Source organism: Salarias fasciatus, chromosome 22 (assembly GCF_902148845.1).
Source record: "Salarias fasciatus chromosome 22, fSalaFa1.1, whole genome shotgun sequence".
NCBI lineage: Eukaryota > Metazoa > Chordata > Actinopteri > Blenniiformes > Blenniidae > Salarias > Salarias fasciatus.
In genome coordinates this window covers 15144949-15258273 of record NC_043765.1, presented here as the reverse complement: position 1 = coordinate 15258273, position 113325 = coordinate 15144949, and the positions used below count along the sequence as shown (strand labels likewise).

The following is a 113325-nucleotide window of genomic DNA, read 5'->3' as shown; positions in this document are numbered from 1 at the left end:
CAGTGATAATTACCTGAAGTCTTTGGGCTCACAGCTGTCACACCTGGGGAGAAAACCGATAGGATGTGTGATATCAGATGCCCTTTTAAGTTCCCCGATCCCATTGTCGGGATTTACAAGCGTCACTTAGTTTGCAGTGATTCATGTGAGTCAGGTCCTACCCACCCATCGGCGGCTTAATAATTTAGGTGGTGTGTAAAGACAGAGGCAGAGACGAAGAGACAATCCCACCCTGTTCTGTTTCTGACTTGAGTCCCTTCTTCTTCTCTTCTCATCTAGGGAAGTCTTCAGTGTGTGTGTGTGTGTGCGCGGTGAAAGTAAAGCCCCTTCTTTCCTCCTCGCCTGTCCTCCTCTTCTCCCCGGCACCGGCCCCCAGACACAAGCCTCTTTCTGTTGGGGCATCGCCATGGCAACCAAGCCACTAACTTGAGGAGGCGACATAAAAACCTGCTCTTTTTAGGGGGGACACAGGAACACCTGCCACCTCCGCCGATGGGGAGGGCCCCGGGGCCGGACTGAGAGACACGTGCAGACACACTCACATACAAATTCATGTGGCCACAAGTGCGCGCACACACACACACACACACACACACACACACACACACACACACAAGGGGTTCGTGTAACATTCAAATGAGACCTCCAGCTAACATCTGCTCCCTCTTAGGAACTAACTTATCTTCCAATAACATCTCAGGTTGTTTAGCAGGTTTCTTAACACATTTTAGGGTAAAAAAAAAAAAGAAAAAAAAAGAGAAAAGAAGTCAATAAAAATAAAGACCCCTTTGTTTGTTAGACACATGGTTTCAGGCTAAGAAATGCAATTTTTATTTGAGCATCTCAGTCTAAGCTGCTTTGTGTCTTTTTTTCACCATAATTAATGGTAATGCTTCGAATCGAGTCCCTCGAGGACTACTGTGCAGCTGCTGAACTCATCCATCTAACACTCACTGCACCTTTTACATTAGTGCATGCAACATATGTCCAATACACATTAACTCGCCTGGATTTCAGCCAGTCGTTTCGTTGCTGTGGCGTATCGATCTGAACTTAGAGCTTCATCATACAGCATGAACTCCTTGGGGAGTTTTTTTTTTTTTTTTTTTTTTAATCTTTTATTGTCAACTAGATAGAAAGAAGACATTCTCATGTCTGTTACGTGACCTTTTAAGCAAATAGCACTCGTCCGTTTATTAACCAGCACGAGCTGACACGAGGACAAAATGGCCTGAAGCCCTTTGTTTCAGAATCGTCATAAATCCAGCTGATGTCAGTTTGCCGTCATTTTTCTGAAGGCCGACGGGCGAAACTTCATCAAACCGACAGCAGTTTAAAGCTCCATTAAAAGGCCGACCCATTAAAAGGCCCCAATCAACAAGTGTCAGTTTGGGGTCAGCCGGCAGGTCGAGGCTTCCTGCGTCCCCCTGTTGCAGGCGGAATATTCTGGAGAGACTGGCCAGTGAACCTCTGGTGCCTGGCTGCTGTTCATTAAGAGTATTAATGATTAACTGAGAGTGCTATTGTCCCCTCGGGCCCAGCTGTCCCTCCTCTGCCGTTGATCCACTCCGATGCCTCTGGGCCACGAAACGGGCTCCATTCATGTGCTAAAGTGACAGCTGCTCCTCACATTCCACAGAAAATTAACTGCAGACACCGGAAAACAAGCCAGGAGTGAATAAATAACATTTGACAGATTTCTTTTGTCTCCTTTTTTTTGAAGAGATGGATTGCTGATTAAGCATGGGATAGGAAGGATTATTTCAAGCATGTGTGATGATAGTTAAAGAAGCGGAAGATATGAGCGCAGATAATGTTTGCTTTGCGTGCACGTGGTCACCCGGAGGATGTGCGGCAGATAAACTCAGAAACGTTAACTTGTGAGATAAAAGCTATAAACTTGCGGCAAGAGGCAGATCAAAAGTGAAAATGCAGAATCCGAGTTGTATTCAGTGGTTTTCAGAGCAAGCAAAAGTAATTTGTTCCTGCAGAAGCATAACTCTATTTTGCATTGTGTCTTTGCCTTTTGCTGAGAGTAAGGGAAATGAATGAATAAGGAAATTTATGCAAATTCTAATTGCAAAAAATTATGAATATTTAAATTCGTAAAAGTTTCTGTGAACTCTTCACTTGTTTCTTGTGTCCTGTGCTCAAACTCTTTTCTCCACTCTGCTAAATAAACCTTAGATTTGTTGATCTCTTCTGAACCACTATTCAGCTAACAGCAACACCGCAATAACACTGCACATGATTAAAACTTCCTGAGAGAGAGAGAGAGAGAGAGAGAGAGAGAGAGAGAGAGAGAGAGAGAGAGAGAGAGAGAGAGAGAGAGAGAGAGAGAGAGAGAACTGAAAGTGGTGGAAATTCCATTTATCAATGGTCTTTTTTTGGATATAAATTCTAATGAAACAACCACTGCTTTTTAAAGAAGTAACTGGTTACTGAAGTTCTGAGTAAATGAGTTTCATTTACAACATACAGCACTCAGTCCACTTACTTACCAGCTTCTAGAGCTATATTCACCGACAGTATATACAAATAGTGATGTGCAAGGTAATTTCCATCCATTAGGACCAATTTACGGCTCAGTGTCGTCGTGATGACAAGGAGAATTTATCACCAACATTGCTATTTCATTGATAATTTGTCAAATTTGAGATTAGAAACTGGGTTGATTGTAGAGTTTTCACGTGGAAATGAAACCTGGACATGATTTATGATGAACTGTGCATCTACAGTATGCATTGTTTAGTCTGCTGCGAGCTCAGGACTCCTATTGGAGTTTGGTATTCTGGCATCCTTCGCAGCAAAAAACGTAACAGCGCTGTAAACAACATCAGCGGTCCAGTCGTGTGTCATCCTGAGAGCTGGGTGTGTGTGCAAGTGTTTTACAACATCTGTAAAGGAATCATAGTTGTTTTTATCTGGCCGACTTTAAATTGCCTTTGAGAAGCACCGCGGGTGTTTCACTGATATCTGCAGTTCTCATATTGTAAAGACCTGTTGTTCTTTCACCTGGCAACGATTATCCAGCCCTGTCTGTAATAAGCTGAGTGGTCACAGATACAGCCTGCTGTGGGAGTGCAGGTCTCTGTTATTAGGGGGCATATGGCCTTACTGTCCTGCTTCATTGTATTTGCACCAACAGTCGTTGGATACAGGTGGGATCTAATTACAGGTAACGTGATGGTTGTGTTCCAGATCACTTTCAATTAGAGGCTCTCATGCACAGAGTTCCTTCTCTTTGTGTTTGTGGTTTTTACACCAGTAAACACATGTTTTACATTCCAACTCTTGTTTTGTTTGAATTTCTACACGGATAAGGCAAAATAGAAGATAGAAAAAGAACAGACCCAGAGTTACCAGCTGGGCATGACCATATACCCTTTTTCAACCCAAAATAAAAACAGTCAGTTCAGCAGTGTCTCTGGCATATTCAAGAAAAATACATAAATAAATACAAACAACAAGATATGAGTGGAGTGAGTGAATAGAAGCACAAGCAACATGTCCAGCAACAAGACACAAACAATGTCGGGAATCTTTAGTCTGATTTTTTTTTTTTTTAACCAACTGACACTAAATCTCTTTGCAGTGTTCCTATAATGTTGGACTGAATCGTATGTATGTGTCGTTAACATCACCAGCTTTGAGAGCACTTTTATTTAACCCCCCAGTTCTGGCCGGGGAGTTAGCATGCTAGCATGTTAGCATGTTCTCTCTGTGCTTGCACTGCTTTTCTCCGGACACTGTACATAAAAATGCAGCTTGATATTTTACACAGAACATATTTGACACTGCCAAGACAACACAAGAAGAACAGGGATGTCTTTGCCATGCGCCAGAGGTACAAGATAACTAAATGGAATCTCATTCATGTGATCGGGTTCTCACCAGGAAGACTTCTGGAAATTGGTTATAGCTACTGCTTCTGGTATTATAGACTGGATTTCTGAAAAGCACTGGCTGAACAAACTTTAATCATGTTGCACGCCAGAGAAAATACTGTACAAACTCAATTTATTCATTTGATATGCCCAAACATTCATAAGAAATAGGAAACGTTCAGGGCTGCCCTTGCTAGAACCTGGTTTGGAGCTCAGATTGGACCAGAGGGCTGAGTTTAGAGACTACATCCTCTAAATGTTTGCATGTTTTTCCTGTGCATTCCTCTGGGACACTCCACTTTTGAATTTGAGGTGAGCTGATGACCATTAATTGCCTACAGGTGTGAACATGTAGGAGGGTCTGACTGTCTTTTGTTGTTGTTCTGTGAAGAACACAGTGGATCCTGCCTTGGCTTAAAAGGCAATTGGGAGAAGTACAAATTCTTATAGAAAAAGGATGAATGATTGAAAAGTTAAACATAGTTTGGCTGTAATTGTTGTCCAAATTTTAGAAAGTTATTTTAAACACATTCAATAGAAAACCAAATGAGTTAACTCGTGGGAGCTGCAGACCTGGGCCTCTGGTTTAGCTTCTGAACAGTTCAAACTCTGCCGTCATATCAGAAAATTACAAATGAAACAAAACGCTCTCCTTATCATTCTACCTTTAATGACAGCGGAGGCTGTCAATCAAAGTAATAAAACGTTCTCTTTATGAATTCAGAATTGCTCGGATTGCTTTCCACTTCGGAACACCTCAAAGAGCCTCCAATTCACGCGTCACTGTAACTTGTTTGGCTTCACACTTTGCACTGGTTGCGTCACTGCTGTGGGTGGTTATGGGTAGCACATCCAAATACCTTCCCACCAGGAACGGCCTTTAACTGCCTTTACGCTGCGTGGCTGAGATAAGTACCGTCCAGCTGTTCATCCTCACTTATCACCACATCTTCTCATTTTTGACAGGAAGTATGTAATCTCATACCTTGAATACGTGTCTGTGGAAAACATCTGAGTGTGATACCTTGAGGGAGGTGGGTGAGGATACCAGATGTGGGGCATTAGGCTGATGTATGTTGTTGGGGAACAGTACATTAGCACACTTGAGTCGCCACCGGCCGGCTTGTGTTGTGATGGTAAACATTAGCACCTTCCATGAGTCCCCCTTTGTAATTGCCTGAGGTGTGAACGTATTTAAGGTTGCGCTGGTGCTTTAACTGCAACTTTCCACACCAAAACACAAAACTGTGCTTTCAGGAACAGCATACTGTGTGCTTGTCCTTGACTTCATGTCACAGTATATTACTTTTTCCTCTCAAGTGATTTGAGGTTGTTACTGAACTACTGGAACTGACCAAATAATGCAAAAAGATCCTTTTTCTTTTCCACTTTGAATTTTTATCTCATCCTGCACTAAGCGAAGAGGACAAGCACAGACCTGAGCGACAGGAACACTGACTTCCAGCCCGGGATCCCGGTCTGTCTTAACAGCCAGCAGTTTACTGCTGGAGAGAACATAGAAGTGGCTGTGTCTATTCAACTCGGTTTGCATGCACGTGCACCCACCCACACACACATACACACCCACCCACCCACACACACATACACACCCACCCACACACACACACACACACATACACACATGCTCATACACACACCAGTTTGCTTTGGTGCACGTGCGATGTCAACCGAATGATGAGTGTGCACTTTCATTTCTCTGGTTTGATAAATATATACATTGCACTGCACAGATATTTCACTTGGTCATGTCTGGAGGAAATGCATTTCATGTCAGGTCAGTGCATGGACTTACTTTGTGCTTTCCAGCATGACACAAGCTTAAAGAAAATGTGTGTTTTAAGTAAGAATCTTTGATTTTTAATCTCTCTTTGGAGCTCAAGTCTTGAGAGCAGGAAACAAGATAATATATCTGTGCGTGTATGGGTGTCAACTATGTAAACGTAACTGTTGAGAAACGTTTTTATCAGTGCTACACCTGCTCATGAAAGATACCGCGCCTCATGAGCTGCAGTCAATGAGAGGCTGAAACACCCAGCGTGTAATTTCTGCAAGTTTCTCAGTCAAAATAAACTCAAAAAATTAGTTTGATGATGTGTAGGAGTGAGCGATGAACGCTAAATTGTAGAACCATCATAACAACAAGACCTCCAGCCTTGCAATGTTGGTGTACTCCTGAGCTTTCCTGACTTTTTTTTTTTTTATGTGCGAACTGCAGAATACATATGTTTGTGTTTACCGTCACACTACAGAGCGTCCGTGAAGGCTGGGGTTTAAAACCAAATTGTTTTGTGTTATTTGTTTAGCACACATACTTGGGATCTGCACAAAGCCACAGACTGAAATAAGGATTGAACCCCTGCTCTGACAGTTGCCTTTAGAGAAGCAGTCAGTTTTCATAACCACTGTTCCTGTTCTTGAAGCTGGCATATTTTGGGGCCACTTTGGCATTTGCCAAGTTGCTTCAAGTATAAAGAGGGTGCTATTTAGATATGTTTAAAATAAACTGTTTTTTTTTAATTTGCAACATTGCGCACTATTCATGGTAACAGCATATATATCTATATCATATGTCAGTGGAGAAAAGACAAACGCGTCCTGGATTAGAAATGCTGAGGACAATCTCTGCCCACAGAGGTAAGTCTGATTCTGCGTGTGGCCTGTCTGCATCTTCAGCCAGTTAAAACGTCCACATAGTGATGAAACTAAACTACGAAAAATCAGAAGAACAGGAGCAAATTAGCTCAGTGTTTTAGAAGGCATACATTAAATAACAGAGGAAACAAACACCATGATGCCAGGGTAAAGACGACTGAAAGAAACATGGAAAAAGTCACAAGAGAAGCAAGCAGTACCATTGGGAAATAATAATGCATGCACACTGCTTAAAAATGCTATTTTGTCCCCATAGGTTTATTGTTGAGTCTTGCGCGGTGGGTGTGTTTTGAGCACACAAAGCTGAGTCTTTGACTGGAAGCAGAAGAGGATCTGGGTTGCAGGCAGCAGGATTTGACATCGGCTTATTTCCTGTCATTGACTGCGGGTCACATGGTGAGTGCGTGGGCGCAAGATAGTGGAATGCGTTAGTGGGGTGAGGCTCTTGCCACCACACACACACACACACACACACACACACACACACGCGCGCGCGCACTGCAACCGGATACATACTGCTGTAGAGGAAGAAGACATAGCTTGTAGGTTCTAGAAGTTTGCCTCTATGTGTCTAATCTTTATCTACATGTATGTATGCTGAAGGCACACACACACACACACACACACACACACACACACACAGTGCTGAGATAGTTTAGACTTTTTACCAGTTTAATTTACGCGACATACTCAGTTCATGAAGAAAAGGTGGAGCACGAGCTGCTGCAGTCAGTCCAGACTGAGAGAATGGTTCATTGGTACAGCAGTAAAAACAAATGATGTTCACAAATGAGCTCCAGGAGAAAGCATGTGCTTGAATACACCCACAGACATAAACATGCACACACACTATGCAGTATGTGTGTGTCCAACAGTCTGCATTTCTGGATGAGCAGACATCCTGCCCCTTTTCATAGTTCCTTCACAGTTTCACCTAATTCCATTCTGTCTTTCATTTTTTTTTCCAATTTAGCCAAAGAATGACATTTTATCTACCAGTGTCAGCCTCACACTGTATATCCCTGAGGTGGAATGGCATGGCCAAGCTTGGATGCAGGGCAGGGAGAAGGAGGTGGTGGCTGGCAGAGGAGAGGAGTGTGGGGGAGTTAAATATTGATTGACCTGAGGATGATTGCCTCGTCTCTCCCTCCCCTCTCCTAGTGCCAGCAGACTCTTTAAAAACAGAGCCACTCCCGGGAAGAGGTAGAGGACATCGGGAAGATGTCAGGAGATGACAGACGTGCTGGCCGAGGGATTTGTGTTTTGGACTGGAGGGTGACCTGGAAAGGGCTCTCCAGTGTGTGTTTTTTTTTTTTGGGTGACCCACTGACTCGGCGGCGGAGCTGTCGGAGACGCAGACCCAACTGCTGGAGTGTCTGCCGTCCCGGTTGGAGATAACACTGGGGGTGCGAGCCGTTGCTCTGCTTGCCGTCCCCACCCTCCGCAGGATGATCCCTGGTTGTTCAACGAGGGATTCGAGACAACAGGCGGCTCCCCATCTTGGCCCGGGAGGCACTGATGGCAGAGCAGAGCCTGTCGCCCGTCAGTCCAGTGTTTCTTTCGAGTCTGGGCGCTGCTTGGACGCTTCCCAGAGGACTACCACCACCAGTTCTGGGAGGGTCCACCTCACAGCTCCTCCAGAAGGGCCCATGACGAATGCAGCGGCGAAGGTGAGTCAGCCAGCTTTGCTGTGCGAGCCTGTGACAGCTGTGTTGGTGAGGATTGGCCTTACAGCTGTGCCAAGAGGGTCCACGATGGCGTCAGCGGCAGCCGGTCGCACACCTGTGTCGAGGGGTATGGGCATCGACAACCGCGAAGGCTCGCCGCACAGCTGCTCCGAGGGGGTTGACGACGACGGCCACGTCGGACATGGCCCTCCTCACAGCTTCACTGAGGGGGTCCTGCCTGCAAGAGGGGCTACGAGGCCGGCCCGCATGCAGCTGGTGGGGTGAGGGTGGGGACGGCGAGCAGAGCAACGGGTCGCACCCCAAGCGTGCTCTCCGACCGGGACTGCAGACGCTCCAGCAGTTCGGTACGCATCTCCGACGGCTCCGCCAGCGAGTTCAGAAACCACTGGTTTTCCGCCGCCACCTCCACCATCAGATGGGCCAGAGTCTCCCCTGGCCGCACAGGCTGCGTCTCTTTCATGTTGCCTCATGATACACAGATTCACTGTGACAGCTCTCTGCCTGTCATGGGTGGGTGCCGCAGCATGGAGGACACCAGCCTTAAGTTTTCATTTTTGTCTTTGGGTCACTAAAACAAAACACTGACTGGACAGCCCTTCCCAGGTTCATCCTGCAGTCCAGAACACAAATCCCTCAGCCCGCACATCTGCCCAATGTCCACCACCTCCCTCCTGGAGTGGTTCGGTTTTTTTTTAAAGAGTCTGCTGGCACTGCGAGAGGGGAGGACGAGACAAATCAATCATCCTCAGGTGACTTCAATCTCTAATTTACTCTCCAAACTCCTCTTCACAGCCAGCCACCACCTCCCTCTCTCTGCGCTGTGTCCGAGGCTTTTATCGTGAACTCGTCTTCAAAATAGGACGTTGCGTTGGAAATATATGCATATAGGTGCGCGTTTGTGACATCGTGTGTGTGCTCACATTGAACTTCAACATCCTCTCTGATGAAACGGAGGGGGCCTCTTGTATTACACCATTGTTTTTCACTGTATTAACTCTTTTTTTTTTTAATCACAGTGACTGAGGAAATACCATACGTATAGGCACCTACTGCCCCTGCAAAGCCAGTGACACCTCATGTGGCCCCACTGCAACCACACACACATGCATACACACATGCACATGGACGCTTGTGCGCCAGTAGAGCAGCCTTGATGTGGGCTGGTGTGCTGTGTCTGCTCTGAGTGTCTGCAGCTGGAAACCAAGGCTGCTGGAAGAAGAGAGGAGAGTAAAGATAAATGGACAAGAATGAAGCAAAACTAGAGCAGGAACAAATCAAGTACAAAATTTCATTGTAAAGAAAAAACCGAGGAAGTACAATAAAAGAGAGAAACGTTACCCCTTTGTTGTTGTCATTTGTTACTCCTGATCCAAAAAGAAAACCAGGAAAATCATTTAGTACCACAAGGAAGAATGCAGAGAAAGGGATAATGTGATCAGTGGGTGGAGGAACAGTAGGAGGCTGCAGGAGGCAACCAGTCCAGAGGGGTAGAGCTGTGGTGAAATGTGGCAGTCAAGGACTGGGAGGCTGAAAATGGAAAATGTGACATGTTTTAACGCAGCAAGAGGCCCCCCATTTGAGGCTGTGTGGGTGTGTGTGGGTGTGTTGTTCAGCTGGTGAGTTCTGGTTTTGTAAAGGTGGTCCAAAAAAGGCCAAACCAGGCTCTCCGATACATGGATCTGCTTCATGAAAGTATATTTTATTGATTCCCTTGGAGAATTTAACTCATCCTATTCATAGTTAACCTTAACTACATATACTAGGCACAGAGGGCTGCTGCAGAGTGATGCCCGGGGAGCTGGTGGGGGTCAAGGGTCTTGCTCAGGGAGTCACAGCAGGAACCTGTAGTGAGTGGGAGCCTTAAAATGCAAATCTCCAATCTCAAGTCTGCTTCTCTAACCTCTGTGGATGTACAGAAGTGACGTCTGTTGAAGATGATCATTCACGTTGTGATCATTTTGACCATTTTGACCATTTGTCTCCTGCAGTTCCCGTCTACTTCTACAAAGATGAGTGTCAGCCAAATGAACCTGACTTAGCCTTCAGATACACTTCCTTTTTCACTGTTCTTTTAAACGCCCAATCATCTAATCAGATGGTTTTACATTGTTTTGAATGAAAACACAATTCCATGTATGTCTTATTCAGTGTCATAATTAGCATTAGTCAATTATGCTGATTATGAGCGATCCAAGAAATATGCACCAGAGACATTTTGAAGTATAAACTTTATCATTCCATCATTTTAAAGACATTTTGGCATCGTAGATCTGACAAATCATTCTCTAATGCAAACACAGAAAACGGCCCTGAACCTAGAGTTGAACCAGGGATATTCTCACTGTTAGGTGACAGTGCTAAACCATCAACACTTAATTATGTGTGTTTGTGAATTTTTTTATTTTGTTCCGGCAAAATCCTCCCTTTCTGTTTGGATTGCTATGCAGAAGTGTATTATCATATTGGAACAGACTTAACCTACAAACAGAAACATAGAAATATAAAACATACTTTTTGAAGGGGAATGTCTGGCCTGGCGTAATCAAAAATATCAAAGAAAAAGAAAAGTAACGTAAAGTCAAGTGAAAGAATGTTTCACACTGGGCTCACAATGAGGGTGAAGATGGAAGATGGATTGATTGATGATGATAATGATAACAATGATAAAAAACAGTGTTCTTTTCATTGTCTTTCTAATGTTTGATTGACTAGTTTTCAGTAAACGAGTGAATCCTTCAAAAGATATATGAAAAATATTAAAAATACCTGAGACAGACAGACAAAGCTGCCTCATTAAACTGCATGTAGAAGATCAAAATCTAGTTTTTTTTTTTTCAATTCAAATAAAATTATCATTTATTATCCCAGCGTCAATACAACAAGACAGAAAGTAAACATGAAGCCCTTTTTAAATTGCTGGACAGGTGATTTTGCATTCATTGACACGTTTCAGCCAGTTTATGGTGCATTGACTCCATCTAAAGGTGAAAAGGAAACTTGCAAGATGAGGACAAATAAGTGCTCCGGTCGACAATGAGAAAGCAGAAAAGTTTGAGGTAAAACCCCATTTTTTTTAACCGTGTGTAGAGACATTTATGATTTCATAATATAATTTGCCTGATATCCATGCAGCAGCCGTTTCCTGATCAAAGTTGAATTTGTACAACGTGAATCAAAACAGGGCTTGATAACTCCTTGAGATGTGAATCCATGTCAAATTTGTCAGATCATGTGTTCTGATCAACAAAAACTCTATTTGTATGAAAATAGAGCATGAGGACTTTAGTCTGAAGCATTAATCATTGGACTTGGTTCTCCCAGTAAAAAGAAATCCCATGATGAAGCGCAAACTAGTAAGTGGGAAAAAAATAAAAAATAAATAAAAAAATCAGCGTCTTTAATGGTGCCACCACCAAACTAGGCACTTATTTATGCAGCTTACAATAGCTTGATTCATCCAGGGTGCAGTTCAGTTCTAAGTCAACCACAGCCTTTCTGAGGACGTGCACACACACACACACACAGAGAAAAACTCCTGCATGGAACACTTGGCAAATTCTGTACACTGAATAAACTGTGAGGACATAATCATTCTGGAAATCAATTAGCTCCACCAAGTTGTTGATTTCTTTTAACCATCCTTTCGTGGATGATTATATTGAGGGATCTTGAGGAGAGACAGTCCCAGACCGATTCCCTTCAGCTGACTCTATGTCCCACAATAAATACAGCTTGTTCCTCACACTAGAAGTAAATGCGAACTTTTTATCTGATTCATTGGAATAATTTTTCTCCTTCAAAAGCCTACTCGAGGAAAGAAAAAGCCGTGTGAAATTGTTCTCACATTATCCGTCCATCCATCTTCTGCCCTGCTTCATTCGTCTTCGGGTCATGAGTGGCTCCAGTTGGCTGAATTCAGGCGAAAGCGGGGTACATCCTGGAAAAACCACCAATCCAACAGAGGGAAGACACAAAGAGACACCTGCCCATATTTAAACACACCTATGGGCAATTTTATGAGCCGAGAGTGCTACTACCACTTCATGACATGCGGTCAAGGCATCTCTCTGATATTGATACAGGTCTATATCCTGCAGGCACTGACATTCCTCAGTCAGTTTCACTCCATCAGCAGCGTCTCGGCCTGTTTTTTTGTTCTATTAGTGGAAAACTGACAAAATCACTGAAGACAGAGGAGCTGATTGCCCCCTGAAAGCTCTGTAACATACCCGGACTCCTGTATTAACGGTCAAAAGCTTTGTTTCGCAGCCTGGAGGTCCGAGCCCGTCGACAGCTGGTGTGTCATAATGTAAAGAAACACTTTCCATTCAACTCTCCTTTTACAGTTTCGCATCTCAGTTTCTCTTTGACGCAGTGAAACGCTCGCCCTCGGGGCTGTATGTACGATGACGATACTGCGCTGTGCCTCTGCCAGGTGGACCTCTTCTTACTCCTGGTGTCACATGGGAGGAGTCTGTAACTGAGTGCAGTAAAGCAAGCTCCTCTCATTTCCCTGGCAAATGTTGTCGCCACAACCAGTCACATTTCTCTCCTCCTCCTCCTCCTCCTCACTGTCCTCCTCCTCCTCCTCCTTCTTCACCACCACCACCTCTTTCTCTGCTCGTCCTCTCCTCCGTCTCACATCCTCACACTCACTGTTTTGCCCGTCCGAAGTGCCACAGATCCTCCAGAGGGTAAGATGCCATGGAGGCCACGGGGAGGACGGCGCTGTACATCTGCTCTGTTCTCTTCGCCCTGACAGGTGAGTGATGCTCTGCTGGAGTTGACAGTGCAGTTTCGACGCAGTCGGGCTGCTATCTCGGCTCGGCGGCGAGGCAAAACTGAGGGATGAGTCAAGGAAGTTTGACTGCGGTGGGCAGGATATGACTGTCTGAGTAAATCTCTCATCTTTAAAGGGTGCAGTTTTTTAGAAGAACATATGAAAGTGGGTTGAAAAATTGTCTTTTTTTTTTTTGCTGGCACAAAAAGTCTTGTGTTTGCAGTTTAGATGTTAAAGTTTTCTTTCTATAAAATGTTTCTAAGCTACGATTGTTCCAGAAATACCCTGTCTCCTCTCTTTTTTTTCCTTTTCCAGTGAAGTCTTGTGCTTCTTCTCTCTCTCTGGTTGTTTTGCATGTTCTTTCCATAGTCACCACTGCGTGACTTCACAGAATTAGCTCCTCTGCTGTTGTTTGCTGGAAGTAAAGGCACACAGACAGTATCAGTGGAAAGCAGAAGTGACATGAACCACAAGCTCCCTGACTCAGTGTAACATGTACGTGCGCTCAGAGCAGAAGATCATTGTCACAGAAAAGTGGCTCAAAAGTGGACTAAACCCCCTGCTCGGATGTTTCTACCATCAGCCCTCCTGAGAGGAGCACACTTTGTCTTATCTGAAAACGAAAAGGAGATGTTGGTATTGGGACACGCACCCGCTGACTTTATTTAGTGTCCAAACAGCTTGGAAATGTGTGAGGGTGATAAGAAGCAGGTGCTTGTGGGTCTCCACATGCGGCTGTTTGAGTCCGCGCGTTTGTGTGTGTGTGTGTGTGTGTGTGTGTGTGTGTGTGTGTGTGTGTGGGCATAGCGACCGAACGCAAGATGACCCATTGTCACAGTAATCTCCTCTCCATCAACACAACAATATCCATAGTGTTTGGGGGACAACAGTGAAGGAGCGGGCTTCTCCCTCTGCCTCTTCGCCCCGGATCTCAGCTGGTGTAAACACAGGCACACGCCTGCTACCGACAACACACACGCTCGCACACAGAAGCGCCTGGCCGGAGGGCCGGCTCGTCGTCTGGAACGCGCTGCGTCCGCGATGGTCGTACTATTTAGGACATAACACCAGACGCACAGTGGATCTATTGTGATCAACAACATTGAGGCTGAGTCTCCATAGACCTGCCTGACAAGTATGCATGCGAGGAATAACATGGATCACTTTTTTTGAGTCAAGATTCTGCTTTTCCACACTTTTTGTTAATCAAAAAAAAAAAAAAAAAAAAGCAAAAAGGAAAAAAAACAACACAACAGTTTGTCATGACTATTATCCTGTCAATCTGTGCATCTGAAGCAGAAAGGGAGAAGTTTCGGAGACAGAAGTGAGAAGAAGGAGATTACTATGAACGAGAAACTGTGAGGTTTTAGTAAGTTTGTTTCACAGTAGCGCTGCCTACTCACATGCTGCCGCTTAACTCAACCTGGCATCCGCACAGACGCCATCGCTTCGCCTCACTTTTTAACTTTCAAATGTCAAACGAGCATGGGTCACCGCTCGGAAGAAAGATGCTTTTCAGACTGGAATAAACTCAGAAAGTTAAAAACTACTAACTAACAGATGGTGTTCTTATAATTTTTTGGTCAAATTCACTGAGAGCATTAGGTTCAGATCTCTGCTTGACATGAAAAAAACATTGAAAACTTGCTGCGTCTTTTGTTTTTGGTTCCTGTAGCCAGTGAACAAACTTCCCTGGCAACCAGGCACAGGATAAACAGACCGCAAGGTGCAACAGATCAACAATCGTAGTTACCTCGGACGGCCCAAACGTTTGTTCAGAGACGAGCGCGGATCAAAGAGACGCCTCATTCCTGCCTGACAACAACTCTCCGTAGGGAGCTGGGTCAATATTAACTCACTACACTTTCAGGACCTGGACAGCTTGAAGACTAGGATACAGATTATGTGATTAGTCTGTCAAAACAGGTGTGACTTTATTTATCAAATGAAGTCGTCTACTGGACACACACTATTGGTTTGTTGGACTGGGAATAGTTTTTATGTATTTTATCAGTGTTAAAAATGACTTTTCAAAACATGAACTCTCCTACTTTTGACAGTAATGCACCAGTATCTGATTATTATCAATAATGCAATTCCAATAATAATGGAATAATGAATAATAATAGCTTCAGTGGGTTTATTACTCTTTATATTTGTCATGTCTTTTCGCACCATCGTAAGACATGTCTGCATGTTGGCGGTTAATTATTCATTCGTTCAAGAGCAGGTGTCATGTTCAATGCCTAAGAATTAACCCCCCAACCCCCGCTTGAGGGCTTGTATTTGAGAATTTCAGTCATTAATAAAGACTGACTCAGACAGACCGAATCGATGTTTTTGTGCCACCATCTGACTTCCAGTTAAGCGTGTAAGTTCAGCTGAGCCTAATGAGTGACTCAGTCTTTCCGCTGCCCCACACAGTGCTGACAGCTGATGTGTCACAACAATTCATCTCTGATAACAGACACAACTAAAAGTAGAGCACAATTAACTTTTGAAAGTAATTCTTTTTTTTGTTGGTTTATGTAGTTAAAAAGTGAATTCTAAAATAATTTTAATTTCTTTTATTCCCCCTGTACTCAACACTAATTAATATTAATTTCAGCCCTGATGAAACAGCATGTGAGATCCATTGCTGTCTCAGTTTGTGTGCTTGCTCTTTTGGTTATATTCAAATTCAGTGTTTCTGTGTTTTTGTGATTTCCTTTTTAGTTTGTGGTTTAGAATCTTAGTAAAACATGCTGTATCACGGGAAATATCGGGAATTCTTCAAAAACACAATACGTGGAGTAGCTCAAAGGAGCAAGGAGAGATGGCTGTGCTGTGAATAATATGGCCACTGCCAAGGATCAATGGGCTTTGCCTCGAGATGACAAGACTTCATTGTGAGAATGCAAATTGATAATAGCAACTTTTCGTTGTTGTCAAAACCCATTATTGTCTTGGGAAAACCTACACTCTTTAGTTCGTCCCTACCCTACACTCATTTTTTTCTGCAGTAATTGCTCCTATTCAGTGCAACACAATAGAAATCAACATAAGGGTCATAATGCCCGATTATTTTTCACATGTTGCAGATATTTGATCTATTTTCCACATCACAGTGGAGTGGTGAAGTGTCTAATAATGTATGTGAAATACTGTAGATCTATGGAGTAATAATTTGAAATGATGCTTTGTCACGCAAAGTTAGTTACTGTAATAAGCAGAGTGGAACATTTAGCAGCTCAGAATTATTCACCACAGAAATTGGCAGAGATTAAGAAGAGTGAAATGAGACAGCTCCAAATGGATATGAGATCCTCTCTCCATCAGAGATGTTTATACAGTTTGTAAAACTGCCACCGAAAAGGCATTCCAGTTAAAAAAAAAATCAGATATTATCCTCTCGCAATCATGTAGTGATTCGTCTGAAGAACTAGGAGATGTTGGACTGGAGTTAACGTTTTCCTTTTCATCTGCCCATTCCGTCAAAACACATGAAACACACAAAACATGACCCTGCTACGTGCCCGGGTTTAAAGGAGGCTACAAGCAAAATGAAGGCAAATGTTATCCATGATCAGACTATATTTCGATGGAAACTAAAGTAAAGCTGTGGGAAACTGAAAGTGCAGCAGTAATGGTGACTGCAGAGCAGTGTAATGCTGAGCACCCCTGCACCAAGCTGGTTGGAGTTTGATAAGTTTTCCCACGTTTCCCCATGTGCATGGGCTTTCTTTGGCCAATTAGATTTTCTCCCATGGTCCAAAAAAGGTTCTCTGGTCACGCTCTCTTGCCCGAAGGTGCAAAAATGACAGTTAGTCCTGTGATGAGCTGCTGATCTGTTCGGGAACTGGCTGCAACCACTGAGATGCTGACTTGGAGTAAACCATATAGAAGATGAAGGAACGGACTGTAAAATGATATTGAAGCATTTTTTTTTTCCTGAATCAAGCTTTTAAACTTCTCTGTATGAACTCTGATGTTGAGGAGACCTCACAGTGGCTGCACATTAACTCTGTTTCTTCAACATTTTTCTCTGTCCTCTTCAGAGGTCAGCTCAGAATACATACACATGCCCGCTCTGGTTCATCACGGCATTGAAGGCGACCCGCTCTTCCTCTTCGTGGAGACTCACTTTCCGCTGGACGACGCTGAGATCCAGGGCACCTGGTCTCACACCAAGCTCAGCGGCAGCAGGACCACGCTGGTGACGTTCACCAAAGACACTGCCATCACCGACATGATGTACCGCAACCACGTCCTCTTCAGAGAGCCCAACGTCTCCCTGCTGATCCAGAACCTGAACCAGGGTGACGAGGGGACTTATCATCTGAGCCTCAACATCGAGTTTCACAATAAAACCGGACAGGTGATCAAGGAGGAGAGAAGCGTTCGTGTTACAGTGGACGGTGAGTTTTCATCTTTTACAGATCGGGTCAAGAGTTTAATGATATTTATTAGAGAGGGCATCACATTGCCTGTGTTTGTCTTGTTTCCTCTCAGCCCCCGTGTCGACTCCAGTCATAGAAAAGAGCCCGTCGTACGCGGTCGTTGAGGATAAGGCCAACGTAACGTGGACTTGCTCTGTTGAGAGAGGAACAAGAGTCGTCTTCCAGTGGCTCAGGGACAATGTCCCGCTGGTTCCCAGCGACAGATACCACTTCTCCCGGGACAACTCCACGCTGTTAATCAGCCCCGTGAAAAAAGAGGATAAGGGAACATATCGATGCGTGGCCAGCAACCCCGTCAGCCCCGGAGAGGACAGCAGGGCTCTGGAGCTCAATGTCTACTGTGAGTAGCGAAATCGCTCCATTTCTTATCTGTCCTCCCAGAAGTGTCGCTGTCTCGCTGTTCAGAGCGAACAGAGTTCAGGATCAGACCAACAGACAATTACAAACCTGCATCGATCAAAGCAGGTCAGATGAAACAAACACACTTGGCGTCAGACCAGCAATCATGAGCGTTTGAGGAAATGTTATTCCATGGTGATTTCTGGTCTGAGCCTCTTCTTCCTCTTATACGTCAAATTTAATTCCACCGGTTAAATCTGAAAACATGTTTTTATCAGTGATGATATTAACTGACATTGATTGTTAGCTGACATTTAAGAGGAAAGCACTAGAATAGAGAAAATGGTCATGTCAAAGGAGCTGCAATACATATATTTTAATCTTTATTACTTATTACTTTATTTGACCTTTAACCAGTTGGATTCTGTGATTTCTCACACTACAGTTTCATTTGGCATTTATCTACCTTACCTCATATTTAGTTGGATTTATTATCAAAGTTGTTGGTAGTAGATTTTTGTAACTGCAATGAAAATCATACCAGCAACTCACAGAATACACACACTCCCCCCCCCTCCCTTCGCTCACGTGCACTAGATTTATTAGGAAGTATGTAAATCTGTGAGATCAGCCGACAGACAGCTGAAAAACACGTGGCTCCTGTGAGATGTTATTTGCATAAGCGCTGACTTATCTGACAGAGCTCGTCTGTTCCGCCATGGAGGGCGTAGATGCACTGATAAAGCTCACTGCTCTTTTGTTGGGTTGAAACTGAAAACCAGCTAATAACTAACCGGTTCTTGGGAAATCGGTTGAATGCGTGGTAGCTGTAGCTAAGAAACAGATTCTGCTTGAGGAACAGAAATCTGTAAAAAAAAAAATATTCTGGAGTTTGCATGTTCTCCCTGTGCAGATTCTTCAGATACGTGGTTGCTGGATTAATTGGTGTTTTCAATTTGAACAGAGTTGTGAATGTGTGATGGACTCTCTCTGCTTTTGCCCTGTAATTGCCTGGCGACCTGCCCGGCCTGTACCCTGCCCCTCTCCCATCGTGGTGTGGGACTGGCTCCAGCCCCCCTGCGAGATTGCGTTGTCATAGAAACTGGATCGATGGATGGATCTTAGTACGCACACAAAGTGAAATTACAACGTTTTGTTCCCGCAGCCAGGAAAGAATCAGTCACTTCATTAGCATTTCTTTTTGCTGAAGGCTTTTGTTTCAAGGAGGCATTCAGTTTGTGACAAATTATGATTACGGCGTGACATTATGAGTGGAATTGTAGCTTCACAGAAAAATAATGTATCTTACATGAAGTTACGTAAGAACTTTTCTGTCACTCGCTTGATATTTGGAGGAGTTTGTGCTGGATCGCTGTTACTGTGCTGGAAAAGCCAGAAAACTCTTTATTTTTATTTCTTCTTAATGGTGAGTAGCGCGGTGTCTCTGTTGGACGTTGTGTGCCAGCACACATTCAGTGATGCTCTCATCCACCCGCACAGTCCCACACACTGACAGCTCTAATATGGCCTGGTGGTACAGTGGCCTGATTGTGTGAGATTTCACTGATCGCCGATGGTATTGACTTTAAAAAAAAAAATCGGTGTTCATGGAAACCTCAAATAATATTTACATATTGAGAAAACTGGATCAACCAGATCGCCCAGGGAGAACATGAGAACAAATTTCTCTACACTACACTAAAAGCTTTCCCGGCCTGCTGTCGCCCCGCGCAGATGGCCCGTACAACCTGGAGGTGAGCTCCGTCCAGGGCCTGCGCACGGGGGAGGTGTTCACCATCAACCCCGGGGAGCTGGTCTTCTTCGAATGCCAGGCCGACTCCAACCCCCCCAACAGCTACGTCTGGATCTCCAAGAGGCGCAACGCCAGCCAGGTCATCAACGAGGGCCCGCGGCTGGAAGTGCGCTCCTACAGGCTGGCCCAGGCCGAGCAGTACCTGTGCCGCGCGTTCAACAACGCCACGCAGAAGCAGGACGAGGCGCAGTTCACTCTGGTGGTGGCCAGCCTCGGAACAGGTGGGCAGAGGGTGGAACGTGGCTGAAGGGAGCAGAGCGTGGGCTGGGTTTTCGAGAGTCTTTTGAGATAAACACTGTGTAAACAGTTTGCCGTGCCAAAAAAAAAAAACAAAAAAAAAACCAATGGAGTTTGGTGGGCTTTTTGAGAAATACGTGTAGCCAAAATGACAAAACACTGGGCTGGCTTTGAGGAGAGTTGGGCAGATAAACTACTGCAGCTGGAGCGAAACAGCTGAGAGGAAAAAAAAAAAAAAAAGGTTATAAGATGAAATATACATGGATATTATAAAACGGAGGTTTTATCTTTGTTGCTAGGATCCAACGTCTGCTGCCTGTATTAAAGTTCACTGGCTGGGAAAGTCAACAGTGGAGAACAGCTGTTGTATTTGTTTGTTGACTAAGTTTTATAGCGTGCGGAGTTCGCCTGTGTGCTGATCTTCAAAATAGATAGGTTGTCTTGGAGATACCGAGAAAGGCACATTATAATTCCTACTGATGCCGAACATGATTTAAAACGCTGTTTACTGAGTCAACACAAGCCTCTTAATTCATCATTATTTTATGGACATCAAAATCTCTCATGAACTTATCTAAAGAATCTTCTCATGACTGCAGCGTTTTACAATCATGCTACGTATTTAAATACATGAATGAAATTCACAAGGATATTTACTTGTGAAGATATTTTTATTATTAGTAAAAACTGTAATTTACGTGAAAGTCCACACCAGTCCTTTGAAGACTGTAGAAATAGTTAACATTATTAAATTGGAATTGGTTATTTCTAATATTCAGTTACTCAAAATGTGCATAGCTTGATGTATGCGCCGCTCATATCAAACCCTTCTTTCTCTTGTTTCCTAACACGGAAAGAGAAGCACATCCAGGCGGGTGGCTCGGTGTCTTGGCTGGCCGTCATCACTGTCTGCTCTTTGTTTGTCATCGGCTGCATGCTGCTCTTCTTTCTCAGGAGAAACTGCCATCCTAAGAGAGGTCAGACAGCATCCTCCTTTCATTTTTGCTTTGTCATGTTGTTTTTCTGCTGCGTATCGGTGGTTTCAAGTCCCTTTCTTTGAGGGTCACCATTCTGAGTGACCTCTGGGTTTCTGTGATATTAAATCTCTGAATAATGCTGCTCTGTGTGTGTCGGAGCTCCTTTCATGAATGAAACCCAGCGGCCCTCCAGGAAAAAGGATGCAACACCACAACCAAGACAAATGTTTGATTTGTCTGAAGATTTGAATCCAGGCATTCAAACGCCATGATTTTAAAGTCGATAAGATATTTTGACGCTCCAAGCGCCTGCATCGTGGAACTAATCAGAAATATAAATAATTTGGAACATTTTTCAATGTCTTCATCTGTTCATCTGAGAACACTTCTTTCTTCCTGTCTTTATTGTTTTCTCAACAGTGCTTTTGGGCATTTACAACAGGTAAGAGGCTTAAATATGAAAAGAAAATGTGAATTTATAGAAGTAGCCTCTATCCACCTGTGAGCTTTGAGTAACTTCTGTCTTTGGTTCTTATTGACAGACCGTTTACAGAGCAGAAAAGACCACATCGTTCAGGTAAAATATGATTTTTAAGTGCTTATGTTTTCTTCAGCATGACTTAGATAATGCAATGTTCCCCTGTGTTTTCAGTGGTCTTGAATAATGCTTCATTAGGCAGAAGGACAGGGGGTTTTCACAGTGTAGTTCCTGATTTTCTTTTATTTTGCTTCCCACATCATAAAATGCTGTCTGTTATGGCTGCTGGGATTCATAAGCAAAGAAAAAGCAGAAGAAGAAGAAGAAGAAGAAGAGGAAAAAGAAACTCTTCTTGTACTAGTTAGATGACTTAAATGTGAAGTTTTAGTGAAATCCCCCCAAATAGATTTTAATTTCGGGAACTGTTAGGCTTACAAGTGAGCACTACACCTTTTTTTAAACTAATTTAAATGGTCTCCATTACACTTTTGGTAAATTCCACTCGAAATGTGTTTCAGAGAAATAATCTGTTTCCATCTATTTATTTCTTTTCATCAAGACTTATATGATTTAAGTCTTTAAAATAGGGCAAGTAAACATGTCACAAGTTAAATGAAACATTAGAACCTCAGCTACACAAATCATCAACCCATTTGCCAGGTTAAGGATATTGAGTCCACTTCGTACCACATGGACAAATTATGTAGCAAATTAAAGCATAATCTTCACAGATGATGAGATTATAATAGTAAATAATCTTACTCTTGCTCCCTCCCCAAATCTCTGCAATGTATGCCACCGTAGGCTTTATTTCCTAAAGTAAACAAACTGGAGATAGTTGGAACTTCAAGCAGAAAAGTAAGCTAAGATTATCATCTTGACAGTAGCTGTAACTTTCATTGTTCTGTATTATACTCCATACTGATGTAAAGCTTGACAAAATAAAGACAAAATGATGTGCCAGCAGGCCACGAGGATGCCACAGAAGACTTTGGAATCTACGAGTTTGTCTCCATACCTGGGAAATCTGAATCTGCACAGGTAATTCAAAAAACTGAGAATATAAACACATCAAGAAGCATCCATGTTTTTTTTTTCTTAATTTCCATTTCTGACTGTCCCACAGGCCTCGTGCAGGTCTCTGGCTCGCCTCGAGTCACTTCAGGACATGCACACCACCATTTACGATGTGATCCGGCACGTTCCCGAAACCCCGAGTCAAAGTCTGCTGAAGTAACCTGCAGCGTTGGTTTTGCCTGGAGACTCGCGTGAGCTTTATTCTCTTGGGTCTGTGTTACCAGAGTGTCAAGCACTGATTTTTGGTGGCCCAGCTTTTTTTTTTTGCACAACAAGGGATGAAGGAGATCTGTGTGAACACACAACCCGATCATGCACTGCTGTCGTTAAGCCTAAGACAGACTTTAAACGTCTTCTGCTGACATTACTGTGAGATGACAATGTATGTATGTGTGTTTCAATTTGTCATGTGAACGTTTGACTGAAGATAGAACTGTCTTGCTTTTTGCAAAATTATCTTTTGGTTTAAACTAAACGAGCCTGTTCAACCATGCAATTTGTGAGGAAGACCAACAAGATGCTCAAAATACAATACTTTGTTTATTATTTTGTTATGTATTATTTTCAGCGCTAATTTATCATTAATAACTTTCTATTGTAATATTCCTAAAAGTATGTTTTGTGAGAAGTGTTGCCATGAATGTTTCCTTCTTGTATGAAATTTATTCAGGTCAATTGTAAATAATGTACACATGGATCATTTTGCTAAATCTACATACTGTACCTTATTTTCAATCATTTTGTTTCGGTTTTGTCTATTTATTCCTCTTGCGTTCCTCTTTTCCCATTTCCCTAAATGTAGCTTTTTTTTTTTCCTGCTCACAGAAGTCATTGTGAAATGCTCGACCATGAAAAATCATAAAGAAACAGTAAATATTTGTACAGTTTGCATTCACATGTTTGTTTTGTACTTTATTAAAGATATAACTGTTTACTATTTCCCTCTTTTAAAAATATGCTTTTGTTGCCGCCAACCAAACCGAGACAATAATGTCTTTATCTCTGTAGCGTTTTTTACGCATTTATATTGCTCTCTGTGTTTGCCGATCTTCATAGGAAGGTGATAAGAAGCAATGACTGGAAATGAACACTTGTTCATTCACACACCCTCACAAAAAAAAAGAAGAGAAAGGACGAAAAGCAAAAGCCAGCAAAGCTGTCAGTTGTTCTGTTGCTTCACAGTCAGTCTTTGTCTGATGTCTTGGCTGCGATCGCTCCTCTGAACTAGTTGAATTTGCAGAGACGGTCGCAGAGCGGCCCGTTGCTCGCCGGCCCGTTGTATCGGTATGCCGTGTACCTGGCGTGATGAAGACAGGCAGCGACAGACGGATGGTTCAGCATGTGGCGGAGTGCCCTCCACCCGCTCCTGCTGACATCTTGTCACGAGTGGAGAAAAGCATGCACGCGCTACACAGCACATGAATATTCTACCCATCTATAGGCTCCTCTGCGTATTTTCAAAGATGAATCTACCATTAGACGATGTAGGGTTTCTTAGTTTTGATGGTTATGAACAGGATTGGTTTAATGTTGGATACCAGTTAAATTTCCAAGGTCGACTCTAAGAGATAGCCAATGAGGATGCTCGTTATTTTTTAGGCTTGTGTGCACGTGTATGTGTGACACGGCTGTGAAGACAAAAGTGATGCAAACAAAGTCATAGATGGCAAAGTTTTTAGGAGAACAGATGAAAATCATTGTGATTGAAAAAGTAATTAAGGATTATCAGGGATTAATCTCTTTTACTTTCCCTAACCTTCGGATGACTTTTTTTTCCTGAGAGAGGTATTTGTTTCTGGTATGATGCAACTCAAGACCAACATCCTGCTGCCTCCTCATTATGTCTGTTCCATGCCAAGTGCTTCGGTCAATGTCACAACAAATGCAATACAAAAAAGATAACTAAATTCCTTTGATGAAAACCTGAAACGATTATTACTTGATGTACTGAAAACAGTTTCAAAATCCTTTTGCGAATAAATCCCACAAGAGAGAAAACAATATATTATCAAATGTATATTATAGACATGTTGTGATGACCTTAAAAATAATTGCAAATATTCTGTGACTCTTTAATTCATAAATTACATGTGAAAAGAAAAGATGATCTTCGCATATTGCATTATAAAGTGTGGCTCATCATAACGCTCCCCTGCATAACAACAAGTAGTTTATTAAATCCAGCTCTAAATATAGCCTCTGAACTGACCAACTGTGTGTGCCTTGTCTTTGTGGTGGCATCTCCGGGTAGGGGTTGCCATCTGTTCCGTCTCAGTGTATGCTTTAAGGGAGGATCCACACTGTGGATGAGTACCTAACAAACAACAGCGGAGCAAATTCACCTGAGGAGAGCGACCTCACCTTTCATTTGACTGGGAAATCGCCCGAGGCATCATTAACCAGGAACTAGAGCTCGCGCTACCTGCTGTCTGCTGCATGCTGTCTGCTTTTAACCAAGAGCTGCTTGACATAACACCTAAAGGGGCAATTACAGAGCAAGAGGAATTTGTCTGGCAGCAACGTTTTTGTAATTATTTGGAACAGTTCACGGTCCAGAGATAGGTCTAATTGCTTGCTTGGCAGAGATTGAACTGCATGACGCTGCTTTCACATCATGGCCTGGCTACTCTTGCTCATTGAAGTAAATATTAAACAGTCAGACACAGAAATAGGACCAAAATTCAATGAAAGAAAAGGACAACAGCAAACACTCGATACAGACTGTGTGAGGAATCAAACTTTATAAACCTCAGGGCACTTTATACACAAACATTTTTCTCTTCTGCTTCTTTTACTGCGTTCTGTGTGTTCATATGTGTTCATGTGTTCATTCTATGTGTTCATTGCATTGCATATATTCAAGTGTAGATGAATTCAGAGGGGTTTTTTGTTGTTTGTTAAAAAAAAACATTTGTTTTTTGTCGGTGTTGCTTCAGTGTATTGACATCTATCTATCTATCTATCTATCTATCTATCTATCTATCTATCTATCTATCTATCTATCTATCTATCCACCCATATCTGCCTCCTCTCTCTCTCTCTGTCTCTCTCTCTGTCTCTCTCTCTCTCTTTCTCTCTCTTTCTCTCTCTCTCTCTCTCTCTCTCTCTCTCTCTCTCTGTCTCTCTCTCTCTCCCTCTCTGTGTCTTGTGCGTCTTTTGTCTCTTATTAACTTACTACCACCCAGTGGTGTGTGGCAGTGCTACACTTATCACACTGTAACCAAATCACAACGCTTCATATAATTTTTTACAAGATATTTGTATTTTTCTCTCTGTTGAACAACAAATTGTCTCAGTGTCACATCTACCCTCCGTGTATGAAGATGTAGTACTTTGTAAGCTAAAGCAGGTTAGAGCGCACACACGACAAAACTACATTTCCCAGAATGCTTCACTCGCTCCGTGCCTGCCGTACCCGTCACGTGACAGTCAACCATGGCTTCCTTCTCGTAGTGATGGAGCCGCACAGTTGACAACAACACAAAACTGAGACTTCAGCCAGGCTGTTTGCCCCCGGAGAGGAGTTGGACTCACGATGCAGAAGATCAAGTCTCTTATGGCCCGTCAGGTGAGCACACCGCGCGCGCAGAGTCCGAGCTGCGGACGGTCTTTTTTCTGACAGCTGCAGGCAGCTAGCACGGCAGCTAACGGAGCTAAGTGGCTAACTTGACAGCTCATCGTGTGGCTCGTTAAAGGGCACATTCAGGCGTCAGTTTGTCAAACAAAGGACCTCGTTATGTCGCGGTGTTTTCCTTTCTCTGATGCCCAGTTCGCCTGTTTGGATAACCACAGAAGCATGACCCCACGTTGAGGACTGGGCGGTCAGGGAAGTGTGTAGTTTGCACATGTAGTGATATTTCACAACATTCCTCCCACACTAATCTCACCGTCCGTTCCGCTTTCTGCTGTGAGCTCTATGGAGCCAATAAACGGCAAACTGTGGGACATCGGGATCAGGCTACAAATAAAAAAAAAACACACATCCAGACTATATATTATGTATGAGGTGTGACCTGGACGTTATTTTGACAGGGCCTGAAAAGCCCCCAGGAGAGCATGGCAGACTTGAGTCCTGTGGAGAACCTGAGGATCCCCAGCAAGGTAACACTCTTAATAAGGCTGGCATTGCTGATGAGTGGGGGGCATGATTCTTCTTCAAAACATCTTCTCTCAAAACCTTTCACTGCTTCTCAGTGTCCTGCAATCTGATCTGTTCTCACAGTCATTGTTGTGCTTGTTGAGTATTTAGTAAATAGCTACCTGTCCTCAGTTTGTTTGGTTTTCTTTGTGCAATAGTAATCCACCTCTTATGATGAAATCATGCACTGTAAATCCAACATCTTTTTCAGGCATCATGCAGGTTTGAGGTTTATGAAATCCAGAAATCTTAAATATGAATTTCAGAATGTTTTGACTTTTTTTTAAGCCTGGTTCAATCATAAAATTTGAGCTACTTTACTCATTTATGCCAGTAAGATAGAACTGGAAGCAATGCCACATACCTTACATGTCATTTGCTGGGCTTCATGTCCTTGATTGCAACTTTTGTCATTTTATGGTTTCAATAGTCGTTGACATAAACATCATAAAATGTCAGCTCTTCAATTTGCAGAAAATGTCTTGTTAATTTGAACAAAATCTCAGCATTTCTTAATGTACTGTTGCTTTTTGAATTTACACCTTGATGCAGCTTTTTGCTAAATTTGAAGTGCTCAAAGCAGTATTATTGAAATTGATGAAGCAGGCTGGATAAGTCAGAAGTGATCTGATTCTGAACTTGCTCAGTGATATATATGCTCCTTTGCGTTCTCCACTATTCACAACATTAAATGGACAATCATGACCTTAGTTAAGTGACACCTGGTGTCTATTATAGATGCTAATGTACAGAAATGGAAGAAAATCATTTCATTTACTTGAATGAATGGAAACATCAATCTTCACTGAACTGTGTGAGGTACAGCCTGCTGTAATAACATCTTCCTATTTCAACATGATCGCCTTCGAAAATGTAATTAGTCATCCTTTTTTCACAGGAAGAATTTGTCATTATTCACTTGTACAAATGCAATTTGTCAAGAGCAGGCGGAGCGAGACCGCAGATTGGCTCCATGTAATGTATCGCCGCTTACTTAACTGACACCTCAATGCACTGCTAGTTCTTTGCTTTGCTGCGACTTTGCTCCGCAGTGATGACCTTCTGTTGAAGTAGCTGAGTACCATTTGGAAGGTGACCAACTCCATTTATTTTCAGTGGGAGCTGATATCAGCCGGGGCGATTGAACTAGACATTTCATTTCTGCCACCCTGAACACTCGGCTATTACATTTGACATTGTTTTGTTTCGGTTCGCACCTTAATCTGGCGCGAACATAAGTTGTACTGTGAATTAGAGCTGCTATCATATCGTGACTGATTTATTATGGCGCAAATGTTGTTTTGTCTTGGTTTTTGAATGATAATGGTAATGCTAGTTATGATAAATGATTTTTTTGCATTGCACTTTTGCAAGATGAGACACACTTAGGTGTGAAGATAGAATGGAAAAATAACTAAATAGGAACATCAGCATGCCTCATGTACTCAGACTGAATATCATTTACATCCCATAATCTGAAATGATGCAGCTTACGTTTTGAGTTCCACTAATCATGTTAATAATGAATATTTAACAACTATCATCTAAAAGCCTGTAACGGTGGAAAAGTCCCATTTAATTATTGTTGCTATGGCGATAATGATATCATCCGTGTCAGTCCGCCTGACAGAACAGTTATTTATGGCACGAGTTAGGCTACATAGGGCACCCACTAAATTACAGGGAAATGGAAAGTTTCTATCCAGGAGTGTTGTGAAAGGCTTTTTTTGTTTACTTTTGTGACTTTGAATAGTCAGAACAAATGAACAGCGTAGAGCGTGTGTGTGGTGTTTATATACTGCCATTCTGTTTAAGTTCTGCTATTCTATTGCTACACCATATACAGTTTTGAATACTGATGTCCTACAGTTTCTGTAATTTGAAAGAAAGCTCCCTAAATATAACTTACTTCTTGTTTGAAAACAAATAAATGATCGATTTATATGGTCAGTAGCTCTTTACAGGTTTAGGACTGTTATTTAACCATTCTTTTTGGAATTACCTGTATTTACAAAGAAGCATAAACCCTTGTAATTTTGGTTTTTGCTGCGATATTTCTGGTAATCAACTGGGATTTAGTATTTTACTCAGCTCTAGTTAGATTTTGTGAGATTATTTTTCTTTTGGCATGATTGTCTGTGGCATCATGGGTAACTGCTGCAGGATTTAGGAACACTGTTAAAGACAGAGCTAAGATAGAAATCCTTCTCTTTGTCCGTTCATCCATGAGTCATGAATGACCATAAAGACAGTCTCTTCTGAAAAACCCATAGCAGATTTGAATTCATTATTAAAACAAGGCCACTGCTCGTGTTGCTTTACAATGTTAATAATGTTATTCTTCTAATACTTGGAGGATATTTCCATCATGTTCCTGCTGTGTTTTTCAGTTGATACTCGGTGACAGCAGACCTGCAGTGTCGAAAAACATGCAGCGACAGAGATCAGTCCCAGATAAGATAAGCTGTCATTTATTCTCCAGGTGTAATTAGATCTTGAATGAGAGCAGGTGGGAGTGTCTGGTGATGAATGTGTTTATTTTCACAGGGTTTTATTTTTTTTCCTCCTGGCTTCACGATCGGTATCGGGCGACGTGGTCAAACTGGATCTGCTGTAATCAGACACTCTTTTTGGTTAAAGCCTTGAAATGTTGCCCCCTTTGGTGAAGTTGGACCCCAGAAAGGCTTTGAGTCTTAGATCACACCTGCCGTCTCTGGATGCAGCATCATGATGTGATAGATTAGGAAAAACAAAATAGGGCCAACAGCGAGTTAGTATGGATGTGTGTTTGTGTGCATTTCCCATAAATCCACTCTGCTGCATGTAGTGCAAACACCTGCCGACTCGGCGAGCGGGCCAAAACACAGGGCATCATTGTTTGACGATATTACGCTTTGCCTCCACTTCCTTTGATGTTGGGCCTCTCAGCTTACAGGAGAATCAGACGGGCCCTCACATGGGCCTGCCTCTGTAAACCCACAGTCCCCGTTGATTAAAGTTGAATAATCCTCTCAGTGTGTCATTACGGCAGCTGCAGACCGCATGATTTACTTTACATCCCCGCTCGGTGTCGGACAGGGAGATCAAGGTGCCTTGCTGCCTGTATTGTCATGACTCTGATACCGAGTGAAAGTGTTGGTTGTGTTTCCGTGATTCACGCATTCAGCATCCTCCGCTCGCTGTCAGCAACATCTGGCTCGTGAGCGTCGTCACGTCACGGTGTGATCCCTCGACGGTTTGATAGTGATTGACTAATGAGCAGCGACAGGATAAACAAACACTGTCGAGCCCGTAGTTCTCAGTTTAGCTTTTTAATAACTGTCTGAAGAAACAATTAACTCAACAGGAAGTTAAGATCTCCGAGTCCTTTTTTCACCTTCTCTGAAAGTAACTTTGTGAATTATGGAAATGAATAAATTTTAAGTTGTTTGACCTTCTGATCATGAAGCAGGAAATCTAACCACCGTCATGAAGCCCTGTGACTGTGCGGTGCAGACCCTCACTTAATGCAGTGACTGTTTCCCACCAGCAGGAGTCACTCTTAATTTGCTCAAGGCATTTAAAATAAAATTCCACTTTGGACCTGCTTAAGGGAATACATTAGATTACAGAAGCAGAGTGCACCACCTTCATAATACTGTGTTATTCTCATAAATTACAGTCCTGGCTAAATTACCTGGTTCCCTCTGGTGCACAGTGTGTAATTTCTGGTGGCGGTTTAATACCCTGTCATTGGTCCACAATAGACATTGTCACTCACTTTGGCAGGTCTTAGAACACGGCTGAAGAGCCCAATCAGGGCAGGTATTGTGTGGTAATGTGTTCAGAGGCCTGATGACGCAGCCATACGTTAAACCATTTGCATGGGATCACAGGCACAGGGTACTCATGCGTTGGATTGAAAGATTTAAAGGAAGGCAGCATTATTACGTGCTAAACCAGCAGCTGTCAACAGCGCTTTGGTCTTGATTGTGCTGTTAGGCATGATTGTATCCTAATGTCCCAACAGACAACGGTGCTAAACCCCTTGTTTAACAGCAGGCGAGAGTATACTCCCAATTAGACTCGCATTCATATTCAGGAGGCTCTGATTTGTTCCTCTAATGAATGAATCCATAGTGGAAATAATTGGCCCTCCTCTTGTCTCCTCTCTTTCTCTGCCTGCGTCTCACAGGATTTTCCATGAACCTCCTATTGTTTATTAACTCTTTTTGTTTTACGGAGGCTGCTGTGCTGTGTTGTCTGGTTGCTCCACGTCACCGCGCTTGATTTTTTTTTCCACTCCAGACGGATATCCTCTTTGATTCTCTGATAAAGCTTGTTAAACCGTCCCGCTCCCGGGATGCAAATAGATTTCTAATTTCCGCAACGAGACGAGGATTTCATGAAACTGCGCAGCTGGAGAGGGCGAAGGGTGGTTTGTTTTGTCCCTCATCCCTCAAAGTGAAATTTGATCAAAGCCTTACCGCGGCTTGTTTTTTGGGGTTTTTTTTTTTTTCCCACACAGGACACGGTTTTTGTTTTGAGCCGGCACAGCGGCGGGGACGGCGGGGGATTATTTAACCCGAGGTGGCCCCAGAAAGATTCATTCACTTAAAGACGTTTGGAGTTTTCCACGTCACAGCGAGCGGGAGTATTTGGAGAGGAGAGGGGGAAGAAGCCGTGCAGCCACACAGTGGAGATGAAATGCTCTGACAGAGCCTCACAGGAGACACACACCACTGTATGTTGTGATGCTCACTCGTCTGTCTTCCTCTCTTTGCTGTAACTTTCCCAACCAATGAGTCATCCGGCTCACCCCCCTCCCCTCCTCTTCCTCTCCTTTTTTTTTTTTTTTTTTTCTTTTCCACTCACTCTCATTTGAGCTGATTTCCCACCCACCTTTTTGATAGCGGAGCGTGATCTCCTACCTCCAGCCCTCCTTTTCAATCTCACGCGCTCTCCCACACATTTCCCCAGGGGAGGAGGGGCTGCTGCTGCTGCTGCTGCTTCTTGCTCCTTTCCCTGATTCCAACATAGCAATGTGCACACTTGCCTGAAACGCTGTGCCTGGTGGATGCACGCACAAGCTCTGGCAATAAGCACATTTTTAATGCTTCATTTCAGCGTTCCCAATCGCCTCGTCCACTCATTATATATGGCATTAATGGGATTGCGTGCATGTAATTGAATTAGATGAAGCTATATTTCACTGTGTGAACCGAGCAGTCACTCACAGCGGCGCAGCCTCATATAAACGTCGCTCAGCAAGACACACCGTCACCCACAGTCGCAGATTTACTTACTTGGATGGCACACTTCATTGCCCTGATGCACGCCCCTCGCCGATAGCCGGCAGAATATTTGTGGTTAGGCAGGTGTGTAACAAGGTTTCCTTGATCAGTGTCTGCTATCTGGCGAGGGTGTTTATTTAATGCGGTGTGAATGCATACGGGGCCGTAAAGACTCCATTTATCCCATCATCCTCCATCTATCCCCGGGTTGCTTCCTTCCTAAGCTCGTGTCCTATTTTTAGTGCCGGTGTGCTTTTAATGTGCTGATGCCTCAATGTACTGATCCCACACACGCTAAAAGTTTGAATCAGCATTAACGCTCCGAATGTTTAGTGTTTTGAGTCATGTCCTGGCTGATATGTTGGAATAATTGGGATTTAGGTCGTCCGTGTACCTACATGTTGTTTCAGTAAAATTGGAATAACAGGGAGGGATTTTAGCCGGAGTCTCCTTTCTTTTGTACTTTCTCTTCTTTGGCAACTTTTCTCTAAATGATGCAGAATTCCAATCAGCCCCCTCACCTTTGTATTGACATGTGATTCTGTCTCAGCTCATTAGGGCAGGCAGGAGGGAGTGTGGGCTTAAAGCCCTTCATCTAAAAGACTCACTGCAGCAATAAGCCTCGGCGGATGCACAGCATGTTAATCAATGATGCTCTGATGTTGTGCAGAGAATCTCAGAAGAGAAATCTCCCCTTTTTTTTTTGTTGTTGTTGTTGTTCATTCACATCATCATCTCTTTCCTCTCGTGGCAGCCTGCCATCCTCCCCTGACAGCTGTCCAACGAAACAGGCTGCAATCTTTTCCCAAACCCTGTGATGAGCATCTTCTTGCTCCTGTTTCCCAGTCTACACCCACACCTCTCTTCCGTACCTTGTGCCTTGGTCTGTTATTCATTTTTTTTTATTTTTCTGGCCTGCTCTCTATTCGTCCTTCATACTCTGCCTTTGTCCTTTTCCCTCTGTTTTTGTTGCTTATCTAGCCTCATCTCTCCTCCTTTTATTGCTATTTCCTGTGGGACCTTTGCCAATTGTGTTTCTCTATACGATTCTCTCAATGATTATATTTTAGATTTTTGCTTTTATTACTTGGAAATGATGTGAATCTGTGGTTTGACCTTGTTTTTCTCTCAGTGGCCTGCTGTGTCTGGGGCTTTCCAGTACTTACGTCGAGGACATGTCTTTATTCGTCTTCCTCTCTTTTCCGTCGCCGTCTGTCTTTTTTTTTTTTGCCGGCCCGGCCGTCCTGTCAGGAGGAGCTGCGGGAGCTGAGGGAGCAGCCCATCGACCCCCAGGCGGAGCAGGAAATCATCGACAGCATTGAGGAGGTCTACTTCTCAAACGACTCCTTCGATATGGTGCAGCACGAGCTGGAGGTCAGATCACTCTGCGTGGATTTCGCTGCTTGTGCCGTACCGACTGAACGAGCACCACTCACTTGTAAAACGATAAGAGACTCACTCCCGACTCCCCACGCCCCGTCTCTCCCTTAAATGATAATCCCGTCAAAGTCGCCACATCCCAGTAACTTCCACAACAGCAGTATTGCATTGCTAATGTGAATAAATAAGGTTTATTGCCTTTTGAACCCTCCCTGACTTGTTCAAATAAAGCTTTTTCTCACCTGAGTTGCTGCCTCTCGCGCCTCCGCCGAGCTGCGTGCATACCATTGACGTCTGGATTGATGGATTGCATCCGCTCAACAGAAGAAGGGTGTGAAATCTCATTAGATTTATCTTGGTATTGCTACACCATCTGAAATGAGACTCTCAGTCAAGGGGAAAGTAATTACCTATCATCCTCTGGGCCATGGATTTGTAATATCTTCTTTCCCCACGTAAGAGTTTGTTTGCTGTTTACTTAATAACATCCTCCACTCTCTTGACTGATCTGACGTGTGATCAGGGAAAGTGTATTTATTGAGGAAAGTCTTCTTTTGTTTTTAGCGAGAGGGGAGGAGCGTGTGCTCCTCCGCGGCCCACCGGTAAGGCCAGACGCAGCTCTTCGTTTAATTAATGGTGATGTATCTTTTGAAAAATTAAGTTGCTAAGAAGAGAACAATGAAACATTTATTACTGTCATGGTTCCGCTCGGAACGTTTTTAGGTTCGACACCCAGTCAGGAAGGATTTATGATCCCGAGCACTGGATTTGTTATGAAGCAGCAAAGCAGCCGCACACGAGGAAAATAGTTCAGCGACGTTGTGCTGAGATGCAGAAGTTCTGGGTTTCGTCAGCTGTGTAGGAGGAGGCACTGTCATTAAGGTTATGTGTGTGTGTGTGTGTGTGTGTGTGTGATTACAGAAACTCCCACCTGAGCTGAATCTGCAGGAGCTGGAGGAGTACAGAGATAAGCTCAAAAGACAACAAGCAGCAGTAAGTATTTTCCTGTCCTGTCACTCACAGACGCACGCATGCAGGCTTATAAACACACCATGGTGTCATTCCATGATTAATAGTCGTTTAGGATTCAAAATGTGTGTGTTTCTGGCTTTATCTTTCCTCACCTTATTTTGAAATTTTAATAAAATTGTCAGGATGGAATCAAACTTGGAAGTTTAGCTCTGTGATTTTAATATCAAATATGAAACATTCTTTCAGCATAATGTCAATTAGTTGCCATCCTCCAGTTGCAGGGAGAGGATGGCTCGATCTCCTCTCTCCCACTGTCCATATGGCTAAGTGTCATTGAGCAAAGCACAAATTGCTCCCAAAGGACGCACATCGTGTGGCGGACATCGCCACTTTCATGTGACTGTTTATAAATGTGACTAAAAGTGTTAAAATGCTTTAAGACAGATGGAAATGTGCTATTTAAGTGAGCCCGGTTGTCTCCATCCTTCCTTGCAAAACAACTCAAACTCTGGAACGTTTGTTCATGGAATAAAGAAAGAACAGATTTTTTAAATCTAGAAGTCATCAGTTGCATCGGGGGCTGGGCTTTGGTTGAGATTCATCTTGTTGTCTTTGAACCGTCTCTGTGGTGGTTTTGCTTTGTCATTCTGCAAAATAGATATTTTCTCAAGCAGGCAAAGTCAGATTACCCTCCAGGTTTAGCAATGTTTTCCTGCATTTGTGTTTCACTGTACCTTTGGCCTGCTTCTGAGAAGCAGCCACAGAGCTTGATGCTGCCTCCGCCATGTGTGATGATGGAGAAGAGGTGTGCAGTCCCAAATTTTGTCCCTTAAGACCAAAGAGCCTACTTTTTTATGTTTAGACAGATTCCAGCTATAGCTCCTTCAGGCTGGTTGTAGAAGTGTCGGTTGCTTCTCTCAGCCTTTTTCTTCATGATAGTCTCCATTTGTAAAGAAAGCCAGCGGTCAGCGCCGAACTTCTTCCATCTCTCAATGATCTGACAAAACTCCATTACATGTTCAGTGAGTTCAGAGTCTTTTTATAGCCGTCTCTGACAGATGCTTTTGATTGATCTTTCCTGTGAGCTTCTGGAAGTGGTATTTTGTCTTTATGTTGCAACAGTCGGAATACCAACGACCCAGAGACAGAAAGTCCCAGACACAAGTTTTTCAATCACTTCACACACTCTAACTGTAACACTGCTGACCTTTCTTGAATCATCTAAGTTCTTCTAAATGGAGTGAATATTAATGCACACGTATTTTACACTGTAGTCATTCAATGAAGTTATTCTGGATCCACTCAGTGTCGTTGTCAGCTGGATTGGTCCAGTTACATGAGGACTGAATGGATGGCATTAGTTTGTAAAAATCTTTTTTTTTTTCTTGCAAATTCTTATTTCAAAAGTGTAAAATAATATCGATTGTGACTTCATGTGAGAAAGAAACAAAAGGAGAAAACACTGAGGGGGTGTTTACTTTTTATTGACATTATACCTGAGCCAAGTGTCTGATACAGACGAGGTGGTCTGGGTGAAAGATCCCACACAGCCTGGAATTGATCTTCAGACATTTGGTTGTTTGGTTTGACAGCAGTCACAGATTCCCGTTTTCAGAGGTCTAGATGAGAAATAAACAGGTTGGTGTCGAGGGTCCTTTGTTATGGGATGTTATGACAGTCGTGGTTGAGTGGTTTGTTGTGATAGTAAAGACAGAATTTGAAAATTATAAACACAAGTTGGAAAAAAATATGTTCAAATCCCAAAAATGTTGTTTTAATCCTTGGAAACCTCCGCTGACCTCTCTTAGCATTGATACCATTGTAGTTGATAATCTCAAAAATTCAATAAAAATGCCATAAAGCCCACCGTGCAAGCTCACATTCTAGATGTACATGTTACATTTCTTCCTTCTCCACATCCTCGTCTTGACAGGTTTTGCAGTTAAGACGGTGTTCCAGACTTTTTTGCGCTGTGGCACGGCAGTACAGCCTCTCACCTCCCTTCTCCTTTTGGCTGTCAGCCTGCAGGCACCGTGCGGGAATAGCCATGGTAATTGGTCCGGTGTGCTATCAGACAGAAAATGTGCAGCTTAGTTTCTCAGCAAGCTTATCAAAGCAGAGCTGTAGCCTTGTTTCCATGTGAGAATCTCGCAACCTGTTTGTATGCGGCCGGCGGCATCCTGCTGGTTTGTAGAAGGTTTCTCTATATGCCTCCTTTAAAGAGCATACATTAAGCTTTTTTTTATTTTATCTCCCTCCTTTTTTTTTTAAATGTGAAGTTATCTCAGTGACGTGATGCGTACTGTAGTGCGGTTTATTAGCATTTTCTCTTGAAGTCCTACCCTTCTGTGTTTAAGTCTGATATTTTCAGCATAATTGCCATGCCACTTGTTATTTATGAACATTGGCTTTCCTTTATCTGCTGTAATTATATATAGAAATCCAGTCACCGTCATCTCTGCCTGGCTCTGCGGCAATTCTAACACATTACCTCCTGCCCTGCACTTGTCCTAAACCTGGCCAGAAGAAGCCTGTTTTTCCATTAACGAAGTGAGCTTGTAAAAAATGTGCGATTTTAGTTTCTACTGCAATCACAGGGAGGCTGTTTGACTGATTCCTGCTTTGGTTTGATTCTCTGTAGTGTGTTAAAAGATTTGTTTTGGCACCAAAATCAATGTTTGTTTTGTTTTCTTTCTTCTTTTTTTTTTAAAACCATTGCAAATGAGACACTGGATTAAAACTGAGATGTGCTAATAGAGCGAGGCTTAAAGAGGCAGTGGAATTTTATATTTCTTTGTATTCATATTACTGGGTTCACACGCGCTCACGAGTTCTCGCGACGAAAGCGAGAAATACATAATATTGCTCCACGTCTGCTCTACCATATGTACTCTTACCCATATTTGCATTCCGCCCTCACCCCTGCTGTGTGAGGGCGTGTGTTTATCAGCCGGTGGGTTGACTCGCAGCGCCATCTGAATCATCTGCAGCCGAACGGAACGGACCTGTGGTTTCAGGAAAGAGCGCCGCGGCCCGGTCTCTCCGCTGCGGTATCCAAGCTTAATTGGCATCTTTGACACAAGCGTGGCAGAGGCTCATCTCTGGGCTAATTGCCTTTTTCATGCTGGGAGACTTTAGCCCATGCGAAAAATGGTTCCAGAGGAGCATGTTGTTTTTGCTGTAATTCTGTGTAACACCGGAATGTTAAAAAGCCTTAATTAATGTGAACTGAATACATTCATCATATTTCTGAGGACTTTTTTTTTTTTTTTTTTTACAATTCTGAGTTAAAACATTCAGCTGCTGTCACCATTAACACACCTCGATAAAATTCTAAAACACACTGACTCACTTTGAATATATGAGTTTCAGCTTCGTAGAAAAGTTCAATTATAATTTATTTCAGTGACATTTCAGCTAAAAGTTTTCCAGAGAATCTCTCAGTCATGACAGATCAAAACCATCGCAACATACCAGAATATCTGTAGACATTGCGTATTAATTTCAATACCTCAGTACACACTACTATGGTTATGACAAAGACTTGTTCAGTGTCCAGAAGCTGCTGAGAGCCTTCACAGAAAGTGTAAAGCCGGCTGATGTTTACAGTATTGAGTCGAACCAGATTCATGGAACATTGAGTGGGACGAGGTGTGGGAGGAAGAAGTGCACAACCAGCAGGTATAACCACAGCCTGGAGAGGACTGAAGGAGAAGAACTTCATCAGGAGTGGACTGACGATGGAGTCCGGGCTTAAAGAGCCGGCAGTGAAAATACTGTCAAAGCACTCCTGAACCAGCGAGAGTCTCATCTTAGCTAAGGACAAGAAGAACTGGATCACCATTAGTGGTCTTCAAAGTGGTTTTTCTACTTAATACTGCCACTGATGAACAAAATAAATCAGATTAAATTCCCGGCCCATCAAAATCACATTAACCAAATACTCTTATCGGAATAGATTAAATGTAACAAATTGAAATCACAGCCCGGTTGGCAGAGGTGGTGAAACCAGAGCGAGATCTGATAAGGTCCATATAAGGAGCACATCGGATTGAGGATTAAATGTTGGTGGCAAAACTCAGCTGATCGATGGAGGAGACAATCCTTCTCTGATGATATTATCCTAGCTTCATATTCCGAACAAGAACAATGTCTCCTTCTTAGTCCAGAGGAAGAGATAACAAGGCCATGTCAACCGAGTCTGAAGTCCAGAGTCAACATGTGGAAGGACTTTAATGGCAGTGGTCATTTCCTTTTGCTGCAGGACGTTCCACCTGCCCCCAGTACAAGAACTTTCTCTAAATTTTGCTTACCTCTGACTTGCCGACTGAAACCCCAGAGGGGAGGGTCCATTGTCAGGAGGAAGATGAAGAGACTTCAGAGTCATTATCCAGATGAGCCGACGGCCGCTATCAAAGCAGCCCGGGCTTCCATTTCACCTCGGCAGTGCCTCAGGCTGGATGGATCCTCGCTGCATTGATGTGGGAACGCTCCTTTCATTAAAAAAAAAAAAAAAACTTTTGAGAACTTTCACTTTTCTCAGATTTTTTTTTGACATTTTCTGAAACGCAAAAAATACTTTTTTTTTTTTTTTTTTTTTTTTTTTTTAAATGAACTGTTGCTGGTAATAACACATAAAAGTCCGACCTTTCATTTTAGACGCACCTGTACTGTCTTGAAAACAGCACAGACATTTTTTGGAGGTGGCTTTTGAATTACATCCCCCCCATTTATCAGAAAGTGATTTTCCTTTTTTCGGCGTTTCTGCTGCCATGTCAGCAGAGGCGATGTTGGTAATGTGAACGAACACATTCAATTTTTAATGAAACTTGAATGCTGGAGAAGAGTCTCCTTCCTGCAGCAGTAATGGATTCTGTCCCTCCACTCTCTTCTGTCTTTTTCTTTTTTTTTTTTTTTTAATGTCAGTGATTCTTACGTAATTTCTGCCTTTCCTGGCTGCAGGCTTCCTCCTCGTGTTCGAATGAGACTGAAATGATGACCTGCTGTGCAGGCAGAGTTTTTCCAGGTGTGCGCTTTCCTGTGTGAATACGAGCACGACAAAATACAACACACACACACGCACAAATGGATGGCTTCAGAGCAGGGCTAGAGAAACAATTATTTGCATTTGTTTAAAGACGAGAGAGCGTGACTTTTTAGAAACGTGTTTCACAAATGAAGACATTAGAGAAACTGAGCATCTGCAGGGAACTCTTCATTTTGTTCACCACAGCAAGGTGCAGAGTTTCTTAAATAAACAGTACTACTTGAACAGCAGGGCTTCTCGCTGCCTCCACTTCAAGCTGATTATTATAGTTTATGTCCTTGTGGACCAGTTGTGGACACAGTTTCGTTGTTTATTCTTCAATGAGAATCAGCCAGGCCAAAACAGTTCTTACTGTTTAATCAATTTCACTCTTATCTTTCTTTATCAATTAGCTACATTGGCACTATTTGATCATTTCATCTCAGTTAATGCTTATTGTATTTGTTAGTCTTCCCCTAAATTATATGGCTTTATAAAACAAGGATGAGCAACATGATCATTATGAGAACCACAAAATTCCAGTACTTTAAGTATTTCTGTGAAACGGCATCATTTGCTGAAAAGAACTATTTTATTAATTGAATGAACTTGCTTCTGTGTAATTTCATTTAAGTGCCCACATCTGATCTACATTCTAAAACTATATTTGCTCTTGAAACAGCCCTGGCATCGGTACGTCTTCTCTTGATAGGTGATGTGCAGTGTTTGGTGTAATGCATTACAGTAACGATATCTGTAAGTAAATTACTTTACTGGACATGCTAACATGCTTTTCTGCGTCACTCTTGTCATGTTTGCTTCTGTGTGAAGTTCTGGTCGTTCCAGCCTGCAGATGACCATGATTATCGTACATCTCGCTCCAACCTTCATTGACCACATGATCTTTAGCTCTTAAAGAAGATCTCTTTTCACTCAGCCAAACACCAAAAGTCCCCCTATTGAAATCCTACACAGCGCCGGGGATTGTGTCTGTGAATCGACACTATTGCATTCTGAGGGAAGTGACTTTTTTGTTTTTTTTTCTGGTTTTCCATATGCAAACTTGAAGCTCCGCCCCTTTGTTGTGACAGCTGGACTACGCAGGAGGGAAGTGTTCAAGGTTGAGTAGAAATAAGATGGGAAGTCCCCACCCAGCTGGTCACTATTGATCCCCACTGATCACCTGCACCCCGATCCTTTTCTCCACCCACTCATCAATTAAATACTGATTATAATCCCTTTCTTCTGTAATTTCACCTAGAAATTCTATGCATAGTTTTAGAATTCGTTACCATCTGGTGAGATTTTTTTCTCTTTTCTACTTAATTAATTAGTTGCATTTGTTTCCTTTTAATGGTTTAAGTGCATTCGTATTCTAATTTTAAAGGATAAAATCATCAAACCTTTGTTTTTGTATTTCTTATCGACCATTTCATTTCTTTTTTACATGACTGTAAAGAAAAACTATTTTTTAGGAGTCCCCCCCCCCCCCCCCCCCCCCCCATTTCTCAAAAAACCTGGGTTATGACAAGATCTTCCTGCAGTTTTACTTTATACAATAAGCACTACGTAGACAGGATAAGTGATGATACGACCATGATGTTTGTCCAAGTCTCTACATTGTAAATAAACAAATTGTATATTAAAAGTAATTTCACTACTTATTAAAGTGCAGTAACTATTGAAGTATTCTGATTAATATTTGCAGAAGCGATGAGTAACTAGTAACTACTTTTTTTTTTAGAGTAAATAGCCCAACACTGATGATGTGTGGTAGAAGTTGAGTCAAATCTGTGTCAGATGTTAAATTTTTTCTTAACATCCCTAATCTTTTTTTTTTTAATTTCCCTCCTGATTTATGTGCGAAAAGCATGTTTTCAGGCTGTGTGTGAGTCCGTTACTGTTTACTGTCCGTCACTCATTGCATCTCTTCTTGCTTCGCCGCCCATGTTTCAAATTAATGCCGAAGGCCGTGTGACTCAGCTTGCAGTTTTTCAACTAATCACAGTTGTTATTGCTTTGTAAAAGTCTTGCACATCTTTGAAAAGTTGAGTGCTGGATGGTAAAATGGGTGGGAGGCCAATAGGTGGCGTTATGGCATTATTTTGAGCTGGTTTGTAGAAGCCTGGGAAACTATATGAGGGATCCCTCGTAGTGAATGCTCTTTGTTTTCTGGACACTCCTGTGCTTTTTCCTCACGACTTCCAACGACTGATTCTTTTTTTTCCTGTGTGACAATGCAGTTTCTCATATGTCTGAATGTTGAAAAGACACACAGACGAGCCGGTACACTGTCTGTTGTGTTGCCTGTTGTCTGCCACGCTTACAGAACATAATGTTGAAATGCCATCCCCTCCCCTTCTTTCATCCTCTGCATGTGTAGGCTCTGCGGCTGCTTTGGATGAATTTTTTTTTTTTCTTTTATCTTTTAATACAAATGTCATCAAACGCCACTCGGTGTGCGAATGTATTGTTAAAGAACGTGCTGGAGTGGGAGGGAGATGGTTGAGGGTTTTTTTCCGAGTTGATAAGGGACTGTCCTTGGTTATCATCATGACAACAACCTCATTTCGTCTGTCTGAATAAATACTCATTCCTAAATATCTGGTGTTGCCCTGGTATTTTTTGAACCTTAACCAACTAAAACCATTGTTTTAAAGACCTGCTGTTGTCTTACAGTGTGTAAGACTGTACAATGTTCCTATCAAATACCTGTTTTGTAGAGGTAGCGACTGGCTCTGTATGTTGTTTCATGTCTTCTCTGAACTCGGTTTCCAAAACACTGACTGAACAGTTTTCAACAGAATGTTAAAACATTATTACAGATGGGAATCGTATTGCCAGCAACAGCTCCACCAGCTCTTGAAACGTCTTTATTTTAAGTCGGGTCATTAGCGTGAGTGCACCCAGCTGCCTTTGTTAGAGGTGGCCTTGTTTGTATGTAACGGTCCTCGGATATAGACGAAGCCGCATTTCATTCAATTTCCGCTGGCCCCTCAGTGTCCTGCAGTGTTTTTTTTTCCAGTCTGCTAAAAGCAGCGGTGGACATCCCACATAGCAGGAGGGTCACGCTGATCTCATGACCACTGCCGGTGCTTTAGTGCTTCATGCCATCGGCAGGGCACGAGCTCTTTAAATAATTACAATTTCACCTTGGCCGTGAATCAAATCAGTGAAGAGACGCACCATAGAGGATGTTGAAAATTAGGAAACACTAAAGGGACACAGAGAACAGAGAGTTATCTCTTAGTGGCGAGAGTTAACACTTTTTGTGAAAGACACCGAATGAAATAAAGTCAAGAAAATGAGACACTCCGTTAAAAGGGTTTGACTGTGTTGAGCCTCAGATGCAGACTTCAATTCTTGCTATTCTTCTCCCATCCTCAATAGCGAGATTTTCCTCTGACTAAACCTGTTTTCTTTGTCCTATAATAGGGAAGAAGACCAAAATATCACTTTTTTTTTCCTGTTTTAAACCATTGCTAACTTCTCTCTTCCTCTATTTTTCTTTGCCTCTTTCTTCATCCAGGTCTCTAAAAAAGTGGCAGATCTCATTCTGGAGAAGCAGCCTTCTTACGTCAAGGTAAGCTTCCAGCGTCGGTGTCAAAATCGTGTGTCATCTCAGCCGATCCACTCACTGTAAAGTCTTTTTTTAAAGAATTTTAGCTATTAATATTCAATTCAAGGACACGGCACATTGCAGGAGCGCAGTCATTTAGATTTTTATTCATGTTAATTAGATGCAGTCCTGTAACCTCGTCTTTTGATTGCAATATGATTTTGCTGGAGCAGCAACTGAGAAAATCGTCGGCACACCCACCAGATGGCTGGCTGTCTCACGCTTTATAGGGCATCCTCAGAAATCCCAAACCCCCAGACGGTTGTTATCTAATGATATTGCAACTCCTTACTTTAAGGTCGTTGTAGATCACCGTTATTGCTCCAGCCTTCACGCTCCCTTGTTGTCACTTCATAGACGAACGTTTCGACAGACCACCTGGAGTTCATTTGAAGACGGTACTCTTGATTTATTTGAGTTTCCAAAGTTTGTTAGACTGTATTAAATTTGAATTTGAAGCTGTGATCTTGGGTCACTGGCAGCTGAAACAGTGGAAGAGGTGACCTGTGCACGCCTTTCTCTCAGTGTCAGCTGGGATTGGCTTGAGCCCAAACGACCTTACGCTGGATAAAACAGGTATAGAAAACAGATGGGTGAAATGGTAGTGCGATTACTGCCATTGTTGAGGCATCTGGGGGTCATTCTATGAATAGTAAATTGATCATTATATCTACAAACCTCCCTGCGAGTTCAACGGCGAGGAGACAGCGAGGCTTATTAGCAGCCATTGGCAGGGAACTCAGAGGGACATTTCCATTCAAGCATCTCGACCCTCTTTCAGTCCGCAGAAGCCCCGTGGAGTTCAGAGGCCTCTTCAGTTTCCACCTGCGCTCTGCTAATGTCGCAATGAGAGAGACGGCGGCGAGCTATTTTATCTTTTCAGCATGAAGCGCTTCCAAAGAAGCTCACGATATTCATTCGTTGGTGCTTTTTTTCTTAAACCATTCATAGCTTTGATATAAATCTAGAAAATGTGACTACCCAAGATATATATTTTGCATCCAATTTTAAATGAAACATCTTTCTTCATATAGATTTCTTGTCCTCGCTGTGTGATATTATCACACAGGCGGCCACCACCACAGTGTGCAGATCAGCAGACACATAAATTGCACAGACACATATATTCACGCCGCAGTGTGGAAAACAATGTGCGACTCGGCCGTACAGTGACTAACCTCTGTGCCCTCCGGTCAAACGTGGACTCTGGTCGATTGGGCGTCGTCATGCAGGAAGGCGACACAAAGGCGCATCTACATGTCAGGTTGAACATTTGACTTTAGTGAAGCAGTGAGGTGATGTCTAACAGCAGCCCTCTCGTCACCTCCTCATATTTGGAGGAGACAGGTTCGAATGGAGTGGCTCTGAAATGTGTCTGATTGCCTTGCTAGGATTCAGGTTGTGATGAGTCTGTGCCACAAAGAATGGACTCGGATTGGTATTCAATTATTTTCCTCTGGAAACGCCTCTTCTTCGTGGTTACTGTCGGTTCCTTTTGTCATTGATTCCCACTCTCCTCCTTTGAAAGAGATTGGTAATTTGTCAGAGACTGCTGGTCATAGCTGCCAATTACACTGGGGTCTTCAGGCTTTATCACTGGGAAGGGCAGAAATTGACAAAAAATGGATGTGACAGCTTGGTTAATATCTGCAGAGATGTGCAGGTTTGGTCGCATGCCCTCTGGGGAACTGTGTGTGACTGCAGTGGCATAAACACGTTGCACCAAACAGCACGTCCCCCTTCAGCTGCAGCAGCCTGAACCTGTGTGTCCAGAATGCTATTTAACTTTGCTTTTCATTGCAAAACAATGGCACCATTAGGATGTACAGATGGAAGGGTAACGGGGAGCCAGTGCATGGCCGATGCGGTGGTGGGTCACTGTGAGGACCTCTTGTGAATATATGAATAAAGAAATCCCCACTGCGATGAACATCTACTCCCCCTTAACCTTCACTTCCCACACCGGAGCCGTGTTTGTGATGGATGTAGGAGTGAGGCGCTCTGGTGGAATCACATGAGAAGGCTGCCTTCTCTTGTCTGTCTGAACTTCATACAAACCTACTAAACGCCCTGACTTTGTTTTGATCACATTAAAGCATACAACCTGTCTTCATCCTTTGAAACCCGCCTTGTTATGTCTCGAGAGCCCACCGCCGTGCGCGTTTTCTGTATCTCTTCTTACGCAACCTAAACGGATTGAGCCTTCAGACTGTCAGGTTAAGTGAAGCTTTTGCGGTAGGTGGTGTCGGCGGCTCAGAACTGTGCTTTAACAACAAATTGGGGCTCCGGGCAAAATCGTGAACGCTCGTATCGCTGGGCACATGTGAGTGTGTGTTTGTTTCTGTTTGAACAAGTGTGAGTGTCCGTGCTGTTTTTGCACCGTTTGAGGTTAATGTGTTGACACGACAGAATGTGTGTGTGTTTCTGTATGTTTTACTAGGATATTGAATGTTTTTGCACTCTCTGTTTCTACACAGACGATTCATAATAATTCAGCTGAGTTGAAACACTGTTTCATGTGTGTTGATCACTGATGTGTAAAAAAAAAAAAGAAAAAAGAAAAAAAAAATCAAAGCCAGGAGCTTGAGAATTTGGTTGTTAATCTGATTCCTGCACCTTAAAATATTTGGACTATTCTCCTGTGATGTGATTTATCAAACGGTTGTATGCTTTACCTGGTAAATCATGTCCCAGCATTTTATAGCATTGAAACAGGAAAAAAAAAGCACCTTAATCAGGACACATTTTGATATCATGAATATTTTGATTTGTCACTTTGGACACTTTATTCAAGGTGCACTGTTAAGAAATGCTTTAATATTTGGTTTCTTGGCAAGCTGTATTGATTGATCAATGCGTCAAGTGCTGACCTGATTAAAATACTAATGTAAATCAAAAATATTCTACATTGGTAATTTTATTATTAAGTATCTAAGGAAAAACAAAACGCTGATGAAAAATAAACTAGACATGCAATCTAAAAAAATATTTTTAATGGTTGACATTTCCTGAGTTTCTGGAGTTTGTGGTGAGTTGTTGTCAAGGTCAGTGCTTGTCGACGCACCTTGTTTTGTCAAAATCTGCTGTTTCTTAGCAGCGTGATTCACTGCACCGTATTGTGGCGTTAATAAGTGGTGTTATAAAGCTGCTGGGACTGTGGCTCACTTTGGTAGATTTAGTTTTTTGGGTTGTACAGATATTTGCAACTCATCTGTAGTTGAAAATTTTGTCCAATGTAATAGTGAACAAAGCTGTTTATAATTTATTCAGTTGTACAGCTTTTATCCTGTTAACCAGTGATCTGTAGGTAATCTGTATTAAAGATTTAAAAAAATGAATTAATAATTGTGTGATGTGCTTGTTGTACAAATTCCCTGTTGAAATATGATAAAGTGATGTGAATAAGAATTTTGGAAGTGTTACTGGAACTTCTGGAGGTCGTGGTGGAATAATTGCAATTTTTGATCTTGTGCAGCTGAAAGTCCTATTTGGATTTTTGATGTATTTCAATAAAGTTTCACACATACTTCAACCGGGTTTTACGGATAAAATCCAGACCGAATGTTGATGCAACGTTTAAACTTACAATCAGAGCGTGTTCTGAGTCAGGTGACACTTCCTGTTCTGGAAGGTGATGACAGACAAAAGTGCTGTTTGCTCCCTGGACTCACGGCGGTGCGGCTGCACTCAGCAGAGGCCATTGAATTGGCATAATGGCTCAAGTCTCAGAGCAGAGTGCTCATTGATTTTCTCGGTACCCAAGCTTTCAAGAAAAAGTTTTCTCAGACGTTTTGTCTTTTGAAAGTCCTTTTTTTTTTTCTGAGCCGCGCTATTCTTTGGAAGTGATGAAACATGTCTTACCAGAACAGCATCATCTATAATATCTATCTGCTCACAGCGGGGTGCCTCTCGCGGAGGAGTGTCTGTGAGAATTGCTTTTCATGTCATTGCTGTGCTTAGCGGGGAAGTGATTTGCTCGATAAATGGCGTTATTAGAGGCGCGGCTCACTGACAGTAAAGCAAATGAACCAGTCTCGCAAACATCTGTGTGTCCTGCAAGTTCCGAGCTGTTTCATAGTGACGGGTCCCAGCAAATAAACGATCCTTTCAAATGTGAAACGGCAGCTTAAAAAAAAAAAGTGTGTACGTGTTTTGTTTTCTGTTGTTCATTCGGTCATTCAGATCTCATTTTTGTTCTCAGGAGCTGGAGAGAGTGACGGCGTTACAGACCAACCTGCAGCTGGCAGCGGTCATTTGCACGAATGCAAGAAGGTAACAGCGTTACTGTCTGTTCACTGTAGTAACTCATCACAGCCGATTGAGACTTCATGTACACGAGTCAGTGTCTTCCTGAATTACTTTTAGAATACTTCTGAGTCTCCTCATAAGGTCTCAAAGTACAAATGTTGTGATTAAACAATATTATAATGTTTCTCTCTGTAGTCCTGAAACCTTTGCTGAACACTGCAGTGCAATATTTATGTAATCAGCATCACTTTTTAAAGTTTTTTTTTTTTTTGGGGGGGGGGGGGGGGGGGGGTATTCATTAGACAGCACATGGAAATAGATATGATATCTGGTGAGAGAACCAAACAGAGTTAGATGAATCTCAGAACTGGCCATGTGGTCCAGGCCCTGTTAGCGTTTGTGTTTCTAGGCATTCCATACTTGCTGTATTCCTGAAATGGTTTGAATATGTTCTCATTATTTCTTATGAAAACACATAAACCATGTTTTTATGTTAGGATAGCTTATTTCTTTATTAATGAGAATTTTATTTCCTGTAATAAATGTTTCATACTGTTGCTGATCTTCACCAATTCCATGTCATTATTTGTGAATCTTTAGGCAGCGTTACTGCCTGTAGTACTGATGAAAGATGAGGTAGAAGAAGAGGTTTCTTGTTCCAGTCCATTGTATTGTGCTCAGACTGACATGTTTCTCTTCAAAAACATCCAAAATGAAGCAATATTCTTCGCTAAATGAAGTGCTCACCCCATCACTAATTCATGAACCCTGCAGCCTCGAAGCCTGTGTTGTCTTGAATCTCAGCAGAGTGCGTTTGGAAGCCGAAGACACAAATGGGCAGCACTGACAGAAATCTGACTATGAATATTTAACAGATTCAAACCACCTGGAAGTGCTGATCGGGATCAATTGGTGTTGTCGAGATGTCGGTCTGTCATGTTTTTTTTGTATTTGGCTGCGAATGCCCGAATCATCATCACCTTCTCTCTTTCAGACAACTGAGTGTGGCGAAGGAGGGGTTCACCGGGGCCAGCCTGGGTCTGCTGGCCAATCAGAGAAGGCGGCAGCTGCTGACGGGCCTGCTCAAGTCTCTGAGGACCATCAAGACCCTGGTAACGCACCGCGCTACATGACGACATGCGGCGGTTTTAATTACATTTAGCTGCAGCGTGATTGGAAATGGCAGCGCTGCCGAAGTGTCCATGAGCAAGACGGAAGTTGAGCTACAGCTTTGGCTGATCTGTCATTATTTCATCAGATTCTTAAACTGGTTTGGAATTAATTATTATTCTCCTTTGATTCAGCTCCAGAGTGAAAGTATTTGAACTTGCCAGCAGATTGTTTGAGCTTTCATGTTTAATTAAATAGGAGCAAAAATTCAGGCCATCAGTAAGAAGTTCTTCTTTTATTTGGCTGAGTTGAATCTGGCTTTTTAAGGAATGTATCACACCTTCAGAACTACTTTAACATTGTTATTGATATGAATGTATTTCTTACGTGCCTGCAATGTAACTTACGTAAAGTTATATTTGCAACTTTTTTTTTTTAAAACATGATTTGAAATTAAGATTAGAGAAAGTCACATATACTGTTTTCTCATTTACTTTGATCATTTCTTTGACTTGTAATCATTTCATGTTGCCGCCATTGTCACAGCAGAAAAATGTCAAACTTTTTTTTGAGACGTTTGTCACTAAATATAATGTATTCCCTGTTATCTCCTGACATCTTTTGTCTTTTTCATCCTCGCAGCAAAGAACAGATGTAAGACTCAGCGAGATGCTTGAGGTACGATAACGCTGCGCACCCCAACAAACATACAGACGTGCTCATAATTGACTGGAAAGGTCAGACGACAGGAGTAATACTGCGCCGAAAACAAAACCCACACAAACAGTAGATGCTCTGATGAATGCCTGCTGAAAGTGAAGGTCAGCTGGAGTGTGAGGAAATGGATCAACCACCACCGAGCGAAATCATTATCTGTCTGCACAGTTTTTGCGGTAAAAGTCTTTTGAAGAAAATAGTTGTACGAGACTGGATGATAAAAAACTGATGTAACTCTGTCATTGTCTGTAATCACCAAGAGTTTTACTGCAGTGCTTTAAAATACTGACAGTGTCCCCAAACCCTGTAAATATTATTTTCTCTTAACACACTCCATTAAATTACATCTCCTCTCATTTAGGAGGAAGACTATCCGGGCGCGATCCAGCTGTGTCTGGAGTGCCAGAAGGCCGCCAGCACCTTCAAACACTACAGCTGCATCAGGTACGAGCAGAGCGATGGAGATCCGTCTCCGTGCAGGTGGATTGACACGGCTTTCATTTTCTGGGTGAATGGAAATGTTCTTGATTTGCTGTCTTACAAAATAATCCGACGTGAGGAAACAGTTGAAAATAAACTTAATTCTTCAGTGTAAAATGTTATTGTTATCTAATTGTTTCTTTGGATTCATGTTATCGTCATTGCCGTAGTTTAAAAAAAAAGAAACAAAAAAGGTAACATTTTCCGATTCCAGAGGACTTTAAAATGGGAAATTATGTACAGTTTTATCCACAATGTTTTTATTGGCCGTTGTTTTTTCTTTTGTTTTGACTCGATTGTTTGGTATCCGTCACCGTAAAGCGATTAGGGCTTTTCTGTCTCTGCGAACCCTTTTAGCCCTAACGACGTTTCTGATTCAAACAGGTTTAAATCGAAACGCGGAGAGATGCTAGCTCGTTGTCTCATACACTGTTCGGACAGAAAAACACATCAGCCGGCAGACTAATGTCATCTAAAGCACAGGAAAGCATCTCCCATTACGTGAACCATTAGGGCCATGCTGGGACGTTTTTTTTATTACAGCCATTAAAGGTTTACTTTCTGCTCTCCTTATATTGAAAAGCATGTTGTGAAGGGTTGCTAAAGACTGTCCTGGAAGTTGACTTGCTTTATATCTGCAACATGGTGATGGTAGTCGGTTTGTGCGCACGTGATAAAGCTATTCATTCAAAATGCATTTGGAAATTTACGACAGCTCAGATGTGTCCAGTTTTTGTCCACCAAACAAGCAACACTTCCAAATGTGCCTTAACAGTGCAGGATTTCCACTGATGGCACACAAGCATACATATTAAGGTCGTGTCAACAATTAAAACGTTGACTCATGACGTCACATCAGCAAAGAAAGGCCAGGAACAGGAACAATGGCGGTCCTGCCGTGACATTGCCACCTGATTGACAGATCTACTGCCGCGCAGTCGCGATCACGAAGTCGATATTATGCGGCGGGGATTGTTGTGGTGCAGGAAAAAAAAGAAGCTTCACACTGCTCCCTCCCACACTGTTTACGTGTTGTTATGACTTTTGTTTTCACAGACTCTCATCAATGGACTTGCGAGACATAGTGACGCTCATTATCTTTGCTGGAGTGGTTGGAGTGTGGAGCGCGCTCTCCACTATTCGCCGCCACTGTCAACACTCACCACAGCAGACCTGCCTGTGTAGAAATGTGCGGACATGAAAGAAAGCAATTATATATTTTATGCTTGTCAGTCCCTGGCAGTATTTACGCTCAGCTCTGATGTATTAATAATTTTGGTGACAGCAGCTGAATGGAAAGTCTTTAGCCCTTCACAATGATGTTGTCAACTCCTCCAGCTCACTGCTGTAGTTTGGTACATTTGGTCACCGGTTAGAGATCTGTCATACTCTGTATGAATGTGCTCTGCATTTTAGCTTTCTACTCGACGTTACTCTACTCGATTCTCCTCTGAATGGACTTTTCAGCAAGCCTGGTAGAGTTTCGCTTAAGAACATTAGGTGTTTTTATTTATCACAGATTACATTGTTTTTGCATGGCCATAGTGGCCTGATATTGCGCAGTGGTTAGCACGATTCCGTTGGATGATGTTGAGCATTGCTCTGGTTGGATGATTATGTTAGTTTGTCCCTTCCACTGCCTGCGTGCCACCTTTGTTTCGTTTTCCAGATGAAAAGTACAGATAAACGTTCCTGGTTTTCCAGGAACATGTCTCTTCATTTGACTGCAGTACGAGTTTGCAGTGTCTGCACTGCCCTTGTGCATGAGTGGAGAAACTAAAATGTCGTTTAGCCAACACGTCACTCAAACAGCCAACAGTTACGCAGCATCTTCATCTGTTTCAGTCCATCTTCCTCAGGTGGTCCTCGTGTGCGTGCACGCTCATGCCGAGTGTGTGAGTTTATGCTGAATCATTTTCTTTCCTGTGTTTTATGACTTGTTCCCACTCAAACTCATTTCAGAAATGGCAGTTTTGACCTCATCTGCCAGTAAAGCGTAACGGAGCTCTTTTCAAGCATCGTCTTTTGTTTTTACCGGGAAATCACCACTACAGATTAAATTCTAGTAATTTCGTACTTGTCAGGCAAGCTGGAGGTTTTTCAAGGTGAGGCTCCACTGCATCTCTCCTTCACTCCGTGGCGGGTGCTGAAATCTATTGGAAGGACGTGGCAGTTCACCTGCATGTTTCAGAGAAGTGAGGTGTGTGAAGGACTTCAGAGGGCTTCCACCTGCCTTCGTCTCTAACTTTAAAACAGATGAATGACTTTGTGCCGACTGTCCAACACGACACTGCGGGGATTTGAGTCTGAAGTGTCTTTGCTTTATTCTCCTCGTGCGTGACCTGCAGGCTCCTCTGAAAGAATGTTCACCTCAACTATGCAACACTGAGGGGATTTCGCTGTTTCAATTGAAATTTATAGGGGTTTTTTTGTTGTTAATCCCCAGCACTGCTTTTTTTAGTTTATGCATATTTACTCAGAAAAGATTATGACGACGACGACGACGATGATTTCTATTTCAGTCTCTTTCTATTAGCAGCATATTTCATCGTGATTTTTCCAGCAAACTTTCTTTCCTTGATGTCTCCTAAATACTTGGATTTGATTACTTTTTTTTTTTACTTTAGCATTTTGAATAATAGAAATAATCTTCCTTTATCATTGATGTTCATAAAAACATTACAGTAATTAAGGTGCATTCTTAGTGATTTATATCTTTTATTCCACTGACTGCAGAAGCTCCCTCATAAAACAAAACGATGAAGCCAATCAGACATTTAATTGCTGAAATCTTTCAGCCATTTAACCCCTGAAGCCACAGAGCTGGAAGACGATGTCCCAGGAGTTTCTCTTGGCTCCATATCGCCTCTCATACTCCCTTTTAGCAGCAGCTAACACAACTACAGCAAAACTAGAGCATCCAGCAACTGCGCAGGGACTTACCTGGAGGCCCTGCGGACACCTATCACCAGTGATAATTGAAAAAGCGCAAGGAAAAAAAAAAACCCTCCTTGACTATCGCGTAACTCTATTTCAATCCCCGCATTCCCTGCAGGGAGCAGATTGTTAATTAGATTTTCCTCCTCATCTGTTATTTATGCATTCTGTCTGATGGTGGAAGGATGCCAACGTGTGGGGCGAAGAAGCATCTGTGCACAGCAGAATGTGTTCTGCAACTGGACATTGTAGTCGAGATGGACACGGCGGGTGACCTTTGTTTACTGACCGAGAGGCGACCTCTTGTGCTACTCTTGAAAAGGCTTTGAGATCCGTGTTGATGGGATGTTGTTCTTGGATTTGTGCTGCAGTCCTTTGATTTATTAATATGCTAGTAAATTACCCAGTTAAATGTTTTTGGATGTGATTTTGCCAAATGTAAAAAAAAAAAAAAAAAAAAAAAAATAGAAAAGAAAGAAATGTCTAAAGCCAGTCAGGATGGCAGGTAGCTGTCGGTGTTCCTTTTTTTGTGTGATTTCTTTTGTCAAAGCAAGAGATGAGTTCACACTTGGTTAAAACAAAGCTGCTTTATGGGCAGGTGGTGTAGAAATGGCTTTGGGCAGGTGCACTTATTGTGAATCAGGAATTCACTGATTCCTCATAGTCACATTTTGAAAACACTTTTAAGATCGAATTAAATGTTTTGATGAAACCTTTTAGCAACAGTGTGGAAAATCTAGGTGCCGTCTGCGTATTGTTCAATGTTATGACTCAGGAACAGCATTGAGTTCCGGCTTTGTAACAGATCTGAAGCATGCTCACAGAAAACACGTGCATTTAATGAGATTTCGTCTGTGTCAGAGCTCCAGAATCATATTTGCCAATCAGAAATAAGAGCGATGAGTCCAGTTTCGTCATGCATGTCCTTCTGAATCTGCTTTTCAAATAGTTTGCTGTGAGTCATTTTGAGTCTGCTGCCCAACTTTTCTTGTTTGTTCCCCTCTGCTGGCTGTCTGCCATGCCGTGGTGACTAACTCCACTTTACTCCTAACACAGGTCTTGTGGGATGATTTATTTTTTTCTCTCCTGCACTCTTTCCAGTACTGTTGGTTTTGTTGTTTATCTCCCATTACGCTCGAATGTTTTATAATGAACAAAGCCTCGGCTCGCCTCGGCCCCGGCTCCTCTTGTGGCTTTCCTCTGTAGGTCTGCCAAAAGTAAAAAGCTTTGTTTAACTCTCTCCTGACCCGTGCCCGGCTTTGTGGGCCCTCAGAAATGTTTCTCCACTTGCCAGGAGCTGACATTGATCAGCTCGCTGACCTGCCGGTGAGCCACCTTTCTCAAACTTTTGTTTATTTTCTTGTTTTGGTGTCCAGTCAGTTGTCCTCGAGGGATCCTGACCGATACTTGACTTCTGATGTTGTAGCCTAGAATTCCTTCTGCTGTCATTTGTGTGGACTCGGATACAGTAATAGAGACTCCAGCTTTAAGCCATCTTGAAGCTGAGCTGACTTGGAAGTTAGTTTTGAGCAGTTATTCTGTGTGGCTACCCTTTTAAATTCTTCTCATGCTGTTTGAATTTTAACAATTTCACCAGTCGTTCTTTAGTGTTTAGCTAATGTGACATTTTCATTCCGAGTCTGATCATTTCCTCGTATTCTGGAAACCTTTGTACTTTTTGACACTCCAGTTGTGCTAACAGCTTCTCTTTTGTTTGAGAGTCTTAACCGATCACACACCCACACAGGCAGATACAACAAGCAGTGAAGCCCATGCTCCTTTTACTTCAGTCTTCAGTCTCCTCTCAGTTTCTCTCTCTCTCTATCTGCAACCAAAGCCAAGATGCTTAATTAACAATTTGCTAAGGACACTCTCTCCCTGGGGCGACTGCAGGCTTCACGAGGCACAGCGTTAAGAGCAGGCTGACCTGAATAAGACCCTGAGCAAAGGAGGGACACAAGCAGGGAGAAAGTGGAACTGCGGATGTTTATGAATGGGTGCATCGCCTGATTAGTCCAGAGGGAATTCAGGGAATCGGGTGTCTGGGGATCAGCAAAAAAAAAAAACATTCAAGCTTTCTTTTGCTTCTTCGGAGTTGAAAGTATTTTTCCAGGAGGAGCAAAATATGAGTGTGCTGCGGAGGTGTGTAGGTGGGTTGTGTCTTGGACACACACTCAGGCATGCAGTGATTTTACAGTAAATGGACTCTTCAAAAATGGAAAAAAATTAAACTTTGTGACCTATTGCTGCCAGTTTCACTGGTGTTTGTGTCTTACTCGAGTGAGAATACAAAATGATTTTGTGCATTTTTAGAAATTGCAGTTCAGAATAAATGCCTTAGTAGCTTTAGCCCCTGAGGGCAGGTTGAGAAATCCTGGAAGTGTTTGACAAATTACTTAATTTGTAGTAGCATTAGTTGAGAATTTGCACAGCTTCTGTACATAGTTTCACTGCAGTGGATCTGCAATTTCACTGCCACGCCCTTTGGCAAGCACATTTACTGACCAGCAGGAAGGGACATTCTCGCAATGATTAATTTTCAAATGGATTAAATTGCATTAATTATATCTGGCTTTTTGATAAGCATGGGAGTTTTGTGAGCACGTGAAGCCTCAAGAAATGCAATTTTTTTAGTTGTTTTCTTGTTTTTTCACAACAGAATTTATCTTTAACTTTTATTAATTAGATGAAGATCTATATTTTTGGTTATTGGCTATTCTTAATATTTTCCTTTTCTTGTAAGTGCGTTCTTAAATATTGACAGCTGGAATAAAACACAATAACTGATCAATGGAGCTGTGTAATTATTGTCTTGTGATCTCCAGCTGCTGCTAACTCTTCTATTTCCAGTTATAATTACACCACTAGATGTCACTAAACGCTACATTCTCGTCACCTGCAACAAATACACTCAAAATATGAAAATTATTCTTTCTTCGCTCTATATTTACTGTCTAAAATCTCCCTCTTCTTTTTCCACAGTGAATTAAATTCCAAACTACAAGACACTCTGGAGCAAATAGAGGTATGCGTTTCCCTTTTTTCATCTTTACTTCATAAGTGGAGAGCAATATCAGATTAGAGACTTTTACCAGAGTATATTGTTTTTTGCTCTACGCTTGTAATTTTTGAGGAGCTTCCATCCCAATGAAGCAATTTATTCTTCATTTTGACGTTTTGATAGTTTGGCTCTGTCTTCCTGAGCCTGACAAATATTGACACGTTCAGAAAGTCATTAATGCGCGAGCGCAGTAAATTATATCTGTTTCATCTCTCGCTGCGCTGCGATACTTGTGTGTGATAAATGGTATGCAAAGCAATTTTCTCCACGCCGCCGCTACTCCGCTTGAGTAGATCAATTACTCACAAGTCTGTCTGTACACAAGAAAGTAGCGTGCACGTATGCACACACCGCGGGCGCCCGCTCGCTGGGGCGCCTGTTTGTTTACCTGTCAGCGTGAATAAATAGTGCAAAATCTGGTGAACTCATAAAGGTGGGCTCGTCCACAAAGCAAAGGCCCACGTCTCAGAAAGCAGCCCGGACTGATGGGTTTGCACGCAGTTCACAGTCAGGCGCTTCCCCTGTGAGACCTGTCTGGATCTGCACATTTTCTACCATCACACATCCCGAATCATGAGAAAATACCGCGATCATTTGACTGGCCTCGGCGCCGCACGCCTCCAGGTTGACTAATTGTATCGGGGTTGTTATCCATCCCCCGCTCTGTCTGGCTTCCCGCTAACTTTCTTTACCTCCTTTTGTCTCTTTGTCAAAGACTTACACACATATGTATATATATATACTCCCACATCCACAGCCAATTACCTGCCCTTGGCCTCGTGTGATCGCTTCACATCTATATCTAAATCCCGGGTCTTAATGTCTATAATCCCCGAGCTTCTTTGCGTTCTCTCACTTTGCCCCCTTCTTTCCCTTTTTGTCGTCTCTCTATTTCTGGCTTCAGGAGCAGCTCGATGTCGCCCTGTCAAAGACTTGTAAGCACTTTGATGTTTCGCACTACACCAAGGTCCAGCTGGCCTACTCGCTCCTGGGTAAAACGCAGGTCAGTATCTCAGCCCGCCTGACTGGAAGTGACAGGAATGGGATGCCCCGCTTTCTTCCTCTGCCACACATGTTCTGTCGTTTGTCTCTTGCAGGAGTGTGTCAGTGTTTTTAGTGGCGCTCTCTTCACTTTTCATCTCCTTTTTAATACTGCCATTTATGAATAGCGATTTAGTTAACAGGCTTCGCAACTTTTGCTCCCTTTTTGAATAATTACCATTCTGAAAGCATGAAAAACTTTCTTTTCTCTGTCATTGAAAACCTAATAACACCACATTGACATGTTTTGACTCCAGCCGATTCAGCATCTTCAGCTGGGATTAAAGTGATTCGTGAATACATGTCGTCCTCTGGATTTCAGGTTGCTCTCTTTATTGTCAGTTCGCTGTCATCCACAAAAATCCCCCGGTAACAGGAGCTATTATGTGAAATAACCCTTGGAAAAACTTCAAATACTCCGGAAAAAAAATATTACACCATCAGACATCTTTGAAGTCTTCATTTTGAAAACCAGAAATTGATAAAATGGTGGAAGTTTTGGTTAAAAACACCCGTTTAGAAATACAGCTGACAATAACCTGAGTGTCCTTTGATATTCTGTCTTTCTGTCATTCAGCTCTTGCTGAAAATCCTTCATCAAAATCTCAGAGTTAGTTACATAACTGAGAATAATATTCTGGTGGACAGATTACGGAAATACTTTGCGATGGCTTTCATTCCGCTGGATTTTTTTTTTTTTAAAAAAAAAACATGTCGTCCGTCAATCTGTCTCCAGAACAGCAGTGGAAATTTAAATCAGCTCTTCTTTCTTTTCATGTTGCATTTGATATTGTTGTGAGAGAAGCTTTCCACGACTTACAATCTGATTTAAAAAAAAACCTTTAAGACTTCATAAAGCGTTAACCTGTTAACTCGGAACACACAAGTGTGTGTTTGCCACTCGAACACTCGACAACAGACACTGCGTATCACTGTAATTAACCGTTTAAGCCGTTGTTGGAGCTGATGACTGAGCCGTTTTCCACCTGACATTAAGATGTTTGATCCTTGAGGTGATGCAGACATGAAGACTGGTTGTGGATGAATCATGTATTCACTATTATCGCAGCGATAATGAGCACTTTCAGGCTCGGACACACACACCGAGGAGTTGTTGAGTACATTTTAACGCTGCTTTCCGGCGCTTGTTACTGTTAGTAATATCTGTGTTTATGCTGTCGCTATCTGAGTCTTGCATATGCTTTTGCTGCGGCACACACACAGTTTTGATCTTGCTCTTTCATCTTGGTTACACAGTAAGTTGTCATCCGAGGTGGGAAATCAGCCTCACAATGCATCTAATATGCTGTAACGCACCAGGTCTGTTTGTGTGTCTTTTGTTTTTATTCCTTCTTATGAAAATGGCGTCTTGGCTGTCGGAGCTGTTTTCGGGCTCTAATGCTTTTCCCTCAACCTAAACAGCCTCACATCCAAGTCAGCCGTTGAACATTAATAAGGCGAAGCAGCTTCTGCAAAAGGACTGATATCATTATTACTACAGTGTTTATTAGACAGAGCGAAACTCTCTCAGAGGGAAGGATGAAGTGAGGAGAAATGTTTAAATTATGTCTGTAGCAGGAGAGAGAGTCGGAATGAAGCGGGGCGGCGTTTTGTGCTCACGAGCTTGTGTTAAAAAAGTGTAATTGCGCTGCAGCATGAGTAACCCGGGGCTGTGCTCAGAAGAGCTCCGCTTCTCCTGCGACTCTGGTGTTCCCATTTCTCCAGGGTCCCAATGCAAGGCGACGAGCGAGAGGATCAACACGGCTAAATTTAACCCAATGTTGAAAGAGAATAGAGAATGACAGACTGAAATTGGAAAGTCGTGAGCAGATGTTTTTCCTCTGTCGCTGAAGAATCTTGGGTAACGGGAAACATTACAGCACAGCGAGCGTCTCTCCAAGCTTCCACGTGAACCTAATACTCTGGAGGAAGACTTTCATCTTTTACTTTACACAAAGGCCATGGCAGGCTTCTCTGCGTGCTCGGAAAGGGAAAGCCGAGCAGAGGGAGGACACTGCCAAGATAATTAACCCCTTTCATCTGCCACTGATCTTAATGGACAGAATGACTCCAGGTTTCAATGCGAATTAGAATATTTTCACCGGCTTACAAAATGGAATCCGTGATTAGCTGTGACAAAATAAAGGGACAATAAAATCAAGCTTTTTCGATCCTGCCTCAGTCGTTTCATAACAGGACCGACCCGTTCAGTCTTACTATATAGAAGGAAGTGCTTGTATTTAATTTACAGAAAATCGTGCATCTATTTGAGTGTTTAAAAGCAACAGATACAATTGTAAGCTGAACATTACTGGAAATGAGAACTCTAGCTGCACTTTTCCCCACTGGATTTATGTTTTTCTATTCTCACAATTTAAAATTTTTGTCATCTCACCGTTTCTTCCTGGCGGACTGACAGTGACGTCTCCACCTCCCAGTCCTTCTAACAGTGAGTTTGCTGTTTTCCCGCAGACCGCCATGGACCAGTTGCACATGCACTTCACCCAAGCCATCCACAACACCGTTTTCCAAGTGGTGCTGGGATACGTGGAGCTGTGCGCCGGCAACGCCGACACCAAGTTTCAGAAGATGCAGTATAAAGATCTGTGCACGGTGAGGAGACGGTCAGGTGTTAATGTGTGTGTATTCCGCTATGAGGTCATACAGGTTTAATGCAGATGTGAGGACTTTAATAAACCTTAAATCATTTTCAGTAATTGTAATAAATGCACCAGCAGTGACATGGTGAGACTAACTGTGACCACAGGCATTTCTGCTCAACCCTTCTTGATGTTATTATAATATAGGCAAGTAAAAAAAAAAGGTCTTTTCCATGAGAAAGGAAATGGAGTGAAGCGAAGGGGAAGAAGTAAGCATAGAGAATGTGATTGAGAGGAATGAAAATTGTTATTACCTCAGTGAGAGGCGTCGTGTATTGTAGCCTGTCACAATGAGATAATTAATCTTGCCCGCGGTATCGAGCCGGTGCCGTGCAGCAATTTTATGCCGCGGGTCTCAGCTCCGTCGGTCTTTTCCTGACTCTACAAATAGAAGTAAATCTTATTTACATGGCTAACAAACCATGACGTAGCCCATTCATCATGCACTTGCTGGAATTGCGCCGTCCTGCTCCAGCGGATGTGTTGCGGTTTGACCTGCAGCTCAGAGCGGCGTTTAGAGGAACATGTCAAGGTCATGCACGCTGCGTCTGCATTACATCTGTCTCTCGTCCGTCAAATAAAATACTGTGTGGTCCCGAACACTTATTTTCATTTTTCTTTAGTTAAAACTGCTCTCTAGTTACTGATGCATCTCAGTGTGGACTTACCTTTGATGGATTCCCTGTCAGCTCGGCGTGCCGCCTGGACGCCTCCTCCGCCACGCGTACTGTACACAGACTAAATTAACAGCAGGGCTTTTCACTGTTCCAGTCTCAGCTGGTGTGAGCAGGTGTGATACAACACTGCATCCTGCATCAGTAACAGCATCTTTAGCTTGGCTGCAGTCACTTTCATGGAAAAATCGAGGGCTTTTGTTAGAACCGCAGCTCTCATGTGCCTGTTTCTGCTATTTGAGTGGTGGATGGATTCTGTGCAGAGAGATGCATGTTTTAAAGATGCTCTTTACATTATACGTATTACCTTATTTACTCATTGATAAGTTTGACCTGAATGTGCAGGCTCTTAAATGCACTTGTAGCTTTGTAATTTCCTGTCCACGATTTAATAAATGGTCCCTCAGTGCTTTTTGCAGGATGGGTATTGCACTACAGCACAGCAGGAACGATAGCAACAACTGAAGGTTGGGACTAAGAACATCCGCTCTGATACAATTAAATAGTTTTTTGTGTAAGAGCTCATATGTCTGAACTGAAGAAGAGGATCATCTTCTGTCTGATCCTGACTAATCTTCTTTATGTTCAAGGATCAGAGGAAAATGATGTTGCCATGTACTAGATCTGTATTTTTTAATAAACAGCTGGAAGCAGCCGATGGAAATTTAGCTCCTGATCTATTTAACACAGACGTAGAGCCTTGAGTCTTGGGGGTTATGAACTTGCAGGCAGCTCCTGTGATGGAGAGTTAAACTGTGTCGTTGGGAAACGATGCTGCTGTGTTGACGTTCTGTGTAAGGCAGGATTTTGAGCCTTTTTCTTGGTTTGGGTCCTTACAGTCAGTTACTTTCTGAAGGCACAATTGCACTTTTATTTTAAAGTTAAAAAAAAACAAACAAATCTACAATGTGGAGTAGGAGTGTGTAGCTGATACACAGGGAGTGTGTCCTCTCTGAGCGTCTGAAATGTGTCAGCACAGCCTGTAGTTCTCTCTGCTCCTAAAGCAAACAGTTTATTAAGTGAGGCGTTGAAGTCTTCTCTTTTTGTGATCGCTTTTGTGAAAGCGGAAACTTGGTATTTGTGGGGAAGAGCAAACTTCAGAAGTTTTCCCCCTGATAAATAAAGGTTAAGAGAATGTTACGGCCACGTTGCACCCTCTGAACCTCCTGCTTAGTTATGCGCCTTAAGAATTCAGGGGGAATGGGAGCGCTCGGAAAGGTCAGTTCTGATTGTGAAGGGGTCTTATTAATTTTACATCAACATCTCATCATTATTGGATAGCCTTACTCCTCATCAATTCCCTGGCCTGTCAGACGTTCCCCTGGCTTGAAGTGGGAAAGTTCACTCAAAAATCTCAGCAGTTATAGGAGAAAAGATTATTATTTAAGCTTATTTATTCACTAATGTGTTATCTGAAATATATAGATTTGTTTTTTTAAAGGCATGGAAGATTTAAAATTGCCAATTTCTGTTTTTAAACACAGATTATGAAGCCTCTCAGTCTGTTCACTTCTTCCACAACCTTAACGGGACACTCAAACGTGAACGAGTTGAACTGTTCTGCTGGAGGACGACATGTTACTCCATGAGTTTTGGTTGAAATTGTGTTAAACTGAAGCACCAAGTGCGAGGGGGAAAATCCTTCTCAGATTTTTTTTCTGCTTGTGCAGCAGGTCTACCGGTTCCTCACAATGTTCATTGTTTGCAGGTTAATGAGTTTATGACTTCCTTTATGAAAACGGGGTCGTGCGATTGTCTGTAAATCATGGAAAGCTTCTTTCTCACAAACGTATTTTCTAATCTGCGCGGCATTTCTTTTGTCTGTACTTTCCCCTCCCCCCAACACCCCCGCGCTATTGAATCGACGCGCTCAGCACTTTGCGTTTCCGGAACCTCCTTGACACGGCTTAGCATGCGATGTGCGCATAATGATCGGCAGCCGTCTTTCGACGGGCTGGAAAACGCCAAGTGTGCCTCATCGCAGCGCTTCACGCCGCTGTTGGGAAAGAGGTATTAGGCGACGAGGTCGGAGGTCGGTTTGAACAGCGGCGTCTTTTAGGTTGGGGTTGAGGTTACTTCGTCTCATTTTTCTCATCAAGCCCCCGCCGTGCCCCCTCCGTCTCAGTTGCCTGGCAACTTGGGTTCTGCTTCTTGTTGAAGTGACTGGTGCCAAACGAGCAACGCCGACGAGAACCGGTTTGTTAGCTTCTTGATCTGACGGCTGCTGCCAGGGCTTGATTGAAATCTCAATCGGATTTTTGTTGTCGCCTGGTGAAGAATATATTTTATTGTTTAGTTTAACCTTGTTGGTTTTTTTTTCAAAATAAATAGCCTTGACAAGTAATTTCAATGTTCAAACATGACGTCTGTGCCATATCTATGGTCCGTGAAGCAAAGCTCCCTTGGTCGGTTATGCAGGTTTTGCAGATTGAGGCTGAATTTGGATTTCCAGAGCCTCTTCCAGCTGTTTCCCGTCTGACCGGCCGCTCCGCTCGCCGATGCCTTGTTCGCTGGACCGTGGCGTTTCTTGGCACAAGCTGCGCTTCAACACTCTGCCGGTGTAGAGTGTAATGCAACTTCCGAGCCGTTAACCAAGCCGATAAATGAAAGCTGGGATTTGTGTCAAACTGGAGGCCTGCCTGGCCGTGCATCTCTGAGCTTTTATTTCCCGTCACCACCTGCTTCCTGAGAATGAATGTAGAACTTATTCAATTAATCCTTTCTGTTTTATTCTTGCCCTTTACCTTCAGATAATTACCTTGTTTTAAGCACAGGAAGGTCTGTGATTAATTGAATGCCAACATTCGTTAGCCTCCTTTCATAGTCCGGGTTTTGCAGTTTATTTCTGGAGACGTGTCACTGAAAACTGGATCACAACAATATATCCAGTTTTCGGTTTGGTTTTCAGACGCTGTTAGAAGTTGCTACATGAGGACATTTTCAACAATGTCTGCCGGCTCATAATAACTGCTTGCGGTGCATATCCAGTCGTGAATCTACTTTACTTGCCGGGCTGAAAAGAAATTATCCTTGAAAGTGTTTGTCCCTCAAAGCTTCTGGGACCTGCAACGATGACAAAGACTAATGCTGTGCACCTTCACATTTGCTGTTCTGTATGCAGTCTGTGCCTTTCACAACTGTTTCTTTCTTTGCAGTCGTTAATGTGTTTGCAATTCAGTTTGTAATTACAGTGTTTTCGCGAAAAGTAGCAGGGATCTGCAAACACTTGCTCATTATCATTTGTAAACAAAGAACAGTCTGGCAGTTGTTGACAGTTCAGTTTCTGAGGTATATGCTTCGGTGGTCTTAATGTTATGACTGATCAGTTTGTGTGAACTGAAATAAGTAAGGCTGTGACTTTAACGCGTTAGTTACGATTAATTAATTACAGAAATTTTAACGCGATAAAAAAAATTATCGCAAATTGTCGCGGAACGTTTGTCACCGGACGAGTTTCGCCTGGACATATTTCGCTGTAACACAACAACGAAACAGCTCCCGACTTGGTGACTTTCTCGTTAAATCTGGCGACTTTCCAAAGCCTCCTGGCGACTTTTTTTGTCAAAAGCGACTAGCAACAAATTTAGCGACTTTTTCTGGTGCTCTGGAGACGTGACAGGACGTCTCGTTCTGCAGCTGCTGTCCTCAATGAGCTGCGGATGCTGCGTGAGCCCCTCCCCCGTCCCAAAGCACTCACAAGCGGTCAGTCTCACGCAGCGCTCCCTGCTGCAGTCAGAGCAGAGAGGAGACCCACACCACTCCTCCACACTTCAAATGAATCGCGTGTGCGCAAATACGCCACTGCTCACTTGCTGACAAACCAAGAATCAACAGAAGAAAATTCATTTGTAGTTCTAAACATACTTAGGGTGTTTTTTTAACTCACATTTTGCTTCTCCCATGACGTTATTCCTCTCTCCGACAGCGTCCATTACAATTACATGCAAATTGCAAATTAGGTAACGACCTCATCTAGCGACTTCTGGCGACTTTTAGGACAGCCAATAGTGACTTTCCTTACTGGGGAGTTGGCAACACTGCTCCTGACGACAGCACACTACTTGGTCTCGTGCACAGAAAATTTAGATTTAAAAAGCCAGCGGATGGCAGCGTGGATAAAACCAAAGCTGTATGCACATTGTGCAGCAAAGAATTTGCATACCATCGCAGCACATCGAGCCTGCTATATCAACTGAATGCTAAGCATGTCGCAGCAGCGGCCAACACGCAAGCCTCGCATACAGCGAGAGTTGAAGAGGACGTCACTCCGACTACTTCAAGGACCCTCGCCCAGCCCAACAAAAGTTGCACTAATCAATGTGTATTGGTTTATTTGTCTTGGTTAAATTCCTCCTTCCTTGCTGAAAAAATGAACAGTGTTTTGTTGCTTAAGCTTATGTATCACTATATTGATTCACTATATCAAAATCCATTAGAAAAAGAAAGGTTCTCACTGATCTCGGGTCAAATATCGATCTGCGATTAATTGAAATTAATTAATTACAAAGACCCTAATTAATTAGATTAATTTTTTTAATCGAGTCCCACCCCTAGAAATAAGTAATTATCAATTGAACAAAAAAAAAAAAAAAATCAGCATTATAAATGTGCTGCACATGATTACATAAGCCATGCTTATTACCAAAATCCTTGTTTATATTCACTGTGATTTTTACTGTTGTGCTCTGTATCTGTGTGCACGTACAATGAAGTTTCAACTTTATGAAAGCAGTAACTCACTTGAGGCTCGAGGCGCACAGTCATTTCATGTGGCATCGCACAGAGTGACTGATCGTCTACCTGTACTGATTTATCAAACTTGAATGAAAAATGAAAAATGTTTAGTGGCTCGAGAGGAGAATTCAAGATGGCTGTCACATCAAGACGTCGCCGTGTGTGTCTGGAACTTTTCTGAAAGCTTCAACGATGCTGTTTCTGTTCAACTGTTGTCATGCGAATATGGCCATAAACAACAGGTTTTGCCATTTCTTGCACTTTTTGGTACTTTCAAACATCGGAAAGACTGCAAAAAAGAGAACTGTGCTAACAGAGGGATCAGATGACTCCATGAATAAAGTTATAAAATGTTTTTTTTTTAATAATGCATACATAGAAACCTCAGCCCATTGGACAATTTCAGCATTGCTTATCCATCTTCTTTGGAGTTTGGATACCCTGAACTTTTCTAATGTATCTGCTCAGAGATTATCTGAGATACTAGTAAAAAACCGAACCTCAAGTTGACTAAAATCTGTAATTTTCAACTCATTAAAATGTGGTTTTTAAATATCTGCCCTCTGTGTTCGTATCCCGGCAACATCCCCATTTTAATTGGACCACATATTAATTAACACTTTGAGATGAAAGTGTTTTGTCTGACAAAGAACATACATGTTTTCCCACTGTCCTTGAAGGATTTTTATAAGTAGTCTCTAATTAGATGTAATGCACAGGCCAGTTATTAAGCTGCACAGCAGCTGCTGACTTTAAAGAACCGAGAGCATCACAACTAACTGACTGACTGATTGACTTTTCATTGTCTCCGTTTTGGCAGCACATCACCTTGGACAGCTACATTCCCTGCCTGACAGATCTGTGCAAGGCATTGTGGGAGGTGATGCTAAGCTACCACCGTACCATGCAGTGGCACGAAGAGCAGGACAAACAGGAGACGACGTCCACTCCAGGTAGGAGTTCTACCGCTTCCAGTTTTTGTTTTTTAAACTTTAAGCCTTATTGACAGCGAGGATATGGTTTTAGAAAAGTATCAAATATGTGTTTTAATGCACTCTAAGACGTGTTTTCCAACATTTACTCATTGCCCTCTCTCTGTCAAGGTCCTTGAGACAGCCAGCAGCCAAATATTCACCTTTGATTACACACTTTAAGTTCCTCCCCCAGCGATAGTTCACAGAGATGATTTCACGGCTCTGTGGTGACGCTCTAATGTTTTGTTCCAGTGTTAACATCATCAAATTTAAACAAGATACATGGTGTGTGTGTCCAAGTGGTGGGAATACAAATTATGTGTAAACACTGTCTATTTATGTAATGGGATTAATCCAACCCATTTCAAGGATAAGAGGCAACGAACCGTGAATGATGTGGGTTTTTTTTTTGTCTTTGTGGAAATGTGACTTGTGTGACTTTGAGTTTGCTCTATCGTCGTGCTCATACAATCAGGAATTTCTAGTCCTAAAAATAACAGTTAATCAAGCTGTTTATGAGCGATCTATATCACAAAGGCCTTTCCACTTCCCAATGTCATCTTTTTGGATTAAAAATGGTTCCTAATGGTTTTATAGCTAAATGCTGTGCTCTGATTTTCCTTCGGGAGATGAGTTTCGCTGCGGATAAGTCACATTCAGAGCAGCAAGACGACTCAACTGCACATCTGTTCAGAGTCAGCCAGATGTGAAGACACGAGCCATGGGAAGCTCTGTTGTAGAGGCTACACATACTTTGCGGTTTAGCCGTAAGCGACACTTAAACTGAATTTCTTCCAAGTGTAATAAAAGAAGAAGTACCCAGGATTTGGGTTTATAGCGCCTCTCCTCCACACACTGTTTATTTGATCTGCTTTGGCGAAGACGGAGACAGATATTCGATGCAAACGGAGACCTGCCACATTAGCTTGTGCCTTGGCTCTGCATGCTGAACGATGGCTTATTTCCATTTCCCACACTGCACAGAATTCATTAGGTGATTGGATGGGAGCACAAAGGGTGTCCTCAATGGCCGCCGAAGTGCTAACTTGTCAAGATCCTTCATTAGAGGCCGCCGAGGTGGGAGGACACACGGCGTCTTCCGTTTCATGAGGCACATCTATCATCTCCCTGTTTGATTGGCTGTCACCTCTTGTCCTCCGTGCCAAGGTGTCCTCGGCCCCCGACTTTGTCCTATTTTTCACCTTTCTCAATTCTACTTGTGTGTGTGTGTGTGTGTGTGTGTGTGTGTGTGTGTGTGTGTGTGTGTGTGTGTGTGTGTGTTTGCGAACAATGGGAGGAGCGTCCGTCGGATTAGAAATTCACCTTTGCCTCATTTGTCGAAGATTAGTGACGGCGACCTCCGTCCTCTCAGAGCAGAACCCATCAGTCATTCAGCCTCTGTGAAGAGTTCCTACGCACACACACACGCACACACACACACACATCTAACCTCTCTCTAGTGAAAGCAGAGAGCATATCCCTGACTATGCTTTCATAATGTGTCGGAGTAAATCACCAGTTAGCGTATTTTGCAACACATTCATTTAAAACATGAAGCCGATCTATGCCGAGTGATGTTGGAATATATTCAGACTGTGGGCTCCATTATGGCTGAAAATTGACTGTCACACCGCATTACTATTCAGAAACATGGCATAATTACTGAAGTGGAGATCCACGCTGTACGACACGGCCCGGTTTTCACTGGCTTCCATGTGTAATTTCCCTCATTGTTTAAGCATGCTTAATAAATTAAATCTTATCAATATTTCAAGCTTTCTCGAGTGCGTTCAATACTTTTAATTACTGGAAATGCTTGAATTATTCTCTTCAGAAGTGGATTCCTGCTGATTGGCAATTATAAGCTGGGCATAAATGCAAATATAAACCTCAAGTTGTTAATGAGTTTTATGCTCGGAATGAACCAAATCACACCTGAATAAATTATTCCTCAGTCTGTAGACTGTGTTGTGGCACCATAAAACTGCATCAGGTTTAAATCCAGACTGAGTTTTGCATGTTCTTAAAGTTTCCATCTTCCTACTCAGAAGATTGATCGATCTGTACAGCAAGTCCTAGATTATATTTCTTTGAAAGTAAGTTGAATTTACCAAGTGGTCCACAGTATATCACTGTGTAGTTCATTGTGTTGCTTTGTCTTTCATTATTTTTGTGCTGGTTATTTTGCCCCTCGTATTTATTGTAACCCCTTCATCAGCGCGTTATCTTCATTGTAGTTCGGCCGGGGATGTGCATTCTTACTGTAACTAAGAAAAAAATGTATATAAAAGAGAGCTTTCTACCGTTTCTCATTGAGCTTGTTTCAGTGCGGCTGGATCTTTCCTCTATGCTCGTTTCTTTATTAGCAGTGGCTTGTGTTTCTCGCTCTTCTCATGTCTCTCAAAGAAGGAGCGAAGTTCTTTGAGTCTGTATAAAACACCCATGCTTTGTTAGACAGATGCGGATGTGAGCGACGCGTCTCGCCCTGCATTGAAGCGCGCTCCTCATTAACTTCACGCCACAGCACATCTTGGAGTCACTTTTCAAAAACAGCCCTTTCTTCTGCTCGGTTTGGTCTGCGACGTCTCTGTCGGTGGCAGAGGGACGCCAGAGTCGCTGTTTTCTCTGATGTCTCAGTATTGTGAGTAGTTCATAGAGACAGTCTCACTGCTGCAGTGACCTTACTGATAATATGCATTTTTAACTATTGAACGTAGGCTACCGCTGATGTTTACCCGACTGAAGGCACAGATTTGGTCAAAACTAAGTACAACCTCAGTGAATGCAAGCAACTGACAAGTGTAGAAAGCACCAGCAGAGAATCTCACTAAACAGACTTTTAGGATAAAGGTGTTCATGAATACTGTGTCCTGAGTATCGTTTTAAAGCTCGAGAGGAGCTTCGTACATCAGAATGCGACACAGAGTCTTTATCAGACGGTGTGTTGTTGTAGTTTCTGCTTTGTAAGTACAGGCCACGGCGCTGGAGGACCTGATCTACAGTGTGAGATGTGCTCTTTTGGTCTCGTTGGTAGCCAGATATGCTGCCGATCTCTGGATCATCTGCAGAGCTGTAAATGTATACGCAGGCTGAGCCACCTGAGGGAGTTGTCAGTGTATGATGTGCTGATAACCAGCACTAGTAGCTCTGCTGCGTGCTCACTCAGACACGGTCCGATCTCCCCGGTGCTGCACAGCACCAGTCGGTGGGACCAGACAGGAAAGGGCATTTAAAGCTTGAAGGTTAGCTGACTGCCAAGCGGAGCTCCCGGGTTTCATTCAGTCCCTCCAGGAATACTTTGGTTGACCCACATTGAATATTGATTTGGCTGTATAATGGATCGGATGACTAAAAGCACGTTCTGTCATTAGAGCGAGTTTGTAATTCATGCAGGGATACCAGACAAATATTATGGGATGTACGCTCTGTCTGTCTGCTTATCTGGTGGAAATTAAAGTCTTGTTTCATTAGGGATGTAAAATAAACTATGATACTGTTGTATATTAAAAAGGGGCCCAGCAGGGGTTCCCTTGTGGAACCCCAGAAAACACTTTGTAACTTGTTCCATAAAACTCATTCAGAAATGGTAACAAACAGAAAACCAATAATAAAAAATGAAGAACTTTGATGAAACTATTAGTGCTTCTTCCTACTCCTTTTCGGGCACAGTTGCTGTTGACTTCTTCATACCTGATCCCTAACACCAATGTGAAGAAAAGTCCAAATAAAACAAAATCCATAATCGTGTGATTAGTGTGAGACTATAAAATAATAGTTTTTATGGCTTTAATAAATGTTGCACATAAAGCCCACTTTTCATTGTTGACGCAGCCTAATACTTTTTTTTCCATTGTAACCACGGATCCATTTTCTTTCATCTCGGACATTTACAGCCTCTGTTTTCACCTTTCTCTGAGCGCTCAGCTTTTCGCAGCTTCACTTTCACTTTGTCTTCCCCAGTGTATTTCGGGTTTTCTTCCTCAGGCTCCACACACTTGACGAGTGTCCACACACCTGAGCACACACCAGTTTAAAGCCCGACGTGTGAAGTTGCCGAGTCACGATGTTTCCCAGGGCTCATGCTCTTTTGTCTTCTCTAAATGACGCAGTTTGTCACCACAGCTCTGTCCCCGTGAATAATTTAGGTTATAAAGGGTGATATAGGATTTAAAAAGCATCCCGGACATGTTCCCAGGAGAGAGGAATCAGAGATGAATCACACTCCATGTTTCATATAAACTCAGAGACCCATAAAATAACGTGGGGTTACCGCCACATCCATGTCTGAGGCTCATGATTGCAATCAGCTGGTGTGAGGGGATTGTAATCGGCCATCATGGCGAAGTGCAGAAGTATTCTTGCTGGGCAAAATTTAATTTGATCGACTGCTGTGAGGGTGTTATCTCCTTGACTGCCAAACAATCTTGCTGGTCTGATGCCCAAAGCAACCGTTACCTATTGTCAGGAACAGGCCCTGTCCCAGAGGATGGAGCATTTAACCCACCTCATACTGTCTGTGTGTCAATCTGTGGCGCAAAAGAAATCTTCAGCTATGATACTGGTGCATGGGTTTGGGTTGGTTGCTCTGATATCTAAAATTGAATGTTTTCATATTTTACATTTGACCAGTTTGTGTGAAGAATTTTTTTTATCAATAAAAATATCCCAAATACAGTAAAATTATTTGATGTTATAATAATACAGTGGTGACAAGATGCAAATTAGATGTGCGATATGTTGAAAAAATGTTCCCACTAGTCTGACTAACCCGCAGCACCAAATGTAAAATGTAATTAAAAAAAACGGATTGCAATAACTCGCAGTCGTGATGAGGCGACGTTACTCCCAGTAGAACTTCAACAAAACAGCGTATCAGATGTTTATGGTAACACACATTGCTACATCATGTAAAATATTAGATCATTTTAAATATGACGATTTGACAAATGAAGCAGTCATACAGATATTGTTTAAAAACTGTTCCTGCCTCACCGTTTGATCAGCTTTCTTCCGTAGATTTTCTTCCATTGCCATCAGTGTTTTTAAAATCTTAGAACCCAAAGATGAAATGGGAATGAAAGGCTTTATTAGATCCGCCCTCACTTTTTCTAAACGGTTGTGATTCGCTGTTGAATCCCATTTTTAATCATGGTTTCACGTCATTTCACATCTTTACTGTGCTTGTTGTGAAAACAGGTAGCATATACAGAGCTAGCCCCGTCCTGTTTATCAGCAGACAAAAGAATGTGGCTCAGCAGTCGTCTGCATTTATTTCAATATGTCAGAGAAACTTTGAAGGTCAAGTCATACGTCTGTGTGTTGAAGTTTTTAAGCCTTTCAGCCATGTTTGTGTCTTAATGTAAGAAAAACATTCTCATAGTTTGTTCCCGTCTCACTCATTTTACCAGAGTTTTGTCTGGAAGATTGACATAATGCGTCAAAATAAGGATAATTCCTAATGACGAGCTGCAAATGGCTATATATTGAGTTGTTTCTTTCAGTTTTTTTTTTTAAATTTGCATCCTTGAACATAGAAATCATTAAAAAAATAGATTATTTTTTTCCCCTAAGCTTCTCTGCATTTAAATGGTAATTTGCCATAATTGCTGGAGTACTGAAGAAGATGATGTTCAGACTTGGATTCGATTTAATCAGTGAAAACACATCATCACAAAATTACATAACTATGAAACCCTGCAGCTTTTTATTACTGAAGATTGGAAGGAAAGGTGCTTCATGGTGATGAAGGGAATTAATCACTTTGATAAGCTCTTTTTTTGTCTTTTATTTATACAAATGACAGTTTTGAATGAAAAAGTTCTCTTGCTTCATCAAATACCGAATGCATTGTTGTCCAACAGAAGAAGACAGCTCAAGTGTTTTAAATCACATCCGTGTAACTTAAAGCGCAACATATTTTCACCAACATTATCAAAGCTTTATGGCAAACTGTCGGTAGTCCTTGATAAACATTAATTGATGTGTTTTGAGCTTTTCGAATGATTTCGAAAAGCTCCCCAAATCCCTAAATAGAAATGATGAAGAGCCGAATGATCTACTTGTCACGGTGCTGCACAGTTCAGTCTCTTCACTGGGTTTAAGCCATCATTTTCTATCATGCATAATGCATTTCGAAACAAAGCACTGGCTGTGCTTTACGGAGGCTTTAAGGTCAGATGATATTGCAATAATTGCAGAGTTCTGTGCTTTGAATAACGGGATGCCTTTAGCCCACTTTGAAGATTCCGACAAGAGTTCCCACTCTCCATGGGAAAGTAAAGACATGGGTGTGAGGTTAATCATAACCTTGATTCGACTGAAATGGTCTAAGTTTCATCATGCACCGCTGAAAGATTCCATCATTTCCATATTTTTACACTGCTGAGAGCTCAGTTGAAGTGAATGATGAGAGATATCTTTTTACCCTTTTTTGTATTTCCCATCCTATTTTATATTAGTTTCTATTTTATTCTACTTTAGTGTAGGATCGATGTGGCTGTAACTTTGGGGATGCTGCCCACAGTGTCTGCTCCGCATGCAGAAGAACAAACCGTAAAGGAGACGATTGTGAGCAGATGATGGAGGAGGAGCCTCGTCTGTCAGTCTGACAGTGACGGAGTTTCCAGCACCTTATTTACCTGTCATCTAACATCAGCCCGACCTCTTCTGTGGGAACGCCTGACCTTTGCTCCTGTCAGATGCTGGCGGCTACACTGTCTTGTTCGTTTCTCAATGCGCCTGGGGAATGTTTCTGTTCTATTCTGTTCCATCAACAATAACAGCAGTCTTTGTCTGGGTTCAGACGCAGCCCGGCCGTTCCTCACATGCAAATATTCATTTAAGAAAGTAAATGACTTTCTTTGAGTCTGACAGCAGGTCAGACAGTCGTTACATTTAAATTGCACAACATAATGTTTTTTTTTTTTATTGTTGTTCTTATTAGCATTTGAATTCATTTGTTTGTCTCTTTTGAAGACGGCGCCGCTGCGGCCGAGTCCGACGAGGTGCTGGTCGACCGCAGTTACGTAAAGAAGAAGCTGGAGCACGGGCTGACGCGAATCTGGCAGGTTTGTCGAGAAAAGACTCGCTTCTTTCACTTTTTTAACCTTTATGCCCTCAATTCTTTGAACCTCTACTTGTGTCTGAGTTGCCCAATCATCGGCTGCCCTCCCAGAAATCACAGTGTCTCCCATTTCTCTCCTCAGGATGTCCAGTTAAAGGTGAAAGCTTACATCCTGGGAACCGACATGTCCAACTTCAAATACGACGATTTCATCGTGGTGCTGGATGTCATCAGCAGGTTCGCCTCAGGATCACAGCACACAGCTCGTTCTCACATATATAGCAAATGATCTAATTTGACTGTCAACCTGTGAACTGGCAATAGGCCTACTATTTTTTACAAACAGATTGCTCAAATCTGTGAATTGCTGTTGTGGAACAAAGACCATCTCAAACTGAAGCATACTGCTTGGTTTGTAACCTCCTTTCACCTGGGTCTCCAGACAGAGACTTGAGATGAAATCATGTTTGAGAATAGCGAGACAACTGTTTACCTACCCAGTCGCAGCAAGTTAAACAGCTTGAAACTGTGTCAAAACAAGAGAGAATACATCATTTTAATTACATAGTTAAGATGCATGGTGGCGCGGCTTCTCCCGTTCACTGCTGATGGCACACTGTCTGCTTCCTGCTTCCGCTACAGTTTACTGTTAATTATGTTTACTGTGTGTGTCTCAGCTGTCACTCTAACACATGCTGCAGAGGCGTTTATGCCACGGGATGATTTCAATATTTGGAAGGATAATGTCTTTTTTTTTTTTTTTTTATTAAGCAAAAAGAGGGCATATACTGTATTGGTGCATTTCACAATATCTTTAGAACTCAGATCATTATTCCACAAATCACTCGAGCCCTAACTTGCAGTAGCAGCATCACTTTTGCATGTGTGACTGTTTCAGTTCAGTCAGCTCATTTGAACTTAAATAGTGTCATTTCATGGCACAGAAGTAAAACTCAACAATCTCACGAGATGACGAGTTGCTGCGATTGAAAGAAATCTCAGCAAGACCTGATTTGGTTTCTAGTTTCTCTCTGTTGTACCTATTTGAGGTAAGTGGATAGTAAGAAAGAAAAGAATAGGACAGGGACAGAACTGCGAAATAGTTCTGCGTTACCTGAGCCATGCCATGTACTTCAAACGACTGTAACATGTATAAAAGGAGAGCAGGCAGTGGAATAACTTTAAAAAATAATAACTTTGCAAAAGACTGACTACAATAAACTGCATAAATCTAAAAAACAAGTCAGACGCTAACAGAAAAAATGTACCAGAGAGGTGAGCCATTTCTTCAGCCAGAGGAGAAGCAGGTGGTTTTGTGCGCTCGGAAGCGAAGGCCGACTGCCTCTTGTTTGCTGATGATTCATTCTCCTCGGCCAATCAGGGACCTGCAACAGCAGCAATTCTCACATCAGAGCCAAACCCAAACAGGCACCCAGCTCCTTCCCCGGGGTGATCGCAAGCTCTGGAAGTGGCTCAGCGGTTCAATAGGCAGTCCTCACCGACTCCTTCTCACCATCAGATAAGCAGAACAGTGACACTGAGCCTTTTTTGTCACTGCTTTGCTCGACTGATTTGTTTTGCTTTGTGTAGTTTTCAAAGCGACATGGGTCTCTCTCCCCAGTAGGTTTAATTTTGCAGCAGGTTTAGTCCTGTACCTTCTACATGTTTCCCCAACATATTTGCGATCACACTTCTTTTTTTTTTTATCATCTCTCGTCAGGTTGATGCAAGTGGGTGAGGAATTCTGCAGCAGCAAATCAGAAGTCCTGCAGGAGTCCATTAAACGGCAGAGTGTTAACTACTTTAAAAACTATCACAGGTCAGTTGTTTCCCTCGGATCGTGTGACACTTTTTTCATATCGGATTCTAGTTCTTACAGCGATGAACACGGTGCACGGTTGATGAAACTGCTTCTTAGACGGCAGGTAATTTCTGCTTGAGGGATCCTTTTACTCGCAGTCACGACAGGCTTTCTCCATGCCTCCGTTCCCGGTGTGACTGTCTCCTGAAGCCGGCGTGTAATTACACAGCAACACTCACTGAGCTGGAAGCACATTTACATCTTGATTACATAACACCCCCCCCAACCCCGCCAGTCTCATAAATATGTATTTTTTTCTGCACAGACAGTGCCAGATCATCAGGAATGATTTGCATTGATCAGTGCCAATGTTACCTGTCAACAGTCATTGATGGGATGTTTAAATGGTAAGAGGTCAGTGAGCTGTCATAACCGTGACAGAAAATGAGACACAAAAAGACGTAAAGCTTTGGGTCAGTAGTGGTTAGACGGAAGAGATTTGAATGTGACACTCGTCTGGATGCGGAAAGAAAATAAGCATAGACAAGACAATGAGAGGAAGAGGAGTCGGACACCAGCAGCGCTATGCAGACTCTCACACATACAGAGATTAGTACCGCTCATCTAAGAGGCTTTTAATGTGGCTTCAGTTTGATTTATTCCCCCGAGAAAAGAGCTCCCTGTGAGATTACTGCTGGTCAGAAGTATGGCCGCTCATCAACAAGGAGGTATTGTTGGCCTGCAGAGTACAGAATGACATTGTCGGAGGTAAAATTAAATGAATGCCAAAGAGCTTCACCTTTGGTTGTACCTCACTTCCTGTGATTAATTAAAATGCTTTCGCAAATTAAATGTGTTTAATTATCACTGTGTTGAGTTTTGGGAAATGTCACTGGAGGAAATGAACGAACCTCCGCGGACTGATATTCGACTTTGTGTTCTCCAGTGAGCCGATTGAGTTTCACTTGTTATCTTTTCGTGTTCGGTGATCTTTCTCTTCTTATTTCTCAAACAACCTTTGAGACAGGAAACAAGGGATTCTGCAGTTTTTGAAGTGTTCACCCCTCTGACATTTCACACAGATAGACCTGGTATTGACCCAGCAGGGGCTCTGAGCTGTGATCACAGTTAGCAGTGGGGGAGAAAAAATGTAACCGACAACACATCCACACCCTCCTCCTCAGCATGCCGGCGACCTTTACAGGGTTCATCTATGTCTTTGTTTTTAATTTCGCGTCAGTGTATAAAAGAAGAGAGAAAGTGTCTAAACATGTCACTTCTAATGCAGAAACTTCTTGTTCTTTTCTCAACCGAACAGGGCGCGGCTGGAAGAGCTCAGGATGTTTCTGGAAAACGAAACTTGGGAGCTGTGTCCAGTCAAGTCTAACTTCAACATTGCCCAGCTCCATGTGAGTGAGAAACGCCACCACTGAGGCGAGGAGGGGAAGCGACGCGGCTTTTCATTTGATCTGCCTCTGTCGCTTGGTGCGCATCGCACCAGTGCGGAATTTGCATAATGACTTGTGGGTGTGTGTTTGAGCATCTGCGCATGCAAGTGTGTAAAGTTCACTGCGTATTATATAACAGAGATGGAGATAAAAGACTGTTGTCCCTGGTGGGATTTGTGCTGGAGGATTTTATTCCCCACACTCATGAGAAACAGTCAGAAAATAAAGCCCGGGATGATGGAGCCTCACGTCGAGCAATATAGTAAAAAGTATCTCACACATTTTTGTTTTTTTAACCAATTCAAAGCAAAGGTTTTTATTGTGCACACAGCAGCACACCTCAGATGGAAACAGAAGTGATGCATAGAGAAACATGTCAACAAGACAAATGGAGTTAATTCATTTTCATCACTTTCTCATCATCTGTGTTTTGCTCGGGCACACGCTGCAGTAAACAAACATGCCAGAAACCTTCATAATAAATCAGCTAGCATGCTAACTGTCTTTACATCCACGTCACATCACTGCATTTATTATACAGGCAGTGTGTTGTTTGGCTTTCATGGCAAAATGACTAAGATGAGTCTGCCAAAAGCTTGAAACAGTGTGTCAGAAACCTCATAAGAAATCAGTGTTTTTATTGTGTGTGTAAAAAGCTCGTGGCCAGAAACATTATACACACATCAGGTTTTTGTTTATTGTGTGTACTCGCATACAAAACAGTACAAATCATTTCCTCACATTGACACATCATACACATAGTTGTTGCTGTTTTTTTTTTAATCAAAGTTTTCCCCAAACCAACCTTTAAACTGCTTGGAGAGGAAAAAATAAAAACAAAATGAACTGCCTTCCGATCAAACTATTACCATTTTGGTTATGCCTACAAGACACGTCAGTTTCTGGAGGACACACCTGACCTCCTTCAAATCCAAGCTTATGAATGCCTGAAGTGTATTTTATTTTGTACTGGAGTTTCTTTTTTTTTCAGCCAGCTATAATAAATTGCAAACTATGCTGGATATCACTCCATTTTTATTTGTCTACCACCTTTCAGTAAAATAAGTGTTTAACAGGCCATCAACAAAAATAATAAAGTTAATATTTATGCCTTTATGATCAAACATAATGTTATGTCATGCATCATTGATATGTTTGTGCTTGTTGATGGCAGTGACTAGTTTTCTCCATCCGTCTTTCATGCGTTCTGTCTGTTGACACCCGCTTCGTTCTCCCCTCCGCTCCGCGTCTTCTCCGCTCCAGGAGTTTAAGTTTATGGGCCAGTGTCGATCTCCGTCCGTCTCGCCGAGCAGACAGACCGTGTCCTCCGGCAGCCCGGCCCAGGAGGAGCTGTCACTCTTCCAGCAGTACGTACAGGAGGGAAACCCTTTTGAGATGCACATCGAGCACAAAGAGGAAGAGACGGAGGATGTGCTGGCGTCTAACGGAGTGAGTGTCAATAAATCTGAAGTCAGAACACAAAATGATTGAAAGCTACTCTGTGAAAATACTTTTGTCGAAGTATGAAAACAGTTATTTTTATGTTGTTTTTTTTTTGTTTTTTTGCATTTATTCCCATAAAACTGTGTTAGGATTGTGTTCCGTCCTTCTCTTCCTTTCCTTATTGTTTACTCTGAAACAGTTTATATGGCCTTGTACGGCACTCTTCCTTATGTAAGTATGACTAATGAACAAGTCTATCTGTCGAGATGGAACGCCAAACAGTTTCACAAACAGCCAAGCTGATTTGAGACATAATCACTTCGGGTCATTAAGTGTTTCATCGCTGCACTCAAGCTGTCACCGCCAGGGCCGTCGCAAACTTTCAGGAGGCTGCGAGGCCAGCAGTGCAAAACCCGCTGTAATTATTACAGCTCTTTGACACACTGTCTGACTTGTAATATAAGCTGTTAAACAGGGAATGAATCACTGGATAGCTCCGGCGCAGGGCTCAGCATAAACTGCAGAGAAGTGCTGCATATTATTCTGCCGAATTTTTGACTTCATCTATTTCTCCTGAGTGTGTTGACACGGTGTAGTAGAGTACGTAGTTTTAAAATGTGGCGCTGGTAAGTATTTATTTTGCAGTGCATTTTGCTGGTGGTTTTTCTGCGGTTCTCTGGTTTGATGCAAACATGAAAGACTGGAGTGCCTTGCTTATCCTCCAGTGTGCGTACCTGCTTCTTCTCATGGTCTGTAATGAATCTATATCTGGATTTATTGGGACGGCTCAGCCAGACGTACGCATGGAGCCCAGATGATATTGACAATATTGCTTTGAAGTCAGAAGTCCCTCCGATGCTGATTTGCAACAGGAAGCCGTGTGTTTCTTGCAGTGCGGTGAGGAGGGCTTAGCGGATGCCCCGACACTCAGATTTTTCTTTACAGGTTCATCATCACAACCAATTTTCTGCTGTCTAACATGTGGGGCTTATGGAGCCCTGAGGTTTGCTTTCCTCTAAGCTTGTAATCCGTCCGATATGATGCTTGTGTGCCGTGAACGTTCCCTTAACAACACAGAAAATATTGTCTTGTTTCAGGGGGATTTATCTGAACTCTCCTCTGAGAGGCGAACGGCTTTTCTGCTTTTTCCACCTCGATCCAATATATTGATTATTGCACCAATCCGAAAAGCCAAGATGGCAGTGTTTGTTTTCCAGCAACTTTTGGGTAGTTTAATTTATATTTCTTGCGGTTTTGATCTTGAGTCAGCGTAACTGTCGTGGAATTGAGTAGATATTGCATCGGTATCTGGCACATGAATGACCAGCAGCGATACCCTGGCAACGGCGTATTTCTCCTCAACATCATCTCTGTTTTTCTCACTTTTGTTGTGCTGTATATCCTTCCTTTGCACTTTTTTTATTTTTATTTTTTTTTTTTTGGTTAACTCCCGTCTGACCTTTTCCCTCCCCCGTTTCTCCAGTATGAGTCAGACGAGCTGGAGAAGAGTGTGTATCAGGATTACGACAGCGACAGCGATGTTCCCGAGGAGCTCAAGCAGGACTACGTTGATGAGCAGACAGGTGACGTCCCCCTGAAGAGGTCAGTTCCAAACGACGTTCCCATCTTCTCACGCCTCTCTCTGAAGTCACGCGGCTCACACGGCATCGCAAGCACAATTAATCTTGTTCACACGTCAATCATTCCAGCCCCACTCGAAGAAACGTTAATCCCAGATCTTAGGGGCTGTCGGGTGCTTCAGCCAGCTGACTGGGTGAAGGCAGGAAGTCTCACACACTCCCCCGTTCATACTTACAGGACTCCAATTAGCCTCAGAATCACGAGTCCAGAGTACGAACCAGTTCTGCAGTCCTCACAGAAACACGACTTAGAGTAAACACACGCACCAGGGAGATCAGATTTATGCTAATCATGGGTGCCAAATAAAGCAATCTCGCCTCGGATCTCTATTTTTAGGGGCATGAAAGGATGTGAAGTCATGCATTACACCACTTTTCATGCCTCCAGCGGCGGTGCTTTTAGCTCACCCCTGCCTCACCCTGCTAAGCAGGCAGAAAGCTTCTGTACGGCGTTTTGTCTGCCCATGAAAAATTCTCTTTCTTTTCCTCTCCCACCTACGTGATCGGTGAGCACTGAGAGATTAGTCGCTGTTTAAGGGTGAAGGCAATCATGTGCTCACCGGCATGTTGTGTGAAAGGATTCATTTTCCTTTGAAGGAAAAACCGTGCATGCGGTCGAGAACAGTTATGTATTTTGCAGTATTTATAACCAGGGACCCTTGAATTATAACAGATTTGCAATTCATGCAAACTGTGTCTATCTCGGCGAGCGGTTTCATAAATAACCACATATATTTGGATGCTTGGTTGGTAGCACCATGAGAATTTAAGGTTTATCTCCAATTTTTGTCTTGAATCTACTATAATCTGCCAACATAATGACAGAAAAACTGTTATGAGGATCTTGTATCTTTAATAATGTATTAATCACATCATGATGCTCATGCTCACTGTCTCATTACTTGTATAAATTAGCTTTAACTTGGCAGCATTTTCTCTTTCAGCCCCTCATTTCCCTCCCCATCTTCTCCAGATTAACAAAGCGTTCGCCCGAAGTCGCTGAAATGCTGATTTCCGATCCTTTACGCAGGAATCACCAGTGGTTAATTATTAAATAGGCCACACGGTCACATCCAGGAATCAGCCAGCACATATAAAGATTGCTGCCAATAAAATGAAATGACGGGGTAGCATGGCTCAGGGAGCTTGGTGTCAGGGGTCTGCCGGTCCAGGACCCCCAGATCAGAGGCGTCACCAGTGGGGTCTTCCTGCGTTGTGTAATGGCTGCTAATTGATCAATTATGAGACTGAGACCCCATGCTAAAGGTTTCCAACCGTTCCCGTCACTCCTGGGTATTAATGATGATAATTAGTGAGTCTCTTCCCTCATTTTTCTGCCTCTCTCTCGTTTCCACCTCCATCAGCGCGTCCCGAGAGACGATAAGAAGCAAGAAGAAGTCTGACTATAACCTCAATAAGACCAACGCGCCGATTCTCACCAACACAACGCTGAACGTCATCCGGCTGGTTGGTAGGTCCTCGAGACACACACGCGCACTCATATGCACACACACACACGTACGTGTGGCCGCACCCAGCCTCTGGCCTTCTTAGATTTCCTTTTCTGCATCAATTAAGTGTGGAAATGACGGCGATCGCCTCGCTCAAAGTCTGTGCCTGAGATACACTAATAATGGTTAGCCTCCGCCCCGAACTCTGACCTCCTGCTTCTCAGAGAGGCGCTTTACGCGTCTTCGTGACGTGGTTCTGAAGACGCGGAGACCTTTCGTGTTCTCCGCCGACATGACTCTCATAATGGGATTTTCAGTGTGAATCTCAATTACGGGGGCCAGTTAGTGTTTCTGTGTTGTGGCACACGAGTTGGAGTTCGATAATTATTCACACAATTTCTGGTTCAGTGAAGAAAAAAAATGTCTGTTTTCACTTCAAACTACTCGGCAAAGCTTTCCGACCCACACAAGGTAAAGTCGAGGATTTTTTTTTTTTTTCCTAACACGATAGGTACAACTGATTTATCGTATATTGTGGAGAAACTGGACAAAGTCAAAGTTTTATTCCACACAATCACTTCTAATTCAGTCTGTGAAGCACTTTGATGGAGTTAGATTGGTCTCTGAGTTCTCGGTGCAGAATTTAAGTGTAAAGGCGTGAAAAATGAGAGTGTGAGAGAAATAGTGCTGTCTCAGTGGTAAAGCTGGGAGGATTGGGTTTACTTCTTTTTTTTTCCTTCTCTTTCACTCATCAGTTCTGAGTCAATGGTAACCCCGTTACACCCCTGTACCTCTGTAGTTATTGCTTTTACTACCTTTCAGTTGAATTAAATCCTGGCAATTTGTATGCAAGTGAAACCCAGTCCTGCTTAAGTTCTCCCCTGAAGGATGGGGTCCCGTCGGAATTCATTAACTGTAGTTTATCTCTTTTAATCGCTGCAAAATTTACTCGAGCGCAGGAGCACTTCATCGTCTGTAAAGTGATGCCGGGTTCAAAATGCTCAATCCCCCTTTTTGGAGAGAATCAATACGGAGGGTCGTGCATGCTGTCCTGTTGTAATCAGGAACACACAACTGGCACGATATATCCAAATGTTTGATGTACGTTTGTGTCTTTTCTGCGCAGGAAAGTACATGCAGATGATGAACATTCTGAAGCCGATTGCCTTCGATGTCATTCACTGTGTCTCTCAGCTCTTTGACTACTACCTGTACGCCGTCTACACCTTCTTTGGACGCAATGACATGGTACAGTATTTATTTGTTTAATCGCAGCAACCTCTATGATGTTGGCTTTTAAGAAAGATTTAAATCCCTCTGACTGAATACTTGTAGCTCTTCTGCTTACAGAAGTTGCTTTAATGGTTATTCGAAGTGGTATTTAACAAATACAATGCATGAATATATCAATAAATATACATTTTACATTTTCAGCTTCAATTTTTCCAATTATAGAGTATAAAATAGTGGAGGCTTAAAGTGCTCCCAAAGTGATCTGCAGTTTTTTTTTTTTATGAACTTGTGTATGGAAGGAATCATGAACTTTAAATGAAGAGAGGATTTTGACTGCAAACTCAATAAAGTGAGTCGTAAGCGTAAATATGACTTTAGTCAAAGCAGTGGGTCTTAAAGCAGGCATGCAATCCAAACATTATCATCCACTTGCTGAAAATACAATTTTTTTAAGCAAAAAAAAAAAAGTAAGTAATGATTGAACATTCTAGCCAATTCGATGCGTCATTAAAATAAGTGTTTTTAATCTTCAAATGGAATATGTCTCCAATTTCGGGAGCAAATACGATGAAAATCTGAGATTTTCTTGACAGTTGAAATGCGTCGAGGCGACTTTTTTTTGTTGTGTGGAGCTTTAAAGCACCAAGAATGAAAAGCAGTCTCCTCATTTTCTGTCATTTTCCATCTGTCTCTGTTTGCTAATATAAATAGAAATACAAGATTGGATGCGACAGCAGGCTCCACTGTTGGCATCACATCATATCAGCGTGCGCCGTCCTTTATGTCGCCGCTGAGAGTAAAGCTCGTCATCACCTCGGTATACTGAACAAATACGTGTGTTTTTCGGGTTGCTACGGCGATGTTTCGTTGTTGCGATGATGTTAATTTCATACTTATTCAGAGGACGTGAATACGACTCCTTGACACAAGTTGCGCGATGCTGCTCTCTTGGAATATTGCCTGGAGTTATTATTTCCGTCGATGTTTCCTCTAATGGTTATGTGTGGAATACCCACGGCTTCCACATCTCCTCTCCTCTCAACGACATGTTCAGCCCCGTCCCCGCATTCAGAACGGCTATCGTGTCATTATACGTTGTGCCTCACAAAGCGGAGGGAACGTCATTTTCTGTCAGAATCACCCTCGGGGAAGTGGTAATGATAGCAACAGAATGACTTGTGTCCCGCCGAGGTGGGGGAGATAAAAGAGGATGATCGCTCCGCGGGGGCCTCTCCGAGTCAGATTATTGGCGTGTTTGTGTGTGAAGAGGAGGGATGAGGAAAGGTGACACTCTGGTTGGGAGTTGATAACTCGTCAGCACGCTGCTTTTTCCTTTTTCCACCACGGCGGTCCCTGTACAGGATGGAAAGGTGCTTCTTTCAGGCCCTCTTTCTTTATTGCAGTATCATTTTAAGCTCCCTCCTCCGTTTGACACATTTTTCCCCTCCACCATTTTAATGTAGTTTGCTACATCTTTAATCAAATTTGTTCCGCTCCTTTCACTGAGCGCCGCCGATTCGTCATCCCTCCTGCTCTCAGCTCACTTTTTCCCAGCCGTGTTGCATCTGTAACTTTCACCTCGAGTCCTCGAAAGCATCATTTCATGAACCCACCTATTATATTAATAGTCTCATGCAGCAGAGACTGAGTAAAAATGTAAATGCCCCTATGAATCTTTAAAAAGTTTCTAAAAAGTTGCTCCGCACATATTCAGGTTGTTTTGACCTGGGACCTGATCTCTTTACACTGCTGGAATCAGAAAGGAGCTCCTTGACTTCTCCACTTGAAAATTAATGGTTGGCATTAATATTCAAAAGGCTAAATATGCCCATTATCTTTGTGTATCGGCCCTGTCTTTCACAGATTCTCTGCAGCCATTGCTAACCAGGCTTTGAAACTGCAGGGGCTGAGAGACGAGGATTTACCAAGACGACGTTTTGGAGTGATCGATGCTTATAAATTATGGAAACCTGCACCACATAGGAATAACCGGGATATTTTATTAAAGTGTCTGTTCAACGAGCCGACAGATGAGGCGAAAAAAAAACACAGCAAAGAGAAAGATGGAGGGATGATGAAGGTGGAAGAAAATGCGCTCCAGCTTGAAATATGAAGGCAGAAATAGGAGAGGAGAGAATCTGCTGACTGAAACAATGAGGCAGGAAAAAAAAGGGGGTTCAGACAGCTGGACGGGAAGAGCACATCAGGAGAACACTCGGCTTCTCTGAAAAATTAGCAACAAGCACAAGAAAAAGTTATTTTTCATCCTCAACTTCTGACTCCCACAGACAGCTCCTCACGCTGGATGCTATTTATCTTTTTTGCACATGTGCAGTTTATATATGAATCAGAGCTCCTCGAGAAGGCCATCAATATTCTGAGTCTCTTTGTGTGGAGCCTGGATCAGGCTGGAAAATGCCTGCTTTCTACACCATATTTATCAGAAAGTCGTATGAATATTGACTTCATTGGGTTTTGTTTGTAAAACTGTTGCCGCCACAGTGTTTAAACCCTCATCACTTCATGAAAAATTAAAGAAATATCCTTCATTTGGGCTTTTTTTTTAACTTCTCAATTTAATTTGGTAATTAGTAGTCAACGAAGCTTTTTGATTCGCTCAAGCTTATCAGTTAACACTTTTTTTTTTTTTTATTTATTTGGAGTGAGCTCCTGAGGTAGGTGATACTACCTTACCTCACTGGGCTAATCAGCAGTTTCTAGTTTGTTCGAGTTTTTTCTGGTCTTTAATCAAAGCCTATTTAAATGCCAGTCAGGGATAGTGTAGAGTGTGCAAGAGTAATGGCCCGCTCATTACTGCCATTAATCTAATGCTGTTTGTTAGCTTGTTTATTTGCTTTTTTGTAAGTTCTGTCAAAGTCCCTCCAGAGTTTTACTTCTTGATTTTGAGATATTTGCTTCTTGTTTTGTTGTTTTGTTTTTCCTTTCTGCTGTCCATCCGTCTTCCGTAGCCTGTCCCAAGCCCGTCTTTGCCCGCTCAGGGTGGCAGGGAGACGGGCACAGCCAGGGTTGTGGGCCCTGCTTGCCTGGTAAGAGTACAAACTGAGGAGCTGAGATGAATAGATTATTCTGTACTGGCTTGTGGGTACAGAATACTAGTCAACATGCATGATGTTTTGATTACGAAGTGCCTCAGATTTGACAGACATCCCATGCTCATCTCCAAGTGATTTTTGAGACACTTATTTTGAGTTTGCTGTGTTGTTCCCCTCTCCGCTCCCCTCCGTTCTCCCAGCTCTGTTCTGTCGTCTACTGTCGACACTATAATTGTGTCATTTTGATGTCTGTTCCTTCCCGCTGCCGCCCCTCTCTTTAGAATTAGAGTCGTCTAGAAGCCGAAAGTAAAAAATTCCCTTGTCTCTGACTACGTGAGATGAGAGCAGATCTGTGCGCTCACACACAAGTGAAGTGTGTGTTCTTTAAGGTGGGAGCCGTGCACGGTGTCGACACTAACTGTGTGTGTGTGTGTCTACAGTATGAGTCATCGGGTCTGGGCCTTATCAGCAGCAGACTGAGAACCACGCTGAATCGAATCCAGGAGAGCCTCATTGATATGGTAAGACCGCAGCTCTCACTTCTCTTTCTTCCCCACCTTCGTCCTCCTCGTTCCATCTCTTCCTCGTGCTTTCTCTTTTGCCTGTCACCCCGCTGCCCATCCCATTTTCTGACACAAACACGCTCCCTGCTCTCCATACCCTCCCATCCCCTCGCACCTCTTTATGTCTCTCCCTTCAGATATTGCACATCCACTCTCTCCATCACCACTGTACTGTGTGTGTGTGTGTGTGTGTGTGTGTGTCTGTGGCTCCGAGCCCTCAAAATGCATTACGGGCCGTCATTATCTGCCCAGTGGTCACCTAAACACGCACACACACACACCTCTCTCCGTTTTAAATGGGCAGAGCAGGGTGAATGTGGGTGACTCCATTACGGCTCTCAAGCGCTGCTCCCTTCTACATTACATGATGACAATTAGTGTGATGGAGTCCACACTTTCCTCTTTTCGGCAGACAGTTTATCTTTCTGCAGCCTTTTTCCAATCTAGCGATGAGAGAGTCTTTCCACAGCTCAATCCTGAATTTGTTTCCATAACTCCGAGCTTTCTTAGACAGTTTGTCCAATAAACCTCATACGGTCTAGTTAGTTCTTTTATTCAATGACTTCTTTCCTTATATAGAATATATTTTAGTTTAATCCCAGTGGTGAAATGCTGAATAACATTTGAATTTGTTGTTTTTTTTCTTCCATTTTGAGCCTTTGGTAGTCTCTATCTTTTTCTTAATTTCATTTATTCACTCTCCCTTTCAGTACTTTTATTGACATAGTCAGAAGGTTAAAAGCCACATAAAAATAAAACTACTGGGATTGTGACTAACAGTGTGCAGCACATGTCAATAATCATTCAGGACTTGTGTGCTCCGGTCTAATTTTACAGTACACAGCCACATGCGACTTTTACTGCCTGCCGTTCTTTATTGGGTTGTTGTTGTCAGTCAGTCTCGGCTCTAAAGCATGAATGTGAAGAAAATAAAAGATGGCAAACTGTGTGAATTGTTTTCCATCTGGCATCACTTTTTGCATGCAGTTTTTCACAGTAGACGGCACACGGCGGCCACGGCGGCGCTTCAGCAAAAGCATTTATTTGACTGTGAAACATAAAGGTATTGTGCCGTGATAGCAGTGTCATCTACTTGCCCGTAATGTTTCAAGCTGAGCAATTCGGTGGTGTTATAAAAAGACATAAAAGAAAGGAGAAAAAGCCCCATAAAGGCAGATGGAGGAAAACAGCGGTGGAAAAAAAGAATATTAAAACTTGAAAATGTGTCGTGCAGCACCATATTTTCTTCCGTCAGGGGGCACTATAGCTGCTCTTTACATATTTTTGATTTTAAGGATAAATTTTGAGCTGTTTTTGATTGTGGGAGAATATGTGAGCGAAAACAATGTAACCTGTGCAACATTTCATATCTGCACATCCATGTCACTTAGTGTCTGAGTAAAAGCAGCTTTATGTTGCCTCAAGCTTTGAAACTACACACATCGTCTCTCCCTCATGTACGACCAAAGAGCTTTGGGTCTGTTCTTTCTCATATGCAAAACTATTTTAGCTCATCTCAATAAATCAGCTCATTTTGGGAAAAAGCCCTGTTTTCCAAACTTCTACAGCAGTCCATATTTCTTTTCTCGGCTTTGTCTTGCGTTTCTTTTGCTCGTCTGGGTTTCACATTATGACCTGCATACATATATTCAGCCAAGGCACGGTCCAGAGTTGATGTAAATTGTCATCTATTTATTACAATTTATTCCTCGGTTCTCTTAGACGTATAAATCCTTCTTATTTTGAACTACTAGACTTCACTGTGTGGTTAAAAATGTCCATGTTTTTACTAGGAATACAGGACCGCCACCTGCATACAAATCCACACTCTCACACACTCCAGAGATTGCGACAGGACAGACCTCATTTGTAAACAGATTATAAAGTTAATTGCACGCTGCATGTCAATTGAACTGCCGAATCCTTGCGGTTTTATTCCCCCGCTTTGCCGGTGCGACTGTCTGATTCCAGAGCCGATGTGCCGGTAATGACTCCGAGTCCCACGTGAACGGCAGCGAGCCTCCATCTCGTCTGGTCTCAGACGCCGAGCCGCTTCGCTTTAAATTGGGAGCTCTGGGGGGGAAAGGGAAAAGATCATCCCCCAGTTTATGTTGTCTTTCTCTCTCTCTCTCTCTCTGCCTCAGATATTCTTGATTACCTTTTGAAAAACACGCTGTCGGGTGTCTTAGTTTGACAGTTTTTATTTTGAGCTCACTCACTGTGGGTTTTAAATAATTCATTTAACCTGGTTGGAAAGTTGCCGTTTCCAGGAGAAACTTTCAGACATGAAAGTGATCTCACAGAACTGCTGTTTTTACATTATATTCCATTATATTCAAAGAACAATTGATGTCTTATCTTTACTGTATTGAACATGAGGTTCCAACTTGAAAGAGGAATCATTCAGATTTACTTTTTTTTTTTAAATGCCATATTGATGTTGCCTGGACAGTTCAGCTGTGGAGCGCCCCTGCTTCAGGCAACTTTGTAATGAAAGCTGAAAAGAGGAACCTTCCCCCCCTCCCCTCACTGGCCTTTCACTCTGAAACTGTCAGGATGTGATCTTTCTATCAGTCTGGTCATTCCTCTGACTTTGAAAGACTTTATATTTTTCCTCGATTCATCCCTCTTTCATCCAATCCTCTCGTCCCATCACTTCCTCCTCTTTCAGCAGCTGTGTGAATGATTACACGCCTCTCAGCTCGAGACACAAACAGCAGCTAGTATTATATTATTGACACTTCTGACTGATTATACATTGGCCTGCCTGTACGTGTCTATATTTCACTGTCAGCCGAGGCATGAGGAGGAGGTCCTCTGGCTCGATAGTAAGCTTGTTTGTTTACTCAGAATGCAGCACTCACAGTTGTTTTGCACGTTTGTTTGTGTGTCCTTGTGCCTGATTGTAGGTCCTCAGCTCCGGCGTATGTTCAGGACCACCTTTGCCCATAAACAGAACACTTGCGGGGAGCCGGTTATGCCTCACAACAAACAATTGTTGGAGAAGCATGTGGAGGAGAGATCCGAATCTGATCACAGAATAAGGTTAAAAACAGGCCTGGGGACATTTGAGCTTCGCTCTCAGGTTGTTCAATTATTTTTGTGGTTAAGGGAGGGATCATACTCTTCTTTTGCATATTGCCTTTGCTTGGCTGTGTGAAGGAGAATTCAGGATTTTTTTCAGCCAGTCAGACGCCGGGTAATTTCTGGTCTGGCATCAGTTCTCTGGCAATTAGAATCCCTGCAGAAACGGGCAAAAACAGACCCTGCGAGCCAACAAAACACGCAGCAAGACATTCCGAGGTCCAACAAACAAATGAGCACATTTTCCAATTTGAAGTCCGGCTGCATGTCATCTGACGGCGGGCGCTGTCTGTTCGCTTTTCACACTCTCCTCCTGTCGCTCTTCCAGTATCGGGGTGATAATCCCCGAGCATGTGTTGTGTTTGTGGTTCATTAGACTGCCTCCGCACACTGGCATGTCGCCTCTCACTAGGGGGACGAACGCGTTCACATTTTCTGTCCCATCGACTGAACGCACGAGGAACCCCATGATTCGATTAAAAGCTTCTCATGAATGCAAGCCTCCGTCCACACCGGTGTCTTCACCTGGTGTTTCGCTCTGTGAATAGCTCCGAGGCTCAGTCCGGAGGGATCTGCCGTTTGGCAGGGGTTATAGATCATAATTAATGGCTGTGGTGTGACTGCTCACACTGTATTTGTCTGGACATCACAGACATTGACATTTTTGTTGGGGGGACTTCATCAGAGCACACTGTACACTCCATCGACTGGTCCAGCTTCGGGTCACGCTTGTCAGCTGTAATGAGGAGACGCTTTATCCCCTTCAGATACAGCAGCTCAGCTTTTTCGCCTGCAGGAATTCTTCAGTTTTTAGCCCGTGACTCATCGCATCTCGCTCTGTGACATGACAGTGACGCACTTCACTTTAAACCTCGCGCTCGGTCTTCGTAGCTCGAGCACGTCGTCTCGGTTTATTCATGGCTGCAGTTCGACTGGAAGAACATTCTCTAAGTACTGAAAACCATCATGCAGTACTCTGGATTCAGAGTCTCAAGTTTTGTTATCCGGTTATTTTTTTTACACCACAACGGGGGGCTTTTCAGTTCCTTAAAGAACTAGAGGTTCCAGGTTGTTGAAATGCGACTCATGTTTTGATTTCTTGCACCTCGAGCAAAGCTTTATCTCTGCATTAAGGCTGATGTGCCATCCCCAAGCAGGTGAGCAGCCCAGCAGCTGAGGGGAAGAAGAAATAGCCAGGAATGGGCTCGGGGGGGCCCGGCGGTGTCACGTGAAATAGATGAAAACCCTAATTCCAGTTGACATTCATCTAATGAGAACCAAATTTCTTGTACCAGAGTGACAAAGAGACGCAGTGGGATCCACTTGACAGTAATGGCCTGGCAGCCATTAAATCCACTTGGCCATGAATCTCCTTAGGGAGGCTGGAGACGAGTAAACAGTCAATCGACAGAGATTGAGATACTTTTGCTGAGAGATCAGTGTTCAGCTTGTACTTTGACACTTCCTTTATGAATTGCAAAAACATCAGTCAGGATTCTTGATGTCCATTTCTATTTTGCTGGTATATTTTAGTTAACGTTCATGTTTTGGAAACTAAAAAATAATTTGTTTAATGAATTAGAGAAAAAGAGTACAAGTAATGAATAGAAAGAAAAAATTATATAATAAAAGAAGAGAATTTAAAATATATTCGGGAAGACAAATAAGTTAAAATTAATAACTTCAGTATGAAATTTGGCATTAATTAAACATATACAAGATATTTGAAAGGCAAATACCAACAGAAAATGAATTAAATAAAACTTTCTACAAGTAATAAAAAGATCAAATATGTAATAAAAGTAGTAGAGAAATAATAAATGTGCATACTTTAGTTAATCTCTTCCCTTTGATTGCTTGTTTAACTCGGTGTTCCAGCTCAGTTGTCTCTGGTTTCTCTGCTGTGAGGATTTTCTCGCTCTTATTTTCAGCTGTGTAAGAAAAGTGAATGTGTCAGCTCTGATCTCCCCTCTGCTGCTCCGCCGTGTCCTGCTGCTCGGAGATAGACCCTCCAGTTACCTCCCTCAGTACCAGCTCAGGCAGCTCACCCAAATTGTGCTGCACTAAAAGAAAAAAAGGTCCAGGAAAACCTGCAGGGAAAAGTCACTAATAAAAAAAGAAAAAAAGCGATGCTCCAAATGAGGTGAGTCCTGACTCATCAGCTCCTGAGAAAACCTGAGGATCTTTTCAAGTCGGTCCTGTGGTTATTTAAGCGAAGTGGACAAGTCGGGTACTTTTTGTCTCCGTGATGCTCGGTGTCAATGGGGCTGTTTTGGGGGCAGTGAGAAGAAAGCTGAGTGGCTGAATGCTCAGTGCAACATACAGGGAATAAGAAGAGCAGGGATTTCCCCCTTGAATCTCAAGTCCTCTTGGATAGAAAAGGTGTTTGTCGTAATCGATGCAAAGCTTTAATGTTACTTCTCCCTGAGGCAATATGGAAAGGGAGCAATGTCCCATGTGAATAGCAGATGAAAATAATAGAATTATATTAAACTAACATGCAGAAAAAAACTGAAGAGATTTATCGGTTTTGTCGGTATTCATTAGGAATATCTTCAGCTGGGTAAATAGCTCGGGCTTTGATGTGTTTGAGGAGAAACAGCAGGGATAGATAAACATGAAGTGACGGCTGTATCTTTGTTTTTCACTCTTATTTTAAGCTTTGCTCTCTTCTGTTGGAGAATTTCCTCCCTGGATGCTCACTTTTAGAAGTTTCCTTCTCATTCGTTACTCCAGAGCTTTATTTCTAATCACGATACAAGGAAGATAAGCTCCTGGACTTTGATGTTCTTGACGTCTTTATACTTTATAAAGCAGTTGGTCCACATGGGAAAAACCATTTGGCATCGATGCCTCCCAGACAGGAGCATGTTTTCTTTTTTTTTTTTTGCCCCTCGCTGAATACTGAAGTCCTCAAAGACATTGAAGTAGACGTTCAGGCAGCTGTTCTCCCTCAACTACTGGATGTTGGCAAACCTCACAGAATCAAGTAAAGAGACACTTCCTGGAGGCTTTAGAGTGTCGATGCTCGCCAGGACTCTTAATTAAATTATGGTTCTGTTTCAAGTGACTGCAGTCACTGGGAAATGTGTTTTGAAACTGAGCTTTCTGGGTATATCTGTGTTTTTAGTACCACTGACAGTTTCTACAGGTGATATAATTTAAGTGTGAGAAATTGCTAAGCCTCAGCTTGGCTCAGTTTAGGCCCAGAATTGGCATGGATAATCCTATTATTGTGATTTGGTTTTATTTCTGCTGTTATGCATATGAAATTAGTCATTTGAACATTAAAATTTTAGCTTCTGAAAATTGTCTTAAACAAAACCCCCAATTCAAACTCCTACAGAGATATATAATAATTGAGCAAGTCAAACATTTGAATGACTTCAGTCCACTTTGACTATTACTTTAGCTCAGTCTTATCAAGGAACAGGGTAATTGCAATTAAAAAGAAAAACAACCGAACAAAGCCTGATAATCTCTGTTAGAGTAGGGTTTTAGACTTTTTTTTTCCAACATATCGTTCAGCAAAAAGAGGTCTTAAAACAGTTCATTGACTTGAGTGTCGGCGCCAGACAGATAATTAGACGGTGAGCTCACAAAGAAAGGCTTTGTCTCCCTCCAGTTCTGATATTCTGCCCCATTGTGTTTCTTCAGATACTCACATATTACCTCTTTTTATTTATTTATTCATTTTTTTCCCCATCATCCTAAGTAGATCATTTTGTGTCGGTAACCTTTAAACACCAAATGGCATATGTGAAATAATTAATGCTGTCTGATGGGGAAGAAGGAAATTGCTTGACTAGATCGATGTGTGGAAATCTCACTGCTGCCCATGGATAGCACTGTGGCTAACATGAACTGCTTTGGCTAACATGAGCTGCTGTGGCTACTGGGTTGGTGGATAACAACACAGATTAAAAATTTCTCCAATAGACTCATCACTGTGAATCTACCGATCCCTTTATTGTTTTGTTATTTTTAAATGATATTAGCTAAGCTTGGCATTTGGCGGTATTTGATGTACAATTTTAGCTTTGTTTTACAAAGTTAGGTGACTCTTGGTGATCTGCTGAACTATGTCTTTGTGAATAGGCAACTGGACTTATTTGAGATTTTAAAGACACTATCTCTCATACAAAAGGTCTAATAAATTCTGAACTGTTGACGCCTTTCAAATGGGATGAATTGATGTGTTTTCCCTGTGCCTTACATGACTTTTCTCGTATTACTTGTCTGTTGGGTTAACTGTGAACTCCGAGTTGATCATTGCATTGAGAGCGACTGTGAGTCCTGTTATGAAGAGACAACACCTGGTCTGTGGCTCCTCTGTGTTTAGAGGATGATCGTCTTGGATGCACCGAGAGGCTTGAATAGAATTTTGAATTCTCAGCTTGCAAATGAGCTTATTTTTTTTGTTCTAAAAATACACTTTTAATTTGTTTGACATGACAGCAAACAGAATTTTGCTACCTGACGGCAATCCATTGATCCACAGTGGTGTGATTGGAAGGACAACAGGAAAGATAACCTCTAACTACTTTATAGAGATGTTTATTTTGTTTGGGTTTGGGTTTTCTGGAGATAATTTGCACTTCTCCCAACCTATTGTCACTGTGCTGAGAATGCGAGACGTTTCGGTGCAAGGCGAGAGCGCCGGCCACTCCTCCACCGTGCAGCCCAGACTCGACACAGTGAAGCTAAAACATCCAAGAAGAACCGACATTGACCGAAGCACTTTTTGTGTGGCTCGGGCAGCAGATTACACACCCCGTCAAAATAACTGCTGAGGATGATGACGGGGGAGATCCGTTGAGCTCTTCATGGTCTGTGAACTTTTTAATCTCCTGTGTTGTTGGTTTTTTTTCCTGTCCGAGCCAAACAAGTGAATTGAAGAGCAGGTTTGCTCCAGGTGTGAGTGCAGAGGAAATGATTGTGTTATCAATGAGCATCTCCTGCCACAGCTGTGCAGATGGAATCGTTCATTGCTTCTTCACTGTAAATTCGCTGCTCCGGTAATCTGTGGAATGTGCCCGGAATAAACCTCTTAGAAATTAATTGGTAGACATTTTAAATCGAGCACCGGCTACATTTTTTTTAAAACGTATTTATGGTTTCATGAAGATGTTTTTCATTTTGTATCTGAGGCCACTGCAGACATCAGTGGACAGCTTACTGCGGCTCTGTGCCAGTGAACAAACTGTTCCCATCTTTTTTCTTTTTTCTGTCCTCATTGGCTTTGAAAATACGAGTCTCGAACTCGACCTCACATGGCCGACGTGCCTGCTGGTTCATGGAGGGACCAGATATCTGGAAGCTGCCCAAACCAGAACATAAGTCATATTCAGGAGACTCAGTCACCTGGCAAATGTTCCCCGACACCCTCTGTTATCTGCTCTCAGGTAATGAACTGAATGATACTTTTATACAACAGAATCGGAGGATTCTTGATGTTTCATGCTCATATTTCACATCACTTTATTCAAAAAGTTTTTTCAAGTGAACAGATCACTGATAGTCAGAACACACTGATTCTGTGAATTAATCCTCAGCCTGAAAACAGACTGAAGCAGTAAATGAGTTGAAAGTTACTTGCAACTCGTTCATTCAATTATATTATTTTTACCTCCGCCAGGAGGTTATGTAATCACGCCCGTCTGTTGGTTTGTTGGTTGGTTGGTTGGTTGGTCTGTTAGCATTACGGAAAAAGTAATGGACGGATTGCAATGAAACGTTGTGGAAAGGTGGGTCTTGGGCTAACTTAGAATCCATTAAATTTTGGTGATGATCCGAATCACTGTCTGGATCCAGGAATTTTTTAAAGAATTCTTTATCATTGACCGATATGGTGTACTGCCCAGCGGAACTTTAGTTTTAGTTCCTAGTCGGACCTGTTTCACGGACGGAACAGTCGCGCAGCTGCACGAGAAAATCGCCACAAGTTGGCTTCTCTTCAAAACTTGATCAGAGCTTCGTCTGTAAGTGATTTCACCCTATGTTGGACTGTTTGTTTCCTTTGTTGTGCATCTCTGCATGTCCGTCATTGTGTTGTTTTTTTATTGCTGAGTTACGTTAGGGTGACGACTGTCATTTGACCAGTGTAGTACTGTATCTATCCAGCAGAGGACCTCAGTACTATGTCTTAAATTGATGACAGACTTTGTTTATATCTGTTTAGTTATATTAATATATGGTGTTCTTATTGTTGTTGGTGACTGATTTCACCTGTGGCGGAGGTCTGCGCTCTCTGAGTGCCAAATTCTAGTTTCTCTGTAATCCAGTGCTGTGTCAGTTAAACTGAAACATTTCAATTTCAAATGGTGAAAACTTCTGAAATGTTTGAATGTTTTGAGATACCTTGTATTGAATTTTCATGGCCAAATACGGAAATATCACTCCTTGATACAAGTTTTCTATTTTATTCAGTTTTTTGACACAATATGCCTTCCATTTTTTGTAATTTCAGTCTTCATTCAGTTATGTTGTGGCACAAATAACTATCTTAAGCATTTATTTCTGAACCCTCTGTGAGTCACAACAAAGTGATGACTGATTTTTGTCACGCTCACAAACCAACCGCAGTGTTTCTGCCTGACTACATGGCAGAATTTCTCTTTGCAATAAACTGCGAGGCTGGACGCGTTGAATAAAAGCACATTTCATTCCAGCGTTATTGTGGCACGCAACATTTTTTTTAAAGTCTATTCACACTGGTCTCTCTTCACACAGAACCATTAATTTAAAAAAGCAACCTTTTTCTCTTTTACAGTGAGATCTATCTCTGCAGAGATTCGTCTCATTGTTTTCCATGATAGAATTCAGCTCTTAATGATGTAGGCCATCTTTGTCTTCAGATCTGCACCATGGCCTCAAGTCAACAGATTCACAACTTGATGATCATTTACATTTGCACTCTGAAGTGAACGTGTTCACAGCAGGACCCCCCCCCAAACACCTGCCACACTGTCAGCTGGATAGAAAGAAAGAAAAACTGCCTCCAGGATTTAGTGTGGGGAAAAAAAAATCCTCTGAACTGTGTGTTTTGGAAATGTTGAGTGAGTGTATTCAGCCTCTGGCTCCGACTCCACTCTGCAAAATGCATTGTGGGAGTGTTTCCCTGCAAAATGGTGTTACTGTGCTCGGATGCAGATAAGGTGTTTTACCAGAGGACGTTTTCATTATGAGCTCAGTGCAGATCTGATTTGAATTAATTCCGTGTTTGTATGAAGAAAAACAATTCTCATCATTTCTTTTTGTTTGTTTTAAAATCTCCTCATGAGGTGTGATTTCTCCCGCTTCAACTGTCTTGTTGATCTTAAATAGATTCAGTTATTTTTCTTAGTTAGCACATGAAACGGTAAAAAAATACAGTTTAAGACTTTTTTAATTCTCTTCTGAATTAAAAGAATAAATACTCTTTTTAGCAAAGTCTCCAGACTTCTCAAACCATCCTTAGATTTGAAGTGTTTGAGACTGAACAGTTTGAACGGAATAAAACAAAAACAAAAGCCCGTTAAATTTCAGGGAGCTGTGACAAGAGATTTTGTGATTTTGTTTTTCTTCTATTTCTTCATTGGAAATATTGCTTTTTCAGCAAGTCCCTCTGGCGGTGCATCATTCTTCAATGAGAAGAACCTGAGTTGGTGCAAGTTGCATTAACTTACTAGTTTGTTGTCGGTTCATTAAGAAATTAACAAGAATTAATTGTGCCAAATCAGTACCTGATAACCAGACAGCTATATTGTCTATGAGCAACATTTTATATAGAAAAACAGTTTCGTGGGCAGAAGAGAAAAATGTTTAATCTCCTTTCAGATAACTTCAGCAGCTGCAGGATGTAAATCAGATGAAGTTTAATCTCCTCACCATGAGTCATGCTACACACACAGCTTCGCCCCATTCCCTACTTTCTTCCCCGGCCTTTCGGACGACGTTGAAGAATGTACCTCAGACTCCTTGATTCGTCCAATGAGACATTCCTTCGCTCGCATTTGGCAGAGCGTCCGGCACATGGCGCTGGTTTGCTTTTATCTGACTGAAGCCATTTGTCACTTTGATCGAGCGCCGTCGTTAAAGCGAGAGCATAATTGTTTGCGCTGTTTTATCTGTGAGGATATCAAATAGCGACTCAAAGTCAGCGTACAGTTGATGACCACATGTCCACAATGATGACTGATGTCTTTGTATGGAAGGTATAATCATCTGAAGCTGATGGTTCCTCCAGCTGCAGCTTGGATGTAAGCAGAAAGAGCTTATCGAGTTATTTAGATTACTCAGGAGTGAAAGGCCCAACAGGTGACACTGAAGCATTCTGTTTCGGATTTCCCCAAAAAGGACTTTTAAGAAGACAGACGAATAAAGAAATGTCTCATTTGTAGGAATTAATTCACAGGAGCTTCAGGGAACGTAGTAGTTCTACATTGAGTGCACTCATTTGCATCCAGTTTATTAGTATGCAGTGTTTTTCTCAGTGTCAGACATCATTTGCATGTTTATCCGTAAAAAAAAAAAAAAATCATCAATTCAAAGGGCAATCACAGTGATTACGTCGACGTTATCGTATAGAATCAAATTATGCAAACTGCTGTTAGCTTGTAATGAACGGCGATCAAGTATCTGATATGCTTAAAGAGACAAAACAAGTTCTGAGGGCTGGCCCTGTATGGCGTTTGATTTAGGGTTAATTCTAAAGTCCTGATAAAATCCCGCTGAGGTTTTCAAGCCTGACCTGCATCTTAAAACTGTATTTATGCTCCTCTTCCTCCAAAAAAAAGAAAATAGACAGAAATTCTGAAATGTCATCGCTGTTGTTTCGTTTCTCTTCTCTCTCTCTCTCTCTCTCTCTCTCTCTCTCTCTCTCTCTCTCTCTCTCTCTCTCTCTCTCTCTCTCTCTCTCTCTCCCTCCCTCTGTTTTTTTTTTGTCTTTTTTTGCACATTTTATTTTCATCCCAGGAGATGCTTTTACCTGAAGCATCCCTGCAGAGTCGTAGCATTTGGAAGAGAAACACAACTTCTTTCTCAAAAGTCTTTCAGACTCCTGCAGTTATGCTGAAAGAGCACAGTCAATGAAAGGTCAAGCTGCATGCGGAGAGATTAAAAATAACACCACAGCAGACTCTCCTGTGATGCCGGAGTAAAGGTGGCGAGGTTGAACTGATTCCATTCATTCAAATGAGAATGTAACCTGCTACATTACTGCTCGGATAATGCAAAATAGGAATAACTTAAAAACACTTATTTTACTAAATTTGACCTGTTGTTATATTTAAAATGAAACTGAAAATCTTTTTACTTTTTTCTTTTCTGCCTCTTAAGACGGCCAAACACAGAATTCGGCCTTCTGTGTTTCTTCAGAAACACACTGCTCCACATGTGTTTGCATGTTTCTGTGTGAGCTTTGTGCTCGTGGCTCCCAGCCCAGCTGCGCAAAAAAGTTCTCTCATTGTGATCCAAATTGTAAATCAGCGCTCGAAGACACGGCTACTAATGGCCTTTCTGGATCAAGTCCATCATTACTGCATAGTTTTTTTTGCGTTTGCTGTGATGTGTGTGTTTTTAACTTTTATTTTCAATAGTTTTCACTTGGGACAGCGGCCGCTGAGAATGATTTTTGTCTGTACGATGTTGGTTTTTATCACGTTGGTTCATGGTGAGTTATTGATAAATGTATTGGGAATAACAACTGGAGGGAAATAATGACCGTTGCCTGAATTCAGCAGTTGTGCAACGGAGCAAATTGCTAACATGCTGTAACGGAGAGTCCCCGTGGTTTATTGAAACCTCACGACAGCATAAATTTTATCCGGCTGCGCGGTGCTGCAGTGGTTATTATCACTCTTGACTCAAAGTGGCGAATGTTTCTGATTTGAGTCTGGAGTTTCTCCGTTTCCTTCCCACAGTCCAAAAACATGTGTTTGAGATAAGATTATGTGTTAATAAGTGGGGGAAAAAAGTAGAGTAAACCTTTATGCTGGTCCCGTGAGTGCTTTGAGCAAACACTGAAGAATCTTACCTAAAAGAGAGAAACATTTTTACTTGACTAAACATCAGTATACAATTCATATTTTGTTCTTGCTCTGTTCTAATTGTTTACTCTGTAAATTTGCATTTCAATGTGAATGTTATTTTATCAGTTTATTAAAATGTCTTAATTCTTGAAGGCACTAACGGATAAGTAGGACTGAGCTCTGCGTTTACTTTTTCTTCAAGCCGTTCTGAATTAAATGCGATCATCTTTGCTGAGGAATGTCACTTAAATCAATGTTGTGTTTCTTTCATGTTTCCAGCTGCTAGATGAAAACGGCTCACGTTTGGCTTCAGGCACTTTCAAAAGAAATATTTTCTAGGTTGCACAGAGATTCAATTCAAGTGAAATTTATATAATTCAGGCGTTAATCTTGTGAATGGATTTCAGGCTGGTAGTGCTATCTGAAGGTGTGATTAAATGCAGAGAGATAAGTTGGAGGCCGTGGAGAGGTTGTGGTTATCGCGTCGGAGGAGACGGCATCTTCCTCGCAGGTCAGAGTCATAAATCGTCCGCCGGGCCACATGCTTTGCATTTTTCCTGCAGTACGTATGCTGGACTGTTAAAGTTATTTTAGCAAGCGTCTCTGTCCTCCGTTTGAAGCTGTGCACGTCACCGTGTTACAACACTGCTCTGCAGTCGGCGCTGATAATCTGTCTTCTCTCTGAATGGGCTTTCGAGCCAGTTTCTAGCAGCCTGCTGGCCTTTTATCACACGCTGTTCGAGGCTCTATAAGTTCTTATTGGAGGCTTTTTATTTGAGTTTGAAGTCATTTCTGCATTCATTTGTTTTGTTTGCTTTGATTTGCACCTTGATTCTCATTCAAGAAATAACTCATCCCCACTTTGGCGACTCTGTGGAGTCTCAATTATAAAAGCTTTCCACTCCTCACCTGCAGTAATGGCGCTTGTGCACGGCGCCGGAGCGAGATTGCACTGGACCACAGTGCAGTGTGGAAGAGGACGATACGGTGCAACATTAACGGCCCCCATTTGGTCATTAGCTGTGTGATTGCTATTGATCTGCCAGAGGCAGTTTTCATGAAGGCTTTGCGGCGCGTAGACGGCAAAGCTCTCTGTGCCAGAAATGACGCTTGACGCCACCCGAGCCACGTTTCATAGAAATAAAATAACCTGAACTCCTGTGAAGAGTCTCGGCTGCTGCTTATGCAGATCCAGATTATTGTGATTGATGGGCTCGGCTGAAATCTCCCGCTTCCTGTTTCAGTTGTTTTTCAAATGCGGGGCTAAAAGAATCGCTGGATGCAAAGGTGTATTGGAATAAATCAGGAGGAAGATAAATGCCGCTGCGGGGGTAGTGGTGTGGTCAGCAGGATTTCCCAGTGTGTGAGCTTCACATGCACATCTCCTCTGGAGATTTGTTAAGGCGACTGTGTAACTGAAGACAGCAAGATGCACATCAGCACTACTGAATAAGTCCAAAAAGTTATTTTTATTGAGGAAAAAGATTTATTTAGAGCAAATGATGAAGATTTTCATTTGTCTTTGTGCTTTTTTAATAAATATTCCAAACTAAATCTTTAACACAAGAGCAGTTTAATCAGAAAGTGTCTCTTTGCTGTCGCTTTTGCAAGACAATAAACAAAACAAGAACGTATAGGAGCAGATCAGTCCCAGAGATCAGAAGACGTCACGGTTTCCTAACAAGGTTTCTCAGTTTGAAATGACATGCCGAGGCATTTGTTTCACTCTTTAATGTGTTGACCCCTGATGAATACTGCATTAACCCCTGTTTCTACCTTAACAAGCCAGTAGATTATAAAAAGGTTGTGCCATGCCGGCGGAAATCTTTTTTCTTGATCAGTTCTGAGTTTATCATCCAAGTGGAACCTGGAACATGTCTTTATGTTTCCTTCTAAACGCACGTTAAGATGGGGATTATTTTCATGGCGTGTCAGTAAGAGCATAAACATGACAACGGTCGACCTCTGTTTTTATCAAAACAACTCCTGCTGGCACTCGATCATGCACTTATTTTGAAATGTGAAACGCTGTGCTCGAGCATGAGTACTGTACACAGAAAACCGCTTGTTCAGGACGCCTGATAAAAGGTTATACACACACACACACACACACACACACACACACACACACACACACACACACACACACACACACTCTGTGTTTCACTGTATACCTGTCCTCCTACACATTTAGTTCAATTAAAAATGTTAATTGGCAAAATGAAGCTATGCTGAGCTCTGAAATTGTGTAATTAATGTCCAACACTGCAGATTTGTGACTCAGCATGTTGTGCTCCTCCCAGGAGGCTGGAGGGGAGAGCGCCGGAGTCCACGGACCCACCGAGGACAGGAAGGAGAAGGTTCCCAGCCCCCACCTGAGCCAGCTGGTGGTCCTCACCAACAGTGGGACCCTGTATGGTTTGGCCCAGAGGGTGGTGGCCACAGAGTCCCTGTGAGTAGCATCAACACTGGAACAATGTGTGGATTTTCTCTCCCTCTCGCCGTCTTCGCCGATTACAGCTACTCCCTCAACACAAACCTGAACTCTTACACAGTTCGGTCAATCTGTCGGCTGCGCTGACGGCTTTCTCTCACCCCGAGAGGTGTGCACTTTACAACAGCTTCATAATGAAAGTCTGTAAACCGGCGGCTCAGACGAGCAACCCAGGAAAAAGACTGAATTGGTTCTGACAAAAACCTCGGTGTGTCAGAACCAGGCGGCGAGATCAGAAGACTAATGAAAGGGAAAGCGCTGCAGTGCAGAGGTGAAGATATTTCTTCTGTGAAGTTTGAAAGGGAAAGACTCTCCTGAGAGAACCAGATTCATTTCGTGCTGCATGAAAGATGTTTTTTTTTCCTTCTTTTATTCCATCTCTAAAGTTATTAGAAGAGGCAGCTCGGCTAAGTGTGCAGCATGAACACCTCCGACATCGTCAGCTTTTTTTCAAACACCCCATTTGAAGTTGTTTCAGATTAAAAAGTGGACAAAATCTCTGAAGTGTGAAAATCCTCAGAGGGAAGATCTCAGTGAGGCGGCCTTCTTGCCGCTGCTCATCCTTCCAGCTGTTGTCATGTTTGCAGGAGCGTGCTCGGATAAGTATAACCTGCTGGGTGGGCTGCTCCCGCAACCTCGCTGCTGATGTAAACACAAGCTGTTCCAGCTAATCTTAATGTGATTAAAGTCCTTTAAACAAAAAGTGTTCTGAGTTCCTGGACAGGGTTGTGGTTGGCATTGCCCAACAAACACATTTAGAGTCACTAAACTCAAACCCGTGTTGTTGCACTTTTCTACACACACATATCTACACACACACACACACACACACACACACACACACACACACACACACACACACACACACACACACACACACACACACACACACAGGCCTGCAGCCCGATCCAAACCTCTATGAATTAAAACACCTTTAGTGTTTGTTGCAGCAGCAGCTCTGGACTTCCAGCCAGGTGCAGTGTGCTCCCTCCATCAGTTTTCAGTTATTTTAACACTTGAGAGCTTTCAGAGCCATCGATCTGCCCGCGTCTTTATTCACTCGGCGCTGGATACACTGTGGAACATGGGTATTAGTTTTGTCTGCATCGATTTTTTTTCCTCTTCTTTTTTTTTTTTTTTTTTTCCTATTTATTTTTTCGTTCTGTATTTCTCACTTCACTACTTCGCCGGGTCCCAATATTTTGAGGAAAATTGAAATCCATTCATTTTACAAACTGCCGCCTCCATGACACAGAAATAATAATGTGCTTTTTGAAGGCAGGACTTATAAAGATTTGGTTTGGAAGTCAGAGTGGAATGACCACACAGCCGAGCCGAGCTGACGGAACATAATTAACTGTGTGACAACAGTCAAGTCTGCTTAACTTGATTTAACAACACGACGAATACATCCAGAGTATCTCTGTGTGGCCGTCAGTGGAGGTCTGTGCAGCTCATCAGCTCACGTCATCAAATGAACAAATGGAGAAAAGAAATCTGACCGATCTGTTTTCATGCGGAACTACGAAGACGGAGCAGGGAGACGTCAACCTCTATAATAATTGTTATCCAGCCTGATCGGCACATCCAGGCAACCTTCAGTCAGGAGCAATATTAGATTTTGTGAAGGAGTGTGTCGCTCTCAGATCATCCAAAAACAACACACAGTGATTGCTTTGGGTTTGTGTTTCAACAGTCCATTCTTCAAAACATTTCATAGCACCTCCGCGCTGAGTCCGATACTCATTTATATACCTTTTTTTTTTTCCTTCTTTTTCTCAAGTGTTTTTCTGGCCGAGCAGTTTGAGTCCCTTCAGTCCCACTTGGATACGATGATGCCTGCAGCCAAGAAGCCCTTCCTGCAGCAGTTCTACTCTCAGGTATCGTATCCTTCATGGCATATTTCACTTGAAACATTGTGACAAGTGATCATCATGGAAACTCTTCTCTTCGGAGGCGCTTAAATGACTGTTAGCATTCGATAGCAGCTGGCGCTCCTGATTCATTGGAAACCTGTCTCGTAAAGGCGAAACGATGAGACTGCTGAAGCTTCACAATCTGTCGGACTCTTACATCAGTCAACTTAGCCAGATGTTAAATATCACATGTATAAGTTGACTAATTTGCAAGTGTCTTCGTGCACCTTTTTAAATTCAGAACACAGATAATGTTCTAGACATCAGAGCAAAACTGTTAATTTGTGGTTTCATAGTAATTACAGCTCTGGTCACCAATGCAGATTACTCAGTTAAAAGGGGAGCATTACCTTCACCACTAAACATTAAATGACTGATTTTTAACAAAGTAATCTATTTTTTCATTGTGTAAAAGCACAAAATTATTAAATGATCATAGTTGAAGCCTTTAAAATCTGAAATAGTAACAAAACCTTTGAAAAGCTTTTCATTTGTCCATCTGGAACCTTCTTGTACTTTTCCACCAGAAGCTTCAAATATATACATATAAAAACTTTTTTCTTAAATGCAATCAGTGTCTTTTGAATGGGCAACAGGGATTTCTTCAGTGGCGGATTTCAACTCTGTCCAAAGCTTTTCTTTTCTTTTCTTTTGGTTTTGGTCCAGTTGATTCTGCCCTGTGTGAAAAGCCCATCTTTTCCTTTTCTTCCTCCTTTTGTGTCACTGCTTGTGTGCTTTGGGCTGTTGCTATTTTCAAAAACCCAACATTGCCTCCTCACACCTGTTTTAGCACTGTTGTGGTCCCTGTACATTTACATTCACCGCTGTTTTGCATGGTAACGACTTTTCTTCCTGGAGAAACGTGTGCGGAAGCCTGATTCTTACAGACGGCTCAGTTTTCTCTTCTTTTCTTTTTTTTTTTTATTTTGTCAACTTGACATTTGAAATGTTCAGGTACAGGGGCGGAACTGTTTTCCCCTAAACAGCGGATGAATGTCATGTCCTGTAATTTCACTCCGGGAAATGTTAGTGCAATTTAGCGTTATATAATGCACGGCATCGTCTTTGTGCACGATGCATTTGTTTCCAAGCAGAGGCTGCTTCCGCCGTTTTCTGGTGCTTCGAAAACGTTTGAGCATTTTGAATTCACGTGCGCATGTCCTCTCTTTTCGCCTGCAGACTGTGTCCACAGCCAGCGAACTGCGGAAACCAATATACTGGATCGTGGCGGCCAAGGCGATCGACTATGAACAAATGCTGCTCATGATGGCCGGCGTTAAATGGGACATTAGGGAGATAATGTCGCAGCACAATGTGTACGTGGACGTCCTTTTGAAGGTAAATCCATGACAGAAAGTGTCAGCATTCACCCAGTATTGATCGCTGTTGAAGTTTAAAGTCCAAGTACAGATATTTGCGTTCAACAATGACAAAAGTGCACAGTTACATACATACACACTTAGAAATTACCCAAGCACAAAACTCAACAACAACAAACTGAACATATTATGCCACTTTACGCTTCTGAGTGTTTGTTTAGTGGTTAAGAATTTGTCAAAACATTAAACTTCCACCTCTTACAACAAGATTTGAATGTAACTTTTTGTTTATGGAGCAAGAAAACCCTGCAGTCGGGTTTAAACTTTAACTTTACCAGGAAAATTCAGGTTGTTCAGGTAAAAAAGAGAACGCCCATGGCAGTCTTGCATCTGGTTGTTTAGTGGAGGTAAGTAACACTGAAAGTTCTTTCAGAGTGGGCTTTTTTGTGTACTTTAGGTTTACTGTTTAATAATATTCGGTCATCCCAGCTAACTGTAGCTTTGAGCTGCTGGTTTGTGAATCATGGAAGTTTTAATGGTAAAGGGAAAATTCGTCTCATTGCTGTTAGTTTATCATTCATTCGTTTTGCATTAATCTTTTGTCCGAGCGTGGCTCGTGTTACACAGACATCTCCTCCTGAAGATAGTTGCATCATTTATGCCATTAAAAGTCTCCATGATCAATATAAATAATGACCCCGAGGCTGCTGGGATCTTTGAGAAAAAGCTTTTTTGCGTTCTTTTTCCAGTGTTTTATTCCATCAAAAGTTCGTTACTTTCCCTAAACTAAATTAACTGCGTCTCTCCGTGCCGTGCAATACTCCACGAGCAGGAATAGATTTATGCTTTTCCGATGGTGGTATTTTTATTGCACTCAAGAAATACAATCGAAGTTCTCCTTCCAACATCTGCGGATTAGATTGTGTGAAACTGCGGGGTTCATTGTGGCTCCTCTCGAGTTTAAAATCATTCAGAGACCTTTAACATCAATTATTTGAGATAGGTTGAATAATTCATCTCGTGGGTGAGCTGCTCAGAGCCACATGCACATCCACCCTCAAGTTTCGACTTTGTTAAAGACATCTGAGCTCACCGCTCCCGGACGTATTTTTGGAATTAAAAGGTTTCCGCTAAACGTGTGTGTCTTCATGCACACTGGCTGATTTCCCCCTTTGTAAATTTTGAAGAGCGGGACGGGTAAAGGACACACTGCGCCGGTTTCTTTGCTTTCGACATTCAGAGGCAGAAAGCGGTGTGAAATCGTGAAGAGGGTGGCACACAGCCAAGACAAATCCCCCATTTATGCATCAGCGTGTCTGAGAAAGCTGCTGGCTAAATCACAGATGTTGTGGAAACAGGGAAGTAAATACAAGCATCCCTGTCGCAGTTCAGTTCTTCTCTGTATGAAAGAACAACTCAAACTAACATATATATCATCTCAAATGGCTCCTAAGTTGTTGCCTGGCTCACGCTAATTCAGTTTTTTTGAGCCAGAAATGCTGGAGAGGAAATCTCCGTCTCAGCCGCCTGCCTGAAACACCTCGGCGTGTCAAAGCGGAGCGGCTGATGAAGCGACACGCTGCAGATTGCAGCTACTTTCCCCATCAGGGGCTAATAGCCTTCCCCGTCAACTTGTCAGATACTCCAACTGCATGTGGTTTTGCATTATGTGTGCGCTGATTGAAAAGAGAGTATTATGTTTTCTTTGTACGGTTGAAATATTTTATTCATGAGTCCAGGTTGATCACGACCGTTCAACAATGCCGCTGATTTGCATATAAAGTGGCGGGGAAATGCAGAAGCCCCACAATGCCTTCATTGACAAAACGCTGCGGTCAGAAACTCTGATTGGAGCCCTCTCTCTGTAGATAATGTTTCCCTCCTATATGTAAAATTAACAGCGTGGCTGAAGCTGCAATTCATAATTTAACGTGACGCAGTTTAAGTTGAAGTCATCATCTGGAATATTATGAGTGCTCAGTTTGCACCTGCAAACAGCTGCATGACAACATGTCGCTTCTCCCATGATGCAGCAGTACAGAGCTTGTAGCAGGTACTCCAGCTCGCAGTCAGTTTTACAGCTTACAGAGAAGCAGCGTCGAAACATGCTGTGCATGACTGTGGGCCTTCTGCTCCAAACAACTGCTCTACATCTTGTATCCTCTCTCTCTCTCTCTCCCTCCCTCTCTCTATCGTGTTCTTTGTATTGAAGGCATTTGGAAGCCACTTGTGACAAGTCTCATATCTTTATAACTGATGTCTTTTTTTCTGCCAGGGAAATATTTTATAGCATCCACAGTGAGACGGTGCCACAGGGGCGACACTCAGATCAGCCTTAACATTATGACCACCTCCTCAAACTGGCTAAATCCTCCTTTCACTGCATAAACAGTCCTGGTCTGGTCTTGTCCTGATCTCTCCTGCTTCTATCGACTTCAGTGATAAAATGACTTCTTGCTGCCTTGTATGTCCCGGTGCCATGGTACAGAGATGATTAGCGTGATTTCTTCTTCATCTGTCAGCAGTAGAAATGTCATGGCTGACTCGTGTTTGCGGTCATTAGAAAAAAAAGCTGAGTGGATCTGATGAGCGTTGACATGCTGCTAGAACTTTGATTCATGGGCCGTTTGCAAAATCAACCCCACTTGCACTGTGATTGTGATTCTTTTTCCTAATTCTCTTTCACAAACTGCCTTTAGCTCTTCACAATTTGAATATTTTAATCAGTACAAACCACAAAATAATTAAACTGACCTTGATGCCGTACTGTCATAGTTGAACAAGCAGATTGAGTGACCAAAGCTTTTACTGAAGGAGACCTTGGATGGTTTCTTTTTCACGGTTTATTGTTGCGTCACGCAGTTTATGGCAGAAGATGGTTTATTTCACAACCTCAAGACTTGGAAGCCAAGTGTGAGTCAGACCAACTGCATTCATCTCCGAGTCTTTCGTTCAGCTGAGATCTGTCGACAGAATCATGAAACTCATTTAATGAAACTACTTCTTTAATTTTGCTTTTTAAAAACTCTTAAATGTGTTCACCCCTGCTCTTTCCCCGGACTTCCTCAGGAGTTTGAGCAGTTTAACAAGCGGCTGGGTGACGTTTCCAGACACGTGCGAATCCCCCTCCCCGTGTCCAACGTCCTGTGGGAGCACTGCATCCGCCTGGCCAACCGGACCCTCGTGGAGGGGTAAGACCCGAGCCAGACAGATTTCTTCACTTTTGCAAGATAGAAAGCAACATTTTTTTCTTTTCTTCGCAGAGTATTTCCAGTGTCTGAATGAAACTGTGAATTGGAGTATCAAGCTTTAAGAACCCAAAACCGAACATTAGAGGCTTCAGCAGACTCACTAAACCTCCTACAGCACATTTTTTTATCAATGTTTCGAAAAGAAAACGTCTCCTAAAGTTGAGGATAAGGCTGTAAAGGAAAACTTTCCGGTGCGTTTAATGGATGGGTGACGGCTGTGTCGCAGTGTGTCTCGGTGGCTTTAAAACAAAGAGTTGAGCTCCAGGTTTGATTGGCAGGAGGAGCAAAGTACAGCTCAACTCTCTCTTCTGGCTTTAGATCAGTACTGATGGTATTTTCCCAATTTTGAAGCCCTGCGAGAGCAAGACAGCTACTTACCAAGTGCAATGTGCGGATATCCCAATTCGATTGTCGGTAGCTGGATTTTCAATCTCATCTTGTTCATGTGCCAAGTGTCCTTGAGCAAGGCACTGAACACTAAAGCTCTCCATGAAAGCTGATTGTGTGCTGGTGTAGACCATAAGAAGGGTGTTTACGCTCTAAATGGTAAAATACAATATTTGCTACAGGTAACTATTTTGTTATATTTATTATGTAAAATGTTTCCACGTTTTTCTTGCCTGAAACTTCTCTGCAAAGCAGAAGTAAATATGGGGAGAGAGGAAAAAAAACCCAGATTGCGTAATCCGCATGTCAGAAATCTGAATTATTCAGTGTCTTAGTTTAAGTGAGCTGTGGAATAGTGGTTTGCTGTTCAGGACAGGGAGGTCTGGAGATTCAAGTCCCCACTCTCGTCTGATTCTGACAGTCTTCCCCACTTAAACAGATCTTCTCCTCTCAGGTTGCAGCCGAGCTGCTGTGGAGAACAGACACCGAGCGGCATGTCGGAGTCGCTGCGGCACACAGATTAGCCTTTCTCACTTATCTATCTCCCTCTCTGTGTTCATCCCTCAGTTTTAACTTCAGCTTGTCAACATTTCATTTTTCTTTTTTTTTCTTTTCTGAGACATGCTGTCGAGCGTCGTGTTGAATAGAAGAAATAAGCTGCGAAGCAGAGAAGTTCATTTCCTGCAGGACGTCGCTCTGATCTGCTCCCTCCCGACACGGGCCGCTCACACGAACCGCTAAACGCCCCCGACACGTCCCGTGTCAAGCATTTCACCGCCTCCCTCCGTGTACGGCCGAGATTTGGACTGCGATAGGTGACGGGACGTCAGAGCGCGCCTTTTCATCTCGGCACCTGCATCCCTGCCGTCTCCTCGCTCCGTGCGGAGAAAGGTTCAGAGTTTGAAGGTGTGACGAATCCAACCGGACAGACCGCCGCTCGGTTTTTTTCCAGTCGCACAAGCCGAATGTTGACAAAGCAGGAAGCGAGCCGCCGACAGTGGCCATGAGGCTGCGGGTGTTTTATATGCAGGCCGGCGACGACGCCAAATTCATCCTGGGAAAGTCATTTAAACCAGGCGGCTCTCAAAGTGCCGGGATGGTTCAAAAAGGTTCGAATTCAATGTTTGTTAAGTAGTTTATGACTAAGTGTGTTTGGTATTAAGCAGACAGCTCGCCCTGATCCTCCAGAGAGAGAGAGCGTACATGTTTACCTCCTCACACATTCACCGGGCTCTTTCCCTCTCGTTGCGTAAGAGAACTTTTGAACCCTTTCCAGTGAGCAAATGGCCCATTACCACTGTGATGCTCAGCAAATTTAAGCTGCTGTTGCAGACTCCCGCCGCCTGCCCGCCTCTCCTGGTGCTCTCCCTCCACATCCCCTCTGGCACACCGAGACACAGTGGTCATATTTGTTTGTTTGTACTCCAGCTCCCTTCGTCCGTTATTCAATTTCTCCGTCCAGTGCTCGTCTCCCTTCAGAGACTTGCCAAAAAAAAAAAGAAAAAAAGGGAGAGGGGCTTTGAGCCGAAGCTCAAACACTCAGCGTCAAAGTCTGGCTGGCCCGACAAGAGAAGGAAGGAATAGGAGGGGGGGGGGGGGGGACGCCAGAGCGAGGTGATGAAGGTGAGGCGGAAAATGGAAGCAGAAGAGAGGAAAGTTTAGACGAGACGGGGAGTTTACAGAGAGCAGGGCTGTGTTAATGTGCTGGAGAAGCCACACACACTCTGATCCGCCAGTGGACAACAACCCCTGCACATGAAACAGGGGTACACACACTGGAATGACTGTGCACTTTGCACACATTCACTGACACAACACAGACAGCTGTGTGGAACAGCTCCACTCGTCTTTATATTGTGGATTCTTCACACGATTCTGTAGTTTGGCTTCAATCAAACTCTGCCCCGATCCAGTTGAGGTATGAAAGTCGCCCAGACGTCTAAACCAGAGTTCAGTGGCCGTGGAGCTCAGGGATGAAGGACTCGTTGCTTCAGAGTCTCCCGGCCTCAGCAGGCCTGACGGAGACGAATGACTCACTCGTCTGAATCAGCTGTGCTGGAGCAGGACGGCCAGAGGTGTGTTCACACCTGTCAGACTGCAGCTTTTCCTTCTTTTATTCTAATGTTTGCTTGTTAACCAAGTCTCGGTACAAAACGAAACAGTCTTAGTATTTTTGAGACATTCAGGCTTGAATTCAAAAATAATTTGCACAATATGCAACAGTTCAAAGTCCCTTCTTTCTTTTTTTACACGGAGAACCGACCAGACTGCCTCAAAGAAAAGCCTACGGAAAAAGTGCTTCTGTAGCTTTTTTCCTTTGACATGATAATTTAGACGGATTCAGACTAAGACTCGACCCTCCCTTTGATCTCTGGCTTTGTCCCAAAGTCCCTGAGCAGCAGATTTAGAATATAACATGACATTAAGAACATCATGTCTTCATTAGTGCATCCAATAGAGAAAGAACGTTCAGTTTTGCACTTCCGTTTATTTTTTTTTAAAGAAATTGGAAAGTTGGCAAAATAACAGTCATCCCAGTTAAATTAGTCTCTTTAAAGTAAAGCGAACTACTTCAACCCACTTTTTTCCCCTAGAATTAGGTTCATACTGGGAAAATGCATCACGAGCCATGATATTTCATAGAATCTTTTCCACTTCTCTGCAGGGCTTTTCTAAGAAGTTTTCATCCATTTATAACATTTTGACTGTAGATATAATAAGGCATGAGGAGCTGAGACACAGTTTTCACTGCATAACAGAGTCACAGTAGGAGGGGGAGAAAGAATCCCCCAGTTAATCAAATTTACTCACAGTTTCAGATATATGGGCTGTATCTTGACGTTTCCTCGTCTGTCCTCCGCCGTAGCTACGCTAACGTGAAGAAATGCAGCAACGAGGGCCGCGCCCTGATGCAGCTGGACTTCCAGCAGTTCCTGATGAAGCTGGAGAAGCTGACCGACCTGCGGCCCATCCCCGACAAGGAGTTCGTTGAGACCTACATCAAGGCCTACTACCTGACTGAGAACGACATGGAGCAGTTCATCAAGAACCACCGGGTGAGGCGGAGGAGCCGGGCGGGGGGGGGGGGGTTCAGAGGGTAGCGGGACCCGCTTTCTGACCGGCGTTCTGCGTTTTTACCCACGCAGGAGTACTCCATGAAGCAGCTGGCCAACTTGGTGAACGTGTGCCTGGGCTCGCACATCAACAAGAAGGCCCGTCAGAAGCTCCTGGCGGCCATAGACGACATCGACAGGCCCAAGAGATAAACAGGAGGGCGGGACCGGACCCCCCGAAACCAGCCCCCAGATGAATGCACTCCGTCAGAGGAGGCTCGCACAGCGACTCCCGAGGTGGAGCTCAGCTCAAATGTCGTTGCCTTCGGCTGAGATGAGTTCAACAAGCGGCAGAGTGCTGCGGCCGATGCGTTCCGTCTTTAAATTGTTGGGAAATCCAAACAGCCGCTTGTTGAATCGCCTCTCAGACACGAACATGAAACCTCACCTTCAGACTTGTTACTCTGCACATGCAGCGCATGTTTTCATTCAGCAGATATGTTGCTTCAAATATTTAGTTTCTTTTCTGCAAACTGTAACTCCGGCTTGAGTCGGATACGAAGCTCTCACCCGGACTCTGTTAAAGCGACACAAAAATCAGATTTACCTGACTGATACTGTGTTGATCTTTATTTTATCTTTTATCTGTTTTCTGTTTCCTCCAAACATTCTCCATGTCAGTCACACCTCCTACCTTCAGAATTTAAAAAAAAGACAAACTGGTAAACATTTGAACATTTCTGAATTCGATAGATACTGTTGATCTGTGTGGAAATGATTCCCGCTCTGCTGTGTGGATCTGAAGGCTCCGGGTCTTTATTGACCCTCTACTCCGCTCTGTGCTGTACATGATTTTACTTCACTGCACCTGTATTCCTCCTTTTTTTCTGCTCTTGTGTTTCGTTTGATTGTCCATGAATATTACGAATCTAATATAACGATGATTGTGAAAGTGATATAAACTGCTTTAGCTGGCACTAAGAGAGCTGGACTATATCTGCACCAGCTGCATTTGTTTGGTGCACCATCTGTCATATCTGAGCGGTATTTATTGCTCCTGGACTGAGTGTTGTGAAAAAAAAGCTGAACTTCATTCTCTGGCCCTTCTACAGACCATTAGGTTTTGTCGCTTGTGTGAGTTAGTTTTCTAACTGCAGGAGCTTTGGTCGGACTCCCACGCCTCCCGTTACATTCTTTAGTTTAACCCGATCCGACCTGTGGAAGAGGTTCTGCCCGAATAACACGCTGTAAAAGGAAAAAAAAAGAAAAGAAAAAGAAGTTTTGATAAATTTCGTGTGCAACTATTCCAAGAACAATACTGTAAATGTGAATGTTTTGAACAATGTCTGTATTTATTTCTCGCTCTGTGTGATCTTTGAGTTTTTATATGATGATTGCTGGAACTGTAACGTCTGTCGTCACCTCTCGGTCTCTTGTAACTGATCACCCGCAGAAATTATAAATATCTAGAACTTGTCAAATTACGTTAGGAGGTCAGCGCACCGTAGTGGAAGTCGGTGATCAGTGTTGGAGTTGTAACTGAACCCAGGATGATTCTAACACAATAAACACACTAACGGCGATCGCCGCTCTGTTGTCGTCTGTCCGTGAGAATCCACGCGTCGCTCCCAACCTCCCAGATCTCCGTCGCCGTCGATTCCCTTCAGAATATATGAGCGCTGCCTGTGAGCGGAGCCGCCGGACGCCGTCAGACTAATTAATGCGGCTTCCTCCTGTGCGGTTACAGGCCACCACTCTTTCAAGGCTGCTGATGAGCGCCGAACACACACGGAGCTGCGACGGGCTCCATACACCCGAGGACTCGTCGTTTCACTTTGTGGAATAGTTCGAAGTTTTTAGTTTTTTTACTGGTTTGTTCAACCTTGGTGAGTTTGACCTGATTCGGTTCTGTTTTAATGAAAGTAGGAGGGATGGAGTTAAAACAACGCTCGTGCATACGTGATTGAATATTTCAGCAAATCACAGTCCGTCCTCATGTTACCTCGCAGCAGTTTGTGGTTGAGACGCACAGTTTGTTGCCCGTCCAAACCATCTGCGCCAATCCCTGCCGAGAGCGCCTCGGATGGGTCAGCAGTTCGTCACTGATTCACACCTACAGGCAGGTTAGAGCCACAAATTAACCCCGAGCCCCAAAGGAAGAAAGAAAAAAAAAACCCTCACATGTTCAGACAATCAACCTCCACGCAGCAGGGCCTCCACCCCAACTCGTCACATGATCAGTGCTAACCGCCGCGCCGCTGTGCGGCCTCCGGCGGGATTCGTTTATCAGACTGGAACTGGGTTCGCAACGGCAGCGAATATTTTCCTGTCATGGCAGGGGAGTCAAAATAATTAGGTTCATGTTTAAAAAAATTCAAAAACATACTCATTATATACACAGCACAGCTGTGCTGTGAGCTCAGAGAGGAGATGGCGTTTCCTGGTGTTGGAATGAAATATAAAAACCTCCTTCAGGCAATAGGTTAAAGATGCCTGAAGTCCACTGCATCGTTCTGTAAATTTGTACCTTGAGTCTCTGCTTCTTTTCCTCAGACTCTCCTGATTCGAGAGCCGCCTCTCGTTCCCGCTGTCCTTGTGAGATGCGTTCTGGTGCCCAGCTGGCTGGCTCGCCTCCCGTGAAGCCGTGGCCCAGTTCTCCTCCCAGATAAAAGACGACGCTGCTG

At 42.8% G+C, this 113325-nt stretch overlaps 2 protein-coding genes across 6 annotated transcripts; both read left to right on the top strand.

Annotated features, from left to right (window-relative positions):
* The first annotated feature begins 12826 nt into the window (after window positions 1-12826).
* Window positions 12827-23131, top strand: hepacam2 (HEPACAM family member 2). Of its 4 annotated transcripts, none has more exons than XM_030120973.1 (9): window positions 12832-13010; window positions 17066-17425; window positions 17520-17807; window positions 19541-19840; window positions 20714-20833; window positions 21254-21275; window positions 21376-21410; window positions 22276-22352; window positions 22438-23131. In XM_030120973.1, exons 1-9 carry the CDS (start codon window positions 12953-12955, stop codon window positions 22546-22548), a joined length of 1371 nt encoding a protein of 456 aa, XP_029976833.1. In that variant the 5' UTR covers window positions 12832-12952; the 3' UTR covers window positions 22549-23131. The 4 variants fall into 4 exon arrangements, 2 of the variants coding, with proteins under 2 accessions (XP_029976833.1, XP_029976834.1); XM_030120974.1 differs by having other exon boundaries at window positions 12834-13010; window positions 22279-22352; XR_003934014.1 differs by lacking the exon at window positions 22438-23131 and having other exon boundaries at window positions 12827-13010; window positions 20719-20833; window positions 22276-22350.
* A 2679-nt stretch (window positions 23132-25810) lies between these two features.
* On the top strand, window positions 25811-112224 carry vps50 (VPS50 subunit of EARP/GARPII complex). Of its 2 annotated transcripts, XM_030120452.1 has the most exons (29): window positions 25811-25956; window positions 26421-26489; window positions 33051-33173; window positions 34101-34172; window positions 42707-42760; window positions 46998-47068; window positions 48039-48156; window positions 48797-48832; window positions 49233-49315; window positions 55271-55313; window positions 56254-56352; window positions 58863-59003; window positions 65279-65411; window positions 72408-72499; window positions 72638-72732; window positions 74216-74314; window positions 75615-75705; window positions 77008-77193; window positions 78671-78789; window positions 80192-80298; window positions 81405-81526; window positions 84481-84558; window positions 85005-85085; window positions 100525-100673; window positions 102499-102595; window positions 103811-103969; window positions 107020-107141; window positions 110455-110644; window positions 110735-112224. In XM_030120452.1, the coding sequence occupies exons 1-29, from the start codon at window positions 25924-25926 to the stop codon at window positions 110852-110854; spliced, it is 2982 nt and encodes a 993-aa protein (XP_029976312.1). In that variant the 5' UTR covers window positions 25811-25923; the 3' UTR covers window positions 110855-112224. The 2 variants fall into 2 exon arrangements, with proteins under 2 accessions (XP_029976312.1, XP_029976313.1); XM_030120453.1 differs by lacking the exon at window positions 84481-84558.
* Window positions 112225-113325: the final 1101 nt, after the last annotated feature.

Bases quoted from the DNA above. Each gene is read 5' to 3' on its own strand.
- hepacam2 (XM_030120973.1), top strand. From the start codon at position 12,953: ATGGAGGCCACGGGGAGGACGGCGCTGTACATCTGCTCTGTTCTCTTC. The intron at 17,808-19,540 runs GTGAGTAGCGAA...CGCCCCGCGCAG, and splicing joins TCTGGAGCTCAATGTCTACT to ATGGCCCGTACAACCTGGAG. The intron at 20,834-21,253 runs GTCAGACAGCAT...TTTTCTCAACAG, and splicing joins AAACTGCCATCCTAAGAGAG to TGCTTTTGGGCATTTACAAC.
- vps50 (XM_030120452.1), top strand. From the start codon at position 25,924: ATGCAGAAGATCAAGTCTCTTATGGCCCGTCAG. The intron at 55,314-56,253 runs GTATGCGTTTCC...TTCTGGCTTCAG, and splicing joins ACACTCTGGAGCAAATAGAG to GAGCAGCTCGATGTCGCCCT. The intron at 102,596-103,810 runs GTATCGTATCCT...TTTCGCCTGCAG, and splicing joins TGCAGCAGTTCTACTCTCAG to ACTGTGTCCACAGCCAGCGA.